This window comes from Vanellus vanellus, assembly GCF_965231255.1.
Source record: "Vanellus vanellus genome assembly, chromosome: 5".
Taxonomy (NCBI): domain Eukaryota; kingdom Metazoa; phylum Chordata; class Aves; order Charadriiformes; family Charadriidae; genus Vanellus; species Vanellus vanellus.
This window is the reverse complement of record NC_138910.1, coordinates 20611771-20755949: the sequence shown is the minus strand read 5'-3', so window position 1 is coordinate 20755949 and position 144179 is coordinate 20611771. Positions and strand designations below refer to the sequence as shown.

The 144179-nt window shown below is 39.4% G+C and overlaps 1 protein-coding gene across 2 annotated transcripts; it reads left to right on the top strand.

Moving 5' to 3' along the window:
* Nucleotides 1–55601: 55601 nt before the first annotated feature.
* On the top strand, nucleotides 55602–141024 carry FIGN (fidgetin, microtubule severing factor; the record flags this gene model as incomplete). 2 transcript variants are annotated; one of them, XM_082483877.1, is made up of 2 exons in its annotated part: nucleotides 55602–55635; nucleotides 138776–141024. In XM_082483877.1, 2 exons carry the CDS (start codon nucleotides 55602–55604, stop codon nucleotides 141022–141024), a joined length of 2283 nt encoding a protein of 760 aa, XP_082340003.1. The 2 variants fall into 2 exon arrangements, with proteins under 2 accessions (XP_082340003.1, XP_082340002.1); XM_082483876.1 differs by lacking the exon at nucleotides 55602–55635 and adding an exon at nucleotides 138236–138338.
* Nucleotides 141025–144179: the final 3155 nt, after the last annotated feature.

The following is a 144179-nucleotide window of genomic DNA, read 5'->3' as shown; positions in this document are numbered from 1 at the left end:
TAATTCATAGATCAGCTTCTCACCTAACTGTCCGTGAGGTCCAGCTCACCTAAAGTCAAAGCAAATTTTGTTACCGGCTTCAGCTGAACAATGTTTCTTGCATGCCGTTTACTTTCAAAATGGCACCGTTGGTGCTTAATTTCATCAAAGTTATGTGGAGTTATTATTTTAACCATGGGTTAAATTGGTTCCTATGTTAAGAAAACTGTCTCAATGGCCTTGCTTAGAGGAATACGGCAAGAGATTTACATCTGCCCCAACTTTCTTCAAAACTCTCTCAGAAAATGTCTGGATTCGCTTTCAGATTTAGGACCACTATTTCGATAAAGAAAATAAATAGCAAAGGCAAGTATTAAAAATATCATTCTATTTTTTACCAGCTTTGTAGTAAATTTTGCTTCATTATTACTCTGGTTTTACAGAGAAAAATGTTTGTGTACCTTTTTAATCTTAATCCCAGGGAATGAGCCGAAATGGAGGGTTTATTTCTGTTTGAGGTATTATGTGATTTAAGCGGATGCTATCCGCCTTTTACAAGCAAAGATCAGGCCTCAGTATCATTATTAGAAACCTAACAAAGGCCACAAAAAGATCTGCTATGTGTATGCTGTCCTGTGTGTACATTTAGAGATGTTTTAGTCTTAAAGCAAAAGTTATTTTGCCAAAATATTAACTTGCTTGTATTTCAAGGCAACAATCTCTGCTGCTTCTGCAAGATCATGAGTAGTGAAGCAGTTACTTGGTTTCTCCTTCTTCAGCAGAGTACCGTGTTTTTAAATCCTCAACCACCTTTCCTGTTACCAGACCCCCTCCCCTGTTCTTCTTTTAATTTCAGTAAATATTTATTTTGTTTTGCTGAACTCTTGCAGTTAACCCAGTAATCTTTACTACTGTCCTTTGTGGCGCCCAATGTGGGGCTCGAAGGGTTGCAAAAATGACAGATCTGACCAGAGCTTGTTAAAACGGATTTCTTATATGCATTTCTCCTATTAGTTAAATAGTCGCTGGTTACAATGTTGCTTCGTTTGTTTGCATGGCTGTGTTATGTAAATTCTTATATGCTGTATGTACTCCCCTTGATGCTGTTTGTTATCTTGAGGAGAGGGATCAGGACTATCATTTTGCTGTCCTGTGCAATATCAGCTTATGATATGGTAACATCACTATTCAGGTGGCTTTGTTGTGTTTTCTATGCAGTATTGCTGTCCTGTCCGTACCTTGGTTACCGTCTCTCAGAAGTTATCAATAATCACACCCAATCTATGGGAGAAACAGGGGGAGATACTTTCCCCAGCTCTTTTGCCTCCCTTTTCTCCTTTGGGCCACGTGTAACACCTCTTGAGAATTTTGAATATCCTTGGGATGCTCAAACCAGCATGTTCCTATTGCTATGCCTCCTGAATGTTTTTCAAGTCTTGTTTAGGGTAAAACAACTGTTTAAGACTACCACTCAGAGATCTGTCCCAAGGCCAGATAGTCAGGGGTGGCATGGGATGTGGGAGAACATGGGCAGATATCTAGAGAACTTCTCACCTCCAATGGTTTGGGACTTCACCCTTGAACAACTACAGGACCCTGATAAAGTAATAGAATATTTTAAAGGAAAATGCTGTGGCTATTCCAGAAGTGCACAACTTACAGCACTGTGCTGGGCCTTGGCCAGTATCTACCAAACACTGCTCAGTACTATGCAGGACCCTCAGGGGAAAGAGAGCAAAACCAGACCAGCAGACAATGAGGCTACTCCAACCCCGGTGGCAGACAATGAGGCTAGTCCAACCTCAGTGGCAGCCACTGTGGCTACTCAAACCCTGGTGACAGGCAATGCAGCCACTCAAACCCCAACGGCAGGCACTGCAGCTGAACTGGACAGCCAACTTGTGCCAGTATCAGTTGCTCCTATACAGAAGAAGAAATACACCAAGAAATCAGTTCGCATAGTAAGGGATGATGGTGAACCAGGACCATCAAAGGAAGAGGAGGAAGAGACAGAACCAGAGATAATCACCCGATCCCTATCCCTGAGTGAGCTGCAAGATATGCGAAAAGATTTCAGTCGACTTCCTGGTGAGCACATTGTCACCTGGCTGCTCCGATGCTGGGATAACGGGGCCAGTAGCTTGGAATTAGAGGGCAGGGAAGCTAAGCAGCTGGGATCCCTGTCTAGGGAGGCAGGCATTGACAAGGTGATTGGGAAAAAGACACAAACCCTCAGCCTCTGGAGGCGACTCCTGTCAGGTGTAAGGGAAAGGTATCCTTTCAGTGAAGATGTTGTATGTCGTCCAAGCAAGTGGACCACCATGGAAAAAGGTATCCAGTACCTGAGGGAATTAGCCATACGAGAGATTATTTACTTTAACCCAAATAACGCAGTTACCCACAGATCCTGATGAAGTCCAGTGCACAAGGCCCATATGGCAGAAGTTTGTATGGAACGCATCATCATCATATGCCAACTCCTTGGCAGTGATGGAATGGAGAAGTGAAGAGGGACCAAAGGTGGATGAGGTGGCTGGACGACTCCATCAATATGAAGAAAGCCTATCTTCCCCCCTCGTTTCAGCTGTGGAGAAACTGTCCCAGAAGGTCCAGCAACTTGAAGAGAGTATGTCCTAGTCCCCACCTGTACAGGCCAACATCTCAGCTATTAGGAGCAGGCGTTTCCCTACTCAAGAGGGAGAGTATAGGGGGTACACACCACGAGGCACCCTGTGGTTTTACCTGCGTGACCACGGAGAGGACATGAGGAGGTGGGATGGACAACCTACCTCAGCACTACGGACACGGGTACGTAAGCTGCAAGGAAGAACAATCACAAAAGGGGATCCCTCCAGGAAAAATGCAGCTCCTTTTTCCAGCAGACAGCTCCCCAGACAGAATGGAAGGCCTGATCTTACCTCCGATCCTCTTGAAGGGACTTCCAAATCATTTCTGTAACAAGTGAGTAACGTATACTATGATCAGGATTAGAGGGGCCCTGCCCCCAGCCAGGTGGGGGAAAGGGACAACCGGGTTTATTGGCATGTGTGGATTCAATGACCTGGCACATCTGAGCCACAGGAGTATAAGGCTCTAGTGGACACTGGTGCACAAAGCAGCTTAATACCATCAAATTACAGAGGAGCAGAACCCATTTGTATTTCTGGAGTGACAGGGGGATCCCAAGAGTTGACTGTACTGGAAGCTGAAGTAAGCCTAACTGGAAATGAGTGGCAAAATCATCCCACTGTGACTGGCCCAGAGGCTCCATGCATCCTTGGCATAGACTATCTCAGGAGAGGATACTTCAAGGACCCAAAAGGATACCGGTGGGCTTTTGGCATAGCTGCCTTGGAGACAGAAGGAATTGAACAGTTATCCACCTTGCCTGGTGTCTCGGAGGACCCCTCTATGGTAGGGTTTTGAGGGTGAAAGAACAACAGGTGCCAATTGCTACCACAACGGTGCATCGACGGCAATATCGCACTAACCAAGACTCTGTGATTCCCATCCATAAGTTGATTCATCAACTAGACACTCAAGGACTGATTAGCAAGACTCGCTCACCCTTTAATAGTCCCATATGGCCAGTGAGAAAATCTAATGGAGAGTGGAGGCTAACAGTGGATTATTGTGGCCTGAATGAAATCACACCACCGCTGAGTGCTGCCGTGCCAGACATGCTAGAGCTTCAATACGAACTGGAGTCGAAGGCAGCCAAGTGGTATGCAACGACTGATACCGCCAATGCATTCTTCTCAATCCCTTTGGCGGCAGAGTGCAGGCCACAGTTTGCTTTCACTTGGAAGGGCATCCAGTACACCTGGAATCGACTGCCCCAGGGGTGGAAACACAGCCCCACCATTTGTCATGGACTGATCCAGACCACACTGGAACAGAGTGAAGCTCCAGAACATTTGCAGTACATTGATGGCATCATTGTATGGGGTGACACGGCAGAAGAAGTTTTTGAGAAAGGGAATAAAATAGTTCAAATCCTTCTGAAAGCTGGCTTTGCCATAAAATGAAGTAAAGTCAAGGGACCTGCACAGGAGATCCAATTTTTAGGAATAAAATGGCAAGGTGGATGCTGTCAGATCCCAATGGATGTGATCCACAAAATAGCAGCTATGTCCCCACCGACTAGTAAAAAGGAAACACAAGCTTTCTTAGGTGTTGTGGGTTTTTGGAGGATGCATATTCCAAATTACAGTTTGATTGTGAGCCCTCTATATCAAGTGACGCGGAAAAAGAATGATTTTAAGTGGGGTCCTGAGCAACGACAAGCTTTCGAACAAATTAAGCAGGAAATAGTTCATGGAGTAGCCCTGGGGCCAGTCAGGGCGGGACAAGATGTTAAAAATGTGCTCTACACTGCAGCCGTGGAGAATGGCCCTACCTGGAGCCTCTGGCAAAAAGCACCAGCGGAGACTCAAGGTCGACCCCTGGGGTTCTGGAGTGGGGATACAAAGGATCTGAAGCCTGCTATACCCCAACAGAAAAGGAGATATTGGCAGCATACGAGGGGGTTTGAGCTGCTTCGGAGGTGGTTGGCACTGAAGCACAGCTCCTCTTAGCACCTCCGCTGGACTGGATGTTCAAAGAAAGGGTCCCTGCCACACATCATGCAACTGATGCTACGTGGAGTAAGTGGATTGCACTGGTCACACAGCGAACTCGAATGGGAAACCCCAGTCGTCCAGGAATACTGGAAGTGATCATGGACTGGCCAGAAGGCAAAGATTTCAGAATATCACTAGAGGAAGAGGTGACACGTGCAGAAGAGGCCCCACCATACAATGAACTGCCAGAAAAAGAGAAGAAATATGCCCTGTTCACTGATGGGTCCTGCCGTATTGTGGGAAAGCATCGAAAGTGGAAGGCTGCTGTGTGGAGTCCAACATGACAAGTTGCAGAAGCCACTGAAGGACAAGGTGAGTCGAGCCAGTTTGCAGAGGTAAAAGCCATCCAGCTGACTTTGGACATTGCTGAGCAAGAGAAATGGCCGGTACTTTACCTCTATACTGATTTATGGATGGTGGCAAATGCTCTGTGGGGGTGGTTACAGCAGTGGAAGCAGAACAACTGGCAGCACAGACGTAAGCCCATCTGGGCTGCTGAACTGTGGCAAGATATTGCTGCCCGGATTGAGAATCTGGTTGTGAAAGTACGACATGTAGATGCCCACGTCCCCAAGAATCGGGCCACTGAGGAACATCAAAACAACCAGCAGGTAGATCAGGCTGCTAAAATTGAAGTGGCTGAGGTGGATCTGGACTGGCAACGTAAGGGTGAACTGTTCATAGCTCGGTGGGCCCACGATGCCTCAGGCCATCAAGGAAGAGATGCGACATATAGATGGGCTCGTAACCGAGGGGTGGACTTGACCATGGACACTATTGCACAGGTTATCCACAAATGTGAAACGTGTGCTGCCATTAAGCAAGCCAAGCGGTTAAAGCCTCTTTGGTATGGAGGACAATGGCTAAAATATAAATATGGGGAGGCCTGGCAGATTGATTATATCACACTCCCACAAACTCGCCAAGGCAAGCGCCACGTGCTCACAATGGTGGAAGCAACCACTGGATGGCTGGAGACATACCCTGTGCCCTATGTCACCGCCTGTAACACTATCCTGGGCCTTGAAAAGCAAATCTTATGGCGACATGGCACCCCAGAAAGAATTGAGTCGGACAACGGGACTCACTTCCGAAACAGCCTCATAGACACCTGGGCCAAAGAGCATGGCATTGAGTGGGTATATCACATTCCTTATCACGCACCAGCCTCGGGTAAGATAGAACGATATAATGGGCTGCTAAAGACTACCCTGAGAGCCATGGGGGGTGGGACCTTCAAACATTGGGATACCCATTTAGCAAAAGCCGCCTGGTTAGTTAACACCAGGGGATCTGCCAATCGAGCTGGCCCTGCCCAATCAAAACTTCCACGTACAGTAGAAGGGGATAAAGTCCCTGTAGTGCATATGAAGAATATGTTAGGGAAGACAGTCTGGGTTAGCCCTGCCTCAGGCAAAGGCAAACCCATCCGTGGGATTGCTTTTGCACAAGGACCCGGGTGCACTTGGTGGGTGATGCGAGAGGATGGGGAGGTCCGATGTGTACCTCATGGGGATTTGATTTTGGGTGAGAATAGCCAATGAATAAATTTTATGATGTTAAATGTTAAATAACCTTGCTGGTGTATGTTATCATTATTATTGCTATCAATGGTACTACAGAAGAATCACCCAAATCAATGACAGATGGACTTTGATGAGACTGAGTAAAGTGCGTGATGATGTAATAAGAACTGATCTCAGTATCTGGTGCCCAGCAATTTCCTTGAGATCGACATCTTCAATCTGCGGACTGTGGGTATGGACTGCATCAGGTACACTGGCCTCAGCAGCTGGTGCCCAGCAATCTCCTTGAGATCGACATCTTCAACCTGTGGAGCGTGGGCATGGACTGCATTGGGTACCCCAGTCATGAGCTTCAAATACAGCACCCACCAGTTCAGCACTACACACCATCTTATGTGCCCTGAGAGACTGTTCTCACGGATGGAGCCTACCGTCATGGACTACGTGAGCTTAATGGACATTTTTTGAGGGATGGCTCATGGACTATGGGAACTGAAAGATCTGGGCATGACATAGATGGTATGGAATAAGGGGTGGATAATGTCCTGGTTCCGGCAAGGATGGGGTTAATTTCCCCAAGGAGCCGGCAGGGGAGGCAAGTATTCCATACCACGTGACCCGTGCCCAGCTATAAGAGGCGCGAGCCGGGGAGAGGGAGGCAGTCGTCACTCGGGGGCGGGCTGCGGTGGTGCGGGTCCGGTTGGTGCGCTTCGCGGTGGTACTGTAATCGCGTTCTTATATTCCTTTACCGGTGTTATTGTTTTTCTTTCTTCTTCCCTTTGTCTGTTCTGTTAAATTATAATATTTCAACCCACGAGTTTTGCCCTTTTCTGCTGATTTTTCCCACAGCTGTGGGAGTCTAGCGAGCGGCTGCGTGGTTCTTTGTTGCTGGCTGAGGCCAAACCACGACAACTACGAAATTCATTCAAGTGTTATGTTGCTGCGTTTTAACAAAAATTTCAGCCGAAGCTTCTGGCAGAAGGAAGTGTGCCTGGTAAGTCGTTCCCAGGCAGGAAAATAAGTGCAAGTGTATTTCCTGCATATTGTGTGCAGCTGCAGTGTTAAGACAGTGTAAGAAGTGTTCTCAGTCAGTACGTATGTGGGGCCTGGGCTATATATACTGCTGGGTGACTACCTCTTGGAGACTCCCTGGAGTGCTGTGGTGTGCTGGAGCAAACTGAACAGCTCTTTTGACCGGAGCTGTGAGTGTGGCATCGTGGTAGAAACCTGACCCAGAGAGGCATGAGCCTCTCCATAATTGTGGTACCTCTACCTGAAATAACAGATCATTTCAGGATATTCTGAAGGTATGAAATAGTCTTTAGTGAAGTCATTCTGTCTGTTTAATCTAAACTCTTGCCTAATATAGAAAGGTGATTTCTCTTATACGTTGCACAAGCACAAAATTGACTTGCTTCCAACATCTTTAGGGCCTGAAGCTGAGCTGTTTCACAGAGGAAAGACTCGCTGACCTGCACGCAAGATGCATATGGGGAGCAGCTGCACTGTTAAGAGCTTTTCTGTTTTTAAAATTAATTCTATTCCCTTCAAGAATGCAAAGGGTCTTTTTTTTATAATTTATATTAAGTTAGCTTTTCCTTACTGAGCTATCTCTCTCCTTCCCCCCCCATCTTTTTTATTTTGGTCTTTCTTTTACCCCTTTTGTGTTCATGATTCTGCTTTACAGTTTTGATAACTACTTTCTCTTTGCTTCTATTTCTAGATACTACAGAGGATGCTCTATAGGCCTGGGACCTCCTTTGCAGAAAGGTGGAGATTGGTCAGGCTGGAGAAAACTGTGAGTATGGTGCAGGAAAGCTGTTAATAACAGAGATTTGTCCAGTCTTTATTGCACATTTAGGGTCATGTTACCTTTTCTGTGAAGGTTATTCTTGAAGACTCAGGAATTATATATCAATATAGCAAATTGTGAATAGGCTCTACTGGAAGGATGTGGGTGTTCGGTGCTTGCATGAGTTTGGTGGGTGAGGCATAGATCAGAGGACCATGGTGACTACAGGGGCTTCTCGTGCACAGGGGCTTGTGTTGTGAAGGTGGCCACTGTGAGCCCTGGCAAATCCAGAAACACCTGAGCGAAGAAGAATAAGCAGCTCATGATAGGCCAATACTGACCTTGTCCTGTCAGTAGCACCATCCTGTTAGTATAATTCTGATTTCTTTCCACTAGCATAATGACACTGGTTTCAGAGGAAGTACTACAAATTTACATAGAAGTGAGAATACAATCAAGTTTGTATATGGGCTACGTGTATTATGACTTGGATATTTTTCATATCCCAGTAATCTTCCTTGGTCGTTTCTTTTCTCGTGACCATCAATTCTTTCCCTCTCAAATCTAACTAGACTTAATTCTCCTTATGATAATAATTACCTAATATGTTCTAAAAAAAAATGGCTTAGTAGTTTGTTCCAAAATTATCAAAGACACTAAGTAAATGAAAATTATTGTATTGTAAATTATCAAGCTAGGAGTCTACAATAGAAGAATAATTTACCAATGTTGAAAGAATAGCCAATTTACTTTGATGACTTATTCCAAGCAATTTGGTGCGTAGGGAGCAAGAATGGATACATAGTAATTATTGTGTATGAAATTTAGAAAAAGATATTCTTATCGTTTTTTTTTCTCTGAAAAAATTGCTGGCATTTTAAAGTAAGTTTATTCTTGGCAGTCCCAATTTATCAGTGCTCAAAACTCCCATTTCCATAGATTAGACAGACAGCTTTAACTCTTCTGAGTGTTTAGGAATTGTATGTGGGAGATCCCTAGGGATTTACTCATGCTGTAAAGCACATTGTGATCACATTTTGAGTTCTCTCTTCACTAAAGCCCCTCCAGCCTGTTCGCTGCTTTGCTGTGCGTTGGTCCTAAGGGATGTAAACTCAAATAAAAGGTAGTCTTGAAATATAAAGGTATTTTTAGCTTAGAGGAGAAATAAAACTGTATATGTAAGGGCCAAATTCACTGTTGTTCTAAGTGGATCCTCAGTTATTTACTTCAGTGGATTTGTGTCTGCTTCTGCAAGTGGATCAGTGTGTTTGGCTCTAGATGTGTAAAATACATAATGGAAAGTGTTTTAGAATAATGCTTGTATGAGATTTAGATGTACAGGGGGGCTCTAATTTGCACTCTCCCTTCCATGGGGTTTTATACAATTCCCATAACTATGGATTTTCTTGGTGCAACAAATGCTCTGCTTCCCAGGAGATTTACCTTTCCTAAGTATATATAGCAATAAATACTTCAACCAGTGAAGTTTCTGAAAAAAGTGTTCTAAATATCACCCTATTTAACCTTTAAAATGCCAAGTATACCAATTTCAGGTCATTTTCCCAAGTAAACTTGGACAAATATGCTAATATACAAAAATCAAGATATTTGCCTTAGAAGTGGGTACAATGTCTGATTGTAACTGAAAGGCTTAATGTACGTAATTAGGTGCAGAATAAAGAATGAATATGTAACCATGTAGATAAGAGTACAAATAATGTAGAAAAGAAGGTACCATCTTATACAGCAAACCTGAGATAAGCAAAGAAAAAGCAATGCAAGAATCTGCTTTTCTTAAATTAAATTTTTCTGAAATCCTTCTTACTCCTGTGACAGGAAAGAAGGTTACTCTTCTGGTCAGCAGTATCTCCACTAATTTCAGTGTAGAGAATTCTGATTCCGATTTGGCCTTAGATTTCTCCTTTCTTAGCTTCAGGGCAATACTCATTAGTCTTATAACCATTAAAGATGACGATTTTTAGAAATATGAAGTGGTTGACATCCTTTTTGTCTGCTGTATGTCATTACATTTTGATCCTTCGGCACGAGGATGGCTGTGCAGCAGCAAGGAAGCTACCTCCTTGGTCCTGTCCTGGCTGCTGCAGGGGCAGAGGATTTCCTGGCAGGGGAGCGGGTGCACGTCCCCGAAGGGCAGCTGGATCTTCCTCGGTAAAGAGACTTTTGTAATGAGGGGATAAGCTGGGAGGAGAACCCAGCAAGTAGCATTTGACCAACAGGGAAGGCTGCTGAGAAAGGCAGGGAGTGAACATCCAGGCAGTCCTCAGAGCCTAACAAAAAGGAGACTTTTCCTGCCCAAAGGGGGCTCTAGAGTTTGTGGCTGAAAAGTTCCTGGCCTGAGCCCAAGCCTGGAGGAGAAGCCACATGTCACAATGCTATGGCATACATCCTCCTCTGTAGGGAGGAGGTTGCTTTTAGTCTCTCAGCCGGCAGGGTTAACTCCTGGCCTTCTCACAACCTAGCCTGGGGAACCTGCCCCTTCCAGTGCTGTTGTCACCGTCCTGGTGCTTTTTGGGATGCTGACTTCAATAAAGAGCCAATAAGTCCACCTCAAAACTCAAGCTGATTCAAGGGCTCACCACAGAGGGTAGCAAAGATGTTCATTGTGTTGTGAGTGCAGAGCTGATCAAATTAACCAGGAAGTAGTTTACTCACACCTGAATATCAAGTGTTTGTGAAATGACTTGTTTGACTTTCATTTGTAAATTGGAAGTATTTTTCAATCAGCTTATAAAATTATTTTGTATTGATTTGCCATAAAACCTTTGGTTCGGCTGTAAACTACTCTCTGTGACCATAAACTGTCTCTAAATCTGTTAGTACAGCATGATAGGTTACTTAATTCATGACTTGAGTTTTCCTTTCTATTTTTCTTAAAATCTGAGAATGAATCTGTCTATGTCCAGATCCTTGTGCATACAGGTGCTGGCCCAATAAATGTCCTTTAATCATTCAGTCAACTATTAGCAGGCGACTTCACGTTTACACTAATTTTAAGATCCCTTTACATTGGGCTTACAATTGCTTACATGATGCTGTGGCCACAAGCACCTGTGCATATACCATAAATGAAAGGAGGCACAAAGATTAAATCAAAAAAAACCTGGCAATTTGCGTGTACTTTGCTGAATTGAGCTTTCTCAGATTTGACCAGATTTTGACTCTGTGTTAAGCGCAAGAGCGTGTTTACATGGCTGCCACGAGGCCAGTTTGCCTGTTGCAGCACTGGTAGTGGCATCTGCTTTAGCCTTTCATATCAGTAAAATTGGCAAGCTATTAGCAATCAATGCTAAGCAATCTGACACAGCTTCTAATTGAGCAGCCTACTAGCTGCAGTATAGAAAAAAAGATTTTTAGATTTTCTTGTAATGATACTGTCCATATTTCCCTATCATGTTATTTTATCCTCTCCAGTATAATAATAACTTGTGACTGTGTAAAGACTTCTGCCCAAATCAAAGTCAGTGGGAATATATCACTGAGGATGTAAGTGAAAAAGTCCATACAATATCAGTGGATGGGATACAGACAGTATGTCCATCGTCAGTGCCCAGAATGTCTTGTAAACAAATATTCCTTTTTTCTTTTTCTCACAAGAAACTGAGAACAGTAGTACTTTTTCCAGAAACTTAGTTATTTTTGTATGTTATTTTCAATCCGTGTCTTTCTGTATTCTTTAACAGCTACTGCCATGTCTTGAGATCTACCAAATACAGTATGTCTCTCTTCTCTCTCCCTCTTGGTCAGTCTCAGGTCATTACTTCTCTGGGAGTGGAATCCCTTAATCCACCAGCTCTCAGGTCGGGCCCTGTGTTGTAGTCCTGTGAGTACCAACCAGTGACTACCCTTGCAGGTCCAGGCATGGGTCTTCCTTTATCTTTTGAAGCCTGGAACAGTAGCTCTCATTAAAATGACCCCCAAGCAACTTTTCAGCATACCAAAGTAAAAAGCAGGGGGTCTACACCCACATCCACATACCAAAGTTTCCCTATTTATCCACAGGTCATTCAGTACCACCTTGTTCTTCACATCTGAGCCAGGAGGAAAAACTTGCTTTGCTTTACAGGCTGTTCTGACGACTTCTGAATTTTCCAGACTGACAGCTTTTTCTCACTCCGGACAGCCTTTTCTACTTCACCCCAAAATCCTTTCCAGTCTGTAGGACAGGATCTTTTAACAGATCAATGTTTTCTGATCTTCCTCTTCTCAGGCTTAGACACAAGGAGTCCTTCTTTCTAGCCATAAACCCTGTGCCAGTGTTTTGAGGGATGTTCCTTATCTGGGCCATTCTTTCATCTTTCCTGCCCAGTTCTTTAACAAACCCTTTGCAGCTTCCTTTGATTGAACTCTGTTCATTCAGGTTAAGCAGTAATAGAAAACTGAACAGGAAAAAGCCACATTTAATATTCATAGGAGGATACAAGTATGTTTTTCCAGTTTGTCACCCATTTCCTTCAAAAGTGGCCAACTTGCTAGTTGTTGATGCAACGGGCATGTGTTTATTTGCTTTATACTCTGTTTCAGATATGTTGTCATACATCATGCTTAAAACAGTGGTAATCTAGGCATACTTATCTGTTTTGACTACACGAGGCCACAGGTTCAGCAGGAGAGCTGTACCTATTCCTCGGAAACGTACACTCTGAAGATGTGGCTACACAGATGTGTACATGCAGAGCAGGATGCTGGGAACGGGCTTTGTTCAGGACTATCAATTGAATAGATGCTTATTGCTGAGATATCAGGAGGTTGCGTGAAATTCACTAAAAAAAGCTAATTGTATAGTCTTAAAGATAAGACAAAAAATAAGTAGTAGAAATGCGTACATACAAATTTAGGAGCACTGATGCTGACACTGTTGCATAAGATTGGTGCAAGTCTGTGAGTACTTATGTATATTGCTGATGCCAGTCTTCTCTCTCTTTTGTATACACTGCTGAATGTCACCATTTAAAAACAAATTTGACTGCCTTTTGTATGCTTCTTCATAGTGTTTGGTTGGCACCTAAGAAGCAGCTGTACCTTGAAGGTTAAGAAATCCTTATGTGTGGCTCAATTCACACGTTCCCACTGCTGTCACTGCACCACACTGTGTGAGAGTCTGTGGCTTGGCCACGGCTTTGCTGTCCTCTGTCACTTTTTGAAAGCTGAGTAACTTCTTGCATTGCAGAACTAGCTGGGGTGAATCGTACTGTTACAGATGATACTACTGTAATTACTACTGAGGCCAGCTCAGGTTTGGTCTTGGGAATTACAAAGCCAGGCTTGGGGTTTTGTGTGAGCGGGCACAGCAGACTCCATGGATAGATCTTGACCTAGGGAAGTCATAGTGTCACCTCTGGCCCTTGAGTTACTGGAAGAGGGCTCCAAGCAAATGGGACTGCAACTGGAGGTATTTGGGAAATGGGACTCCCACTGGAGGTATTTGTCCCCTTAATGTTAAAAATAAAGAGTAGACCTTTCCAGACTAAGTGGGTTTTCAGTAGTAATAAGTATCAATACGTTGCTCAAAATGCTAAGTCTTATGTGTGTAAGACAGCCTGTTTCAAATGGCCTGAAAGTTAAAGTCCCTTTTTTTGATGCTTTCTTGAAAGGAAAGTGGAGGAGGTGATTTAAAACTAAAATCTTCTTTAATTTACTTTGATTACTGGACTTAAACTGTCATGCTGACTTCACTGCAATAGTTTCTCTTTCCTTTTTGCCCGTTACAATAGCATGGCAACTGCAGTGAAATGAACCTAAAGTGACAGCTTGAGACAAGGAGGAAAACTAATATACACTGTGGAGAGCAGGGACCAGCCGAACGGGTGACGTCACTCAGAGGGGCACCATCTGAGTTTCAGAGCTGTCACAATTCATTCCCCACGTATCAAATCTCCTCTGCTTTAGTGTGGAGCAGGAGCTTGTTACCTTAGGTACTCAAAACAAATATCCCTTTCATTTGTTTGTATTTACTCAAGTGTGTTTTGAGAAGACTGAAACCAACTATGTCTGTAGCCACCAGTCATCAACTAGGTTGTGTGTGCTAGACTGTGTGACCCAGCAATATGAGTGGCTGTCAAATGTTTGATCTTCTAATATGCACTCTTTTTTGCCTCTCCTGAACTGCTGGTCTTTGTGAGCGTCCACTCTACTTGTCATCTGAAATAAGGGTACAAAGCCCGTGTCGTGTATACAACAGTCTTTGGTAGTCAGCCACGTCTTCTCCTTTAGGCCATTGTCTTTTCAGCCTGACTGAAGCCTCCTGCTACTATGTGCACGAGCAGGAGAAACCCTGCTTCTTTCTTTTTTCTTTTCTGCCTATTTTCCTCTTTTGTTGAGTTCACAGAGAACTCAGTGTCAGATGACTGATAACACATAGTGAAATGCTGTTAAATATATGGGATTCCAAACATTAAAATAACTCTTCTTCCTTGAATTATCTTTCATCGCAGGTTGTCTGAAAGCCCAGAGAATTTAGCAATACAATGTCTGGGCAGGATACTTCTGTGCAGTGAGATATAATAAGAACTCATTAAGGATGAGCCACCAAAAGGACAAGATGGGGGCTGAGGCATCACAACTATGTTAAAAGCTAGATCCACTCATGCACGTAGTATCAGAAACTATCAGAGAGGAGATTTCACAGTTAACACTCGCTGTTTGATTGCTGTCACTTTGAGCTGATGCAAGTGTCTGCACTCAACTACGATGCACAAGGGCACAGCTTTGTTGGTGTCCTCAAAATTGACAGGTGTAGTGTAGTGTGGTGGACCTGGATTTTGTGTCTTGTCCTGTTTCCCTTTTTTCAATAGGTTTGTATGATCTTTTCTGGGGTGGTGAGCAATGCAGAGTCAGTGATTAATCATGAGGCTGTCCCAGTTGCTTGCAGGGTGAAAGGCTGGGACCTCCTTTCTCTAAGAGCTGATCTAAAGAAGGCTCTGCTCTCCTCTTCTGAGCCACTTCCTTGTTTGCCTACATGACGCCATGAAAGCCTAGCTGTTGTCGTAGGCTGGACCTTTTGGACAGTAGAGGGCACTAATTATTACTGTACCCTAAAGCCTCTCATTCTGAAAAAAGAATTGTCTGTGGTGCAGGTAGTCTTTTAAGTCACCTGGCACTGGTGGGCCAGTGTATGTTTTTCTGCTGTATACAGCCATATGTTTATCAAGACAAAGTCTTGATGTGCAAAGGGAACACAGCCTGCCTTCTTTATGTGGGACTCTGGTACTTTATCTCCTTCTTGTAGCTGTTTTAGGCCATTGCTACTTGCTCGTTAGCGAGGAATAACTCTGTCATATAATCAGGTATCGCACAACTGTAATGTTTTTTTACAAATATTAATGTATTTCTTTGCCATATTTACCCAAGGGTATCCTGTTCCCCGCTCATATATGCGAGACATTCATGCTCTTCAGTTATGTAAATTTCCAAGTAAACTGGGAAATGTATTTGCGAAAATAATAAGATATCAACAAAGAACCAGAACTACACCCGGACTTGTCCTGGCTTCCACAGCATAGTAAAGGCTCCTGTAGCAGCAGCTCTAGGCAGGAGCTCAGAAAGTACCACCAGTTCCCTGCCCTTGGGATTTAGCCAAGGGTAGAGGGAGAAAAGGAAGGGGAGATAGGGGAGCAGTGATAGATACAAGCGAGTGTTGCTGATGGAGCAGAGGAAGGTTTTGTTCATTCATCCTCACTGCTGAGAGCCCTTCACTGCTGGCCAGTGCTGCAAGCACTCTGATGAAGATTTTTCCCAAGAAGCACCCACCCTGAAGCTTATTTTTTCACCAACGCTTTTCTAATTTCTCAATCGGTTTCAGTTCAGCCAAATCCAAATATACTAAAACAAGCTTTTTTTAAACTTCATTAACGTGAAATGTGTTGACATTTTAAATTCAATCCTACTGTCATATTTAAGGAACATATGGAAAATAGTCTGTACAGATTAATCTAAGGACCATTTTAATGTGGGTTTCCGTGTGTGAGTTGGTTAAATTATGGTTAAATATGTTCTAACTTGAGAAGTGTAAAAACTGCAGGCAAGTGCTTTCAGACAAATACATGTCAAATAGCAGAATACAATCATATATTCTAGATCATAACCAGAAAGGGGGATGTGACACTGTGACACGGTGCCTAACTAGTCTCTCATATGCTTGTAGTGTTTATAATTATGAAAAAATAACAAAATATATAATGGCGCAATCCAGATCATTTGTATATATGACCTGAAAGAATTGACAGGATTTCACAGAAATATTCAGCGGAAGAAAAGGAAGAGTTTAAAGGGCGGAGGTAAATGAAGGAATTGAGAGATTTGCAAAGATGGGCATCCCAACTCTAAAGAGGAATCATTTGGGGAAAAAATTATGTGAAGTGATTGCTTCACCTCAGTATTGAACCTGATATTTCTAGATTGTTGCTAGTGAAAAGGATAACAGTACCTGTTTATAAAGTGCTTAGGATGATCCCCTTTGTTTTCCTGATTGGGAAAGAATGAAAAGAACATCTCCCAAAAATTGATATTGGTGTTTGCATTAATACTAGAACAGACTGGGACAAGAATTTGAGTTGTCTTTGAAGTTGTCAAGTCATGCAGGCAGTGTGGCTGTTTTCTGTAAAGCTATGGCTCTGTTGCCTGCCTTAATTCAGATTCTCTACAGATTAAATTAAAAAGTTTCCTGTTACCAGAAACACTGTATGCTTTATGCCCATGGATAAGTAAAGCATGCCAACACTGGAAGAATGAACAAATTAACAGACAGCCTGGAGCAACAAGTAACTCAAACTGCCTTGACAATAAAAAAAACTGTGAAGGGAAGTTAAAGTGCAATTCTTATCTATTGACTAAGCCTGGGAAAGATAATAAATTCATAAATTCTTAAATTCAGGGTGGAACTCTTAGAAAAACAGATAAGGAGGACACAGTATACAAATCCTGGGAATCCCAGAGCGGGAGGAAGGTAAGAAGCTACCATATATCCTACATTATGCTACAAAGAACAACTCACTGTATATTGAGAGCTTATCATGTTGCTGTGAAAAGGGCACCATAGGAGACCAGCAACTGCAGAACTGCTCTCCTAAAGTTAATGGACTTGGGGGGTCAAGGGGAGAGTATTTTTGTCTGCACAAAGCATCAAGGACATTTAGTTTAATAAGTGGCAAATTTTGATTTTATTTCTTTCTTTTTTTCCCCAATGCTGGGCCCTGCACTCAGCAAAATTGTGCTCTTCAGTGCCCAGAAAACACGCTTTCCAAGAAAATAAGTGCTATCAGTTAGTGTAGTCTGGCTAAGTTGTGAGTCAAATAGCCCTGGAAAATGTACTTATTCCAGATGCAGTTGAAGGCAAAATGTATGTGTATGAGAGAGAGAAAGAGAAAATTCTTCAGCTGAAGACTGCATAGCTGTATACAAACTGTGATTTCAATGGGCTTTATTGTACTTTGACCATGATTTTACATTTCAGCTGGTGTCATGTTATAAAGAGTAACTGAATTCCGTAAGCAAATGGCCATCCTGAAGCAGGCTATGATGGCAAAGTGAAGGGGACGGATCTCTTTTAAGGATGCTAGAAAATCTACTTCAAGTTATATTATTAGTTTAGTTCATCTCCCTGCCCCCCATTTTTAATAAAATATTTAATATCAGCAGCTTTTTAGCTGGAACTGAATATTTACCTGAGTTTTTGGAGGGTTTTTATTTGCAAGTGTACCTTTACACTGGAAAGTGTGTTCTGGGCTGGGTGATGTGATAGTGTTCCATTTGCTAAACCTGTGTGGCACTCACTATTTTTGTTTCTTTGTTTGTGTGTAGCCGAGTCTGCTCTGTTTGGCCAGGTATAGTTCATTTTTAAGTTTATGCTGATGGATTCAGTGGCACTATACATCAAACATTCTGAATTTAAGCATAGGGGTCTTACTATAGTTTGATAGTGGTTGAGAAACATGAATCACAACTTATTTAACAATAAACGATTTATTTTATTATAAACATAAACAATAACAATGGAAATAATGACAATGCTGATCTAAACTGTACTCCCAATTGTATTCAAACCATTCTTGTTCCTTTGCTAATCTAAACTAGTCCACTTGCCACTTGCGTGGTTTCTAATCATGTTTGCCTGTTTGGTTCTGTATTGTCAAAAATTCCCTAATACTCTCAGCTACCAGTCTCTACTTGATACATTTTCAAATACACTGCTACCCTGTCCCTTGCTACAGGAAGGAAACACCATGCACATTTGCCAAGCTGTCTTAAAGACTAAAAATCTGCTTTAAAACTTTGCTTTGCAAAGAATCTTGCAAAAAGTAGCTCTTTGGATCACTAAATCAACTGATCAACTGACACCAGAGATACTGCTGAGGAACATTGTTGTGTCATAATTCTCCTTAAGTCTGTACCCTTCCATTGCCTTTTGTTTAGCCCTTAGACTGAAGGGCATTCAATCAGGGATTCTCTTTTTGTTCTGTGTTTGTGCAACCCGTATCACAGTGAAATCCTGCTCTGTGACTAACACTCCTGGGTTATATGATAATAAAAAAAAAATAATAATTGTAAGCATAGTCTTACTGTGGGGAGAACTGTCAGTTATTACATTATTACTTCTAATTTGTTTATGAAGTTATCAAGACTGTTCTGAATTTTATTTGATGAAGAATAGAAAGACATCAATCATAGTCTGCAGCACGTGTCTGACAAGTCACCAGTTTTCTGCTACTGTTTTTCTCCCTTATAGTTAGAAGTCCAAATCAGTGCCAGATATTCCTAAATAGGGACATCTGTAATGGGCTTCTTGTCCTTTACATGCCTCCTGGCCAGATTCCATCATCACTCTTCTTTTTTCTGTGTTTTTAAATGATTGCATTTCTCGTATTAGGCAAATCCTGTCCCTTACCTGGATGATGTCATTAATCTTCTTTTACACCATGATATATTACTAAGTGACATACTGCATTGTATACGTATTGTTACTCCACTCACATGCTTACTGAAGACATTGCTGGCATGTGGAATGCAAACGTCAAGTCAGCTGTGAAAAAGTTCTTTTTAAAAATCATGGGAAGTATGTGCGCCAGCAGGACAGACTGCCCTTTTTACTGCAGATTAAGACATAAAAGGATGAATTTTAAGAGAACCAGGAACACTTGCCAGGGCTACACTGATCAAATTGCTTGTGTATGATGCTGTCTATTCCAGCCTGAGAAATTACTACAGGAGGAATGTGACCTTTTTGGCTCATTCTCAAATACTAATTGTAAAATTCCAGTGTATTGGTTGCAAAGAGTTAATTCTTTGTCCTTCTTGATATTAAACTGACAGTTCTTAAATACCTGGACTTATTTATTGTTCAGGAGGCATAAAAGTCTCTTGACAGGCTCTAAGTGTTGTGAAACTCCTTTTTGTAACCAACAGAAGGGTGCAAGCAAAAAGAACAGCCTAATTTTGAGGACTAACTGGTATGAAGCACAAAGGAAATGATAAAATAGTCAATTCAGTTGAACTTTGCTTGTTGCCAGCCAGATATTACTAGCTCCTGAATGAGATATGTCATTTCATTCAAAAATATGGGGACCAGCACTCACTTTCTGGCATTCAGATAGCAAAGAATTTAATAAATTAAAATGCTGCTTGCAGTGGTGCAAGCTGACCTGCTAGCATTGGCTTGGAGACTGTATTCTAAACAGCATTGCTGTCTACCTAGCATTAATGAAGCGTAATGTAGCCATCAATCCTCCTTCCACTGGTGTCTTACACTGCCTTTGGCCTTTCTGTCATGCTATGTATTTGCTTAGGATTAAGGTATCCCTGAACCATTGGAGAACATCCATTCCATACCCATCCTCTCTTGGAGACTGTAATTCGAGAACTAGTAAGATGCTAATTAAGGGATTGAAGCATATAAATAGTTTGTAGAGAAGATCATAATGGGGATGGAATACTTTTAGTCTTATCATTAGTTGTCTCTACTGGATCATGTTTTCATAAACTTTTAGCCCACAACCAGCCCAGTTTTTAAACCATTGCTTATGTTTGATCTTTGCTAGAGCCAAATACTGCATTAAGAAACTCGATGACAAGTAAGATGGAAAGCTTCTGCTCTGTAGGCTTTTTTTGTTTGTGTTTGAGAGAGGAAAACAACTCAGTGCAGTTTAATGATGTTGTGGTGGATAGAAAGTGAAAATATTTTCATTGCTTTGGAGAACAATAGAGTTGGCCTAATTCAAAATACCACTTTCAAGTACTGAAATTCCATTTCATTTGTTAAAGCTCTAAATGCACCTTTGATTACTTTCTTATTACCTATTGACCTTGTAAAAATGAATTTATTATGTATTGTTTATTTTCATGAATATTTAAGTGTATCCTAACATTTTAACTTAAAAATATTTTTACGTAATTTCTGAATAATAAATTATGAACTGCAGTCCTCACTGTGCATAGCAAATGTTAAATGTTGTACTGTTTGCAGACATTAAGCCGTCAGTGTTATTTGAGATGTTGCAAAATCATGACCCCTTTAGAAGAAAAGCAGCAGTAAAGCATTCCTTCCATAGCAACTATATTCATAGCAGCAACGTACCAGAGTCAGTCAAACTAAATAAACCATCAGAAATTCCACGCTGCCAATCGGTCATTGGTGTTTCCATTGTCAGATTTTGTCTGAAGTAACAATAAAGATAAGTGAAGTGTAATTTTTTCACTGGTGTGAGGCTTCTGATCGATACTACACTTTAGTTTCTGTAAAGAGGGACCTTATTATGGGTAGTGGTGCCGAATTTTACTGTAAAATGCTGCTATGGAAATCAGATAACTTTTTTTTTTTTTCAACAGAAGCTTACAAGAAGCAGATTTATTTTTTTTTCTTATTTCTTCCTTGGCTCAATTACATCCTGTCAGTTAGGAAGCCCACAGGTCTGTATTGAGGTGTGTGATTTCCAGTTTGTCTTCTGTGTTGGGGTCAAACTGGAATGCATAGCATGTCAGCACAGCAGCGTGGGTGATGGTATCATGCGTGACAGAGAAGGCCTACTTCCCGTACAAGCATTTTCTGAAGTGGGACGCTCAAAATAAAAAACCTTTTTCATTTCTAAAATGTAATTTTTAATGTCTTTTGATAAATATTACTAGAAATTTGTATTTTAAACTCATAGAAAGCTCTAAAAGAAAAACAATATTCCAAACAGCTCATGAGAAATACCCTTTTCTTGATTTCTTTGAGGTATTTTTGGAAGAAGCACAAAACTCCTGAGGAGTGGCAGGAAAGTAGAACATAAAGTCTTCAAAATAAAAACTGTTTTGTCTTTCCCTTGAAGAGAGGAAAGAAAACCTCACAAATTTTAATTTTCAAACTACTAGTGAGTTGTTGTATAGGAAGGAGGAGAAAGATTTTGTTTACTGCACTCTTATAATCACAGCACTGAAGTGTAAATGAGCTTTTTAATCTCATCAATACAGCATATTATTCAAGTAACTGACTTTAACTTGTGAAAGATAGCACTGATTTTAAGGCACCACTGAGGACATGGGTACATGAAGAAAGTTACTATGAGGTAAGACAGGGTGCACATCTGCTTTGTCCTAGTGTGCATGATGTTGCCTGTCTGTGTGCTCTCACTTCATTCTAACTGTGTAGTACTTCACTTCTAACGAGGGGCAAGATTTTTCTGCTTCCTCATATATAAACATCTTAACATCAGAAATATGTGCTTCCCTCACCAGTTTCTTCTCCTAATTGAAATAACTTACGTGACCTTGTGTCTGGCTAGCTACTCACATCTAAAGCACTACCTAGTGATGTACTTGTAACTACCGAGATTAGCATGATATATTTTAGAAAATAATAAGTTCTATGACAACTGTTACTAGCTGATGCAGAAAATACCTTGTTCTGCAGAGGGAGGAGAATAGTGGAACAAATTGGAATTTATACCATCTTCTGTTTTGGTAGGTCCTCCACAAAACCTATACCTTTTTAGTAAATAAATGCCCCTAAATACTTATATGTCTTTATGTTAATTAATTACCTTTCCTCTTTCATTCAAGCTTTAATAGCTGCTATTCTCACACAGGTAACAGATAACAGACTGAAACACTCCAAATGAAGGCTGCATGTCACAGAGTTATGAATTAATGCAAACAAAGTGGTTCCCAATACTGTCACACCAGCATTCCATTACAGAAGTCTGAGGTGACAGTGAATGCATATTGGACAATAAAACTCAAATGCCGGAGACCTAACAGAGATACGGTCCATAATAGGAGAGTATAAGAATTTCATTTCTACCTAGAGCTTAACGCAATAAAACCTCCTGTTATTATATACTAGTGACTTGGTGGTTTAGATGAGGCATTTTCTTTGAAGGCATAAAATGGTTGTGATTTTGGTTTGGTCTGTGACCCTAAGGATGACTCCCTGTTACTGCCGGTGAGTTTGTTCACTTGCTTGCTTGCTTGTTGTTGTGTTGCATGTCATTCTAGAGTTGTAGATGCTTCACAAGTAGAATTAAACTGTCTTGCTTAATTTTTTGCTCCAATAATGTTACTTTTGTAATTCCATAGAGTTCTATTATCTTCTCACGCAGATGCATATTGTAGCTTTTAGTTGTCATTGTTTCAGAGGAATGGTTATATTAAAAAACAATTCTGTTTTCTGAAAATGTTTAAGGAAAGTTGTGGAACTACTCATTAGATTCTATGTAAAATTTAAAGGTTTACCCTTCAGCATAGAGAAAGGGGGGTATCACCAGAACATCCCTCTCCTGCTCTCACTCAAGGGAAAGAAAAACTTCTTTTTTTGTATCTTAGGATAGTCCTATTTTAAGAACTAGTCCATGGAGTAAGAGTTTAATGTCATTGCTTCCACTGCAATGCAAAGGGAAACTGGAACATGAAAACAAGCACACACAAAGAAATAATATTCTGGCAGTGGAGCGTTTTGGGGGTTCATTTTCAACAAGCAACAAATAATCTTGCTCCCCTTACAAAATCTTGTTAAAAACAAACTAGCACCCAGAAAAATAAGCAATAACTTAGATGGGGGGTGGGGGAAGAAACCTAGTTCCTGCTTTACTAGGGCCTGCTGCAGGGCCTAGTTATTGAAAAAGCAAAATTCCCACTGAAGTGAACCTCAGGAAGCAGTACAGCAGAGCAGACTGTAGCCTGGTGTCTAACATGATGATCCTTCTCCCCAACTCCTCTTGCAAGTTTGGAGTGAACAACAGAAGGCAGTGCCTCCTCAAAGAGCTGTTTTCCAGGGACTGACTGCAAGATTTCAAGTAACTTATTATACAGACTTGATAGTGGATATGAGGTACCCCTTTCCAACTACAAGTACTGCTCTTCTGGAAAGGGCTCTGAAGGAGGAAAGAAAGTAGGAAACAACATCACTTTAACAACCTACATATCCCTCTTACAAAAATGGGAAAAAAAACACTAAATATGCCTAATTCCCACTTTCCTTCCTTGTGGAGGAATTTTTCTGACTATGCAATGAGTAAGTTGTGGTCAGTCTGGAACCATTCACAGGCATCCTCTCTCTGTTTATCTGAAGAATCAAACATATCCTTGAAAAAAGTTACATCCATTGACAAATGCAGTGAACCAAATTATTATGTGTGCCAGTGATCCCAGAAATAAACTGAGTTATCATTCTGTTTGGTCACCAACATCTGCACAATTCACATTATTAAAATACAGGCCAATATTGCATATTGTACAGCAAAATGAGTCCTTTGATTTTTTGCAATAAAAAGGTAAAAGTTTATTATTTTTAATTCATACAATACAGATTTACACCTACCTGAAGATCTCAGTTCCCTGATATAATTTCCCCAAATATAGGTAACCTTCTTAAGAGAGCAGAAAAGAAATTCCTGAAAAGAGGTAGGAAACCCCTCCAGAGCAAACAGTGAAGCCTCTTCATTTCAGAGACCATTTCTCTTCCCAAAGGCAATAGGGATTTGATGGACCTGGCAGACCTAATTCCCAAGCCAAATTCCTCTTGCAGACAAAACCCTACTGGCTAAGCCATTCTTTCGTACTCGACGAGCTTCAGCACAGCCTCTGATCCAAAGCTGGCAGTTTGACACAGGAAGGGAAGCGATTTCTCAGGTGAGTATGTTGCAAACCACGTCTCTTCCCTAAGCCCCTGGATTTTTTTTTTTCTCACACTGAGCAAGAGGAGTAACGTGTGAGGTCCCTGCGGTATCTTCTCTGTGCAGGGGAGTGATGGCTCATCATTATCTTCTGCGTTTTCACAGAAGAGAAGGAATGGAGCAACTCAAGAGGTATTGTCTGTTGCTGGTAACTACAGATATCTCAACCAAATATAGCAATCTGGTGGCTTAAAGGATAGTGGTTAACCAAAAATAATTTGCATTCTAACTTCCTTTTGATCCATAGTCTGGGCTGCTGCATACCCTGGCTTGTAACGTGACTTGTCAGGCTGACGTAAACATAAAGCCTTAAGTTGTTGGAGTGTCTTGTTTTTTTTAGTGAATTTGCTGGAAAAAAAATGGTTTATTAGTTCACAGCAATCAAGGAAATCAGCACATAAAGTTATTTTTGCTCTTCAGCTTATTGTTTATCTGCACTAATAGAAAGACGTCATATTCATCAGCAGCAATGTAGCTTGTCAGCTTTTACTAAGGATGTGATGGTACCTCACTGATTTTAAACCGAAAACTGACCCTATGGAAGGTTGTCATGAAAGACCAGCTGAAGTTCAGGAAAAACTGCATATGCCCTGTGAGATACTATTTGTTTCTATAAGAATGCACAGCTTTGAGATGACATCTGAGCAATTTGATTTGAAACTTCCTCAAAGCAATCACAAACCAATTCAGCTTTCAAATAAGTGGAGGCAAGTAGTCAGTTTTCACAAACTATACTGCCATTGGGATTTTTCATACGTTAACATGGAGCTATGTTCTTCCTTTGACACACAACTCATCCTTGGACAGATTCTGGGCGTTCTCCTATCCCATCCACACAGGGGCCTCCAGCACAGTGCACCTGGACTCCTGCAGTGAGAGGATATATGGGCCCATCCCTTCTCTACAATCAGCATTGTCCAGTTGCCTTCTTCCTTTCCTTGTCTTAGGACAATTAAGGCTGAATTCCCTTAACCTATTCTAGTCTTCCTAAGGCAGCTTTCCTGGGCCTCTGTGGAGTGTCTGATTGGTCATCACAGCTTGTACTTCTCATAAAGTCACTTCAAGTTCAAATGATGAAGTTATGATTTGATGAGGTATTAGTTCCAGGGAAATGGTGATACTCAGTCTGTTTGTCCACCATGTATTAGGACAAAGTCAGTCACAGTTTTTTAATTGTCATTTGGTGCTTCCCGGGTTTATACTTGAAGTTGTTTGGTTTTTTCTTTTTTTTGGTGTGTATGTAAAAATGGAGGTACTGAATATAACCAGAGGTTTTTAAACCAAAGGCAAATGGAAACAAAAATTTGCCACAAAATGGCAGCTAAGAAATTGGACAACCTCTCAATCCCTTATGCCAGTAGTTTGCCTAAGAACTGAGTAGAGACCTTCAAATTTAGCCCAGCATGATTAATTGGTCCAATTCCTAGCCTTTCTCCAATAATATCTTACTTTTATAAAGCAGTAATTGGGCTCCTGAATTACCAGCAGTAATTACCAAGAACTGGCAAGCCGTGAATTAATAAGTATCTGTTGTTCAAAGCCTTATTTCTGAGCAAATATGATGCTCAAAAAGCAAGGGCCGAATAGCATTGACTTGAAAAAAGGCATAATGCAGGCAGATGCTGCGCAAGTTTCCCACACACATCTCTGCCAATGAATCTCACTCCTGACCTCAGTACCCCATGCTATTCCAGTTCTGGGCATCTGTTGAGCACAGTCTGTCAACCATGCTGTGCTGACTGCTTTGGTTTTCTGATGGGAACAAATAGGGACTGGGTGGAAACCATCAAAATCACATTCCTTGAGATTAAGGAAAAAATAGCTGTGCCTTGAGGCATTCATTCAAATTATAGATTAGCTTGTACTTTATGGGTATGTTATACCATACATATTTAAAAGCAACTCCTAAACAAAAAGTCCTTTACAGAAAGACAGGTGTACAAAGAAAATATATTTTGAGTTGGTTTTTTGATGTATTGCAGGTCTCTTTTAATCTTTTCCAGCCATAAACTGAATCAAAATGTTTAAACCAGACACAAGGAGAAAAATTCACTGTGAGGACAGCCAGACACTAGAACAGGTTGCCAGAGAGGCTGTGCAGTCTTCATCGTTGGGGATTTTCAAGACCAGACTGACAAACGCGCTGAGAAACTGGTCTGATCTCACAGCTGACCCTGCTCTGGGCAGGGGGTTGGACTACAAACCTCCTGAGGTCCCTCCACATCTAAATTATCCTATGATCCTTTTGTGACTTTGTTGATGAGAAAGAACAGTTGATAGAGGTATCTGTAGTACCTGGAATGGATTTGCTGGCCCATGTGCTGTTGTGATTTTTAAGAGATAGCACCATGTTCATGGGGGAGCTTTAAAGGATGTTTTATTACGACTAACCCACTCATGCCACCAAGTTTCTGCTTAGTTCCATTTCTCATTATTGATATAAGAAGGACTTAATGAGTCACAGAGCTGACTGGGAATTTCTGATAAAACTTATTTCTAGCAAAATGTGGTAGCGTGTCGCTTTCAGTTACATTTTTATTGAGCTATTATAGTACTAGAGTTAAAAAATAATTTTCTCTCCTAATCATGATTTTCCCAACAAGGTCTTAGTTTCATTCTGCAGAAGTAAAAAAGCAAATGAGGAACCATTTTAAATTTTAATGAAGAGAAATACCCTTCTTCCTAGGAGTTCATCTGCTTTTATACCTGATGTCTCAGCTAAGTGGCCAGAGTTTCATCCTGTATTAGCTACTGTCATCATCAGAAGGTTCATAGGCTTCAGCTGGTCCCAGTCAGCACAGGCAGTTACACTCTAAGTTTCTTGAGGAACTTTCTGCAGTTGAGCTACAGAAGTTGTTACTGTTGGTTGTAGTTTCTGTGGATGGCCTGTGGTCTAATACAGTGGCAGCTCGCACACAATAAAATTACACTCCATGCACTTTCTTGCAGATGTAGGTGTAAGACTCACACAAAGAACATCTATGACCACAGGACCTTGTACTTGATGTTATGTGGTTATGATCTTTGCCACATAACCTGTATATCTGTTCTAGAGTGTTGGTTCATTAACAGTGACTTCACAGTAAAATGATGCTTTTTTTTGGTCAATGTTGTGTGCATTGTTCTTAAGCTGAAAATATGAAAGATGGTATAGTAAATAGCATCTGAGACCAATAATGCGAATCACTAAGGCTTTTTGAAGTGTGTGCAGGGCATAATTAATTAATCTTACACTTTTTGATAGCATCTGTTTACTGTGTCACAGAAACAAGTTACTTGCTCATAATGAGCAACTCATGAGTTACTAAAATTTAGTTATGTCTCACAAGCACACGTCTGATACCATAAAACTCAAAGTCAACACCACGCAACTGAATTGGGTACCTCTACATCTCTTTTCTTGTTATAATTTCCTGAGGGAACACTTAGTGGTAAGACAACTAATATGTCAAACTAGACAGTAAATTGATTTGTCATGTCAAGCTCATTTAATCCAACTATTCTACTACAATATTCATGCAATTTTGTGCAGGTTTTTTTATACCTAAATCATAATTTAAATCATAATTTCGCCAAATGTGAAGGGAAATTGGCTAGCTGTGCATCAGGTTACATACTCGTTGAAGCTGAGTCCCAGTTCCATGGAATTCAACATGAGCGGAATTCAACTCTAAGAATTTACTTCAAACCTTTTCCGAAAACTTAAAAGTCAAGAGGCTTTGAAAGGTCCATACAAGTGGATACTTATGTGATGCAACCTAGTATCAGTTAAGTTTTGTCAAGATACAGCAGGTTAGTTGTTTCTGAAGACTGAGCGTATAATTTGAGCAAACATTAAAATTTCTGCGTGTATATATTCCTTCCCCCTGCCCACACAGAAATTATTGGGGGAAAAAAGTATGTGTTATGTTTAAAAGCAGAGATTTATATCTATTATGTGATTTTATCCATAGTTGCATCCTAATACAAATAACAGTTTTGATTTCGTACCCCCAGGCAAATGCATTTAACTGCAGTGCACTGGCTGAGAGCTCCGTTACACATTCTGTACTAGGATATAAGGTTTTTAAGAATATACAAAGTGTTCACTTGTGGATTTAATCATGGCAGTATGCCTGGGAGCAGCATTGCAGTCTCTCCAGAGCAAACTTAAATGATTTAGTGTAAAATTTTGACTATAGCACAAATGAAAACTAGGAGAAAAATGTCAATAAAATTGCAAGGGAGAAGTAAAGACCCTTATAGCACTTTGAAACATTAGCAATCTTATTCATAAGAAATTGCAGTATATGCACACTTCTGCAGCATGAAAGGTCATGAATCTGCCTTCCACACTCAGTTGAGCTATTATATTAAATAAGAAAATTCACCCTGGCAGCAGTTGTACTTGTGTACATCCCTGTATGCTTCTCCAAAGGAATATTGGGAGAGTGGATGGCTGTAATACATTCTCCCTCACCCGTGTACCCTTGCTAATCACAGTCCTTATTTGCCAAGAAAACAAACATACGAAGTTGTATTCTTCAGTAATATCAGAAGTATTTTGAGAATGTCAAAAGTAATGCCAAACTGAGCTGAAGTTTACATACTCCCTTCAACCGGGATGCAAATTTATAGGCACTCATACCTGTATAGGTATCTGAGCCCTAATACTTAAACTCAATGCACGTACTAGTTCTCTGGCACGCCTACACTGATGCCCATCTGCTAGAGTGGCATTGTGCCACTCGCAAGGTAATAACACAATTTCAACTGGAGATAGTTGCCAAGCACAAACAGGTTTGTAAGCTGAGCCTTCAAAACACAGTGCTGTGAAAGATCTTTCCTTCTAAGATCCTCTTGGGAAGACACCCACTGTATTATGCCTATATGCACGTGTTTGAGTACTCGACGTCATGTCTTTTGACATCAAGTATAGGATACACACGATGGAATGCTATTGTTATCCCAAAACATGCAACGTTTGTTCTAAGCAGTTGGTGAGACTGAAGAGACAAGCCATAGAATCTCAGCAGTAATTAAGATGACAGTAATAATACAGAAATAATAATTAGTGGTAGTGGTATTACAACCACATTACTAGCTGCTCTTGAACACACAGGAAGTTACATTGCATGTCAAGGAGTTAAAAAAAATGGATATTCATTACCCATTCTCAGCTGATCTTTTATCTATGGAATTTTGACTGCAACGAATCTTAAATGGTAGTAAGGGAAAATTCAGTAATTTCCAGCCAAACCTATAGAGTGGCTGATGTTGGAAGGCACCTCTGGAGATTATCTAGTCCAACACCCTTGAGCAAAGGACAGTCAGCTTAAGCCAGTTGCTAAGGGGCATATCAAGCTGGGTTTTGAGTATCTGTAAGGATGGAGACTCTGTACAACCTGCTTCAGTGTTTGACTGCCCTCACAGTAAAAAAAGTGAGTTTTTATGTTTAAATGAAATTTCCTGTGTTTCACTTTGTGCCCATTGCCTCTTGTTCTTCCACCAAATATCACTGGTTCCATCTTCTTTTTTGTTCCCCCCCGAAGGTATTTATACAGACTGATAAGACCTTCCCGAGCATTCTTTTCTCCAGGCTGAACGCCCCCAGCTTGCTCAGTCTCTCCTCATATGAAAGATGTTCCAGTGCCTTAATCACCTTCTCAGCCCTTTGCTGAACTAGCTTCAGTAAGTCCATATCTTTCTTGTACCAGTGAGATCGTGAATTGACCCAGCACTCCAGATGTTTCTCACCAGGGCTGAGTAGAGGTGAAGAATCACCCCTCTCAACGTTCTGGCAACATTCTTCCTAATGCAGCCTGGGATGCTGTTAGTGTTCTTTGCCATGAAGGCACATTGCTAGTTCATGTTCAACTTGTTGTCTACTAGGGCCCCCTTTTCTGCAGGGCAGATTTCCAGCTGGTTGGCCCCTAGCATGTACCGCTGCATGGAATTGTACCTCCACGGATGCAGGACTTCATGTTTCCCTTTGCTGAACATCTTGGGATTCCTCTTGGTCCATTTCTCCAGCATGTTGAGGTCCCTCTGAATAGCAGCACAATCATCTGGTGTAACAGCAGTTCCTCTCAGTTTTTTATCCTCTGCAGACTTGCTGATGGTGCACTCTGCTCCATCGTCCTAAAGTCAAGATAAACAATATGTATTGCTCTTTGGTCATCCAATGAGCTAATCATTTCACCATAGAATGCTATCAAGTTTATTAGGTATGATATCTTCTTTGCAAATACATTGTTTACTCCAAATCACCTTGTTCTAAATGTGTCTGGAAATGGTTTCTGGGTACATTCTGTTTACTCTGAATCACCTTCTTGTTCTAAATGTGTCTGGAAATGGTTTCTGGGATTATTTGCTCTATCATTTTGCCAGGGACCAAGGTGAGACTGACTGCCCTGTAGATCCTCAAATCCTCCTTCTTGAAGATATGTGATATTTGCTTTCTTCTAAACCTCAGGAACCTTCCTTGATCACCATGACCTTTCTAAGATAATTGAAAGTGGCGTCACAATGACATCAGCCAGCTCCTTCAACACTCATGGGGGCATTCCATCAGGTCCTATGGACTTATGTGTGTCTCATTTGTTTAAATGTTCCCTAATAAGATCCTCTTCTACACAGGGGAAGTCTTCATTTCTCCAGATGTTGCCACTGGTTCCAGTCTTACCCAAAGGAAGCGTATTTGTCTGGGTTGCATTGGAGACCATCATTCTTGGGTTGGAGCTTGCAGAGAGTAGTTCAACTTACTGGAAATATAATGGATGATGAAAATATTCATAAAATATTTTCACAGTTCAAAAATACTATCAAGCCCATGATTATAAGAGAGACCTCATGCTCATCTCCAGTTTTAAGGTGTAGCTCTTTCTTAGAATTTATTTTAAAATACAATCCAGCAGATATCTTTTAAAGCATGTTAGATTGCAGTATTCGCTATTTTAGATTGCAAAAATTACTATAAATGTTGGCAAGATTATATCAAATGTTTGTAATATTATAAGCGTAAATGTGTCAAAAGTTATGAAAATGAAAGTGAGTGCCTTTACTAGATAACCAGCTGGTTACCTAGCTAGCTGATTTTTAGATATAGTCACACACTTAGTCCTTCCTTGCACCTGCTCCTGTGGTTAATTGTGCCTCCCGTAAAGTTAAAGGTTACTAGTAAAAAGTAAGGGAAAAAAAAGAGAAGCAGAAGCTGGATTCTCTCTGGTGCTGAATGTATAATAACTGCAAATGACAATAAGAATACGGAGTTTCATTTTTTTCAGCATCAAGTCCTGTCTGCCACATTCTGATCTTTCTCAATCATCCTTATCGCTCATGGTTGTAATATTCTTTTATCCTATATAAACTTCAGACTTTCAAAACAAACTCAATGAGGCACAGGAGACTGTAATGAAATGAGCTATGCTATTCATAAAAAGATGAGTTGAGAGAATGAACATTCTTGTCTACTCGTTTGGGATCTACCCCAGTGGTTTCAGGTTTGTGAACGTTATCCTTTCATAAGTCTTCTCCAAAGCTAGTTTTTGCAAGCTGATACAGGACTTAAAAAAATCTGTTTTACTTAATTTAAGTGAAAATTAAAGATAAATGTGTACTTAAACCTTGGTAGCTATGGAACATGAAAGGGTGTTGTAAATTTGTACTTGTGTATGCGTCTCCCTCACTAAAATTCAAGCCATGGACCATTTAGTAACATTGCATCCTTGACTTTTTTCTTCATGAAGGAATTTGATGTTTTGAGAGGAGACACAGGATATGCATATCTTCCTTGCATAAACGTTCATGAGGTTTCTAACCAGCAGGGTTCTTTCAGATACTGCCAAGCAAAAGCAGTATTCGAGACTTTTCTAAAGTTTTGGTCAAGCAAACATCGTTGTTTGTTCATGGCTCCATCACAGAAAATTTGGAAAAAAACCCCACATATTTTATGGAAAAGAAAAAATATGGGAAGGAGGAAAGAACTAAAGGCAGAGCAGGGCTTGGGAGCAGGAGCCACTCACCAGATGCAATAACTGGCTGGAGAAGGCAAGACCTCTGCATTCTTTGTGGGTAACTGGATATAGACCCTTGATTCAGTGATTATGAAAGAAGGGTATTGAACATATTTCTGGTAGTGGCAACTTTAAATCATTGTAAAGCAAGTGAAAAAAAAACTATTTGCAAAAAAGAAGTACAGAAAAATAACAAATTAATTTGTTTCTGTATGTAAAACTTTATGAAATTCCAAGATTTTCTTGCATATTAGATTTATTTAAATGAAGGCAAGAAGGTAAATTTGAAGTAAATGATACACAAAGGATGGGTTTTGTCCAACTTCTTGGATCTGTAGACCTGCTTTAACCCAGATGATATCACACATTCCTTTGTCTAACTTAGGTAAAAAAGATATTATTTGCATATCCTGTAACCTATCTAGAAGGAAAAATAGAAAGAGGACCGTGAAGGATTGCGATTAATGCAAACTACCATGTCAAATCATTAAACGGTGGCCAGTTTGGCAAGGGTCCAAAACAAGGAATTCTGCAAAGTTCTTACTAGTACTTAAAATGGAAGAAAGGCATTAACAGAGAGAGGAAATTAGTCTGGGATAAAAAGAAGGGGGGGAATGATGGAAAGGTTAAAAGAAAGGGAAAAATGTGATGGAAAATTATTTTGTTTAAAAGCTGGCATTTGGTATTTTCAAAGGGCAAAATGTATTTTTTGTTTTATGACAAATGAATGTAAAAATGTGCATGCCTTGTGGCCTAGAGGACAAAACAGTAGGATCAATGTTCTTTTTGTACTCTATGAAGCTTGAGATTAAAGTCCCCACTGATAAACTGAACATTCTTTAAAAGTGACCAGAAGCAAACAGTGTCTGTTTGCTGCTACTTTATTAGAAAGATACCACTGAGAATAGCTAAGAATACTATTTGATCTTAAACAGGTTGACCAAATTATTGCAGTTGGCTCCAGTACATGAGATGCTTTCTGCAAATTATTGTTTCTGGTTACAAACCTTTATAATATCTCAGAATGAATTATGTATGTATTTCATGTTTTCTTTTCTTTTATCAGCCTTGATGTTCTCATTTCAAGTTTCACCCTAGCCTCCTAATAATGCAATATTGAGGCCATTCAGACACTAATTATGCCTCCATGGCTTTCTTGAAATGACTAAATCAGCATCAGTTCTATAATTATCATTAGCAAGTTTGTATCCGTGCCTCACATCACATGAAAAGCACAACTTTAAATGATTTATGAATATATGCATCTATAACATCGAATGTGCACTTTCTAATAGTACACATACAAGAGGCATAGAGATACTTCAGACATAGGCACACCTGTACATATGTTCTCATCTTATCTTCACTGAACTCTGCTGTGTATCTTACACGAACACAGCCTGATTGTATAAAGGCTAATACAATATTTTTTTCTTAATAGAGAGATGGATGTATGAGATACCCTCGATATGTGTACATTTAAGCATCCTGACCTTTTAAATAGTACAAAATGTAAGCGAGTGTTCATCAGGACTGGTTTTCAGACTTGATGATTTCCTAATTTTCTTTTTGTTTATATAAAAGCCTAGCAAGAATGACTGACAGGACAGAAAGAAGTATACAAATGCAATTCCTCTATATTTTCATTGTTTCTCCCTTTGAATTATTGATGTTGCCAGTAGTCATTTGTCAAGAAAACAAATCAAGATACATATACTATAGTGTTGCACTTCTGTATGTTCGTAAACTGTTTGCTTTGCATAATGCTTATATTCCAAGCAAAAGCAAAAAAAAAAAGAGAATAATATAAAATAGATTATTTTCCTAATTTTTTCATAATTAAGACATGAAGAATAATGAACATTCAACATAAAATTAGTACAGAAAGAGAGCTTGTAGACATTTTTGAGTCAATTATACCCTAAAGAATCATCTGCACACTTGGGAGCCAAGAAACATAAGTAGACATATGCAACGCAGCATCTTGTGAGGTGGTACAGTACCTCACAGACCAGTTTGGTCTCTGATAGCAACCAGTTTATAAATTTCCCTCCTTCCTCCTCTCCTCCCTCCCAGCACAGATTCTTTGTTTTGTATGAAAAGTTGTGCTGATCACTGATATTTTATGACCTACATTATTACCCTCTAGGTAGCACAATGATAGTGCCAAACTAATTATTGCATTGTCTAATTTTAAATCCAGGTCTAGCGAGATTAACAACTTGCACATTAATTCTGAGCATCAACAGTGCACCTAACATAATGCAGTTTTAAATGAAAGAAGTCTGCTCTGAAAACTTTTATGTACTTTTGTCTGGATCATCAGCTAATGTAAATTACTACAGCTCCATTGACTTCAATGGAATTATGCCAATCTTCCCGACTGGATGATTTGGTCATTTTTTTTATAAAGGAAATGTTTCTGGTTTAAGCCATGTGAACATCAGAGGGGAAAACACTGATTTCACTTATAAATGTAAGAGCTCATCTATGTAAGCCCAGAACATGTCTGTTAAACTCAATGGATTAATTCCAGATTTTCATCCCTGTAAATGATATCAGAATTGGCTTGGAATGTGCTTTTTGGTTCTTCTACATCACCCTCCGCCAACACAAACACTCTCATTATAGACAAGGATTTTTCAGTTCTTCCTAATTAAGATTAAAAAAAAAAAAAAAAAAAGAGAAGGACATTCACAGTCATGGAAAGTGTGAAAACTACTTTGTAGATAGGTAGAAAACCAGTGTGTCCTTACTTGCTGTTTCACCCTGTTAATTTTTGTGAAGAAACTTACGTGTTGGAAAAACATAGAAGCTCCCTATATCTGAATTCTGTCAACAGTCAAGCAAATTTAGATCTAAAATATAGCTTCTGATCCTAAAAAAAAAAATAATTCATATTATTGAAGAAAGAAATGGGTCCTGGAGAAGTGCTGAACCATGTCCATTTAGCCAGAAAATTAAATAATGAAGTGGTAGCACAGTGGATATAAAGTTTCATTTTATATTGAAATGCTGTGACTGAATTGGAGAGATGCTTAGACTATTTTTCTGTCCTTTCAGTTGCATGGAAAGAAGAAACATCATTAACAATCACCCTCCCTGCCTCTTCGGCATAATAACTGGCAGAAAACTTTTAATAAAAACATTTAATTCAGAGTATTGGATCCCCAGAAACAGAACCCTAGATACCCAAGGTTGTGGTACTAATGGCATCCTCTACGTGGCTGCTGAAGGGCTATGTTGACCCCCATGATAATATTGTACAGTACTTTGACTCATGTTTAATTCTGTTTAAGTTGTGCAATTGTATCAATTTAAGGTCAAGGTCTTGAATAAATTCTTTTGTGAGAACTATTAGCAGGTCTTTTAAAATTAAAAAGACCCATGTGTCTAATGGTCTTATGAGAATAGAATTACAAACGGTGATCTTTAAAATAAATTGTAATTTTATGGATACTTATTAAGAGAATTTATTGTATTGGTAATTTGCTATATCGTAAGTACTGCTGCCAGTTTAGTGACTTGTAACAGGAGAAAAGAATGCAGCAGCTACTTATTACTGTATTTTTGTCCTTGCCTTTGGTACTGTTGATTTCAAGCGGGAAGAGGGTTTCTACAGGATATTTAAGGTTTGTGATCTTTTACTGTGTGGTAAGGATGACCTGTAAGTTGTCATGCTCTGGCTCTGATCCAGCAAAGCACTTAAGTGTGTGCTTAACTTTGAGCATTCAAGTTCCATTTACTGTAATGTGATTACTCATGTGCACAAAATTAAGCACATACTTAAGTGCCTTGTTGATTGTAGCCAATGCCATGCATTTAGCAAATTTGAGCTTTCTAAGGAAGTTAGAAGAAGAAAGTACAAGTTAGCAAGATTTAATTATTACGTTATAGGCAGTGCAGAAAGATGCTCTCATTAATAGCACCAAACCCAACTGTATTAATTTACTTTATTAACTTCTTTGTCTCCTAAGTGAGACATTATGTTCCTTGCAATGCAATAATGTCATATGTAGAACAGCTGCATTGCTCAGATTATCTGAGTAGAGATATTTGAAGTCTGATTAGTTTTTAACTTTTTTTTCTTCAAAAATGTAAGCTATACTTGGCTGATATGTTGGTGCTTTTGCATGTAGGAAAGGTATTTTATTTTGGATATTTGATTAAGGCTCATAAACATGACATTCCTAAAGATGAATCCCTAGCAAGACTAGTTACAAATATTTCACTTGTTTGAAAAGCTTTAAAGAATTAAAAGCTTTAGAGATGACTGCACAGATAGATTGACAATATTGTTTCATGACTTAAATACCCCCACATCAACACTAAAGACAATGTTTAAAACAATCAGTCATAAACATTGTCTTAATTTTACTATAAAAAGAATTTTATTCTGTGAAGATCAATAACATGGTGTAGGAGTGTTACTTAGAGGAAGATATTTGTCTAAGAGTAAAGGAACTTTTACTCATCACAAGAGAGAAAGTGGGTAAAAGTCTGCTCCTAAAGCAACAGCAACTGAAGCCCTGTGGGTATTTTATTGGACATGCAGATCCTGTAGCATGTAATCTATTAGGTAAACTTTTTTTTGTGCATATGTGCAATTTTGAGCAATTCCAGTGTTCTGCTAAATCTTTTTCTTTGATTCCAAAGTTAATTCCATTCATTTGTAGGGTAGATGAGAGATTTTATAATGTGCACTTGGAGATGAAATATGAAATGCTTCTGAGAAGGGCATATAAAGTACTTGGAAAAAGCACTTTGGAAAAAAATGCAATTTTGTAAGCATATGATTTTTTAATTTCCACCATTCCACTTCCCCTCCAAAATAGTGTGTTTTTTTTCTTTCTAGGCATTGACTAAATTAAGTCATTAAGTATTAAGCATTAAGTAAAATACATTTTTATTATTGGTAATCATTAATTGTAGGCTCTTGCAATGGAATACTTAGAGTCAATGTTTCATTATAAGAACCTTTTTCCAGTTGCTTGTAACTTTGTCAAACATAAACCACTGGGCAGCAATTTTCATGCCAAATATCTGCCTTGGGCTATTTTTTCAAAACTTTCAGCAAATATGGTCAGCTGTTTCTCAGAATGCACTGAGGGAAAATCTGTTTTGCTCATGGTAAGAAATTTTTGAAATATTTTGTTGACTACTTGCATGTAGTGGGACTCAGAGCTTGGGAAGGGATATTCCTCTTTCACCAGCCTATGAAGGTCTTCCTCAGTCTAGAGAAATCTGATCCTCTGTAAGATTGTTTGCATATTTCTCTTCCAGCTTCTTCAAAGATCTGTCTGCAGTGGATGTATTCTTTCCCGGGGCTCGCAGATCTGAGCGGGACTTGCTCTCAGATTTCTCTTTTCATTTGCCAGTGGTGCTAAATACAAAGAGAATAAAGGTGTCTATCAGATGTTCTCAGCCTTCTTCCTGCAAATCACCGGACAACATGGAATAAGAAGCAGCTTGACTGGAATGCAGAAAAGGGAGACCATCAAGGAAGGGGGAAAAAAACCCAAAGGAAAATGTCTTCAGGCAGAGGAAAAAGGCAGAGGTCAAAGGTCATAAAATGTGACAATGGTTTAGGACAAGGACTTATGAGTGAGGCTGGTACTAATAGGGGGGTGAATGGGAAGGATTGGGATTGAGATGTGGAATCAGGGAGGGAATGAGAAAGATGCTGGCACCAAGGCAAAGATAGTACTTGTATGGGGAAAAAAAGCATTAGAGACAGGAAAAAGAGAAATAATGTGTTTGTAACTATCATTCCTGTGCCTTGGTATTCCATTGTCAGTGTAAAACGTTTCTCAATCCTACTGGTCTCATGTGGGCACCTCATCCTCCCCTACTTCAAATGAGGAAAGGCTATTTTAAACCAGGAGAACAAGTTATTAATGTATTTGTTAAGGCAAATGACAAGATTAGTGTGGTTCTTACCCAGTTAATGAACAACAGAGTGAAACATAAAAGAAGACAGAGAACGAAAACCCTAAAAACATTCAACTGCTTCCTAGAGTTCCCCAAGAGGGACTTTCTGTATTAAAGTTTGCCTTAAAAAAAAAAAAAAGGAGAAATTGTATTAAAAATGCATTTGCTACCAAAGTAAAAATATTAAGCACTCAAAATTCAAGAAATGCCAGAAGGCATAGGTCTTGTCAGATGTTTATGTGACAAACATCTATATATTGTTCTGTTATACAGGGCACTTGCTAAATGAATATTTTTGTTGGATATTGTGAACAATTTCTCCTCTAGGACTAAAATGGAAAATGGAAGTGACTTCAGAGACCAATAGTTTTGTGATGCCAAAAGCATCAAGTATTCAGCAAGATTGTAGAGAATGACCAATAAGGGGTTTGGCCAGAAATCTCACTCAAATCAAGGCAACCCAATCCCCATTCCACAGACGTGGAAACGAACAAACAAGAGAAAAAAATATTGGAAAAGCTATCTCTTCAAAACTCCAGAATCTAAACCAAAGTGGTTACAAATTGTAAAAGATATCAGTTTTTACATCAGCACAGCAAAGATGCAAAAAGTGCCTCTGTGGAGAGATGCACTGTATATAAAGTTTTTCTCTCTGTCACAGTCAGGAATTACATTAAATATGGCCTATGGTCAAGTGATGTTTTGTGATACGAGGTACTGCCCAGTACCTGAGCCAACATGCTGTGTGCTAAAGGAGTCCAGGAAGACATTATGTCTTCCTGGCTTAGTCACTGACCTAGGCCTTGGAGATGTTTGAAGCTTCAGTCAAACTGTGCAGAACAGCGGTACGGCTAGAAGGGAGGATTTCATTACTTGCAATCTCCTGGGAAGAACCTGGAAGCAACATGTAACGTTAATATTTGGAGCGCATTCCCCCTCTGTGTTTGACCATTGTCCCATTGTTTGCTATGGGGCTTATTTAGGGCATCCATTCAACTAAATGTTGGTTGCTTGTATGCCAGAAAGACACAGTTGCTTTTGATCTATATTTATCGATGCTTTAAGGCCCACACAGGTCTCATCGCCTCTTGGAGTCTCATCGCCTCTTGGAGTCTCATCTCCAGCATGGTGAGGCGCCCATTGCACTCATGCTGACACACACACAGGTGATCCTAAAAGGCAGTAAATGCACTCTTAGCTAAAGAGACTGAGGTTTCTGTGGCTGACCGCTCCAGTCAGAGAGAGAAGAGGTAGCACTTCCCACCTGATAGGGGAGGCCCATGAGGGTCTGTCCTGCCACACACGTTCTGGAAATGTCCCAGCGCGTGGGATCTGGAGCCACCTCAGCTGCTCAGTGGTGATCCAGGTGATATAAATATCTGAGTTGAGTTGCCTGAGATCCTCAACAGGCCGTGCTCCTAACAAAGGAAGAAAATAGTCTATGTATTCACCAATGACCACAACTCCAAAAAAGAGCATTTGCAGGCCGTTTATTGCAGCACATCCTAGTAGGCAATTATAGCTGCGGTTGCACCACGTGAGGTCTGCGAGTGGGAGACGGGAGGGATTCCCCAGCACAGAGGGAGGAAGGCAGGCGGGAGGCCCTGCCCTGGAGGTCTGCACTGCTGGCACACAAGGGGAGCACAGATGCTGCCAAACTGTCAGCGTTAAAAGAACTCTGGCATTGTCTGCCACTTTGAAAACTTGCTCTCATTTACAAATGAAATCCGTGTAATTAATGTAAAGGCAGTAAAGACTATTTCACAGAAAGCCATTGTTTTTATTATAGCTCTTAAAAGCCTTTACTAAATATACTGCGTAGTAACTACAAAGTCCACATGCATCTCATCGGCATCCCTGGGAGAACTGATGCAGTAGCGTAGTTAGATGTTCTTGTTCTTTGTTTTCTGGGATTTTTGTCTCTTTTGTTTTGTTTTCACAATTCAAATGGTTTAAATGTTATTAATCTAGATTTGCTGAAAAGGTCTGTGAACCTTTCAAGGAGCCTGGACTGAGTTTGGAGTTTGTAACAAAACCCGAAACCAGGCAAGTTTCATGTGGTTTTGAATTTCATTGTGAACGTTTCACCTAGATGTTGAAATAGGCTCAAAGTAACATTCCCAGTTTGAAAGTCTGTGAGAATTTCCAATACAAAAGGATCAGGAGTGTTTGGTGGCATTTCAAACAAAGAGTGGAATTCATCCCTGTACAGATGAGCTGAACGAGGCCTTCACTTCAGCCTGATTCAGACCTCAAAATAAGGACTTAATATGGTACATAAGCCTTATGCTGACATTCTGCAGAGATGAATGTCGACCCACACAAACATATACTGCATGGCTATTGTTTCAACTCAGGCTATTTTAATGTGGCATGAGAAGCCTGAAGGGAAGAAAAATACAGGTATATAAAATGAAAATACTGAGGTTAATGCAATGCTAAGATTGATAAATATATTCTTCGCTGGTCAGAAAGTTTCAAAAACACTGGTGCTCATCTGATAATGCCTTATGATAGTTACCATTGTTTTCCTACAACTACAAGCCATGGAGCTCTGTAATTGTGCAAGAAACTCATCTTTCACCTGAGAGAAAAAGTGCACAGTGCCATGGTTTTGGAAAAAAAAAAAATAGGGAAAGAAATCCAGATGTATAAAATAGCAAAGACAAAAAAAATCTTTTTTATGCTTAATGATATGATTTTTAGACCAACCTCATGACCTTCGGACCACAACGACTTAGTGTTTGATGCTGGCAACACTGGCAGAGGCAATAGGCTGTGTTGCAGATTTCAGCATCAGAGATTACTCAGTGTACTATGTATAGTTTGGTCAAATTAGTGAACACCGGAGGCTGTTGATGCGTTGCCTGCATTTGGAACAGTTGTCTGCTTGCGTTAATGCCGAAGCTGCCACTTAATACCCACGAGCTCTTGCAGGAGGGACAATGGGTGGCTATCTGCACAGGCAATGGGCTGATCCAGGCTACGGGCCCATTGCTCATAGCCACTCGATGCCGAGGGCAGGGAAAGGTGTCAGAATAGCACAGTGCAGACTGGGTCACAGCGAGAGCTGCGGTGGGGTTTCTCATCCGCTGGCTGCTCTGGGTGACTGTCTAAAGGCGCTTTCTATAGACTTCTGTTGCTATAGCTATGTTGCGAGTTCTAAAAATAGCTCTCTATATCCCTATATTCAGTTAAACTCTGTGTTTCACGTGTATGTTTTGTTTTAGTTTGGACATAGTGGGAAGCAAAAGCGGTTTTGCTAGTATAAGCTGTATCTGCTCTAGAAACATCTCCTTGCTTCAGGACACCTTGTTATTTCACTAGCAGTGCTCTCCTCGTGCAACAGTGCCAACGTTATCCCCGTCTGTCCATGCGAGCCGGGAACACCTTCCGTATCCTTAATAGGCAGAAGTTTGTCTAGCTGTTTTGCTCTGTCCTTTTATTTCCAATCTCTAGGCACAGCTTTGTCACTTGGGGGGCTCAGGTCTCCCAAAAGAGTCTTCAGCTGATGAAAATCGTTTTGGGTTGACTGAATCACTTGACAGACCATGTCAATCAGACAGGCCTTCAGGTCCTTTCTTTTCCTCTTCCGTTGCCTGGTAGGGTACAGACTGGGTGACAGCTCACAGCAGCTTCTACTGGCAACTACTTATGGGTTTTATTTATCCTACTGTATTCTGAAAGGGAAAACAGCCAAGAAATCTGCCCATTCCCACTCGTCCAGATGCTAATCCTCTGGGTCTGGTCTCCTCTGCCTCCGCCAGAGCCCATACTCCCAACTGCATCTTCCTCTCCTACTACGAAAATTTAATCCATCTTTCATCTTTTCCACATCCAGGACAGACAAACAACCCTCCCAAGCCATCCTTAACTCCTCAGCAGGACCAGGAAGAGAGGAAGTGAAACCACTCCAGGAGGACCCTAAGCCAGAGCCCGGGAACAGCATCCGGATAGAGCGGCTTCTTCCCCATTACAAGAGAAGGTAAAAAATGCTCTGATGGTCCAATCAGGTGTAAAACCAGGAATGTAGGTCTGTCTCGCAGGGAGCCCTCTGTCCCCTTTCCACAGCGGCGGTGACAGGGACGGCGTGGGGGGAGCAGGGTGCCCGTGCGCACCGGGCACGGCAGGTCGGCCACGCCGGAGAAACACTCGTTTGCGAGAGGCAGCATAACCAGTGCGTGAGAGGGAGGGCCCAATTTGTGCTGCGTGGCCACTTTATGCCTTCCCTGTCAGCATAAAGAGGCTGTAAAGCCCGTCTAACAGCCCCCCGGGGAATCCCTCTTATGCAAGGGGAGTCCCCGGCAGCTGTGGGCCGGGGTCGCTGGCTCCCTGCCATCCCCCGCCGAGCCCAGCCGGGGCCGGGGAAGTGCGGGCAGAGGGAGGTGTGGCTGCCGGGGCCCCTCAGCCATTGCCGGCTACCGGGAATGCCTCGCCGCGGTTGCTAGCGGCCGGGCTCCGGCGGGCAGCTGCCGGGGCTCCCCGGGAGCAGCGCGGGGAAGGGGCACGTCTGCCCGCCGCTGGCCGCCGCCCGGGCCGGGACGAGCCCGCCGGCGCCCGGGGCACTTCCACCCCGGCCATTTTCCTCAGGCGGGAGGCGGTGGCGGCCAGTGAGCCCCGACACCGGCCGCCCGGGGACGCGGCGCGGAAGCCGGCCGGCGAGGGCAGCCGCGCAGGCCGCCGCTGGCCGAGCCGGGACGCTCCCCGGCGGGGAGGCGCGGGGCGGTCCGCGGCGGAGCGGGGACGGCCGCGGCCGGGGGACCTCCGCCGGCGGCGGCGGCTCCCTGCCCGCCTGCCCCGCCGCCGCGGGCCGCCGCTAGGCCCCGGCCCTACACACACATCCCCCCCGCCGACCCCGCGCCCCGAAGCGCCGCCGCGCCCGGGGGGAGCCCCGCCGCCGCCGCCGCGGAAGGGAGCCCGCTGCCCCCGTCCCGCCGCCCCGGGGAGCGGGAGCGGAGCCGCGGCGCGGACGCCCCGCCGCCCCCCGCGGGAAGCGGCGGCCCCGGCGCGCAGGGCCGCGGAGCGCCCCCGCCCCCCGCGCCGCTCCCCCTTTGAAAACTGATCTTTGGCTCTTCGCGTGAAAGTGATTTGAATTTGGCTCGGCGGCGCTCTGCGCAGGCGTCCAGCTGCTGGCATGCTGGCTCCTTGCAAAGCAGCTGTTTTGGGTTTGAAATTCCAACATGGCAGAGGCTGCAGTCAGTCTTCCCTTCAAAAACTTGGAATGATTTCAAATCATAGGCACCTTCACTTAACCCGAGCCCCCATTCATCAGCAAACACATCGGATCGATGCTACTCTAACCTATCGGGTTCTTGTACCAAATCTCCAGGTAAGAGGATTTTTTTTTTCTGGTCTTCCTACCATCGTTTTAAATTTTATTTAATCTTGAAGCTCTCCGAGACAGCCGCGTATTTTTTTTTTTTAATCGCCCGCTCGTGCCCTAAATATTTTGCCTAATTCGCGGTCGTTTTCTGATACTAAACACTCCGCTCTGCTTTCCTAATCGTAGTCTGGAAAGTACAGATATACAATCGCAGTGCATGGTTTTTCCTCCTTGATCATTGCCAACAATAGTAGGCAGATTAAGAGTTCGCGATTGCGAGCTCCCTCCCCACCTCCTCCTCCTCCTAATTGGATTTATTTTTAAGTTGCACGGAAAATAATAAACTGCAGGTAACGCGGGGCTGGACTTTGAGGCAACTAACTTCTGAGCAAATAAGTGCAAATAAGAATCTCGCAAAACAAAAGTTAGGTTTAAATTGCTGTGTCTTGGCTGGGGGGGGGGGGGCACGAATATGTCAGAGGAGCTGTTGCAGTAAAATGTAAGCACATCATCTTGGAGGGGGTACAGCGTGGTGGGCGTATTGTTGGCTCGGAAGGGAGAGAAAGATGTATAATTTAATGGTATATACAATCCACTGATCCTATTACTATCCTCCCTGGAGCTCTTGTTAGTTTCAATGGGAGTGAGTGAAATTGACATGGACTTGCATTCCTGGTCATGTGCTTTTTTTCCCCCTTTCTTTCTTCTCTTGTGATCTGAGATCCCCTTTTTGTTGATGTTGCTTTCCCACTTAATTATATGCATGTAGGTTAAATGAATACCTGACGAAAGGGCCCACGTTTCAAGGCAGTGACATTTGATAGCTGAGAGGAAAAGTGGCTTTAATGAAAAGCAACCTTTGGAATTCCTGCTTGTGAAAAATCCAATTCAGCTTTTTGTGCTGCCAGCAAGAAATGATCAGTAGCACCAGTGTTTATGGTATGTCCGTTTTGGGATCTACTTCCTTTGCATCTAAATAGCAAAGACAAATTTAAATAGCATGATAATGCACCGAGGACTCTGCATGCAAGTATTTTGTGATAAATACCTAATGTTTAATAGTATATTTTCACTTGTGTATATATAAGCATTTTTTTTCTCTTGCTATCATTTGTTTATCATTTCTGCTTTGATTATAGCATTAGTTTTGTCCATGGTATTGATCTCGGTTGTAAAACCTAAAGTTGCATGTTACTAGCAGTGCACTATATACACACCACTGAACTCCAGTGGTATGTAAATTAGTAAAACTCAGTGACTGGAGAAGGGGAAATGCATATCAATGAATATATACACCGATACATCTATGTACTCATACATACATGCCTAAAATGCATCTTTTCCTTTTGCAAACTAATATTTTTTGAGTATTTATTTGAACTCCAGCTGCTTTTCCCTCTCTTACTTTTAGCGTAATCATCTGCTAGAGGTTTTAACTGATGTGGGGTGGGAGAATGTTTTGCATGTAAACAAACAAAATTACTGTTGTGGCCAAATGTTTAATAGTGTTTAATAAGTGGTATTTTATGCTCACTTTAAAAGTGTCTGTTTCCCACTGCTCTGCTCTCAATGTGTAACAGAATGAAATAATCAGGTGCTGAAACTGGCTTCATTTTAACGGTCACTCTCCAGCCCCCCACGCCGCCCCCTCCTCCAAAAAAGTCAGATAAAATGGAGCATGGGGAATTTCAATAGACCTCTGTGTGGTGCAGTAGATATACCTCTAGGTATGCAATTAAGGCTAAGGAACTAACAACAGAAGGGACTATTAGTCTGTTTTGTGCAACCAAAAAGGGGGTACGTTCACTTTTAATTGCTTGTGGTAGCAACAAATAAGGATGGAGAGAGACCCTAGGAGAGAGAGAACGAGCGTGTGTGTGTGCGTGTGTGTGTGTGTTTGGGATAAGGGGGAGGTCTGGCGTGTGTGGCTGATGATCTCTCGTAATAACATATCTGAATGCAAGAAAGAAATTGAGAGAGCAGTTGCACAATGCACACTCCTATTTTGGTGCTGTAGGTGACTATATTGCTAAACATATCCCGGGTGCTATATGATGGGAACGATCTGATTGCATTTTGCATTTAGAACTTGTTGACTTTGAAGCGATCAATAAGGCAACTGTTTATTTTAGATGCACATAATTTGCCCTGAGAAATGTTTTAAGGAGGAGAGCGAGCGAGCGAGAGGGGAATGGTTTTTTTTTTTTCTGTTTTTTTTTTTTTCCTTTTTTTTTTTTTCCTAGAGCTGTTGGAGCGAATGTGATTGCCAGATGGGAGATTTCCCTCTGTGATGTTAAAGCTGTAATATATATTCAGAGCAGATTGGACTGCTGCTTGTGATGAGGAGGATATTACATTTATAAATTTTAAATCGGGAATCGGACAGTATGCTGAGAGCTGAAATTGGATGGTGTGGACGTTTTGGACTGTTAAATGCGATTCTCAGATAATAATAATAATTATAGTAGCAGTAATATATATAGGTGTAATAAACACGATAGTATTAGGCAGCCTTATATATTCTATGGCACTTAAGTATATATTTCCAACTATGATTTCTTGTCTCTTTTCCCCCCTTCCCTAAAATGTTAGGGGTTAGAAGTGGTTGGGAGGGTGTTTTAAAAGCCCGCTGTTAGGAGAAATCAAACGTAACCAGGTTCCTGTTTGAGGAAAAGTTTCGCTACAATTCTTGTTGCGGATGCACCTCTTTCTGAGTTTTTGTTTTGCCCATGTATGTGGCCTGACAGTGCCACAATCCTGAAAGGCTGGAAAGTGGGAACTAGTCACACTCGAGCAGCTCTGCTGTTGCAAATTAAAAGTGTGTTGTGGTCAGGAAATGAAAGCTACAATGTCTCTTTTGAACAAGTCGTTTATCAAGAGAAACATCTATCAAGCAGTGACTTGTCACATTGATCCTCTAAAAGTTAGGTCCGAAGTGGGAGCTGCTTTGATGTTTTTGATGCCAAATTTATAAAATTGAAAAAGCTGGAGAGAGTAGGATGGATTTGCACTTAAAAATGACTCTGCTCTGGGCGTGACAAAATCATCAAGTATCTGTGATACAGAGCTGGTAAACCAAGGAGGTATTGGATCTTCTGCCTAATTTTTATTTTCACATTGACACTTTAGCTTTGCCACACAGGCATCTCTTTTCATACTTTTAAAGATCCTCTCTGTATGCCCGTGCATTATTTTATCGGGGATATTTTCTTGCTTAGAAATACATCTGTTGCTTCCAAATTGAACCTTTTTCCGTTGTTTTTGTGATGGTATTTATAGAGTTCAGCTTGAGAATGCAATTTCAGTTGTTTTTTTTTTCTCACATCTCAGTTTTGTTTCTTCTTTCGTATTTGTAATCTCAGTTTCTACCTCTCCTCCCCGTGAAGCAAAGTTTCTTTTACTGCCAAAGTAATGTTTATTGCAAGTAAGGTACATTTGAAGATATCTGTTTGTACAGCTTAATACATGTTAAGAGTCCTGTTAAGTGTGTCTTCCCCTTCTCATCTTCTTTTTGTTTCCATTTTTGACATATGAACCACACTTCCATTCTCAACAGCAGCAGTATATTTCAAATTGAATATGAAGTTGAGGTTTCAAGTAAAAAAAAAAAAAAAAAAGACCAAAACAAAGTCTAAACTGATTTTTTATCTCTACTTGTTTTCAACCATTTGAATTGTTTAGCAAGTTTTCTGAAAAGTTTTTCATTTTTCATGAAGTTTGTGGTTGGATTATCAAGGAATCCTTTTGATGAAAGAAGGTTTTGGTGTTTGTTTGTTGTTGGGGTTTTGTTTTGTTTTCTTTACTTTTTGGCTAAGGTATGAGTGAAATCTTCCTTAAAGCAGGATGCTTTGACTTCTTTTCTTCAGTGTCCTAAATGAGACTAATACTGCTTATGGATACTTGATAGAGACCCATTTGCAAATAGGCAGCTAACAGCAGCGTGGTGGGAGTTTTGGTGAGTGTTATACTTGCTAATTAATCATGTTTGAAATGAAGGAATAGTAGCATGGTAATAAAGGCTCATTGTTGTTTGATGTTTGTAACAGGATGTGACTCCTACATGAATCTGGTGGTTTTGGGTTTTTTGTCATTATTTCCCCCCCTTCATAATAAGATACCTTCAGTACTCAATCATTTACTTTTTTTTTTTTATTTATGGCAACTTCTGTGAAAACATAGGGACATTTGCTGCTTCTTTATTTTAGAAATATGAAGATTGTATTGTTGTTAATATCTTCATCATACAGTTCATTGGAAAAAATGACAGTCTTATGTCATTAGCTGTTATTTAAGACGTTTTTTGTTTAAGCAGAGCCCAAAATTCTCAGTTATTTTTTTCTTGGTATAAAAAGCCTACTACTGTTTTTCGTATAATTGATAGAATGGCACTTCATGAACTTTTATGCCCTACTTGCTTACGCATATGTAGTAAGGGATAACAACTAAAAATATATTCCAGAATAGTTTGCATATTAGCCCTTTAAAAATTTAATTGCTAAATACTCGGATGCTGTTTTTGTTTCCTTGTTTTGTTTTTTAATATGGTTCTTATCAGATGTGTCATCTTTTAGGCTTTATTGTTCACCTTTCAATTAATAACTACTATATACAATGGAGAGAGATGTGATAATCTTTTTCAGACTGCAAAGCTTTAGTTTCAAAATTTATTTAATTAATTAAGGCTATTTTATGCTGCATGAACAAGGTTCATCTGCTCTTATTTAGATGCTCTCCTCCTTTTTTAAAATATAATTCCTGGAGGAAAATTATTCTGTACGGTTCCTGTCAATATGTTTGTTCAATGCATGCATACAAGAAGCATTGAATATAATGACGGATCTTCCTGTAGTCTTAATCATCAATTAATAGGCTTATCTGCTTGTTAGGCGTGGGTTTAATGGTAGAGAATCAGCATGAGATCTGTGTATATGAAACATTTGTATGTTGTTTATAACAGACTGAGTTTTGATCTAGCATTCCCAGAGCTAATAATAGAAATATTTGGCTCTTTGCCCTCAATCAATATATCCCTTAAGAGAACAAACTTCACATAATACTTTCATAAAGCACCAGATGTATTGATACAGAGTTGATAAATTTAATTACTGGGGTTTTACATTGATTCATTGATCTTATGATTGGAGGAAATTGTTCTACAGACATTTCTGAAGTATTGAGGAATATTGTGTGCCAATAAAGCTTGATTAATTGATCAATCAGCATTTTTTTCTCTTCCTCAGTCATTGATAAGAAAAGGCATAAAAATAACTATAGAAAGAATTTGGGATAAACTAATTAGAAATTCTCGTGTGTTATTAACAGAGCAAATGAGAAGCAAAGCACTATGCATGTGGAAAAAAATCCACTTTGAAGTGGAATTGTGCACATTGCGCCCAGTCCTTAACTGGTGTGAAATAGTTTAGCTTTAAAGAGCTACAGTAATTTACAGCTCCCAGAATCTGGCCCACGGTTGGGGTTTTTTAAGTGGTGGGTTTTGGTTTTTTTTTAGTACTATTCTTTGGCTTATTGGAAGCTGTTTTAAATCAGATATTATGGCTACCAAAATATATGGAATTTTAGATAAGCATCTGATCCAAAATGAACGGTATAGCTATAAAAGTAATTTGAAGAGCTGTAAATTCAGGATTGCGTATCCCTGATATTGTTGCAGAGTATTAAACTCTTGCTGCTAGAGATGCTATCCTCTAAGTGAAAACTTATCTTCCTTATGGGAAAGATCACTTCAGGGAACTCTAGGCTAGGAAAGGCCTGGAGATTTTTTTGTTGCTAAAATAATAATAAAAAATTTCCAATACACAGAATTAGCTGTAGGGATATTTTCCAGGTGAAAAACCTTACTGGAGTACTTTGCTCCATTTCTGTGAGGCATGCGACCTTTTCACCCTATGTCAATGATATTTTTATAGAGTGTGTGAGAAATGTGAGCATAAAGAAAATTCCTTAAGATCATTCAATTTTTCTTTTTTCTTAAAAAAAAAAAAAGAAAGAAAAAAGAAAAATCTCTGAATTTCAAAAAACCATGTATATCTCCCTTACTGAAACTGTATTTCTTTAAAGGATGATAGCTAATACAGAAGAACAGAGAAAATCCACTTGCAATATGTTACCATAGGTTTGACAAATACAATCTTATCCTTCAAGGAGCAGAGAGTCCCAGACTGTAATGGAGGTCAAAGGAAATCTAAGGCTTTCAGTCCTTTAATAATTGTACCTGCCACCCCCCTGATCAGCATGTTAAAGAGAATGCGTGTATATGTATTACGTTTCTTAGAAGATAATTTGTATTTGCAGCAACCTACTAAATACAAGTGGACTTCACTACTATTGCTTCTAAATACCTGTTGATGTTGGTCTCACTGTGTGACGAGTGAGGGTAAAATGGAAAGAGAAATAGTTGGTCAATCTTGGTTACCAAAGACTTGAGAAACCGGGAGGCTGGGGGGGGGCGGGGGGGGGGGAGATTGGGCTTCGGCAGGTCAGTCCAAGAATGGGAAGAATACTAGAAAGTGTAATCTGCAGAAAGCACTACTGATTAAGAGCATACGGAGATGACTGCAGTGATGAAAATGCGAAGTCTATGCTTCCCTTTTGCTGAGTTATATTGCTACGAGCTATCGGCACACACAGTATGGTAATAACAATATTGTATGTCTGTTCCTATAGTGCTAGTAATGGTACCTGTCAAACATATCATAATACTGAACTCTCTGTTTAATCATATAAGCAACACTCCTTACTACAATGGCTATTGTATTTGTACAATAGAAAGAACAGCCATGCATTATTATATTTAAATAATGGAACAAAACTTTGTTCTTTAAACTGATTTTTTGGATATGGAGAAAAGTTTTGTCTGTCTTAGCTGTAATTAAAAATAACGCAACTACAGCTGACTGTCATGTCACTGGCTGATTTTTTAAATTTTTTTTTATAGTTCTCTATTAATTGTGTGGTCTGATGTGCCATGAAACACTGAAACAGCAATTACCAGTCATATTATTGAACTGTTAGTGAGAAAGTATTTTCTCAATTCCTTTAAAGTATAGTGCAGCAACTGCTAGTGTGTTGTTAAATTTCAAATATCCTGAAAGTGATGTGGACAAAAATGCTGAGATTATTTTGATGCAATAGTAAATTTTGGTGATGCGAGCCCATTTTTGCTCCAGGTTCCTTGAAATCACATATTGGTTGGACTTTTTATTATCTGTTTTTAACCCTTTTGTATTCTATTTTTAATGTGTTGTGTCCTCTTTGTTAAAGCATACGGTTCTTTTTCTCTATATGAATTGCTCAATGTATGAAGATGTATGCCACAATTTATTTTGTGTGATATTTTTGAATGCATGCATGTGTCAAGCTGGTTATAGATTGGTGATGATAAATTGTTTTCGGTAATCTGTATCTTATTTGCATTAATAGTCTAGCAGTAAGAGCATACTGTGGTCAAACTTCATGGTCTAAGATAGCTGTCTCACATCTAATTAAGCAGGGTCTGAATGAATGATTCTCCGGTATGGGTCATAATTAAACTTTTTGTTTCTGGTCTTCAGTGTGATAAAATACTTAAGGGACACATGAATGCATGTTTGCGTAACTCCTGCTAATCTGAATAGAATTTGAAAATTAATATTGAGAGGAGATGGGAGAAGGGGCTGGACCTGGTGGTTTACAGAGGTTTGTGGCAGGAATGTATCTTCACGCTCTCATTCAAGGGTTTTTTTGCCTGATTTAGAACAACTGCTGTTTGCCTTTTAATATGTTGGAAATAACATCATTGTTTTCCTCTGAGAGGTTTTTCCCCTTCTGTCTCCTCCATTCTAGCATACAAGCAAGTCATTAATAAAAAAGCATTTATACAGTGAGCTTGAATTATCACTTAATAAAACTATGAGCACTGTACTGCTGCAAAGATATTCCTAGACAGTACAACAGATGTTACCGTGTGTATGTTTCTTCTGGAGACGTGGTGAGGGAAAGAGGCAACAATTACTTTTTATTACTGAGTCACAGCAGAGGGTGCATGTGAATGATAAAGTTATATGCAGAAATTATTAATCCCTGACAATAGTATCAATATTGATATTTAAAATATTTTAAACTGATAGCTCTGCTACACAAACTTCTGCGATAGCTGTGCTTTTAGATGAAAAGTAGCTATTTATATACCTTGCGGCTCAGTGTGGTCATGTTGAAAGTATGAACTTACTCATCACAGATTCTGAGAAAGTGCAGGTTAACGTCCTCTGTCTTCTTTAGACCTATCTGATTACTTCAGCCTCCTGTGTTGACACAGAGAAAGAAACAGCTAGATTCTATGCTGGAAGAATAAGGTTTGCAGGCACTGACTGATATAAGGTATCCCATTGTGATACCTAAACCAAATTTTAAAAAATCAAGCATCCTTTTCAAGTAAAACTTGAGAAACACAGAAAGGAACAGCAAAGATGTATCTGAACACACTTGAAGGTGCACCATTTACTTTCAAAAGAGATCTTTCCCATCACTCGTGGATAGCTCCACCATGAAAAGCGATATCAAAAGATCTCAGAAAAGTAACTATTCTTTTATGTCTTTGGGAACTCAGATGCTTACAAGATTGTTTCTGAGAAGGAAAAGAATTGATCCTATTTTCAGTCCCTTGTTGTTGGCATTTGTGGACCACATCACTATATACAGTACTGTAGAAATATACTCTTGCTACGTGAATACAATTCTGTTTCCTCTTGCAGCTCTGAAAGAATACGCAAACTTGGTTTGGACGATATATTTTTATGAATCCTTTCTTATATTCTATACAACTGTTTCATTTAAAATACATATGGAGTTTGCTGGAGATCTTTAAACTTAGTTGATAGGTCATCTGCATGATTAAAATAGAGAAATTCAAATTTAAAATAGTGTGTATTGGTTTTTATGAAAGTAATGGAGGCTTAAAGTCACCTGTGATAATTTGTGAACTGGATATTCCCATTCAGCCAGAAAAATTGCTGGGTTTAAACTAGCAAGATTCAGTTATTTTTAATATGGAAGGAGGCTGTAAATTTGCTAACTCTTCAGCTGAACATACACTTAATTTACAAAATTAGGTGGGTTTGTGTTTACTAGCATTAGCTCTACAGCTTTATATTAACTACATATCTGTGCTGATGCTGTATTGAACATACTATAAATAGACAGGTACTCTGTTTTAAAGACAGTAATTTTTCATATCTTATAGAATTTCTGATATTCTTTATTTCTTGCTCTTTGCCTTTGATAAAAGCTGCAATAAATATATTTTGGAAACTGTTCAGGCAGCAATTAACCTTTTTTAATCATTGATTTTCATTTTATTCTTTGACTTTCATTCATTTCATTTCATACTCCTGTCCCGTGTAGGCGTTCTTTATGCTACAACACTGGTGTATTCTTTTTATTTTTTTTTTTTGCTTTCAGTTTAAAAAATTTAGCAGTAACATTAATTTATCTGATACCATGGTAGTCCTATTAAGAAATTTAATCTATTATTCAGATTAATATTAGTGTTGGTAGAGGGCTGAAGCTGAAAGTCAGTAAATCCTACGTAACGAGGGGTCTGAAGCACTTCACATTATTTGGCCCCTAGCGTTTGTCAATGCAACAGTCATATCAAAGGCACACCTTAATAGGCAGAGAACGTCTTTGTTGAGACACACAGTTCAGTAAGTTTGAGAAGCCTTTATTTTAAGCTTTTTTTTTTTTTTTTTTAAGTTAGAGGTAGGTGTGCTTATAGAGTGTATCATGTGCTTATAGAGACTGTGAGTAACCAGCACCTTAATGAATGACATTTTTAAAGTTTTCACTAGTTAGAAATGTTGAAAGAGTTATAATGTGATATTTTTTCCATCATCAAGCAGATTATCCATATGGTACAGAATAACAGACAAACTGACACTAGTAATCGTTTGGAGTAAGAATTTTCACCACTCATTAAGGAAAGATGTTTTGTTATTGAGTAATTAACAAACACGCTTCTTCCCTGCCCCCTCCCTCCCCCCCCCCCCAAGATGTCAGCTATTTAGAGATAGTAGAAGTCGTTGCTTTCGTTCATGATAAGCAAGTCGGTTTTAGCTAAAGTTACTGTTCCTTTCTGTTTCGAAGCTGCTACAACAGCTGCAGTTTGAGCTTGAAAGCTCTGAGTGGCTGAGATAACATCACGAATTGTATTGCATCTCAGCAAGTGCAATTCAGGTTTCCACTTTCGGGTGCTCAGCTATCAGAGGCGCTGAGTCCCTGCAATTTGTATTGACTTTGGATATGCAGGTGTGCAACAAATCTTACAAGCCAGGTGATGGGTGTTACAAAGAATTTCCCCAGAAAATGGTAGGCATTAGCTTTATTTCTGCTTCTTAAATGCTACAATCTCCCTCTTGAGGTATTAATGCTGTATGATAGAGTAAATAGGGCTTTTGATTTTTCCTGGGGGTTGTAAGAAGGCATTTTAAATTCATGAGGTCAAAACTACGTGTGTTACGTTAAGGTATAACGAATGACTCATTTGTGATTTTGGATGGAGGAAACTTTAAAATCAGTTTGTCACTATGTAACTGTTCCAAGAAGCCAAATGCGGAGTAGATGATGCTGTTCTAATTGCAAAACCTCCCTTAGTTACCTTCTCCCTCCTCCTGATCCTCTTCTCCCTTCCCCCTCCCCCCCATGGCTTTTTTAAACAATTATGGGCATTGTGCTCCTTAATGGTGCATAGTTACTGTAAAGATAGATGTCCTCAAATAATGAGTTTCTAATAATAATCAGAGGGAGTTAGATTAAACTGGTTTTGTATAGAAATCTTACAGTGTGAAGAAGCACACCTAAAATCCTGAGATATATTTACAGGAGCTAAGCCTATTTACAGAGGACTAACCCAATTTTGTATCTATGCATGTGTGTAAGGAGGGGGGAGTAGAAGCGTATGTTTGTATGTGCCTATGTTTTTATTCACCGGCTTTAAGGACTTCAGAAGAAGATTATTTTTATTAGTACAGATTTCTATTTTGCTTTCTGATAACAGAGTATGTTTTAAAATCACAACATACTAATTAGCTTCTGTGTTTACACTGGAAAGCTTGCATCCTTTCAAATGATTTTTAGCCACGCTCTTCTTTTTCTCTTTTGCTCCCCCCCCCATCTTTTTGTTTTCCGCCATGAGGTTTATTCCATTAGATTTGTTGCTTTCTTCCTTGTTCAAAAGTTCTGAAGGGAAGTAAATGAAAGTGCTAAGTACAGTAAGTGATAATTGTTACTTTAAAGAGTTGTCACTGTATTGGCTAGGAAAAATATTTTTTCCTAACTACTGGATCCTACTGGATCAGCAAGGCTGTACAATAAACAGAGCAAAATAGTTTAACTTATGGTTTAGAAATACATATGCCATTTAAATGGAAACAAACCCCCAAATCTCCCACATACCTTTTGGGGTTTGGCGAACAAAAGCTCGCTTGTACGCTCCAAATTCCCCTGGGCCTCAATTTGCAATACCATTATTTAAGCCTGGCTGATATAAACCCATTGCAGAGAAATAGAAGCTCTCCTTCCTGGCTTTTCAAAGCCGTTCTGTTCCCTCCTCTCTCTGCCTACCCACGTCCCCCAGCCCCCCCACCCTGCTCCCAGCCTCTCAGTCTTACCCTGCCACTGTGCAACTCTTTTGTATTTGAAATATAGTAAATGTAGAAATACGGCGCTTCTAAAACACAGCAAAGGGCCATTCTGCATGGTCTTACTGACATCTCTACCAACACACATGTAATTCTATCTTCTGACTAAGATCAAGGCTATAATCACTTTAATATCTGTTGTGTCCTCTACCAGGTGACCTGCAGTCTTTCATTGTAAAGATAAGAGACTCTGATATAATAAGTTATTTCTTCTCTAAGTCTCATCTTATAGAAAATACTAGCCATAAACCGAGGAGAAACTTGTGCCCGCTTAATGTGGTCCCGGGGCGCCAGCGTCTCTGGATATCTGCTTGTGGGTACAGTACCGGCATTGTCGGGTCCTCAGCTGGAAGCTGTTCTGGAGCAGAACTGGGCTTGGATGTAATCCCTAATAGCTGACAGTAAATAGGGGACTGACTGTGGCTTGATGCAGCATTGAGTACTACAATTGTATTTGTTTTGCTGCTAATAAAATGGCAGTCCAGTTTGTCATTAAGAAGCTTGTCTTTCTGAAATAGCAATCAAGGTGCGGTTCGGAGATTTTGAGGCAGTACCTGTTAGTGGGAAGAGCTAAGAAATAGATGAGCTGCGTTCCTGACTGTGGGTGGAGGGATGGTGAGTAATACGTGCCTTGGCGTGGCATCTGCCAGAAGCGGGTCGGTTTTTTGGTTTTTGTGTTCCCCGCCCCCAGCTCTAGTTTAGAAAGGTGTAAGGTATTCTGATAAGCAGAGGGGAAAAAACAAAAGGGAAAAATACTTCCAACCAAATCATTATAGCATATCTCAATGACTGTGCTCCACACTTAGATTTAATTAGAAGACAACTGCACTGGAAAACTGGTCATTTTAGTCATAGTTAACGACTGGTTCTCTCCTACCCCCAATCAGAACCTATTATATGCTGCGCTGTTTAATGTAATTTCTACAAGAAAATTAAGTATGAATAGGCACGATAGTATTGTGTAGTTGCAATAATGAGATTTTCATTAATGATGTTAATTTATCATTTAACTATCCTCTTAGAGGTGGAAATAACTATTTTCCTTGTGGTGTCTCCTTTTACTACATATACCAACCAGTATCAAATTGGGGTATTTTGTAAATATTGTAAGCAAAAGACTGTGACTGGCTAGCTATTAATATGTTCATTACATGGTAAAAAGGCACTGAAAGAAGTGAAACCTTGTATATCCGTGTTTCTTATAGGATAACTACTTTCAGGAGTGATTTCTTTCATGTTGTAATATAATTTACTACTGTACGGTTTCTAAGTATCACGGGTAATTCAATGCTGGATTTCAGGCGAGCAAGTTTGTTTCCTAGTTAACTGTACTGAGGCTTACTTGCTGTCAGTAGTAAGATAATAAGGACAAAAATCATGTACGGTTTAAAAAAAAAAATCTATCATTTACACTTGTGCACCAAATTCCGCTTGGTGATATGCTTGTTGGGCTGAGCTATTAAGTACTCTGTGGGCTGTATTTCAACTAGCGTATGATTGACTAGGTATATTAGAGCTTTTTACCTACTGCCAATGCAAAATTTGACCCTGCTTTTACCCTGAGATGTTTTTGCCTTTAAAAAGATCCACGCGTTATGAGTACGCAGGTGGGTGGTAAGAAAATTTATTGTTGTTATTTGTAAGGTGTGGCTCCATGTTAGAGTAAGAGTAACCTGAATCTGAACCGATGCCGAATAGATTTTATTTTTTTAAATTTTTATTCCAAAGCCCAACTGTGGGAATTGATATATCATCTTAAAATTTCAAATCTACATTTTATGCACTGTGTCAAAGCACCCATGAGCTCGTTAAGCAAAGACTTTTTCAATTATATCTTGTGTTTATGCATGTATTTATACTTGACAGGAATCCTTTAGAGGTTTGGTGTGCTGTATTAATACTTACAGTGTCTTGGAGTACATAAAATATGCTTAAAAAAATAAAAAGTGTAAGCACTGCTTACAGATCTAGTTCTGGTAGTCTCCTCTGTATTTTGGTAGCTGCTGAAAAGTTCCTTGGCCAGACATCCAGCCTCTAGAGGGCACGCCAACAACCTCCTCTGCCAGACCCTCACCAGCACAACTATCTCCAGAAAGTTTGAATGCTGGCACCTACAAAGAGAATCCCATTTGTGTTGCATAATAAAATCTCTGTGTGTATTCCTCGTTATTCTTGGAGTTTTGCTCCAATAAGTGGTTTGCTTTCCTTTTCTTTTTCTTGTTTATAGTATGGTGGAAGGCTTTTGTATTTTTTTGTATTTGTTATGCTTTTTCCTTTCTTTTTTTTTTTTTTTTCTTCTCTCTAGTGGTGGTCTTTATGAAAGTAAAGACTCAAATCCACGATGGTATAACCATGTGGCTCACTTACAGTTATTTCTTCACCTGGTAGAAATCTTTCTTTAGGTATACAGTGCTCTTTACTATAGTAAAGACTACAGAAGCCAGTGCACGGTATTTGAGACTTGCAAAATTAGCTACTAAAATTTATTATGTACTAAAATCTAGATAATAAATAATTCAGGTGGGATTAAACCCAGTTAACCCTACTCCAGTCACCTAGGTTCAATTGCTCGACCCTTTTCTCTCGTGAAATGCCGTATTACAGTTTTTTGTTCTCCTATGGGCTATTGTTACTAACAGTGATATTTATGTGCAGTCAGACTTGTTCTCCAGCTCAAATGTTTGACCATGGTTCTCTACTCCAGTATACCACCATTAGAAATCAGAGGGTTTCCAATAATTCAAATTAATCTGATAGTCTGCTTCAAGTTTTCCCTAGATCTACTGAAGTAGAACAAAAGAGCAAGTAGTCTTGGATTTGGTACCATGAATTAAGACATGCCCCAATTCATAGTTTAGTTTTGGTCCAAGAATGTGAATACGTTTAGGAAGAAATACTTATTTAAGAAAACTTTGTCGCACAGAGTGTCCTTAACCAAGTGTACAACCTTTCCTAAAAGTGTACTGGTTTAACTTGGGCACTTTCTGCTTGAGCGTTTTTAAATATTATTTTGCCAGTTTGAATTGAAATGTGGTTGGAGCATGTTAGACTGTAGGAAAAGCATGTAGGAAAAGTACCTCCTGCTGATGGCTTCATTAAGCCCTCCATGTAGTTGAACAGGTAGGCCTGTTACTCTGGGCAAACTTTGCTTTTTCATTGCATGAGTACAGCATTTCAGCTACACGTATTTTTTGTTGAGCCATGAGGCTTAACCACGTTGTTGAGTTTCTACATTTCTGTACAACATAAGGAAAAGAGAAAGGATCCAACAAAAATTAAGGGGATTGGTTTTATTTATTTTGTAGGTCACCTGGGCTATAACCAGGTGATCTATGGTCAATTCCCATTTAGCTTTCCAACCTTTTATTTAAAATTAATTAAAAAAAAATTAAGAAGCTCTTTGGCATACAAAGTGTATGGCATCTGCTTTATGGGTGATAGTGGACCAAATTTTGTTGGGGGAATTCCACAATAACCCCTGAGAAGTTTGGAAGATTTATTTAGTATATTCCTAGGTTGATGCAACCCCATATGCAAAGTTTTCCATTGCCTCAAAATGTCAAAGAGTTTTTGTCAGTCTAAGGACAATTACAGTTTATGGAGAGGCAGGGGAAAAAAATTTCCAAGACAGAGCACAATCTGTGCTAGGTCATACTTTTTATGTCTTGATCACCTGTGGCCAACGGATAGTTAACTTACTGGAGAAATTATGGTGACATTGCTTTGTGATTCATCTAATCCACTTTTTCCCAAGGGGCTGAGACAGTCACTAGTGTGTCACTTCAACCTTGGCATATACCCAGGTTGCAAACTTGTTCCTTCGTTCGGTGTTGCGTGTTGGAGCTGTGCAGTAAACTGCCCAACATACAGAAACCTCAATAAAAAAGGATGTGTAACACCTGGAGGGCAGCATGGTTAAACCCTTTACAAACCTAATCTCTTCAGGGTTATTAGGGGTACTCTTAGAATGAGCTTTACCTGTCACGGGAAAGGGTTGGAAATATAGTTAGGGTATCTGGTCAGTCTTAAATAACCAAGTTTTTTGATGACAGAGTTGTTTACAGTCAGTGACCATCCCTGCTGTTCTGCCTGGGAGAGAGTAATCTTTTTTTTTCCTGACTGCCAGTAAAAGATTGGTATCATCCAAGCGTATCCCTTGTTGTTTTCCTCCAAACCCCAATATCCTAGGACTTTCTCTTCCACCCTGTCAAATGGGTGGCTTTTATACCTTGTCCTGAAAGCCAGAAAAATCAGGCTCTGTTGAAGTGGGGGGGGAGGAGCAAGTCCTAGGGCCAGAAACATCCCCGTGAAGGACGCAGTACCCGTGGTCCCTCCTGGGTGCCAGTGAGATGCCCACTGGAAGGTCTCTGCCCACACCACCTGTGGCATTGGGGTGGCAGGCAGGGTGAGCTGACTCTTGGATGGATCAAAATAGCAGAAACAAGTGAATATGCTGTGAATGTATTGATACAGTTTATAGGAATTTTTTTAAAAAAGGGGTTATGCGGGGAAAATAATTAAAATTTCATTTTGATGGGAAGTATTAAAGCACTAAGCAACTCAAATGCAAGCTGAATGGATAGTCTTCGATTTTTGTTGCTGGAAGGGTATGTGTCGTGTCTTTGGTCTGAATTTAGAAAAGTGTGAATTTTGTCCTTGTGGTGGAACATTTTACCTCTTAAACGTAGGAGAGGGGAGAAAACGGCAAAGGATTTTTTTTTTTTTTTTGCCTCCTGAACAAATGAAAGCAAGAGCAAAGTCATTTTAGAATTCAGGCTCCAAATTTCTCTTTAAACCATTTTTAATAGAAACAGTAAGTTATAAATCATCCAAGCAATTACCTGAACACAGAAGGAGTGGGGCCCAGCCTGGGCTTCAGCCCCAGATGTTTCTGGACTACAATAATGGCCCAGCCCAGATATTTACAGCTTAATTTCTGTTCATGTGCACTTGTCCATAAATGGTTCCTTTTCCATTTCCAGTTCAACAACTGAACCACTTATAGTAGAGAGTGATTTAAACTTGAATGATGGCAGAATGTGAATAGAGACAATTTACCTTTGGAAACTTTAAAGTCCATTTCCAATATTTAAAATGTAAGGTAACTCTTGAACAGAGAATGATTGATCAGCAAGTGCCCCCTTTTAAACGTCATACTCTTTTTAATCTATATATGTGTATAAAATCTGAATTATATTTTTTTTTTTTTTTGCTTAGCTTTGCTGCAATTTGGAGCAGAGACCTTTTTTTCCCCTCCTTTTAATGCTCTAGCACCTAGCGCTACTTGCCTTCCGAGCCCGTGTATCTAACCTCGCTCCTCTCCCCACTCCTGTCCTCCTCACTGCTCCTCCCAACCAGCCCCATTGCTTGAAACTAAACAAATTGAAAATAATGACTGGTAACCATCTGCTGTGCTGAAATTCCACGTACAGCAGTTAACTCCATTTTACGAAACAACTTCAATCTAGTGAATTACACTGCAGTTCTTGGTGGCAGCAGATAGCAACAAGCAGTTTTGAGTTCCTCTAGACAAAGCAGTTCACGTAGGGAGCGTTATGCACAGTCACTTGGTGGCGTTGGGGTGGTGGGGGCGACACTTTCGCTGTCAGACAGTTCAGTGTGATGCATTTGAAACTAGAGAGAGCCTAGCCACGGCCTAATTGTTTCATCTGATTAGAAAAGAGGCTGGTCCATAAAACTGTGCAGACAGGCGGTCTTGCAAATGTGCGCCCCTTAGTCTGGTTTTCTGTTGCTGCAGCTGCAGCGCAATGCGATGAGTAGCGTGTTCGGCTTTCAGCCGCTTTCATGTGACTTTTGGCGTGCCCAATGAAAACCTTCACCAAAAATTAGATTGCGTAGCTCGTCAAAGTGTATTGAAGAACAATAATTATTCATAGAGTTTCTATTGAAGAAACTCTTTTCTTGATGCTGAACCGTAACAAGCAGCACTCTAAACAGTGACAGACTGCCGAACAGCAAATATTCAAATACTGACAGGCTATGATGTAATATTAAAATCGGTACTATTATCATCCATGGTTTTAACTCGATTTCAGTTATTTGAACTTAGGTTTTGATCGTGTATAAAGAAAGTTGCTTAAAATGGGCAGTATATTGAGTTCAAAGGACCCATACAGTTCATAAATTCTCCGGTGTCTACTGGATTTTTCATCAGGGAGACTTCCAATAAAAATGATCTATTTTAGAAATAATATTGTTTAGTAGGTTGAAATGTGGTGTAATAAAATTAGACCTTCAGTCTTCTAAAGTTACTACTTAGATGGCACCCTTGGGATGGTAAAATGGCTGTATAAGCAGATGAATCAGACAGTTTCACTGATGGATACATTTGTCAGTCTCTGTTACAGATATAATATATTCTTATATCTGTAATCCTGACACTGTTACATCCAAATGAAATCAACATGAGGTTGTCATCTTTAAGCAAATATGTTAAGTGTTGTCTTTTGTGCTTTGGATTTGAAAGAAAGGGGCCCAAGGGAGCCAGCATCATGCAAATGGAACAAATCCCATTTCTTCTGAGCTGTGCTGTTTCCCCCTTCATGGCAGCTGGCTGTGTTATCTTTGTGTGTTTCTCTGAGTGCTGACAATTCTTTCAGTGATCTAAGTTAGGGCACATTAGAAAGTGGAAGCAGCTGTCTGTCGTTATACTGAGAGACGTGTTTGCTCTACTGCAAAGATGAAGGACCATGAATCCTTGACACACTCTCTCCCCCCTCCCCCTTTACTTTCCAACATGATCAACATTCAGACGCACAGATTGTCTGCTTGGACAGTTTTTTGTTCTGACTGACAGCATCTGGCATAGACAAATTTAAAAATACATAGCATGCCATGCTTGGAATTGGAACATCCCTTCTTTATTAATCTTCTCATTTAAACCATTCATTTACATTTCAAGAAAGGTTACAGCTTGATATGGTTGAAACATTTATTTTAAATGAATAACCTCCTAATGAAATACCTTGAATGAGCACCAAACAGTCAGTGTTCATTAAAAATTACACCTGATTAGTATGGCCTTGGAACTGTTGCGAAGACGTAAGATTTCCCCATTGTCTCAAGCCATAATGAAAAAAAAAAAAAAGAAAATTTTTAGCATGTGTAAGTGTGTGTAATTTTTTTTAATTTATTTTATTTTTACCACAGAGCTAAACGAGAAAGGTGCTTTCACTTGCAGTCCCCCATCGTTTTCAAGAGTACCACGTTATAAAGCAGTAGCCTTTAAAATGCTATTTGTCTAATTAAATCTGGTTTTGCTGGAACAATACATTTGAAGGAAATGCCTAAATAGTGTTTTGTTTTGTTTTATTCTGTTAAGGCGTTTATGATTTGAGAGACAAGATGCTTTATGACTTGATGTGGTCTGAAATCCTATATATATATTTATGTATTGAGAAGTATTCCCATGTTTGTATACAATACTTTACTAGTAAAATGTAACTGAAATGGTGGACCACCCACTAAAATGTTTATGCACGCTCACATGCACATATGCACATGTACATTCTGTGCATTCTCATCTTCATGATCCAGGTTAGCAACACAGACATGCTTGTCTAGCATTTATGTAAAAATAAGATGAAAATTGGCTCCACCAGTCAGAATATGGACTTTGAGTCCAGGAAGAGAGGAAGAAAAACCTCTTCTTGTACTAGGCATTTTAGATGCTTTATATCACTGTGGATTGCAGCTTTAACTACTCGCAGAACAGAAAAAAAAAAAAATCTTCCAGAGGGGGGGGAGAGGGGGGGAACCCCCAGTATTATAATAAAATAGAGGACTGTTCAAGTGCTTGGCAGTAAATATGTAAAACAAGTATCCTGGCTTATTTGGAGAGGAAAGAGAAGCTGTAGCAGACAGACTCAATTAACAATTGTAAGCAGGAGAGGACTTGTATTCCTTCGGTAAATGTAGGAGAGGTCATTTGCTTTAGGATAAATTCTGACAAATTTCAGAGAGACATAAAGGCTGGAATAAATACAACAAAAGATTTTCAGTTTTACATCAAGCATTTTGTATTTGCAATGGCCACTTGCATTTTTTTCTCAGTGAATAGATTTCTTTTTTTATTAATGTTTTCCTGAATAATGTATTTTTAAATTAATTGACAGTGAAACAAGCATTTTGGGACAATAGGAATTTTAATACAGGCTTGAAATATCATTTATGATTTTTTAGTAATGCCTAATCTATTTTTCTTTTCCTGGAGGAAGCACTAAGATGGTAAGTTTTCAGCACAGGTTTTATTATGCTAGTTATGTGTAGTCATAAAAGTGAAATCAAATTCTATTTTAAATGAAGTCACTTTTTTTTCCCCCACAAACTGTTCCATTTATGTAATAAACTTCTATTTTGATTTTTTTTTTATAATGACTAGTTATAAAGGCTTGTACAGATATGCATCTGTAAGCAAACTGGGAATAGGTTAGAGAACACAATTCCCTGGTGTAAAAAGCAAGGTTTAGCAGTAATGCTTTTAATCTGGACTTGTAGAGGATTCGGGAGCATCCATAGATCTGCTTCAGTAATTACCATACCCCAAGTGGCACTGGAAGAGACATTTGCCTAAAAACTTGATGTCTTCATTACACTGTTTACATTTTAATTAGAAACATGAAAATTAGTGATTCATACGGACAACTATAGTTTAAGTGGGTTTGCTCACCATCCAATAAATCATAGAGGGGGGGAAAAAAAAGGCGGGGGGGGGGGGGTGGGTGGGTGAGAAAAAAAAGAAGGCAACCCCACAACCTGCATCTGCAAGCGACAAACCCTCTCAAATCTTACAGCTGTAATACTGTACTAGGAATCATTCATGGGAAAAATGTGTTGGCATTAGAAGCTGGTTAAAACGTGGAGTTTATTTTATCAGAGATGAAATTTCCGTGTAAATTAGCAAATGTAATTTTAAAGATAAAGCTACTTGCACACAGTACTACATGTATGCGAATGGCGTATGTATAGGGTATCATATGTAGCCTCTGTATGTGCATGTGTACAAAATCGTAGCTGTATTAAGAAGAATAATTGGTTTAGGAATATTTTGGCAGTGCTGAGCACTACGTATGGCTGCAGAGAAGCCAGTTTAGCCTGCTTCAGTATGTCTCCATAAATGTGTGTAAACATTTGTATAGCCGCACAGAGAGATGTATATATACAGACACACACGTGCACGCACACAGAGACGCGTAAGGATATGTTGATGATTTCCCCCTGAATTTTGCATGTACCTGTCAGCACCAGTGGCCTAAAACCACTCCGTCCGGGAGTGATGGGGAGAAGCAGCGGTGCCTGTCAGTGTCCCTGCCTGAGTCAGCAGCATGTCCGGTGCCTGCGCCGGGCGACAGTCACTCATCCAGCCCAGCCCTCCCGGGGGGCCGCCGGCCTCCTCCGCACCGAGGAGAATGACCCCTCTGTCTGGCACGCTCAAGATCCCGAATCGCACCGCATCGGTGTGCGAGTTCAAATCCCCACTCCTAAAGGCAGAGCTGGGATTCCAGCTAATGACTCAGAGATACAGAGGGTCAATGCACTGGTGATCTGGAGTACTGAGCCATTGCGCCAGCTTAGTTGTACTTTTTTTTTTTTTTTTTTTCTTCTTTTTTTCCCCCCCACCTCCATAAGTCGCTGTCTTACCCTCCGCATTTCCACCCCCGTTCCCTTATGATAAAAGCGATGATATGCAAAATCGCGTTTCTTCTTCTGAGAATACTTTATGGATCGTATTCATTCAGATTTCAGTTTGGTCCGCTTGATTTAAAAAAAATGGGTTGCTTGGGGGGGTATGGGGGAATTGTTTTCTACACTATTAACTTTGTGTTATGTTAGTTCCATATAGGGTCTTTTGGCCATTATGCAAATAATACATGGATAACCAATTTCTTTGAATGGGAGAGTGAGCCTCAGTAGCAATAAGTAAAAACTTGTTGGTTTAGTATTAGTGTCTTTTTCTTTAACCAAAACTAAGGAGGCTTCTTTCTCTCTTGCTTTTTATTGGATTGCTTTTTGTTAGAATCCTTAAGATTTGTAGGATTATCTCTTTCTAGAACACTCATTCTGCATTCTGTTTTTTTCTTTATATATATATATAAAAATTTATGTATATATTTATAATTCTTCCTGTGTACCTCAGATTTTTAGGCAGTACATGATATACATGAGAATAAGCATTTTATAAACATGTTTCACATTTGCCAGTAAGAATCATAGTTTTTGTTCTTTCATCATTCAAGTGGTATTTCTGAGCCAGAGAATAAGTAAACCCAGGTAAATCTTGTGGCTATTTTAATGCTTTATGTAAGCATTCATGTATGCTGAAAACAGACAATAGTGTGTCTTTTTTGCATTTGTTTTAATCTTAAAAAATGTCTCCGTTTGTGTCAAACACTTTCACTTTAATCTGAAGCTTTGTTTTCCTTTTTATTATTTTGAGTTTTTATCAAAAGTTATTAGTATTGTCTCTGATTCCTGGTAATTTGGCAGCCCTGCAATGGAGCAACTTGGGTGCACACTTTGTAGTGTGATTGACTTAGTGACAGTACTCTGTCTTCATTTGTTCTGGCGTTTCTTTTTTCTTTTTCCCTTTTTTTTTCTTTTTTTTTTTTTTTGTTAAACCCCGTCTTTTCGAGTCTACCATGTTATAAATGCGACTAAACAGAACTGTCTACATCTGCAAAGACAGAAACATGCTGCTTGCTTGTACGTACTGCAAAATTCTAATAGTTTTGTGCTATCTGTTCAATTCAGTGTGCTTTTTGCATTGTGGCACGAAACAGTTGTGCTGTGAGGGAAGCTGGCTGCCTGCCAGCCATCGACTACGAAATCCCGGGTACCTGAGAGCTTATCAGTTCTTTTGCTTTGTAAAAGAAAAAGTGATGAAAATGTTGGTAAACTGCCATGAAGGTTTAAGGCTGCTGGAATAAGGAGCCGTGTAATCAGATTGGAAAATGGAGCTTGAGATTCTCCGCATGGGAAGCAGTCGCCTGTGGACCTACCGAGATGCTGTGCAAGTGCCCGAGCTGACCACTTTGTTAGCAAATCAGCTTGTTTGCTGCAGCAGCAGGGTGGAATAGGCTGGTCCTTGTGATGGTATGTAACACAAGTAATATCTCTCGCTTTGCACAATGTAATCAGCTTGCAATTAGCTCACTCTACATTAACCTTCTTGATATTTTTCCCTTTTGTAAGACTGTGCACTTTAAACAATTAACTATAGAAAGTAATCCTTCAAGCAAATCAAAGCAATCCTTTAATTTTATCACCCTGCTGAAAAAGTATCAGGTGGTCAACTGGTCTTCATCAGCTGCTGGAAATTCTCAGGCTCACTGTAGCGTGGAGAGGTTCTTTAACCCATTCACATTTAGAAAAATGTCAAGATTTTATATTTCTCATATAATATAATGCTGCATCATGAAGCCGCAATTGGAATTGTTTTAATGAAAAGCCTTGGGAGAGCCCTTTCCTATACAGACAGCTTTTACACTTCTGTTTGTTTAGGCATTTCCATACACTACCTCTCAGAAAGCTTTGATGACACAGCCACTTGTACTGATAATTCCACTGCTTCACCTCCAGTGAACTTGATTCACTAAGGTTGGAGAGAACAAGGCTATCGTTGCTGATCTTGTGCGTTGCTTTTTAATCCTCAAAATAAAAGCCAGATAACAGGAAAATTTGTGTGCTAGGCAAACTTCCTTTTGGGTAGGAGAGTAAAAGTTTTAATGCCATTTCTGGAAATGTGGAAGCTTGAAGTTTAGCTAGGGAAAATAAAACTTAATTCAAATTAAGAGTGTGGAACACGATCTGGCTTACCCACCCAAAAGTTCTTTTGTCTACTCGGTAGTTTGGGGTTTTATTACAGGCTTGAATTTGCCAGAGTCATTCTGTAAAACATGTGATTATTTACACCCTGGTAATATAGTATAATAGGAATACGTCTGGTATTTCATGTAGAAGTTTGCTTCTTTTTAAATAATTGTTTGACGTGCCTGGCTGATTTCTAAACTTAAATCACTCAACAGTTATGCTCATATGAATAAAAGCAGTGAAATTAGTGACAGAGATATTTACAAATAATAATGCTGTGCCTGAGCCTTATTCATATTACATTCATTAGATGAAAGTAAATATTGTGGGTTATTTAAGGCTGTAATGAACAAAGTGACCTGAAACTCCTGTCCAGGTATTTTGTTTAGAAGACATTGGAAACGGTGAGCAGCTGCTCTGCCGCCCCCCACAAAAAGTCATTTCAGTCATTTCATTGAATTCCAGTAGATCAGAGCAATAAACTGAATTTATAATATGTGATCTGCTTTTACCAATGATATCCGTGAAAGCAGTATTGACTGGCTGTGTTAAAGTCATCTTTTATCTCTCTTTGTAGAACGTGAGTATGTTTTGAAAATACAAAGCCAGATCCTACTAATCATACTACATTTATCATCGTTTAATGTTGGCTTTGGCTTAGTTTTAATATGTATAAAAATTCTGGAATTTATATGCACAGCTGTTTTCTGTGTGCCCCAATTTAAAAAAATAAAAAGCAAAAAAAAAAAAAAATAACCTGCATACATCTTATGCTGCAAAGATCTACTTTATATTCTTTTAGAGGACAAACTCCATTAGATATGCACTTACTGTACATTGGATTGTAAATCTTACAATTTAATGGTAATTCAGTGAGCAGTTATTGCTTCTGTGGCCTTTTTTCTTTCTTTTTTGTCCCATCTCACTTGTGAAATAGGGTTACCCTTTACAAGTGTCACATCCATAGATTCATCTTTTGTACTCTATAGTTGTTCCTAGTGCATCATTCTAAGTGAAAAGAAAAATAGGAAGCCAAAGCTACAGGAGGGGCATTGGGGGAGGGGGGTCTATACATAGAAATAGAGCATATAGCAGCAGAAAGACCAAGGCAGTTTAGCATCAATCTACCAGATTAAAATTTTGCTGTAAAGGTACATTTTCTTTAACCTCTTTCTCATTCGTTTTTCCATACCACTGTAGCTGGCGTTTGAATTCCCAGGAAGCAGAAATGGTGTCTTAATGATACGAGCCTTTTTGCCTTGCTTACACTGTTAATACTCTTATCCCTTTTCTGATATGAAATACTTTTTGTAGAAACAATATACACATTTGTAAAGAAATTATAAAAGGATTCTCCTTTTGAAGATAATGAGTTCTCTTCAGGAACTGCAGGTTACGTGGAACACAAATGAGCTCTAAGTGGAGGGATTTAAAGTCCTGCTACAGCATTTAATTTCTTGAGGAAAGGAGTTCAGTTCAAGGTTAGCCTGTTATTGTGGCACTGGCAACTACTTCTCTCATTCCTGTTCTTCTGCCAGCAGTACCGCACAAAAGGCAGTCATTTTTATTTAATACGTAGGGAGGTATTAATCACTGCAGTGTTTTCTTGCAAAAATTTGTCTTAGCAAATTCATTGTTTCACCACTCATGACAATAATAGGTGTTTAATTACTCAATAAGAGCAGTTTATAGATTCCATTTTTCCTGTTTGCTGGACAAATGGTATTGATTTTGTACTTCGATGCAACGTGAAACTGTATTAAACACAATTAGAATTCTGAGGCTGGCAATGTGTATCAGTTATGCTAACTGAGCTCCTTGCTAAAGAAACTGCATCTTCCAAATTTTCACTACATTTAAATTCCCAGGAGAAGAAAAGATCTTTAAGGAGGCATCTTTTATTACACAAGTTCTTGGTGTGTGTTTTCTTGTTTTTCACTAGAATTTACGATTGCTACAAAATTTATATATTCAAGACAAATGGTTTATGTAATGTTTTTTCAGATAATGATCCCTTTACAGTGGTAATAAGTTGCGCGCATTCCAACCTCCTCAACAATTTTACCATTGTCTCATCCTACCTTCATGCCATCCTTACAAACAAGATTTCTTGTGTGAAAAATAAAAATGGTGTTGTACCCCAAGCTTGAGTTTGGACAGTAAAAATTTATGAGACTAGGGAAGACAGCAGACTTCTTTTTCTGTTTTTCCTACAGCTTTCAGTTTTCTTCAAAGGGTGACTATTAAGCCACATGTGGATTTTTCTTTTTCTTTTTCTTTTTCTTTCTTTCTTCTTTCTTCTTTTTATTTTTAGTGATGGCTATTGTTCTACTGTCATTCATGGCATGTTATTGATCTATCAATATCTGCATAGGCTTGAGCCCTTTCTTCAGGTAGGATTTTAGCTGATTTGCAAAAGTTGCGCTGCCAAAATAATTGTTCAGTGCTTCCTTTGTGGGTCAGTATGCGTTTAATTACAATTCTTCTCTGCTACTGGTGCTTTTGTAACAATTTCCAATCGGGAGTGTTTAATGTTTTCTTATTTTTCTGTATGCTTTTGTTTCCAAAGAGTCAGAATTAAAAAGCATGAACTGAAGTTGAAGGTACTCAAGTATCTGTATTCGAATCAAGAAAAGAAGAATTATTCCTGTCAATGTGCATTCCGCTGTACAAACTTGTTGAAGTAACCAAATCTTTATGATATTTTGATGCTTGTTGGGTTCGAGCTTCTAGGTAAATAAATTAGCTAAAATCTTTAGCGTACAATTCCTACTTTTTCTTATCAGTAGTTTTATTTCTGGGTTCTGCTTGGAGCCTATATTTTTCCTCATTTAGCTCGGTTTTGGTAGTTCTTGAAAATGTAGACAGAATTTATGAAAAATGTACCTTGATTGAACAGTATTTTCGAAGAAAACATGTCACAGACAGAGACAGCTGTGTTAATTTTTCCTGCATCTAAATGCTTTCCAAGTACAATTGAAATAAGAAAAGAAAACGCAAGTATTTGAAATATCCTTTGAATTGCATATGGAGGTGTGGTGTGTGCTTGTTGGGGAGCATGGTTAGTATCAAGAAAAAATCCCTCGTTTCATCACCTGTTTCTAAGGCAAGCAGTATTTTTGCTCCCTTCTTTGGGAACACGTTCACAGTACATAATTTCACAATACGCGTATTACTATACTTACATTCATGGTTTTGTTCTATTTTTTTCAAATCTTTCACAGAGTGTTCCCCAAACTCTGAAAAGCTGCAATTCCTTATTTAAGCTTACTTTAAGAGCTTTAGTGGGACTACTAGTGCTTAACTTAAAGACATGCTTAAGTGCTTTGCTGGGTCAGACTTTATACTGGGTGGACCTTCTTGTTTCTCCTTTCAGGCAAATGATTTATTTCCTGTGTGTTCTGAGTAACTTGGGCACCAACGGCTCATTCCATTGTTTGTGTTTTAGGCGGCGGGTTAGGTGTTCTTCACTTTATGAAAATAAATACAAATTTCAATTACACGAACAGCAGGTAAGGCATTAAAATGAAAAGGATGTAGGATGCACATTCGCATCCTCGGTGATGTCTCAGCTATCCAGATGTTATGGGAAAATTGAATAAATGTAAGTGGGATTGTGAATAATTGAATATATTGTTCTTATTTATTTGGATTACTGTAGCACTTAGAGGTCTCAACCAAGATGGTGACCTTGTTGTGCTGGTATTGTAAAAACATGTAGTGAGAGACTGTTCTGCATCAGAGAGGTTACATTCTAAATAGCTGAGACGGACAAAGGTTAATAGGGACACAAAGAGGCGCTGAAATGTGAAGAGACTTGCCCAAGGTCATATAGCAGGTCAGTAGCAGAGCTACGAGTTAAGCCTACATCTCCGGACTCCTATTGCAGCGTCCTATACACTAGATTGCCTCCCCAGTGATTAAACTATCTGCCTTTAATAGCTATTGAGGGAAGTAATTGTCTTTGATTTAGCCAGGAATTTGGGACGGTGACATTTGACTGCGTTTCTACTTGGTTCTTTCATGTCGTAGAAAATACAGAGATATAATTCGATAACACGGGAAAGAACATTAAAGCATGGCTCTTATTTTGCCCTGCTTGTTAAAAATTTGGTAAATACCTTCTGAGAGGTTGACACCGTTTCACAGAGCACTAGCTACGACTGCTGGTGTTTCTTGCTGGTTTACGCATGGTTTTTTTTGCTCTTCAGGTGTAGCGTACAAAATCAGAGGTAGGGCTAAGCCCCTTGATTGGCCCTCGGGGAATAATGTTTTAATTACTTTGGCCAAGCCATCCCGAAGGCTGTATCCTCCTTATGACAGTTCACTTCAGAAGCTACACTGCTTCATTTCAGTAACTTTATTACCATTTGGCTCAGAGATTGCTATTTCGCCTTGGCCACAGATTTCATCAGTTGCCCGGTTCACCTTTGTCCACACTATACTTGTGAAATGACCTGCTCCTTTAGTGCTTGTCAATAGTAAATTGCTGCATCCTCAGTGTCCGGGCTGAAGCACAGCAAAGAACACAACTCTTTATTAAATTACTGGATTTTACACTTAATTTTTTTGGATTAAACCTGAATGTGAAAAGTCTTAATTACCATTTAATACCAAGTAATTAAAGCACTAGCCGGGGTCAACTATATAAAGCGCATCAGTTTGAACTGCCACCTGATTAATAGGCTTGGTGATATAAAAAGTTCAGCACAAAAGCCTGCTCTGCCAGGGTCACTGCTTTAATAGCTGTGGAAAGTGCAGTTTTTGCTGTAATTCTGTTCTAACAGTTGGATCAAAATAATAATTTGTGAGGTGTTCATGGTTGGCTTCTCCAGCGTGACGTCAGGTGAATTATTTGAATTTGGCGTCAGTTTAATTGGTTTTGTGGGATATATTGATGAGCAAACCGGTTTACCTCAGATATCTTTTCTTAATTTCATTTACATTCACCGAAGTGAACCATCAAGTATTATTTTTTTTCCAGCCTTCTCTTCCTGATAAAAGTTAAGTTTAGGGAAGGATAGAATATGTAATGTGCATCAGCTGTGTGTCTATATTTTCCTCTGTTTACATACATGCAACCCTTGATTTATTGTAGCTCAGGTGGTGCGTCGCTCAGGTGTGTGCTTGCCTGTGGAGGTGTGTTTGGGAGTGTGTGCACAGAGTTATACTGAATAGTTGGCTTAATAGCTGTGGGTTTATATTCTGTGTGTATCTATCTGTCTGTCTGTCTATCTATCTATCTCCCTCCGTATTGTGTTCTGTTATGAATGCTTCTCCTGCGCCATGCTTAGCCCCAGAGGCTCTGGTCTGCAGGATCATTTGGAAATTGTGCTGTGTTCACATTTAATATAGTGGGGTTTGGGTTTGTTTTTTAAACACTTAACTGCTTATTGATAGGGCCTGGGCAAACCGCTGCACCTTCAGAGGACTCAATTAGCTTTCGCCGGGCTCGGTGTGCGTGCAGCAGGCAGCCCGTGCATTAGCAATTGCGGGGTGGGAGCCATAATGATTTTCACCTCCTGACGGCTCCGTGAGCATTAAGTTTGACAACACCCTACAAAGGAGGTAAGCACGGTTATCCCCACTTTACTACCGAGGCCTCAAGAGGAAGGATTAAAGCCTCGATCCCACTCATAAGTGTGCACGTGCTTAGCTCTAAACATGTAGGCAGACCTATGTCTTTAAGTAGGAGAACCGTTTTCAGCGAAGTTAAAGACATATGTTTTGAGCAAATTTTCTAAGTGCGCAGAAGACTGCCACGTCAGAGCTAGGTTTTGGGTCTGAAATACTTGGTTCTGGCTTTGTTCTTCATACTTAGCACTGCTTTCAAACAAACTTACGCATACTGGTTTTTATTATTTACTAAAATTATTACTTAATACATAATAGCAAGGGTGTCAGCTCTCATGTTTCCACTGAAGATTGCTGACAGTCGTGTGAGCTATTTGCTGTGAATTCACTTCAGTTTTGATGTCAATGTGGATCGGGTGTTTTGCTTCGCTTTTTTGTTATTGTTTTTGAACACAAATTTTGCTTTCACCTGTGCTCCGTATAGTTATAGCACACAAGGTCCTTAGCTGAGATTTGGGTCTCTCGGTACCGGATGCCCCACTTTTCTGTAAGAGCACATGTGAGGAGGATGCAGTTAAAGGCAACAGAGTTGAAGTCAGGAGAAACAGTTTTCTTCTATTACAACCTTGTTTGAAAAACGTGGCTGTCACAGCTCACGCAGCCATGAAAGGGGCCAATGTGCTTTTCCTCCAGCGTGGCTGGAGGTGAACCTCCCACCCCAAAAATTTCCTCGAGAGCACTTCTTGGCAGAGCCCCCCTTGGGCTCCCTTGCTGCCTCCTACTCCGGTACTCTCTTGGACACCGGCTGCTGGCTCTGGGGGCTGCATGAGGGTTTTGGGGAGAGCTAGGATTCGTTTCATCCCGTCCGCCAGCCTGAGCTGCAGGAGTTGGTTTGCATCCAGCTCTACAAATGGAGCGCTGCATGGGTAGCGCAGGACCATATTGCAAATGGTGCCGTGTGGGGCTGGCACAGTTGCCGCTGAGCCCCTGTTCCTTTCTCTCCGGATGCTCGTAAAGCTCTCCTTTAATTTGACGGTTGCAGAGGGCACATTTCAAATAATAAACGGGAAATCCAACTCCCTTTCTGTTTTTTTTTTTTTTTTTTGGCATTTGCTCATGATCTGCTTCTGTTAAGGATGAGGATCTCCTGGTAGATGGGAATGAACACACTGATGTATGTTCACAGGCTTCGAGATACTGTTCAAAGCAGTTACAGGTTGTTTTATCAACCATATGTCTTTCAGTTTTAGTCTTAAAACAGGACCAGCACAGCAATAAATTGGAACTTCAATTGTCAGAGTATTTCAGGTTCTGATAAATAGTCACAGCAAGCCTACCTATTTTTTAATATTCCTACTATGATGAAATAAGTTTAGCTGAATGATTCCAGAGAGGTGAACAATTTCAGCATACTGAGCAAGAAAAAGGAAACCTTGCAATGCTAAGTAAGTGATTCACTGATTAAACTATAGAAATTATGCCTCAGGCTGTGCTGTAGTTGGAACTTCCTATAAAACTGTTTTTTTCATAATATAGCTGGTAGACACAAGGGAATATCAAAATGTCAGTCATTCGAATTTAGGCATTCATAAACATATTTCCAAAAGTGTTGCCCTGTTTTGCAAGTGGCAGAATAGAGGCTGAGAAAAGTTGCTTGAGCAGCACTGTGATCTGGCAGACAATGACTCTTGTGGTAGTCGGATGGGATTACTGAAGCTCCAAGGTTACCTTGTAAAAGGGTTACATTTTGAAAAGGCAGTGGGACCAAAAAAGAAAGCATTTATTAGTGTATTTGCACTTGTTTTCAGTTCAGTCAATAGCAGATTGGTGACAATAGCACCAGCTTTCTTTTCTAAACTGGATCTAGGCTTCCAAAGCATGTTCATATCCTCTGGTAGAATCTGTTGGAAATCTCTCCACACAACTCCAGATCATCATGGCTGAAAAACCTGGGCTGCAAAAATCAGTGTGATGATAAAAAGAACCCATTGTTTTCAGAGTCCTTTCTTCCAAGACTTAGTTTGAAGAGTTCAAAACAGCCCTCCTGTGAATATATAGTAGAATTCTGAAAAATTAGAGCTCAAGTTCTCTATCTTTAAATATGCTGGTTCTTTATTCTCGGAGATTAAAAAAACTAGCCGCTAGTTTAAAATTGGTCACTAACCCATAGAGAACACTTCTGATAGGACTACATGCGTGAAAATGCTCTGTAGAGCCTTGTCCCCTCCATTCAAATGGAACTAAACAGCAGTAAGGTGGGGTTTGGTTTTATTTTTTTATGTTCTTGAAAACTCTTCCGTGGACAGACTAACTACATGACATTTTAGCCTGTTCTGAGGACGTGAAGGTTAGTAACTGGAAGGAAAAAAAAAAAGAGAATTATGATAAAGGTTGATACCCAATCTAAATAAATATGTGAATGCTCTTTAACAATTACAGCCTGTAAATTTTTCTATTCCATACCAAGGAAGGTGCTGAGTGCAGACATATTTCCATTGAGTGAAGCGAGTACATCTCAATTCTGATGCCTGCTTGACACAGTTAATAAAAAAAAAAAAAAAAAAAAAAAAAGGAAGAAAGAGTTTGATGAACAAAACATAGAATTGTTTCATTCTATTAAGAAATGTCACCGTTTATCTAAGTAAAACTATTAAGCCATAACCTGTATCTTTTCTTTCACCTTGTTGTATGTCTAGGGTAAAGGTTCAAACCAATCCTTTTCATGTACATAATCATGGGCTGCAATTAATTACAATCTAGTTCTTTTAAAAAGAATCCATTAAGAAATCATACCAGATGAACAACCGCTAAAATAGAAAATCCGATGCATTAAGAGTTATAGTCTTGCCATGTACCTGCTACTTTGTATAGCATTTAACAACACGCAGAAGAGCATTGAGTAACTTACGTGTTATAGCAGTATTTGTAAAAATGAGAATAGAGGAAAAAAATAACATACAACTAAACCAAGCCTATGTCCTTCTCAGTTGGAGAGAACATTGATTGTCACTGCAGCAAGAAAGCCTTTGTGTGGTCTTATGACAAACTGGAGGATGTTAAAGTAATGGTTTACTAACTGGAAAGTGACCACGCAATATTCAAACCAGTTGTTAATGTGGAAAAAAATATTTGTCTTCCATTAAAATAATGCTACAAAATAAACACACAAAATTCATTTGCTGTCCTGGAGGGAGATAAACCGGGTCTAAATAAGTTATCTGAGTTCTTGTGTAGCATTGCAGCTGCCACGAAGCAGCCCTGGTAGGCTGCTCACTAAAGCTTTGGACAGTTGACGCGCATCAGCGATTTCAGGGACCTAAACAGTGCATGCACCCACCAGGAATCTGGTATCTGGAGGACCTAAGTGAGGTAGGAATATATATCTAGAATAAAATTATGTTTGCAAGCATGATGACCATAACGAGAAACGTGCAAGCTTGGGGTGAAGACCTGCCTAACTACCCGTTTCTTGGCAGAGGTCAGTAGTGCATGGTAGAGAAGAGTGGGAGATCCCCCCAGCGTGGAGCTACGCAGGGACTGCAGGCGTTGTGGCAGAAGCAGTGTGTGCCCACGCGTCTGCCCATAGGCGCTGTGGGACTGGACCGCAATGCTCACCAGGGTGTTTAGCTTCCAAAGGGATGTAACCCTGTTTGCACTGTGTAAAGCTTTTGAAAGAGAAATAAGAAAGTTTTAACTGGTTGCCATAACGTCTAGCTATTGAAGCAGATTTAGGGAGGGCTTTTTTTATACAGCGGATGATTGTTAGTTATTAGCTGGAAATATGCTAATGAATCTAATAGGAATAAAATAAGAAAGGATTCCATAGAAATTGCTCAAACTATCACACTTAATAGGCAGTGATAATCCTTCTGTAGTTTTTTTAATCACTCTATCAACTTCTAGAGAAGTAATATTTTTCCCCTGTCGAATTTCATAGATTGGAAATGTCTTAAAATTGTAATTTCCAGTAAATTTATATAGAGTTTTTCATAGGAATACATATGTTGCTGCGGGTACTGAATTAGAAAGTTTTTAAAAGGAAATAATTATAAAAGTAGGACCTTCCAAGACACAATCTTCATGAAATCTCTCAGTGGGAAGTCTTACTTGTGGTACCTCCAAAAAAATTCTGCCAGAAAGAAATACGGTATTTAAGACAAAGGTAAGAGAATGGTAGACTTTATTATCTGCAATTATTTTTTTTTTTTTTTTTAACAGGGTCACAAAGTACAACTGATGTGGTGGAAGGAGAGGGAGTTGCTGTATCCTAGCAATATTTTATGACAGTTAGGAAGAGCTGAGGAACGTAGACAAAGGTTTTGCAATGGTTGTCCTTGGTCTGAAAGGCCTCCTGGTCCTGCTCGTGGGGCACTTGACAGGGAGCCAGATCCTGGGGTTATGTTTCTGGAGCTGCAGGAGAGTGGCTGTGGGACGCTGTGCTTGTCTGCATCTTCTGGAGGTTCACCTCTATGTTGTCCTGCCTCTGTCATCAGACTCCTCTACACCTTTTCCTGTGTAATGGTGGTGGCAGTTGTGGTCAACTTCTGGAGGCAGAGGAGCAGCAAATGCAGTTTTATTATGTTTATAGGAGTTGTACCTCTGCTAAGTCAATAGTAGTTGGAGGGAGAACTGGAAAAAATGTACGACTAGGGGAAACTACCATGAGTTTAAATTGCTTTGGCATCATTTGCAAGATAGCTTTTCATAGCAAACTTTGTGTTGCTTTTACACTAAATTCATTCAGGAAAACCATATTTAGGTATGGTTTTAATTAAGTATGTAAACATGTTTCAACTTTTTTAAATGAGATGCTCCCCTAGATGGAGTCTAGTCATGTTAATAATTTCTTTTTAACATCTCTGGTGTAGAGTACTCTGGGAAGGCTTTTTAGGGAAAAAACGCTCTTTTTTTTTTTGTGGTTTTTTTTTTTTTTTTGTTAAATTTGCAAGACCAGGTCATGCAGTTAGGAAAAAGCAGACAAGTTTTCAGCACTGTGAACCTTCCTTTACGCAAATACATCAAATTATTTGAAATCTCTCTTCTTAAAATGAAAGCATTTGTGTCGTGTGTGAAGTCCAATGCTTTGAAAGTCATCAGAATGCGAAATAGTAAACTTGCGTGTAAAACTACTAATGAGAAACAAAACATTTTCAGTAGCACTTAAAGGTGTTATGGAAGTGTTGAAGAATATTCCCTAATATCATGTTGCTGTGCCTTACATTTCCAGGTATGCTGCAATCATTAAATCCTGAGAATTGTCCCCAAATACATGAAAATTAGGAATCCCTTAGCACAACTTTCATGTTCAACTCTTCTTACAAGTTGGTAATTAGAGTATTTAACCTTACTCTCCCTCTGTTTATTAGAAAATGCTATTTTTTTAACAATTAGAAAAATACTAAAGCAGATGAAGCGGTTAGTTTGACAAACAGCTTGAAACATTCTTCCCTAAATTCCACAAATAAAAAGACAACTAAATAATCACCCTGAGCAGATTTTCGCAGGGACCTCAGTCAACCTTTATAAAGGATAATTACCCTGGTGTTTTAAGATGGGGCAAAGGAAATGATAAAATTAGGGCATAGGAGATGATATTCCTATTTTGAGAAGGTAGTAGAATAATTGGTAAGGGATTTTTATTGCCGTTTTATTATACAGAGGGGTTTTTTTACTTTCACATGGTTGGATTTTTTTTTTTTTTTCAGGCTATTAAGTCTTGTGTTTAGCGGCACAAATTTGGGCAGAGTGGGTAAAAAAACTGCATTCAGTGAGGTCTCCTGATGTGTTAATAGTATATTTGGAAGTTATGGGTGTTAGTGTGTCTTTTAACTCTGCAGCTTCCATCACCTATCCCCTCACTAACTCTCTCTCCCTGTGCCTTGTGTCTGATAGACGAAGAATGCCCTTTTAAATGCTGCCATGACTTTACCAGTTACTACATTAAAGTAAGGACTGTGAACCATTGGCCGGGGTAGGTCCATTGCTAGCTGACACCTTTGGGGGCACTGGAGGGAAATACTGGGTTACAGGGCTCTTCTGATGTACCCTGATCAGAATCAGCCCATGAATCACATGGGCTGAATGGTCTACACAAAGCATGTTGCCCCTTATCGTCTACATAATGTTGTGTAGTAGTAGAAGTATATTTGGCATTTCATCCTTTCTTCTTGTTTCATACATCTGTAAATGCAGGGCAAAACTAAATTTTTCAGTTTTGTACTGCCTTAATTTCAGTGTTTCTTTTCAGTAAAATTCCAGAATTAAAACAGGGATGTTGCAAACATCTTAGTCCTGAACTTCTTTCCCGGTGTTGCTGTATATACTTGTGTTCTGTACTGCTCCATTGTTTCATGAGATCTGAAGACTGGGTTGCAGCAGCAAGGGCAAGCATCACTACAGTTGGTACAGAACTGGCATTTTAAAACAAAGTCACAAATATTCATTACATTTTGCTACATTTATTTGGCAGCTTTAATTTTTTCAAAAGAAATATTTTATTTTTTTCATTATTTGATTGCTTTCAATGGGTTTTGTTTTCTTGGCTTTCCTGTACTTTTTGCAAAAAGAGATGAAGAAAGAACTTAACTCTTCCAGGTTCAATATCTGTCCTGGTAATAATGTAAACCTATGTCCTAAAGGAGTGTTTCGCTGTTAGGGAATGACTGTGCAAACAAGAAATATGCAAGTAAGGGAGTAACTCTGTGGGACTTTTAGCTATTGCCTTAACTTCTTTGCTAAAGGATATTTTAAAAATAAAAATAAAAAATAGAAAATCTTCATTTAATCTTGCTTGCACTTTCCCAGGCCCACTGTGATTAATTTAAAAAAACTCAGAAATTATTTTGAAAGGAGTTGTTCTATGCAAAATACAGGCATGAATTCATAGTTTTGTTTTGGTTTTTTGTTTTTTTTTTTCAGGGTTTGTTTGACAGAATTTGACCTAACGCTCTATCCAAACCAGCAAGCTTCACTTAGTTTCAGCCCCAAATTACATCGTTCGACCCCAGTAGAAGTTTCCTCCATTTCAACAAATCGAGCCCAAGTTTGTGTGACAGTGGATAGATGAGGTGAGCTGATGAGGGTCTGGGAGGCATTGCAATCAGAGTGGCAGGTGAGGCAGCTTTCAGTGAATGGATTTGAAGGACTAAATGTGAGGGTTTAGAAACGGAGGAATTGCCATAGTGGATTACAGCCAAAGTCCATCATGAAAATATCTCAAGTTTGTCAGTAGCTATCAGAAAACACATTAGAGAAAGGTGTATGAAAATCGTAGTAACAATCAAAAACAAGCTGAGTGAGAAGAATTATATCAATTAAGTCTAGATCGGTTTTACAGAATCTGTGCTTCCTAAAGTTTTCTTTTGGTAATCTTAACCTAAGGCAGTTTATCTTGGTATAATTGAATTGCACACACATCATCAGGCTGGTATGAGTTTTCCTTTCTTTTTTTTTTTTTTTTTTTTTTTTCCCGTAGCTGTGGATTAATGCAGTCAGACAATGTGTTCCCTGTGAACTATGAGTTATTAGCCAGCAGGTACTGAGACTAAGATGAAGAGCAAGGACTATTTTTATTGTAATCAAGCAGCTTAATTGAGTTTGGGACATTTGTTTTGGGTTAGATACAGTGGCAGGATAAAATTGAAGGGAATGCTGAACCTGCCTGTACTAAAATTTGTTCTCAATATGGATGCTCTTACAAGGACTGGATAGCTGCAGAGGACTCACATGTTACAAATACACACGGATTCATTTCAATTGGTCTTTTAAGTTTTTTAAATTATATTTGTCCTCTTGCTGCACTGTTTTTGCCAGTGTAAAGATCATAGGTTTTATTTGATTATATTTTGGTAATCTGTTAAATAAGACTGGGTCACCTTGCACCATGCAACATTTCACTTCACTGCTAAAACTTAATGCCATCTTTTTATCTATCCCTGAGTGGATGTCAGAGGACATAACATTAATATAAGACAGGCATCTCTAATATTTCATGAATGGCCTTTAAAAAAACTTCAAAAAACAAGCCTAGGAATTAAAAATTGACACTAGGCTAGTGAATTTAGTCACCTTTCTCAAATGTTGAATGGTGTTCCGTTTATGTATCTCATCTATTACAAGACCTATGCTTTGTCAGGCAAGGCTATTAAAAAGCACAGGTGGCTTCCCCAGATTGAATATATCATTTTTCTCTTGGGGTGGGGGGACGGAGAGACTTCTATGCAAAAGTGGTCAAGAACTGAAGTTAATACCCCAAAATAAAGGTGTTAGCTTTTCAGTGGGTTAGAGTTCACTATTAAAAACCAGGAGACCTGGAATTTTGTGCTTCTTTGTAATTTTTGGTTTACCTCACTTTTTGTGCCTTAAAAATTAGTCTATACGTTCCAGCTCTGTAGGGATGTCAAGTAGGTTAAATCAAGATCTGAGAAAGTGTTCTAAAAAAAGAGCATACCATTAGTAAATTATTGGGCCTTTGCCTCCATTTTTATCAAACGGACTATTCCAAAATCATGTGGTAATATATATGGATGTGGATAGCTATGTGTACATTTAGATTTTTTTATGTTATATATCTACAAATTTATTTAGCGATATCAGAATGTTGGGTTACATACAGCTTTTTGTAGCAATATCCCTGCATGATAATTTTTATATATGGTAGAAGATACATAACGCTTACTGCTAAAACATGGGAGAACGATGTATTTTTTACATTCTGTGACACTTAAGGATAGGAGAACTCTAGTAAAACTTCTGAACATTAGAAATGTCAATCATCTAATCCTTCATTGGACTAATTGTGCTATTAGATTAAAGCATAAGAGAGAGGGATGGCTATTGCAGTGTGCACGAGCTGAAATAATCTTGAAATAGTCTGGATGATGTAGTGAGAGGATGTATTCATGTTTCAACTCTGAATGTTCATGTCCAAAACTAGATTAAGCTACTATTGAAACCTAATTTATATATAGTAGTTTCGGACAAGAGTGAAAGAGACCTCTAAGATCATCAGTCCAGTCATCTGTTATTGCAGATACCATGTTGTGTAATCTCTTCCCTAAATTTGTTGTTCCCTAAATTTATGGAGCTCCATGCTTAGTGTTGATTATCTCCACAGAATTGACATTTTATTTGGCAAAACTCAGTGTTAATAAGTTCACCTATACTGGCGTAGTAGAATTTTGGAAATTACTCGCCAGACATACCGGCCACATAAACAGCTTGGTAGAGTTAATTCATTCCTAGTTTCTAAAATAAGAGTGCAAAGAACTGTCAGCAGTCTCTTCCCTCCCTGCAGTTCTGCTGTCTTTTAAGTACAGAACAAATGCAGATATGCCCTCAGTGTTGGCATCCCCCCGGGAATTAGGTGGTTTTAACAGAATCCTCGATTTCTGTATGAAATGTTGGCGGAGATAGTTGGCTTTCCAGACAGATTTTGTGAACTAATAGTGACCTTTACCACAACCAAATGACACTGTTAAGTTTCCTCAGCCCTTTAGACTCAGTAACCGTGTTTTGTTTGTTTCGGTTATTAATGTGGGTTCGTTTTAATTCATATATGCAAATGTTAAAATCTATCACTGTTTGACAATATGTAGATTTGTGGCAGTCCCAAGAGGACCTTGGGTCCATAAACCAGTGGCTTTATTATGTAATGCTGCATAAATGCTGTATTTTCATCTGTGACAGATATAATCTTGAACCTGTATTTTTCATGTTACTTAACTGTTTCAGAACATCATGTGTGAGAGAATGCATCAAAATGGAAATTGCTTCTACAGAGGCAGCAATAAATATTGGTTGGGTATATTGCATTGTTGGGCTCCATGTGTTTTAGGATGTTCTCAATTCTCTTGCCCTAATCAACACTGTAAATACATGCTGCATTTCCTGGTCATCCATTTGTCGGATTAACAATTTGGACCTTGCAGTTTCTACCATACATTTTGATTCTTTACTCTATATAGTCATGGTTATTTAAGAGCATACCCTGACAAAAGTGCTCTAAAACCTCCTGTCTTTTCCAGCTACTCAAAGAAAGGCAAATGATGCAAATTCTGTGGGGGTAACTAGTAGTTTTTTGAAGATTAGGTAGTTAAAAAGCTGAGAAAAATCTTTACATTCATGAAAAAGTCTATAACCTTGTGACACACAAATTTGCCATCTTCTCATTTAAATATTGGCAGGGGTTGTGTTTTGATTTGTTTTAAAAAAAGGTACTTGCCACATCCTCAAGCAGAGATTAAAATAGTTAATAGTGCATTATTGAAATGCATCAATATTTGCAGTGATATATGATGTTAAAAAAAAAAAAAAAAAAAAAAAAAAGAAAGACCAAAGGGCAAATATATCAGATTTAGACAATTTTGTGCTGGAGGGTTTTAGCCAAAGTTCTTGGCATATTGCTTCTATTGAATATTCCCTTAAAGGATTTTTGCTTAAGTCATTTCTCTTTTAAAGTCTTTATAAACATGTAGTTCATGTCCCATTTTTTATCTACTCTCTGCTTTATGCCGTTGAGTTAGAATAGAATCAATCATAGTTCCCCACCTTGTCTTTCAAGTGAGCACAGTACTGTGATGGCCACGTACCTTATTTAGTTTTAGGGCCCTTTATTGTGTCAGTGATACGACTGTGTTTCCTGTGGAGCCTGAGTACTCTTATGAATGACTTTCCAGCACCAGACATAGTATATACCAATTTTCTATTGTATGCTTTCCTCTATGGATCAATATGGATTTTAATTAACATCCTAACAAAATTATAGTTATGCTCAAAGGTCTCTCTTCCTTTTTGTGTCTTGCCAGGAACTTGGTCTTCAGCAAGTTCCTATCATACTAGACATTGTCAAGAACAGACATAATTGAAATCCCTTTTCATTTATCCTGAGGAAACGACACTTTTCTTTCTTTCCTCTTCAGTAGATATGCACAGAAGTTTGCTAACTGGGGGGATGGAGCTGTGAGCCTACTATAAACATCAAAGGTGACTTGATACAGAGATTCTTGGAAGAAGTTTCCACCATACTTGGAGTGTCATGACACTGTTTCATTCAACTGCTTTTCCACATTGCATTACATTAATAACCTCCTTGCAGGTTTCTTGGCAGATGAGGAGAATGGGAGGCCTTCAGTAGAAAGTTGGATGATGATTTTGAATGAATGAGGATGAAGATGAACTGTTAGCCTTAAAGCTTGCATGAGTTAGTCAGAACACGAAGAGCCGTGAAGTAGGTCAGTACTTTTGTCTTCTTTTTACATCAGTTGTTCTGCAGAACTGCATTTACAAATGTTTAGCTTATATTCACATAGCACTGATATTTCTGTCTCCTCCTTGACTGTACACTATCCTAGATTATTTTCTGTTGTTTTATCCCTTCTGTCATGTAGCTTTTGAAATCTCTTGCGCTAATAAGCATCTGATAGATCTCACCAGGAGTCTTGGCTTCATCTTTAGTCTTCCTTCATTCTAACAATTCTGCCTACAGTACGTACTGTTCACAGGGTAGATCTCACATATTGCTGTTCAGCTGCCAGGCTCTCGAGTAATAAACCCTGCATTTCTTTTCTGAATTAGTGTAAATTATGATTTTAGGAGTGTTCTTCCCCTGACAGAAGACAGAGTCCAGTGCCACATCCTTAACCACGGCTGAAGAGTGTGTAGCAGTCTGGGAAATGAGTTTGTCACAGATTACTTAGGATGCTTGCAAAAAATACATCCTTTCTGACAGTCTCTTCTTGAAGTGGAAGAGCTTTGTAGCGCTCCGTCTGGTTCTTTTGGGGATTTAGAAACTTGGCCATTTCGTCCACAATGACATTTCTTTCCAAGGTTCTGTAACAGTACTGCTAAAAAAGCAAGTTAGCATTCAACACAACTTCGGATTATACGCAACCGGACTAATAGTGAATTTCATTACTTAATCCAGTTAGGCTTTAAGATGTTTTGCACTGTTACTAAGACTTAAGAAGTTGAATCCAATATTAATCAAAGCCAGAAAGCCCATTTTCTCTGGCTGGATTGTGTTTTGATGTTCAGTTGTCTAAATACTGAGTTATTGTTACTAGCTGAAGGTTCCTTTAGGCAAAAAGGTAAATTTGATGCCTCTTATCTTCTTTTCTGAAACTGAAATAGGGTGCCCTATTTCTCCCATGTTATAGTAGCCAGAAATCCCAGGATGGCCATTTGCATCCTTTAAGGCTCGCAACTAATGTTTCCCACTGTGAACACACAGATAACACTATACGCAGTGGGAGTGGCAAGGAACCCCAAATGTTATTAATATCATATATATGTTATCTATTAATTTGTTTCTATGTATGTTCTTTGGTAGCATTTTAAAAATTACCACCCCTTGCCCACATTGATTAAATAAAGTAGTGATACTGCTGTTTATAGCATGGATTGAAATCTAACTAGGCACCTTTTTCAGTATCTGCATTATTATTCTCCATTAAATCTATTAGACTTGAGGATAAAACTTTTAGATCACTGCATTACTTGGAACAACTTATACTTTTGCTTAGTAAGTTGTCCTTTATCAGATATTCCCATCAGCTGTGCTGTATGTAATACAAATACAGCATCATATACACCATCACCAGCTAAGATATCATTTTATTAGGAGCTGCGATCTCAGCAAAATGAGAATATTAATCTAAAAGAAGTGTATTTTTTTCCAAGCAACATAAACAAATCTATGCTACTTAGAGCTGCAGTGTCAATATTTTGTACTGCCTGTGTTGACATATTCACTGTGGTTTTTGGCATATGGCACAGCTCTGAAGATTCCATTTCTGGCCTTTCATTTACGGCCCTAATCTTAGTTATTTTTTCAGCCCCTGAATAATTTTCATATAAACGTACATTCTGAAATACCTTAGAAATTCCCGTATATTTAATCATAGTCCCATGTTGCACTGAAAACTCACTCCTTGGTGATATAGGGAGTGGGTCGTCCAGTAAGTTTGTTTCATTCTGGACAAAAGCTTTAGAAACTAATGTTTGTTCAGTGTTCTAGAGAGTGTCTACAACTGCTGAAGCTTTTTGAATTTTGGCCTCAGCTTGCAGATCTTCCACTGATTGCTGAAAAAGAAAAAAACCTGTATCTACCTGGGAAGGAAGGGAAGTTTGCTGAGCATTTTTAGCAAAGGCCAGAGACAGCTTAAGAGCTGTTTTAGTCAGTGGTGGATTCCTTTCAATACCAAAATGTCTTAAAGGCTTATTGAATGGGTATTTTTGAGCTTTATTAGTGCTCAGGATATTTGTATGTTTACATGATACCACTGTAGGATCGTTATGCCGGTAGTATTCTCACTCACACACCTGTAGAAAATGTAAAGGGTTTCTGATACAAATCCTAACAACGAGATGAAACGTTGGCTGACTTATCGAAGATTTTCATTAGAAACACTTTGCTCAAGCATAAATCAACAACTGGTTTAGACGTAAAGTTCTTGACATATGTTCCTCATTCCAAAGCATCATTATACCTTTTGTTTTCTGGTGGAGCCAGTCAATGATAGCCTCACCATGAAATCAGGTTTTTCAGTTAACTTCTTGCCTAGATTTGTTGCTTCTACTCTCTAGAACGTACATGTTTGCTTAGCTTTAGGTTTCAAAAATTCTGGTTCTTAATAAGAACTTTCTGGCCATGCTCTCTTGCTTTTTACTCAACTCCAGTTCAAAATGGTATTACTTAAGTAAAAACCTCTGTATCTTTTATGTCATCAAAGTTGTGTGGTTGAAGAAAGTGCGAAAAAAAAATTGTTCTTTTGCAAAGGTGTTCATCGCTTCTGTGAATAATTCTTTGCTAGTGGCACTACTGATATTTCTTTGTCCCTACCATGCACAGTCTGTGGGTTCTTGCTGATTGTCTGCAAAATGATGCAATTGTTGCCTTTTTTTCCCTTAGTGTTAAACCCGTGTATTTCCACACCATAGTTGTCTGTTTCCACATGATAGTTCTCAAAGCAGGTACAACTCCAAGAGGTGTTTTTGTTAAATTCCAGCCTGAAATCTGTCTACTCTTCTGGCCAATGTTTCTTGTAACATTTCTTGTAATATTTTGAATTCTTTCTAATGTTGAAAGGCTATTGGCTTTTGTAGGTATCCATCCTTCCCATCAGACAATACTTTCCTTCAATAATGTCCACTAAACTGCATGGTTGCCTCTTTCAATCCAAGATCAATTCTAAATCCACTTCTCTCTGGTTTCAGTTTGAACAGTTATGTCACTTGTTTTCCTTTATTACACAGTGTAGAGAAGAGCATTCTTCGAATTCTGGAATAACTTCATAGCCACCTTCAACTGGATTTATATAAAGCTCGTATGTGCATCCTGTGCTTCAGAAACAGTCGTTATCTAAAGCACCTGACTGCCTTTCTCTTTTGCTGGCACCATTGTCCTGTGGATGTAGAATTTCGCTCTCTTGTTCACTATTTTGGGAAGCAAAAGTTGGTTGGGCATCATATTTGCTCCATTTATTTTCTAGGAGTGTTTACTTATCTACCTCTCACTCCTGTATGACAAAGCGTGCAGTGAGACTTCATTACCTGACATATACACAAGCTCTCCACTTTATTCTGTATCTTTCTCCAAAATGAGAACTCCTCAGCACCCTTTCAGATAACCTGTTTGAAGGGACATATTAAAACACAAGGAAGGACAGCACAAAGGTGAATGCCATTGTATCACCATTTCTCTGTAGTCTTATCACCTCTTGTGAGCCTATTATCATTCTCTCAGTGGTTCAGTGGCAATCTTGGCATGGGAGGGAAAGTTTCCATTAGTTTCTGTCTTTCCCTAATGGTAGCCCACCACAGTAGCAACAAAACTTATTTTGCTGGCTTAGCTTCACCCAAAGGTCTTTGCTTTAATTAGATCACCCACCTGTCACTGATTCTGTAGACCTTAAGCCAGAATTATCTGGCAAAACGCAGGCATGAAGGATGCCTGGGTCTAGGTCCAAGTATGTTGAATATTATTCTGTACAATCCTGCCGTTACCAGTGCTTCTGTGGCTAGGTACAAGATCTTTCTTCAGCTGATCTGGAACCAAAGCATTAAAGTGGATTCTGACTACTGAAGTTATGGTGCTGTTACTTTGTTAGTCAAAATCCCTCGGTTTATGGAGAAATCGTCTGCAAAGTTTCATATATGAATTAAATTAGCAGTTGTAATACTAGAGTATCCTTCTTGTATTTATGTTTTTAATTGTTTCAGTTACAAATCCAAAAGTGCACATGCTCAATTTAATACACATTACTTCGGAGATGGTTTTTAGTAGGTTTTTCTCAAGATCTCCCCTCTGCCCTAATCACAATTCTTCTGATACCCATTCTCCTTGCCAACCTGAAACAAATTGGGAGGCTTTGCACAGTGCACAAATGACCGGAGTTCTCTTGGCCCAGTGAGGAAAGTGGTTTGGAATGGAACATCCATCACTAATAAATAGCAGGAAAAAGGTTTATATATCAAGGTTGCCCACGTGAGTCCCTCCTTCAAATCTACTTCACCTGCAAACAGGCTGAGATCTCTTGTTTTTTGGCCCTCAGGTATGGCCCGAGAATTACTTTTTTTTTTTTTTTTTTTTTTTTGCAAATGCTTTAGTGAATAGGAAAAAGTATGAGGGGTTCCCAAAGAAGATACTAATGCTTTACACAATTGAGGGACGTATTATGTGTGGAGGGACAGCAGCTTAATCTCACCATGTAGTAATACAACAGTAGTTATAGCAGTCGATTCCTGTAACCTCTGAAAATTAAGACAGAAGAGACTGTTGGAGAGAGTAAGTCTAGGCAACTCTCTACTGCAGTTCTAAGATATTCTAGAATTTTAGAATAATACTTTTAGGAAGAACACTTTTATTTCTCAGGTTAATAGAAAGGCAGAAAGAAAACCTAAAATATCACAGAAATTTGTGATGATCTTGATAACATTTATACATCCAAGTGCAAAGGCAGCCAGTTCTACAATGAGCCCCACTACAGCAAATTCGTTGCAGGATTAGTTTTAGTTCTTTAATTTTCTCTGCTTTGTACCAATTGCTTCAAATGATGACAGAAATTGGAAACAGTTTTGTTATTCTGTAGCCAGGCATTTTCTCCTTTTTAGAAGAAAGAAAAATGTTAACTGAATATTTACCAGGACAGTTACCAAAATGAACTTATTAATATAGTTGTCTTTGAGACAATGGGGATTAGAGTAAAGGGACAAAAATTCCTGTTCATGAAATAAATTAAACTTAAGGCTCTGCGGTATGTATCATTTATGAAAATACTTATTTATGTATTTCTATGGTTCATACAAACAAACTATCTTATAAATGGTAGTGAAATAAAAAAACCCTCTGTAGCTGTTATTTCCATTCACCAAAATACTACGAATGAAAGAGACTGAGGCAAACTTAAACATAACTGCCCTCCCCTTGCTAATGTAATGTCTAATGTGCCCTTCTCTTGGTGTCATTTTTAAGTGGCTTTTGTGGTGCCCTTTTCTAGGAATTCTGGAGCTGACCTCGCACTTTAATACAAATATTTAAGAAAAAAGAACTTAGCCACGTTTAAAGAAAAAAAATCTCATATGGACTGTAGAGAAGTTGTAGTCAATATTAAATGCTAGCGCTATAGAGAGTTTAAATATTCCTTGTCCATACTAGAATTAAAGCACATTAGTTGAAAGGTTTACAGGGCTTGATTTCAAAACGCAGCTTTTTTTTCTTGCAGAAGTCCAATTGCCTCTTGTGAATCAAGTTGGAGCCATCTAGGAAGGTCCTGCCCCCAACCATTAGTTATTTCTCTCAATTGGACATTGAAGAAAAGTACCACAGCTGAAGCAAAGGAAATTTTAACCTGAGGATTTTTGCTTTGTACTGAAGCAGACCAAAATTGCTCCTATCTCAGGTGGGAAAGGTTGTCTCCAATGGATGGGCAGATGCTAGGAGCTGAGCGTGGTAAATTTTTGAAACAGCTGGATCTGCAGTTCTGCTTGTGTCCCTAGTTTTAGACGAGCTCTCTTAGTAAGGCTGTATATTTTTTCCAAAGTGAGAATGCAATAGGAGTTGAGAATTTATAAAAGCCAGTTATCATGGTGTTGTTGATGCAAAGTTATAGCAAATCACAAATTGGGAGCTATGCTATTAGTGGTTCAGGTTCACTTCACTGTTAACACACGCAATATATGTAAACAACACTTATACGTCTTCATCAGGGTTCTACTCAGCTTAGTTCTTGCATCTTATCTAGCACATAAGAATAAATTTTATTTCACAGTGCTGAATTTCCCCGGTATTTTCTGTTCATTATTGTTTAACCAGAACAGAGAAAATTAACAGCAATGGCTTACATGCGTATGTGTCTGTGTGTATGTACCTGTATATACATACATATCTATACACTTATATATTTTCATACATGTATGGACATATTTACATGTATGCATGTATGTGTACACGTTTGTATATGTATATGTCAAAGCATCAAAAGTATAACTAAATATCCATAGAGTAAATGACAATGTATTACTGATTTTAAAAAAAGCTTTTCTAGTGTTAAGAAAATCTACTGTCAACATTCAGTATCACTAATCCTCCCCCTTCCTCATGAATTTAGTGCCTAATGTGATTCTTTTGGCTTTAAAATTGAAGAATTTTATTAGTTGCTAAAGCTATTTAGTAAGAGGGTATTTCAAAAAGAAACATAAATTGTAAAATTCAGCCGAGACACATACTGAACTGTTGGTATTGTTTTGTCAAAAACTGATTTAAAATGAAGTAGAAAATTGCCGAACCGTCAAAGTATGGGATGTGGGAAAGTTAATATATTAAAGAAACACTATCATGAGAGGAAGAAGTGCCATTTTAAAAATGATATTTTAAGAAATTCACTTATATAGAGAATAGGGCAAAATCATAATCTTTTATGAGCCCAATAAAGACAGCCTAGCTACCGCCACTCGATACAATACCTTTCTTATTGAACTTGGAAAAAATCTACTCTGGAAGGCTTTTTTTGTGCAATATAGGTTCAGTTGGATTTTTAACTTAAAATGGGATAATGATGGTGCTGTGATAGTGGTGCTGTGGACTGGCGAGGCTGGTGCACGGTACTCTGGACCAGCATGCGCACACAAGTGTACGTAGGAGCAAGTGGCCCTGTAGCCAGGCTGCTTTGGTTTGACGTGCTGTTATTGCCTTGGCTACTCTGGCAATCTGTGTGGCTTGGTAGTGGACTTATAGTAGTGACTGCTTTAAAGACAGAAGTACGCTTTTCTCTCTTCAGCAAGACTTGGGCATGTTATTTTTGCTTTAGAGAAAGGGTGTGCAAGTAGCTGAACAGGAAGTCCTTCTTATCTTCTTTGATGTGGCTTCTTGCGGCTGGCCCACTGTATAGGATGTTCATGTGGCGTTTTGGAAGATCAGAAAACTAGATGTCATTTTACTTTAGCTCACTTGCTCATGTTTGTTTGAATAGTTAACTCAGGCATGTAGAGTACTGACAAAAGATAAGAACGATTAGTATTTGTACTTTGCTTTGTATTTGTGTAGCCGGTGCTTCCTCTGAAAATTACCTGGTGATAGTAAGACAAGGTAAAATATTTGCATTTCCTAGTCCTCTGGCTGCGTTACTCCTTTTTACTTCAGTCTATTCTTACCTGTCCTTATTCGTGGTGTGTAAGTCACCGCAAGGGTGTGGGCTGTTTAATTCCTGGTAACCTACCCGGCTGCGAAAAACATATAATGGTGTGTTGGAAATATGGATTTTCATGCTAAGCTCAAATGCAAGAGAAGACTGCTCTTGTTTTATAAGGAAACCTGCCCTTCAAGGGAAAAAACCAAGCTGAAAATACTTCCACCTGGAATTGTAATCTAAAATTATTTCAGGCACCACTTAGGATTATTGCATCTGAAGCATAAGAAGGAGGCTTTTTGAAGTTGATTGGCTTTGCTTATTTGACAATATTTTAGAGAAAGTCCAAGTTCTGTAACAAAATTCCCATTGACTTCAGCAGACTCTGAGTTTAACTCCTATTAAACAACTGCTCTCAGGAGCCCGTGGTTGCTCAGTGGCACTTCCTTTCCCGTGTACTGCCACAGTGTCTCTGGCTTCCCACTTCTCACGACAGAGTTTGCATGCCAAATCCCACACAGCACAGAAGGGCGTTTGCTGGAAACACCTGTGCTGAGTCCGAGCCGGCTTCAGAGAGGTGCATGCAGAGCCAGAAGGGGTGAAAAGACTAGAAAATGTTTGATAGTATCCTCTACGCATCTACAGTATTGAAAGAGCATCTCTCTTAAACTATTTTAAGCTGAAATTATTACATTTCAAAATATATTGCTTACGTTTTCTAATTGAATTTTTCCTACACTGTCATCTTCGGCAAGTGTTAAATAACTTGAAAAATCTTGCAGTCTGTGCTCATTTATAACATAGTGGTTGTAGTTAGAAATTAATTACAGTACTGTTCCTAAAACACAGCCCGCCTCCCCACCAAGAAAGCCCTTGTTTCCTTATAAAGAGCCTCTTTGCTGCTCTAACACTTTTTAAAACATACTCCCTATGGGCCATTTAAGAATCAGCAAAGGGTTTGGATGTGTTTCCTTCCTGGGGCTTTCCTTCCTTCCTCTGCACCCTGCCCTCTTCTCCCCACCACTTGGAGAAGGATGTCTGAAACCGGTTGTCTTCTTACCGTGTCTTCCCATCTGCTCCATTCCTCTGTACCCAAGTGCCTCCCACAAGCAGCAGAAGGCTTCTCTGGGGAAGGTAAGTCCAGCTGTTTTGGCAGCCTGCTGCTTCAGCAGCTGAGACCCAGTTCTCTCCTTTGGCACAGACAAAGCAGTCTTAATGCCACTCATCAAAATCCGTTCACCGTGGTAAGCACGGGTAAATGAGTCAATGGGAATGCGATATGAATAACTTAAAAAACTGCAATTATGATTAATGCTTCGAGTGCTATTTACTTTAACATTTGACCAAGATAACGCTGCTAATTTCTTTTAGCTCTATGTGAAATTTAGAGTCTGATTGTTCTAATTGGCAGAAAAGGGAACGCAGCCAAAAGCACACACTGATTTACCTCCCTCTTTATTCTGTTGACATCACTGAAGTTGCACAGGATACTAATTGTCAAAGAAAGTTACTTTTGGGATTCGGCTTCTTTCTGCAAACATCTGTCTCCAATCTAAAAGCTCAGAATTTAAGATCCTCCAAGTTAATGCTCTGAAGCAGACGAGATGAAAAAAATCCATTAGCTCTTCTTTTGCAGCTCTGCAGTGTCCTGCAACTTTGGGGGTAGTGGCTTAATTGATCTCTACAAATTAAAATCACAGATCAGCCAACCACTAGAAAACAGCAGTAATGGCTAAAGGAAAAGACATCTTTGTTTTGATATCTAGATATCTGCTCTTTAAGTACCATAGCCTACAGAAAAAACATGTGAAGCAATTGGAGAAAGCAATTCAGCTCTACCCCTGAACGTCTTCAGGCTCAGACACTTGTGAAGATTATATGTTGACATGAGAGTGGACTGGTCTAATCTAAAATCCATTAGGCTACCAGATCTATCATTAAATCCGTAAAATCCACCTCTTTGGCCCATAGACTGGTGTGAGGCATAGATGGCAGCATGATGTGGGGGAGCCTCTCACTGCCATGAAGATATTTATCATTGTAATAAAGAACAAACTGAAGGCCCTCATGTAACATGCAGCAGGGACAACAGCCTTGATGTTCCTGTCCCCTAAATCTTTTTCCAGAAAAGGAAATTGCAAGTACTCTTGCAAGAAAGGGCAATGGCTATTTTCCCTGCTTTGTCCCTTCCAAGAATATACCAACCTCTTTCCGAAGAATTTTATTATGTCCGCTTTCACTGAAGCCTTTGCAGTCTTTCGTTTGCAAAATTCCTCTCTGTTTCAAATAGTGCTTTTGTAAGAAGTGGTATAGGTTATACATGTTCTGTTTTATCCCTTTTCCAAATATAAGACTCTAAAGATATTTGTGCTTGTCATACTTTATTTCTACATCTTTTCCTGAGTAGGCATTAAAAAATAAGAGCGAACTTTTCGAAAGATAAAACCCCTTCTGATGTTAGAAAGGGTGTGAAAACACTGGGAGAACATTTGGGGAGGGGGAGGGGTGGAGGGGAACCAACAAAGAAGTGAAACACACACGCGTGCGCACTCTCTATTAGGACAGGTTTTCACAATATCTCATGAACTAACTCAAACTGTATTTGTGGTGGTTTAACCCCAGCCGGCAGCTAGGACCACACAGCCGCTCGCACAGTTCTCCCCTTTCCCCCAGAAGGGCAGGGAGAAGAGGGAGAGAACAAGGGGAAAGGGAAAGGGAAAAAAACTTGTGGGTCAAGATAAAGGCAGTTTAATAGAACAATAACAAAAAAGGAAAATAATTAATAGTAATAATAATAATGACAAACGTCACTCACACCGCCTAGTGAATTGGTACCTTCTCGAGCAGCAACTGTGAGTCCTCGCCCCCCGGCTAACCCCATTTATATACTGAGCATGACATCTATGGTACAGAGTATTTCATTGGCCGTTCCATCCTTCCATCTAGGCTCCTTCTCAGCTTCTATGGGAAGCTGAAAAAAGTCCTTGAAAGATGTAAACATCACCTGGCAACAACTAAAACAATATGCATTATTGACATTCCTTTCATACCAAATCTGAAACACAGCAACCACTAGAAAGAAAATTAACTCTGTCCCGGCTGAAACCAGGACAGCATTCCAGTGCAGACTGTTTAATTATTTGTGTAAGCAACGGGATCGCAAGAGCCAGGAAAATATTTAATAACCTTTCAAAAAGTAGCATAAAGGTTGAGCCAGGAGGCTTCCTAATGTCAGTATTTTGCATGCCTAAATCCAATGATGGTTAGTGACACTGGTGACATTGGTTGCTGCCTGCAGGCAAAGGGACAGAAGTAATGGTAAGAAAGTGTGTACTTTCTATCAATTAAAACCTACCTGCATTTTTCAAATACTTATAAAGAAAAAGAAGGAATTTTTGGTATGGGTTTGGTCAATGTGAAGATCAAGACCTCTTAAAATTGATTAATCTGGAGTTAGCCAGCTGCCTGTTGACATTATTTCCTTCGCGCTATCAGAAATAATACGGTATCTGACAGCTAAAGCAATGTAAAGTTTGGTGATTGTTTATGCTATGTATGTTGCTTAACACATTGCCCAGTTTTGATATGCCCTCTCTCCAGGAAGGTTGAATTGTAGTGAGTCCTTATTTGCATGTATGTACATACTTCTTATATTATTAAATATCAAAATTTCAACTTAATTTTCCCTTTTAGGTTTATAACAGGTGGCCCATTTGAAATCTTTATGGCTTATGCATCTGCTAAGGAATGGTATCTACTGTATACTATTTTAGCCCAACAGGCATGTAAGGTAATGTGGCTTAGTCCTTTTTCATTTCAATTTGTGTTGTCTTTCTTAGGCTCTGGGTGAAGAGGGGACATGTGGACAATGACACTGGCTTAACTCGTTAAGCCAAGATAATTTGATTGTGTGGCTGAGTCTTATCAAGGCCAATCAGTGCAATAGTTTTGGAGAGAAGATCTATCAAAGAGCAGACATCCTTTAAGTAACTTTCCAGTATTATCCAAGCTTTTTTTTTTTTTTTTGGCCTTTTTTTGGTCCTATTTTTGCATATTTTTGGACTGGCATGGCAATGCTTTGGGTAGATCAGAGATCTGTCTTTTGGGAAAAATGAAGGAAGAGGGTAGAGGATACCTCTCCTTTCCTCAGTCTTCTTTTTCTTTGTCAGTCTCCAACCTTCGTTGCTTCCCTTGGGTGCTTTTGTCACCCTATGCAGCGCCCACTGCCAGTGCTATCACGCGCTACACAGCAGAAAGGACCCATTTTATTCCTGCTTAGCACTGTGGATTCACACCCTACAAGACTTCTAGTCGAAATCCGGCCTTGGAGAGCTGGCCTCCTCAGTTGGGGTGGCAGGGAAGGCTAACAGCTTCCTTGGCTGGAAGGCATCAAATTGGATAAACGGAAAATGCGGGCCTGGAGAGTGGGAAAGCTCTTGATGGTGATTAGTTGTCATCCTGCTTGTCAGAACAAATGAAGAAGAGGAGCACAATGTTTGCACTGTTTGAACAAGCCTCAGAGAGCAAATTAGATGGTAAATGTGATCATAATTTGCCTGCCTTTCTGGAAACTCCCATGGTGCTATTAGTGTTTTTCTTTTTTCAGGTAAAAAAGCTTTAACAAATACATACTTCTGTGGAAACTGAAGTGCACTGAGGTTGTTTACAGACATGGCGTGCAAAGATTTCTGTGGTTTAAGTGATAACGCTTATTGTATCTACGTACTGCAGGCTGGTGCAAGGTGGTGTGTAATGCCATTGGCAAAGATAACATATTTCAATATTGCATATGGTGTGGGGAAAAATATATAGATAGCTGTTCTATGCCAGTATGTATTTAGACAGGTATGCATATATAAAATAATCTCGTGCCTGAGCTTTATATTATGCTTGGTTGAGTACTGTTGATAAGCCAATTATGGTATTTTTTTGAAAGGTATCTGGAATGTAAATTCTTCTGTCCTATTATCCTGCGATAATGTGCAGTAGCAGGCTGTGCCCCTTGCTGAACTGCCGGCACACCTAAGGTGACCACAACTGTTACTAAATAAGAAAATCAGCACTTCTGTGTTTTGTGTATATAGAAACGTGGAGTAACCTGTAGCATTTAGATAATGAGTTTGGGGTGGAGATGGAGAAATGCTACTTACAGTTTATTTTACACATGAAAGTATTTCACACATAGCAGAAATCGTTAGTGTAAACAAGTATCAATTAAGAGAACAAGTATGAGCATTGTTGGAGAATAAGGTAAAAGCTGTGATGTGAAAGGCTCTCTTGGGCAAAGACAGATGACTGACAGTGGAAAGATTTAAAGTATTTTGATTGCCTTGCAATGAAATCTGAACCTGTGGAAACTAATAAAAATCGACTGAGCTTAATTAGAGACCTATAGGAAGCAAAAAGTCTTGTTTAAAAACCAAGTGCTTGGACTGTCATATCTCTGATTTGTAGTTACCCAGCTAGATAGAACAACACCAGACTGCATCCAAAGTCAGAAATTTACTCAATATATCGTAAAAATAAATAAATAAAATAAAATAAATAATAACAATAAAGGGTAATGACAGGAGAATGTAAAGAGAAGCATATTTATTTTTATCTCTTTGCAAAATCATTTTAGTATACCAGGCAGCTCAGGCTGGTCTTGCTGCTCTCTATCAAATCACATTTGCCTATGCGTCTCTCTTCTTTATCTTTTATCCATCTTGGTAGGGACCCGCTGGTAAAGTACCCTGCTGAAGGGCCAAGGCCAAAGTGTCAATATTACCCAACATGAAAAAGAGAAATTATGTCCTAAAGCAGCGAAGCGCAGTTCTTGCATGCTGGCTCTGGCTGGCTGTGGTGCACGGAGCTTTAGGAATTACAGTGGCTCTTGGAGTTTCCTTTAGAAATGCACCTTGTTCCACATCATCTCCAGCAAAGCTCTGTGATGGACATAGATATTCTCTATCGATCTGCTGGGCCTACTTCAGACAGAAACATGTACATTTTTTTGTTCCTGTGTATTTTGGATGAGCTCAGAGCAGAGCGGTAGAATAAATGAAAAGTGTTCTGCTTCAGTCAGTCACCAAACAGTGCCAGATATTGTATTGTGCAAATACAAGCTGGGGAGTATATACTTTGGTGGCTGATGCAGTTTTTACCAATATTTTAATATACTGGAGTTCCAATGAATCAAATTATGTTTATAATACAGCTGGCAACATACTAGTATATCCCATATTAGTAATGCACAGTGACAAGCAATTACAGTTCATTTTTATTTATTGACTATTTGAGGCTTTAAAATATTTATTTGGCAAGTTTGTGTCTCCTTTTTGTTATTTTTAAAGATATGAGTACTTAGCAGGCTCATACACTAATGATTTTTAAGCCCTAATAGAAAGCGCATAGGATATGAACAGTGATGTGAAATAGATTAATTAAAATCAATGTTATTTCAATGAATACTAATTGAATTATTAATGCTTGGATCAGGGTTTTTCCCCATTTTGTGATTATTCAGCTTGTTGGTTATGTATGCATTTCTGTTGATGAAAGCCATTTCTCCATCATCCTTTGTCGTTTTGGCTTTTTTCTTCTCTCCTACCCCTCATTAAAGGAATACGTTATCGATACCAGCTAAGAGATAGGGACTTGCTCATAGCCCATTTACTTTCTTCAGTGCTGTCTCCATCGTCTTTTCCAATCCTGAGTACAACAGCCCACAGTCTGTTGCAGAAGTAGCCAAAAAGCTCTTCCAATGTGCGATGATCAAAAGCGGGGTCAGCTGGCATCGGGGGGGGCCGTGGTGTGAGTCCTTAGCTGGAGCCGCGGTGGGTTATCGGAGACCGCCGAGCCCTGATGCCCAACACTGCCTCTGCGAGCTCAGTGCCGCTGGGCTTCCCACCCCTCTGGCCCCATGCGCTCGGGTGGATGGTGGAGAAAAGCTGCGGAGAACCTGCTGCCTGGCTCTGGGCTGAGGAAAGTTGCTCTCTCCTCCTCTTTGCCCCGTCTGCTATTAATATCCCTTCCCCCAGGCTACTGGGTCGTATGATTTCAGCTGAAATAGATTAAAAGTTCCTCTGTTTTGATGCCAACAATAATGTGATAAATTTGTTTGCCAGTTCTCTGAGGGTTTTGTTTTTGTAACTTGAAGGGATAAGCTCAGGGCCCACGGGAAAGGTTGTTATCCCATTGGAATTGGAGAGTGGGTTACCCTACCCCCCACTATTTTAGCAATTATGTTATTAGAAAATAGTCTGTTGAAAATATGTAATTCGCCTCTTAATTATTTACTGCAAACAGAACAGTTTTGTGTGTGTGTGTGTTTGCACAGAGCTGAGGAGACAGCATCTCTTGGGTTTTTTGCTCTGTTTTCAGAAAGTCCAGTGTGGTAACTGGCTAAGATCGCTGTTTCTGCAACAATGGTGCAGGTAAAATAAAACATCATTTTTCCCCCATAATTAACAAATGTTGTCCAGAAAGCACAATACAGTTGGAAAAGTTTCCTGGAGTGGAGGATTTTCAACAGGGCCTTGGCAAATGAGCGATAATTTGGGGGACTGCTATGGAAGAGCTACAGTTTATACTGCTGAGACCTTTGGGCAAAACATCTACGGCATGAGCTTCCAGTATGCTGCGAAGTACAAGAGCTGTAGCACATAAATAGGGAAGGACAACAACTTGGTATGTTATGGATCTTCAGAGAAGCTGATGCTTTTGAACAACATTTGTTTAAATATTATTTATTAGATTACGATACATTACCATGGATTCTCAGACACAACTGAGCTGTAATTTTATTCTTTTCTAGCCAGCTAGGATTTGGTCTTCAGTTGAAGGCATTGTATGTCTCAATAGTAAAGTGTAATGTTCCTGTCTTCAGCAGTATCTGCATTTCTGTCTGCCAAGTGCAGTAGGGCTCTTTCCCCTCACTGTGAATCAGCAGTACATATTATTTCAATTATTTATTACGACTGCTGCTTATAGAAACTGCATTAACCAGTAGCACGATTTGCATTTCTGTAATGCTTTCTGTAGCACTCTGAAACTTTACAGATTTGTTATAAAACATGGCTTAGATTGGAAAACATTTAGGGCAGTAACCAAGAAAAAGAAACTGTTGTTGAAAGGTAGATCTGTTGCCATCATGGATTCTGAGTGGAGAAATTCTGGGACTGAGTCATTTGTCCACTGTTTGTGCCATAACACTTCCAGCCCTCCTAACAGTGGACGCAAAATAGCTTTCATGTCTATTTCTTCACATACCCTTTCTCTTAATTATCATCTCTACCTGTTGGGACACTTAAAATACTCTGAATATGTTTAAGGCTCTGCTGACAAGCAAGAAAGGGTTTGTGAAAGTCCTTTACTCATGTATTTCTCTTTTTCCCTTTTTCTTTTTTTTCCCCTTATTTTGTGCCCCCGCTGATCTCCGTATCTCTGTCACTTGATCTGAGTGAGATTTCTGATATGTCGTGTAACAAGATTGTAGTGATATCTAGCCATTCACCTAAGTAGTTTTTCGACACTGCTAGCAATTGAAGGAGGAAGGAATGTAACTTTTCTTCACATCAAAGAAAATATTCTTACTTTGTTTGGCAATAGCACTGGGAACAGCTTGGTGCACTTAGAAAGTATCTTACAACTTGCTGCTGCTGTAGTGGAATGGGATTAATCAGTTGTCCAGAAGAAAGAATGAGATTACTCCCATGTGGGACTTGGCATAATACAGTGTCCAAGTCCCAAATCGTTCATGCTGTAAACTTTGGTTGCCCACAGGTCCTCCACATCGTTTATCTGTAGGTATTAGCTACATGTCATTTTAGACTTTCATCGAACCCTAAGGATCCCAAAGAACGTGTTATTTAAATGGATTATCCATATTTGAATATGACCACTTTACAAATAATTAGGCAAAGAGCATAAGTTACTACAAAAGATTTACCCCACTGCTTCTCAGATAAGACAAGTTGTTTAGGGATATCAAGGGTTCAAAATTCCTTTGTTTGAGTCTCTGATCTACAACATTCCTCAGATTATGTTCTGATAAAAGCAAGAGAGAAGAGGTTGTTTGGATTTGACTTCTTGACCAGCTGCTATAAAACTAACTTTCAGCTCAACCTCAAACCATTTTCACTCTTCCCTTGAATTTTCTTTTGCTGAAAGATACGTTTTAATGGGTGGGAGTAACTTGTTGTATCCATCTAACTATGGATTCTTCTTCCAAGCTTCATCTTAAGAAGGATGGAATTGAGGAAGAGAGACTAAAGGATTCATCTTGGGGTAAGGGAACTTATTTTTTTTTCCTCCTTCAGAGTTATTTCTCTCAACTTAGAAGTTACTGTTCCCATTCTAAACCATATGAGATTCTCATGATTTGAATTTGATGTGTTTAATAGAATTTTAAAAGGGAGGAAGAAGAAGGCGTCCTAGATCTCCTTCATTTGAAGTTAACAATAGACAGGAACCATTTCATGTGAAATGTCTGACTTGTATTTAAAGACGTATCTTTATAATATTATTTTTGCTCTTTATGCCAAAGGAAGATTTTCTTTTCATTATACTTTGCAGTTGGGATGATAGCTGTTTCAGTAGCAGTATTTTTCTGGCCTCTTTGGTGTCTTGTGTTGAGCCTTCACAAAAAGACAAGCCCTTGAAACTTGTTGGTTCGTTGGTAATTCATAATTCAGGTCTACAGATTGTCCAGTAAAGACTCTTGGGCTTGGGACTTATTCAATCAGATACATCCTTTCATCGTAGAGATAGAAACACAGAGTGATTGAACAGTATAAAGCAAAGTAATTCTCAGTGCATTCTTTTACTAAGCTCTGCAAAAGAAAAGCTTTGAGATCCATCAACATGCTATTTGGATTGATTGTTTTTCCATCTTTATTGGTCTCCTGTAACTAAAGTAATTTCTGTTTAAAGTATTTTATTAAATGTTCTCTCTCTGATGATGATTCCTTTCGCTCTCCTCGTTGTTCAAAATACTTGTTACTGTTTTTATTGCTTCCCGTCTGTATTGGGTTGGCAAGACGCAGGCTAGCCATGCAAGAGAAGATAGAACTGATTTCTTTACCTGCATTTTTATAATTTCCAAGCTTGGGGATTGGCTTCATCAGAATTCACCTTGTGTTTTTCTAAAAGATTCTTTATGATTTATAGGCTTGTAAAGTTAAGAAAATAATATTTTTTATTACCCATGCAAGGCTAAATAAATGGGAATAAATCTTCAGGTTTTGGAATAATTGCTGATTGGGGGAAAAATAATGGAGAGAGGAGACTTTTAAATTCTTCTTAGACTTTTTCTAAGAAATAATTTTTCTAAAGTAATTTTTGGTCTTTTATGTCTGCTCAGCTATGGCAGAATGCCTGAGTTTTAAATTGCCTGTGGTAGTGAAAGGTGACATCAGGTGAAACCAGAATTCAGCCGTGGGACTAATGGGTTATTTCATGGGAGTCTGGTGTCTGTGTACAGACACCAGGAAGAGTAGGAAACAAGTCAGTTTTAAAAGGTTAAGAAAATGGCACGTGTCCATTTGAAAATTACTGCTAAAGAAACTAAATTTGTCTTTAAAACAAGGATATTAAAGGGCTGCCTACTATTATTTTGCAGAGGGGAACGCATTGTAAAACATGATCCAATTGTGCTCCATAAGGCCTGTTTGGACTTTATCTTTTTTTTTTTTTTCTTTACTTTTTATCTTGCTGGCGTGACATGGCTACTGTATAAAGTTGATGAAAGAAGTTAAAGGTGTTTAGTCATATTACTGGAGTGAATAAATGTAGGTAATAATATAGTTTTATGCTTTAGTTAGTGATTATAACTGAATGGCATCTTTCACAGCATTGAATCAATACCCTGGGTCAGAAACTGAAAAATGATTGACTCGGTGTGATTCCAGAGCTGAGGTGGCCGACAGAGGAGGGGAAAAGTGTGTAATGCACAGAGGGAAAAATAAGAAGTCAATGAATAAAAGAAAAGATGCTCAATAGATGCTTCCTTCTGTGACCTGGTTCCGTTTTAGAAATATTTTACACGTATGCAGCTGCCAAGTGGAGACTAGGTGATTAAGATAGGGCAGGTTTCTGTTTAGTTCGGTAGAAAATACTGTCTTTTTAAAAGGTGACAAAAATTATGGGAGCTTTTCCTGCATCAGGAATCTGGACAGATGAAATTATGGCTCCCAATGATTCAGCATCAGCAGCTTTTCTGAAGTGACTGGGATCATTTTGTCTTTTCTTGGAATAATTCGATATGTTAAATTTTTGTTCCAGCTTCTCTATTTCAGTTTGTTTGACAATGATTTACTGTCTATTCCCTTTGTCTCGTATTTTGTCTGTGAAATTCTTAATTGCAGATTGTCCTTGGCAATAACTGGCATTTGTCTTAGTTTTTGCCCATGGATGTCAGTCCAAATGCTTGTAGGAGTTTACTGATACCATAAACATTTCTGCTCAGTCACGAAAATCCTTATTGGAGGTTGGCAGATAATGTTGTCTCTGCCATCATGCTTTCTTCAGCACCTCAGTTTTAGATAGCTTTAATAAGTTTTCTCTTAGGGAGCAGAAGATGAGATAAACATGTTTATCCTCTTTGAAAGGTGGTGATGGTGGTGGGAATCTTATCTGAAATACAGCGAAATCTCTTCCCCTCCCCAGACCTAGTGGCTCCCAACATTCAGAGAGCCAGCAGAAGCCAAAAATTTTAATGTGTACTAATGTAGCACGCTTGCTTTAATGTGGCAAAAAGGCTGACAGTAGCTGCATGGTCAGTTATGATCATATTTACTCTGTAGCTTTTCTCCTCTGGTTGTCAAAACCCTCTGTTGCTTCCCTGGCAGGGAGGCTTCTTCTGACAAACCTTATTACCGGAATATATTTTATTCTCGTATCCGGATTGGCTTCCACGATAGCTCTAGTATTGTGTCATTGCTAACTATTCCTCTCAAGCGCTTCAATCCCTACTTAGTGTTGCCGAAGAACCACGGTGCTGGTGAAAGCGTTGCAAAATTTTCAGCAAAGGTAGCATCTAGTGGGTCTGGAGAAGTATCCAGCTGCTTTCAACCAGTTCCTATGAGGGCAAATAGGAAGCACTGCTGTTGCCAGCAAGCTTTCTTGTACAGACCTATATCCTTCTGGAGCAGGGGATAGAAGAATGACACCAGGTTCACTTACCAACTCATCGCACTGCCCTTGAGGAACTATTACAGCTCAACAGATTAATCAGATAGATTAATACTCCTGCTCTCTGGTGATTACCAGAGGTCTGGTTTGATGGCTCTCATTCTGGCACTTTTCCCACTGAAACCCTTTTCCATGTTAAAGTGGAACTAATTAATTCTAGGGCAATACTGAATGGTTTCTTTCAGGTTAACAGTTCAGCCAGTTTATGTCTGGATGCTCTAAGTCCCACTGAGATATCTTAAACAATTCTCCAGACAGTGTAGTAAGGTTACCTGGCTACTGGAGAGACAAGCTTTTGAGTAAGTGAGATCATAAGTAGCTATAGTCTTAAACGTTTACAGTTCTGAGTTGCATCATTTGTTTTTTCTGTCATGAACATGCCATGTTTGTCTTTTACTGAAGATCACCTGTATTTCTTCAGTAGTACTTTCAGATAGACAGCATTCTTCTGCTCAGGGATCATAATCTGCCATGTGTTAATAGCACATGTCACTCTACGCCAGAAGTGGCTGCGTTGTGGTGACCGCCTTTAAGACAGAGTATCTATCATATGATAGCAGCTGAGAGGCATGACGGGTGACATACAACAGTGAAGAGGATACTAGGGGAATTATGTGCAATCTTTAGTCAGGCTCTCCAAGCTTTTGTAGCAGAGTAAATAATATAGATTTCATTTGTAGCAAAGTAAAAACTAAACCTGCCTGCTTCTGTGATTATCAAATAACCAAAACCTGTGATTGTCAGACAATCAAAATAATCACTGCATCCTCAACCAAAAAACTTTACATTAACATTTTTTGCCTTCCTGAGTGGAAAAGACTTAAGAGTTGAATGACATATGACAATGTTTCCTTCCTAAATAATTTTGATTTAAAACCGAATTCCTTGGCTACACATATTCAAAAATTGCAAACAATGGCAGAAGAAATCCAAATATTGGCCTGCTTTTGAGAGCCTATAGTCTGCCCATTTTTTGGTATATTTTCAACTGGCATTGAAAATATTTTCCAATGTTATATTATTCTGACAGCCCTGCCTAAAGTTCTAAGAATTAATTGTATGTTTAGAACGTTTGAAAATGAACTTTTAAAAACAAGATTATCGAAAAACTTATCCTTCAATTAGTTCCAGAGGAAATGTAAATGTGGAAGACTTTACCAATGTGAATCTTCTCTAAGGAAAAGCATTTTGAAAGAGCCAGTTTGGCAAGCTGCTCTCTTGATTGCTAAACACCAATTCAAGAAATTCTGATTTGACTTTAGGGTAGGCACATTCCTACTGGAAAACACACAAGGTTTTGCAGTGATTTATATACTTATTTTGCCAACTCAGTGCTATGATGCTCAATATCTTGAAGAATTGTAAGCAGCCCTGAGGAAAAGGACATGGGGGTGTTGCTGGATGAGAAGCTCAATATGACCTGGCAATGTGTGCTCACAGCCCAGAAAGCCAACCGCATCAAAAGAAGTGTGGCCAGCAGGTGAAGGGAGGTGATTCTCCCCCTCTACTCCTCTCTCATGAGACCCCACCTGGAGTACTGCATCCAGCTCTGGAGTCCCCAACATAAGAAGGACATGGACCTGTTGGAGCAAATCCAGAGGAGGGAGGGCTGGAGCACCTCTCCTATGATGACAGGCTGAGAGAGTTGGGGTTGCTCAGCCCCAAGAAGAGAAGTCTCCGGAGAGCCCTTATTGTGGCTTTCCAGTACCTAAAGGGGGCCTACAGGAAAGGTGGAGAGGGACTCTTTATCAGGGAGTGTAGCAATACGATGAGGGGTAACGGTTTTAAACTGAAAGAGAATAGATTCAGATTAGCCATTAGGAGGAAGTTGTTTACTGTGAGTGCGGTGAGACACTGGAAGAGGTGACCCAGGGATGTTGTGGGTGTCCCATCCCTGGAAGTGTTCAAGGCCAGGTTGGATGGGGCTTTGAGAAACCTGGTGTAGTGGGAGGTGTCCCTGCCCATGGCAGGGGTTGGAACCAGATGATCTTTAAGGTCCCTTCCAACTCTAGCCATTCTGTGATTCTATGAATGAACACTCTGGAATTAGGCACTTGCTAGCCTTGAACACCTCTTTGTTGTCTCAGGTTTTGTGCTTGCTTGATTTGCTATTTATTTTTGAGTGGGTTATTTATTTTTATTTTTATTGTGCTGCCATTAATAGTCTTATTTCTTATTCTTTTCCTTTTTATTGGAGCATACTACACTTGACTTGGAGCTCTTAGCATATTTATTCTATGAGATACTCAGCTAGTGAAAGCCAACCCCAAAAGGATTCCACCATTTCCAGTTGTGTCTAAAATAATCTCTATACTGCTGTGAGCAGAGATTGTCCCCAAAAACACCTAGTTGATCCTTGTGTCAGGGAAAGAGTATTACAGTGGTTTGATGATTTGCCATAACTGAGTATCAAAAGGACAGGAAGGTCTTGGAGAAGATGAAGTATATGATCCTCCAATTCAGTCTGCAGAAATAAGGGTATTCTTGAGAAAATATAGACAAAGTCATGAAAAATCAGCCTTCTCTAATCTCCACTTGATTGACAGCAGGACTTCTAGGTTATGTATTGACCGTCTGAGCCAAGGCAGGCTCTGGTTTTGCCCTTGATGTTGGGAGGGAGGACCTAATCCCTTCTCAAAACCAACTGAAACCTGTATTCCAGAAAGAGCTGGGATCATTTGGCAAAGGTGATGACACTGAACTTGGCTTTGCTGACTGTTATCCTTCTGGAATTATCCAAAACAATGGATAATTTCATGTTTTGCTGTATTACAGGTAATATGGCCGCTGTACTGATTATTGCCTTATATATTCCCTTGAGGTTGTCTTGCTGTTCCAGTGTGCTCCATCCATCTTCTCTGTTCTCACAATTTGTAAAAATGGCTATAGTCCAAGAGAAGCTGGATGATCTCCTAAATCTCCTGGCAATACTGCTGGGAGAAGCAGCCCAGTTTTTATACTTCTTGCATCTGGTATCAGATTGTAAGTGAAATAATAGCACAGCACAAGATGTAATGGAGAATTCAGCACACAGCCAATTTGGGGTACTACACTGTATTTCTGGAACGATCAAAAATTCCTAAGTGATTCACAGAGAGCCGTTGGGTTGGAAGGGACCTCTGGAGGTCATCTAGCCCAACCTTTTGCTCAGAGCAGGGCTAATTCAAAATTAGATCAGGTTAGTCGGGGCCTTGTCCTGTTGAGGTCTGACAGTCTCCAGGAACGGAGATTCCCCAGCCTCCCTCGGCAGCCCATCCCAGGAATCGGCAGTTTTGAGAGTAATATCTGTACCATTGCCTCCCCTTCAGTGTGGCCACCGACTGCTTTTTCGATTGGTAGATTTGCAACATGGTGCATTTCACGTTTTATTGTCACCTCATATAGAGGAACAGTAGGCAACAGCTAAGGTATGGTTTGCAATGCACAATTTTCAAAAGTACTTTTTCGGCGTGGGGTGAGGAAGCACGTATACGCAACTATCGTAGCACACAGTAGCAAAAATCAGACACCTGTGCCTCTGGTTCTGAGGGGATCACTTTGGTTTTTCCCTTCTGCACTTGTTACTAATGGTGGAGAAAAACTGGTGCGTGAGCACTAGTTAGTTTCTGAAGGGAGATGACAGTAGTGAAACATTTAGTCTAGTGAAGAGATTGCCAAGGGAGGACATTGTTTATTTGAGGTTCTTGAAAGGTATAGACATCAAGGAAGAAGAGAAATTCTTCAGAGGGGGAGATGGGTGTGTAACTAATGGATTGGGAGAATTAATGGGATAATAAAATAATTAAGAAAGGAGAAATTTCACCTGAGGCTGTCAAATTTGACATAACTGATAGGAGATGGAATTTCCTAGGTTATACTTGAAGAAGAATTAATTCAAGAAGTGTCAATTGGCCAATAAATCATTTCTGTTGGAATTGTAGAAGAGGTTTGTAGCTTCCAAAAGAAAATTGTGTTTGGTTTTGTATGTGAAAAGATCACCGTATAGTATGCCAAACTCTGTATAAAAGTTGGCAGACAGGACTCTGAACTAAGACTGTTTCACCACTTTTACTGCGCAGTGAGAGTTTTATTTATTTGTATTTCAGTTGTGTTCTCTCTAATTTTAAAATGAGTTTTCCAAATGTTCTGTTTCTCCTCTTTAATTTGTATTTTATTTCCTCAACTTCTTCATTTTTCACAAGATAAAATCAGAAATAATGCAAATACTTGGGTAAGAGCTTTGAGTGAGTGTCTTTTATTTCTGGCCATCTTTACTGCTCTCCCTTGTATTTAATCTTTCTTCTCTTCCCCTTCCCTGCTGCATTTCTGTCAGCCAAAAAAAGAGTTAAATTATATGGGATATGGGGTGGCTCTTTTCCTCTAATTTTTAAGATGTTTTTTGCTCTTCAGAAGGGTTGCAGTTGGCAGGTAGTTTCATTTTGTTTCTGCTTTTTCGATGAGAAACTACCACAGAACATATCTGCAAGAGAGATCACTGGATTTTTCTGGTGTGTGTGATATTCTGCAGCACAGATAATGCTATAAATACAATGCTACATCTATCAGTGACCTAAGATTTTTGTCATTTTAGCTTCTTGCGCATATAGTTTTTCTGCAGTTTCTTTTATGGTCCCAGACTCGTGACAAAGGAAGGGCCGAGTTTGCCACTAAAGTGGATCAAATCACTTGTTTGGTTAGGAAGAAAGGTAATTTCCAGGCTGTCTTTACTTCCTATTTTTACTTATGTCAGTTTGCAGCAACTCAAAGAGCCTGCTGGATTTTGCGGAGACTGCTGTATTTACAGTCAGCATCGGGGTTACCAGTAAGTAGCCGACAAACCCACTATGGAATGGGAGTGACATTATCAGTCATCTTTTCTCCTGTCTAGACTTGCAAGCGAGGGAAGTACATTCACTTGTCTGAGCTAGTGTAGGAGGTTGTATGTGTACATAGATAAGAAATTACCTTTATTTATGGGAAGAAATCCTTCTTCCGTTTTGAACTGGGAGGCTAAGCAAAACGGTTACAGTTCTCCTCTAAGTAAATGTCAAATTGATGCCAGTCTTGCCTCAATCAAAGCTTAAAACAGTTATTATTGCAAGACAAGGCGATTTCTGTTGCACTGGCTGGTTGGCCCTCTTGGGCATGGCTTCAGCTGTTTCTTTGAAATTCCCATTGAAAATTTTTCAGTTTAACATGAGCCAGCATTTTAAAAATATTGATTTTTGCAATTTCCCATTGTATTGGTAAGGTAGGGGGAATATTGGTTAAGTGTGTCATAGCAATAGTTTACTTTTCATTTTCTTGCTGTGCAGTACGATCCGTGCTCTTCTGTGGCATTCTCTTCTACTTGAAAAGCTTGACACTAAGTGGATATATATTTTTAAATATAGACAGGAAAGCTATTATTTTTTATTTAGCTTTTACTGTGTAATGGAATTTGTGACAAGGTTATTTGCTTCAATATAATTTTGTGTACTGATTAGTGTTCTTTGGAAAGGGCCTTGAGGCGTGTTGCACGGAAGATGCTATATAAGTAGGGAATAGAAGGGTAAACGACCTTCATTTAAATGCAGTCAAGTAATCATTATCAAAGTTTTAAGCAATTTGAACTGCCTAACAGGAGGTATGATGACAATAATTGCCAATGTCCTTAAAGGACAGCTCTACCCATTTGATCACTGCGACACGCTTAAAGTTCATAAAAGGAAAACCACTTTTCACAACCTCTAAGCAGTATCTGAAGATATCTATTAAAAAAAAAAAAAAAACAACAAACAAACCAACCAACCAAAAAAAAAAAAAAACACTAGAAGAAGAGATATTACAAAATGGATATTTTGGAGGTCTCTGTATGTAGCCCAGCAGAATTTTATCATAGATAAAATTCTATGTATTGGCTACATAGGTGCCAATAATAATAAATAATATTAAAAAGAAAAAAGTGCATTAGTATATAAATAGGAATGAAGCAGGCAGTGCATATCTAAAGAGGAATGGTTTTGCTATGCGAGTGGAAGGAATGCTGGGCTCTGCAATGCTCTTCTGAGCTTAAACTTTAGGTAAGTGGGAACAAGGAAGTGAGTTATGCTGAAGAACTGAGCAGAAATGCATTATTATTTCGATTTACTCCTTTCCATACCCAAAATCACCTTGAAATATACCCACAGATAGGCACGCGCAAGTAGAAATGGACTCTCTGATGTGCATATAGGGGAGCCGGCCCCAGTTTGGAAGCAATAGTTCGTTCCTCAGTGTGGCTCTGTGCCAAGTTAATATTTCCTGTCTCTCTCTGAATGTTCTCAGCGCTGGCCTAGTCCCACCAGTTTTCCACAGGCTAAGGAGAGCTCTCTAACCCTTCTGAGATGGGTGTATAAAATACAAAAGGGCCGAGGGAATCTCAAAGTCCAGGCCCCTACTGTCACTATATATTATAATATAAAATGATAAAGCTGTGTCTTAACATGAGCTAATTATTTTTGTCCTTCAGGACTCTGGTTGGCTGTTCAATAATGTTACTGCCCTGGGAGTTACAAATCTTCTAATTTGCAGCATAAATTTATTTATGGCTGTTTTATACTTATTTGTTCTTGTGCCAATGTTGTCTTTTGACTTAAATAGTTCATCTCCAGTGTATATGCTTTGCCGATTATATTTTTACAGGGGAATCATATTCCTGCTCAGTCTTGGCAGGGTAGAACAAACCAACGTCTTTTATTCTCTGTGAACGTACACTCTTCATTCCCAGTGTCATCCCTATAGCCCTTCCCTGTTCTTCTTCCAGTTTAAATTAATCTTCCCCGAAGAAAATCAGAATTACGGTTCTGGTGAGGTTTCACTGTATAATTACATTAATACCTTCTGGAAAAAAAAATGCCTGCTTATAGTTTACAACTGCATAGCTTGTTTCCATATTTACAACAAATTGGTGAAAGTCCATCTTCCAATCAGCTTATACATTTCAGGTTTTTTCCTTTCCCTTTAATTTGTGACTAAGCTCTGACTTGTAGCAATTTTTTTCACTATTAGCTTTTTGTCGTACTACGACTTTCTGTTCTGAGTTTACATGGAACATCATATTTTACCTGTATGATACCTTGATTTTTCTTTCTACTGGTGGTGCCTCCTAATTTTGTGTAATCTGCAAGTTTTCACTGTGTGTTCCTATTTCTTATGTCATATTCATATTCAGTAATTAATTTAAGGGTGTTTTGCAAACTGATTTCAGAGGAGCTTTGTTACCAAGCTTCTTCCAGTAGATGCCCTTTCAATACTGTCTGTCATTATACCCCTTTTACTATTTCCTTAACTAATTTACAGTCCTTTTACTAATTCCCGTCTTTCCAGCTGTTAATGCATAAGGTAACCTATCATATGTATGCAGATGTGCAGATAGATGATTCAGTAATTTCCTTTGCTTAAAATCAGCCATATTATCAAAGAAATTAGCTTGGTAATAATTACCTTTGATAAGCCCATTGTGAACTGTATCGCATTTTTCTGCAATATATATGTGTTTAAACCTTGAACTAATAGAAGAACTATTGTCTGGATCAAGTCACCTCTTCTGCCTCCTTAAATATCAGTTCCTCCCTCCCCATTCTCTCCAAGTATAGATGTAATCTGGGAGTTTTAATGCATAATTTCTAGGACTGCTCCAGCACGCTTCATTATTTTTTCTATGTCTATAATTTTGACATAACCAGAGTGTTTTAGCTAACATATCCCTTTTTATGTCTTCACAGTCTATAACGTCATCAGACACCCTTTTCCGTCTAGTTTTGTTTTTCCTAAAGAACACATGCATTTTGGTATCTGTGTTCCAGTCCTGACTGCTGTTTCAATGTATTTTGCTTTCCTGCAATACCTCGTTCTACATCCTGCAGCACTTCAAACTTTTCCATTTTGTTTAAGAACGCAAGGAGTCAGAGCAACAAACCTTAGAAGTATTTCTTACTGATTGGATCCAGTTCCCTAATTAGTCTATTCATGAACCATGCCAACTAGCTGATGATTCTTTGCATCAAAAGTAGTGTTTTCTTCGAGATGTCCATTGTATTTCCCCCTCTGTTCTTTAAGCTATTATTGTATCCCTGTTTTCTTGATTTCCCCCTTCCTTTGAATCAAATCCAGATGTGGAAAATATGTGCCTCTCCCAACAGTCTTCCTCTTTTTTTTTTTTTTTTTTTTTTTTTAGTTTACAGCTAATATATGCGTAGATGTGCACTCATTCATGAAGGAAGACGAGAGATCTGAATAGAATTTTAGGGAAATAGTGAATAGAGACAAATTGTATTGCAAACATAAACCTCAAGATTTACCCTTCTGAAAGGGGGTAGTCCTCTGGGTTTTTTTGATAGATCTTTCTTTCTCTGTTTTGGACACATTTTTTTTTTTTTTAAACTGTAAAAAGTTCCAGTGAAGACTTCTGGAAAACTTGGAATCTCTCTGTTTCACTGTGGTTTAAATTGACCTACCATGTATCTTACATGTGAAAAAAAAAAAAAGTCTAATAAATAGGAAGTTGGCAGAGATATTTCACTGTCATTACTAAGTAACTTAATGTCAGTGACATTCTTCAGAGTTTTGCTGTTCCTCTGGAGTCTCCCAGACTACATCATATGAACTAAATGGAGCCAGGACATGCACTCACATGTGGGCTCAAGACTACTAACCTCCATACTGTGCCACTTGTCCTCAAGGCTGGAGACTGGGACCTGGCCCACTTTATTTGTTAGTATAATAAGTTATTTCTGAAGAAAAATAATATTTACCAAGTAAGTTCCCATCTGTACGTCTCGCAGGAAGTATTTTTCCCCCCCAGCAAGAAGTGAGAAACGTTTGTTTTCTTCTTAATTAGTAAGAATGACTGATAGTAATCATGGCAGGTGGGAAAGGTTTGGGAATGAAGATTTATGCCTGAGCTGTTAAATTTCCCAGGCTTCGGCCTGCTTTGGAATCTATTGCTCTGAGTTACTGTGTAGAATGGGGAGGAGGAAGGAAAGTGTTTTGCTTTTTCTGAAGTGAATCACTGTCCCAGGCTCTGTGTGAGAGCTGGGGTTCTTCAGAACTGGGAATGTCACTCCTGCATCCCTGATTAAAACACACTGTCCTAGTTTTTGTTCTTTCTACATGCTCACAATTATTCTCCACAAATAGTTCATACCACAGTCATCCTCTTCGTACCTTACCGTCTTTACTATGAGAAGAAGTGCTGCTGTCCTCTCTCTGTCTTCAGGATACCCTTTTCTCTGTCCTCTTGAGATGTAAAAACAGTCTGTTCTAAATGAACAACGTTTGCATGGAGAGGGAGGGAAAAAGGGAATACTTTTCAGCAGAAAATAGTCAAAATTTTAGGATGCATCTTTGAACTGAACAGATTTTCCATGAGCCTCCTGAGATTTTTCTCACCACTGTTACTCTGTGAAACTGTATTTATAAGATTATTTTAGCATCAAAACACAACTGCATTTAATTCCACTGGATTGCACTTTTGTTACTTTGAGCAGACATTGATGTGTATATCAGATCTGCAGAGTTCTGAAAGAGATTTAAGAAACAAATATCATAAAGCAAACATGTCAAAATAAAAATGCAATTATAAGTCAAAACACCTCGTGGTTTAGGTTGAAGGAAGAAAGGGAAAGCTAATAGAAGAAGAACATATGTATATTTTTAGCCACAGAAGGGATTTATTCATTTTTCTATGCCACAGTGCTACATTATCTCACAGAACAGGTGAAGAAAGAAATACTGCAGAGAATAATTTTTATAAGGACATTTTTTACATGTAACTAATTAACAACCAGAGTTCAGATGCTTACAGTATTAGCACAGGTATTTTTAATAGGAAAATTGCAGAAAAGCACTCAACTAGAGTAATGATGAAATAACTAGAGTAATGATGAAATTCTTTGACTCCACTGCGGGTATCTTTTTTTCCAAAAAAAAAAAATATAGCCTAAGCCAAAATGTTGTAAATTGTAGAAATGGAAAGGAAAATTTGAAAATAACAGTCTATGCAATACCATTGCAACTTTCTTTTTCTTTGGTGTTCCTGTATTTGGGGAGATTCATTTTATATTGAGGAACCTTCTGCTTCATTATTTACTAGTTATGCATCTTCTGATATACTTAGCAGCACTGCAGATAGAGATCAGATAAATACAATAAGAATTTTTCACCATTCTCTATGATATTATGTATGGTTATGACACGACTATTATCTTTGCTCCACTGTACCCTACCTATGAGAATGACCTTGCTCAAAGCAAAAACTCCCCCTGATTTCAAGCCGAGTAACAGCTAAAGTTTTTCAATGGGAAGCTGGTGATGATCTTGAGGAGAATTGTTGACCACATCAGGAATTGCAATTGCTTGTCATTTCCTTAATTTGAACTTGCCCTGGGAAAGAACTTGCTGCAAAGTATTTGTATTGTCATACTCAGACTTGATGGCATTAGGCGTAATTTTGACTTTATGGATGGTACCAAAGATGTTGAACAGATAAATGTACTTCATTTAAATCATAAGCTACTGTGTTGAAAATGAGAGTATATATGTGGTGTACTTTTTCTGGTGGTACAGCTGTGTGATAAGAGTGAGGAGAAGTTTGCAAAATCCATTCATAGACTCAGTTGTAGTGTGAATAAGGTAAGCTGTGCTTTGAGTCGGTGTAGGTTCCCTCACTAGTGAGGTGAAAGTGAAATTAAGCACAGTACTTTTCCTGTACAAATGGCTCCTAATGCTACAGTCATAAGCTACGTGTCATGAATCAGCAGACAAATAACTCTGTAGAGTTGCTATGCATGAAACAGGTTATCTTATTCAGCCACACGTTGAGACTAACTCCATTTCTTCCTTGCATGTGATATTTTGGCTAAGCAGTAACTTAATTTGAATACACAAAGTAGTAAACTGCTATCCCTTGGAATCAATTTTGCAGAGACATTTAGTCAATGCTGTTTGGAAAGAAAAGTTCAATATATGCTGTCATACATTAATAACATCTAAGTTCTTTTCTAGACCAAATACTTCGAAGCGTTAGCGTACGCTTCTTTTTCTGAAGTATCTGGGAACGTTTTCCTTTAGACCATATCTGATCATTTTTGTGATAGCTTGGGTGGTGCATGGATGGCTTTTATGTGTGAGTGGGTACATTTTATATTACTTAGAATAAACAAGGTTACATCTTAATAATGCTTTAATAGGAGTTTCATTGATTATGTGTCACTCCTGTTAGTTCATATGAGTTTCTATTAAGCATTTACCTGGGTGCATTTTCTGGGATTATGGCAAGCTTTCAGTGGATGCACCTCATTCACTGGCTGTATTTAGCATTACCTCCTTTTTTATTTCCATCCATCCGTAAGATTCTGTGTTCTTTCCCATGGAAGTTTACAACGGTGATGGGAATACTGCATCGAAAGATCAGAGGAAATTTGTGCCCTGTTACAGATTATAGTAATACGTATGTGTGCCTGTTTATGTGAGAGAATATTTATTTTTTTCTTAGGCATCCGTAGTAATTTCAAAATACAGCAGGCAGTGCAGGAGTTCTATCAGATACCGTATGTAATGTGTTCACATAAGCCTCTCAAGGTATAAATCTTCAATGCACAGGAGTTGTTTGATATCCTAGGCTTTCTAAACACTATACTAACTATACAGACTCTATCAATCTGATAGTTTGGGACCAGAATTATAGAACATAGAAGCGCAGGGCTGTGTGAAAGGTGAGATCTCTGCATTTGAAGTTTACTTGAATTGATCCATAAAGTTATTTTTAGAAGTTACATTCTCATAACATCTACATAACCTGGTTTACTGTAATCTGATTTTTCCAAGCTTTTTAAGCAGTGCTGAAAATTACTTTAGGGAATAGATTTGCTTTCAAACTGAGTTTTCAGAATAAAGTTCGGGTCATTGTGTTCCTTAGGAGATTGGCTGAATGCCACTAATAGTATGTTGTGACTGTTTTCAAGTCTGACAGTTGGCTACAATGCACTTGAGGAACTTCCAGCTTTATTGTCAAGCCAAGGTATAGTTTCAGTAGAGATGCTATCTGGCAGATATTATCGTCAGTTAGAAGTAAGATGCACTTCATCATTTTTTGCAGGTTTATTCATTATGTTGTGCTCTGTGTTTGAATTAAGTTTGCAAAAAGTATTTTATTTTAAAATGTGAGATTGTCGTTTAGTAGCCTTTGAGGTTTGACATGAATATCAATAAATAAACAAAGCTTATGGAGCACATTTAGTATCTCAGTTTAGAAGGTGCTTTAAAATGTGTTTTCAGATTAAAATAATTAAATTTCAGAATTAGTCTCATTGATCTGAGGAAAGCGAGATTTGTAGACCTAGATAATATCCTTTATTAGGCTAGTGGCTATAGCTGGAACTGTTGAAGAAGTATTTGTTTAACATCTGGTTTATGAAAAATATATTCATCATCATAACTTTTAGTCTAATATGGATGGAGTCAAAGTGAAATTCTGTACCAGCATGTTGTTGAGAGATGCTGTGAAGCACACTACCAATACGGAAACTATCACTTCCAAATGTGTTTTTTTAAACACCTCTAGGGGACCATGCAACTGCACAGACAAGAAGCCTTTGAGATCTCACCTTCTCAGGCCATTCTGTTTCTGCCGTGTTTATCTTATATTAGCAGAACTATGATTCATGGATGACTTTACAATGTATTACTTCTAAAATTTTAACACTTACTTATCTGTGAGCAATTGATATTCTTTTTTCTGTTTTTTCTGTCTCAATTAATTTGCCATTCCAAATTCCAACAGTCAACATTACTTAAAGCATATATTTCTTTCTCTTCTCCCTACAAAGGTTAGTTGTTATAGAGTAAGATGTTATGATGATGGATCTACATGGATATGTATGCACATCTAACCTGATTCTCTACTGACATGTCCATTCGTTTAAAGGGAATAGTGACGAAAGACAATAGGGCCAATAGTTGAGTCTAACAGCAAACCACCATACTCTATGCTGTGGTTTTGATCTTGTGAATTTGAGGTGTACCACGTAGGTCTTCAAAGCATTAAGCATTTGTGAACCAGTTTATTCAAGCTCATGAACATCAGAAGTCAAGAAGACTTTTAATGGTATTCAGGCACCAGAAGATGCAGATTTAGATCTCTAGTGAGGTTTCGAAAATCACTAGTTTGTGTGTTGAGGTCACGTGTCTGATCTTGAGCCTTCAGCAGCTGTGAGCCAGTCCTTGGATGGAGGTCGCACATACGTATCATACCCGATGATTTATCAAATGGGATCTTTTCTTCTAAAGGGCAGCAAACCTCATAATGCCTGCAGCCGGAGGTAAGGGAGAGAAGCAGAACGGTGGGGCTGGCCACCTCCCTGACTTGATTTCTATTCTGCCCAGCTCGTGGCACTGGCAGAGCTAGGACCTGAAGGGCCGCAAGCCGAGGGGGGTGACCTCTGGGTGATGGGGGCAGTGTGGCTCACTGAAGAATAATGTGAAATAATTTGCAAGTCTGACTTGCTCTTCTTGCAGAGCAGAAGTTGTTGGGATGCAGTTTCTGACATGAAGTGAATTAACAGTAGAGATGGGGATGTTTGTAAGCAAATCCAGATACGGTTCTCTGAGGCGATCTCTGGCTACCGTGTGCGGCAGCAACAGCAAAGATGGTCACACCTCCCATGTTACAGAAATATATTAAAATTTATAGCTTTTATTTGTAAACTCACAGATCATGTGCTATACTGTGTAAAGTGTGATTTTTTTTTTTTTTTTTTTCTTCTGGTTTAATGTTCAGAGTTAGTGTCATCCTAATTAGTTTCCACTGACAGAATAAATATTGTTCCATCTGTGCACTATTACAGTCAGCGAGTGAAGGTTTGAAACACTTGAGCAGTGGATGTCAAGTAGTCTGTAAAGGGACTGGAAAGCAACTCATTTTGGATTATTTTGCATATATCACTGTTCAGAAGGAGGTTATGGGAGCAATTCTCATCTGTACTGCTATCATCCCAAAATTATGCCAAAATTTTGTTCCCGTTTTTCCAACAGAATTTACTTGATAATGATCGTGAATACTAAAATGAAAGGATTTCATGCATTACGACAACATAAAAACGTTAAGCCTTTTTTTTTCTTCTTACAAGTTTGCAAATGTGTTTTAAAAGGGAAACTTTTATTATCATATGGCTGAGAATGGGCCGGATGAACTAATATCCTTATTTATTAGACAATCCTGAGACCACAGACAGAGCAACTTGTCAGGAATCTCCTTTCCTTTTTGAGTGCGCATACCACGTAAAAGAAAACACACATTTATAGAAGTTAACTATTTATTTAAGCCTTATTCCTGGAAATGTCTTTGGTTGTGATTAAAGCAAATGAAATTAAAAAGCAATGGATTTAGTTCATTTTGGCGTTGTTTTGCAGGGCTTTGAAAAACTAGTCAGGCAGGAGAGACGAGCACATAGAGTTCTGTGTAAGAAGTATAGTTAGTTTCTGGCTGCAAGTCTGTCTGACATTGAAACTATTTCTTGTGAGTAATAATCCTTTACTTAATGTGATGGAATTTTTCCAGTTCAACTTCTTGTCCTTCTTGTAGCTTGATTAAACAAATTAATTTTTACATAATTGGAAATCAGCACAGCTCTTCATGAAGATGTTGCTCAGTATTTAAAAAATAGTCTTAAAAGAACATTAACATCTCAACTATTTAAAAAGAGGCAAATCCCAGGCAGCATCCTTAGGAAGTGCTGTAGACTATATAAATCCGATTACCCAAATTCTTTCGTAGCTGAAACAGGATCATATCTGATGATATCTACAAAACGTATAGCTAATACCCTCGAGTATCCAAAAATATTCAGTATCTGCATATTATATCAATGACTGAAATTGTCCAGCGTATGTCCCTTTAGACATCCTTTCTTTTTTTTAAGTTCTCAGCAACGTTAGAGTGGAGGTAGATGTAAACATTTTGTTAGCAATTATATAATGAGAACTTTTAATTTGCATGAAATCATTATCTTTAAAGAGCATGCATTCAGCTATAGAAAGCAATTGACTGCCAACCTCATTTTCAAAGGTATAGAAACCTGTGCAGAATTTCTGGGTTCTTTTTTTGTTTTCCTACATGTTAAAATTATCACATGTAAGAGAAAAAATATGCACTTTCTCTTTTGTGTTTCTTAACATTTTGAGAAACAGTACATTTTGCTTTGAATATGTTGGGTTTGCTCTTAGAAACAAATAAAACTATTGTAGACATATGGCAGGAAAAAAGCAGCTCTTACTGGGAATTTAACAATTACTGGAAGCTTGTGTTATTCTTTTATATAGATTTTGCTTTAGAGATTAAATTATATGGCAATTTTAAGGAACTAAAACTCATAAAAGAAATAGCCTTACAGAAGTGTTATTCTACATCATGTTTAAATAATTAGACTTCTGTCGTATTGAAATATATGTTCTTTGGATTTAAAAAGAGATAAAAGCATGAATATTGGCATGATTAGGAAATTATATTGTGTCACGGTGAGATTGATTGATAGGTAGTTGAATGAAAACGAACTCTAAGGCTTGTAGAAGAAAATGTGTATTCTACTACTGTTTAGGCAAATGTTCCCGTGTTTCCTGAGTTATAGGAGAGCTATGCAGGTGAGAAGAGGCATCTTTCCTTTCTGTGTTTGGTTTATGCATGTCGCCATTTTTGCTGTGAAATAAGTTTTAAATGAAAGAATAAGCTAACACTGAAACAGAGAGCGCTTTAACAATTTCATGATTTCACAACTGGTTTTATATCATCTTTACACCGGAAAAAAACAAGTGAACAAATGGAAACCCATCAAAATTAAATATGTGCTGAAAGGGCACACTGGTCTTTAATGTTGGCTAACTGGTAAGGACCCCTTATTTATTTAAGCTTTTTTTTTGAAAGCAATTTCTGTAACCAGCTAGGCCAAAGAGATGCACGTCTCCGAGAAAATTATCGAAGAAATAATGTAAAGGTTATAGTTAGAGAAATGCCTTTCTATTATTCTTAAACCACTTTACTGATTTTTTTTTTATTCCCCCCTCCCCCCCTCTTTTTTTTATTTTTCATTTATTATCTGTCCCCTAAAGGCCTCCTACACATTGAAGTCCACAGTGGAACTCACTAGTGGGGATGAAGAAGAGAAACCACTGCAGGATTCCCTATTTCAAAGCTGAACCAATATTCACCATTGACACATTCATTCATCTGCGCAGGGTCATTGGAAATCCTCTTTCTCTAGTTTTTCCTTCCCTTCAGGGAGCAATGCTTAAAAGAGCAAACCCCTGGTGTGAAGAGATAGAAGAATTCTCAGCGTGGCCAGTGGTGCCAGGAATCGAATTAAAGTTGTCCATTTGCAGATGGCTGTATACCCAGCTCCCAGCATATTCTGCTATGGGGCTTGCTGCTGACGTTTTATTTGAAATGCTGTTGGTGGCACTTAGTTGTATTTAAAAAAGAAAAGAAATTGGGGCAAAAAGTCGTTTCACAAAAACAAGAAAAAATGCTGAATTTCAAAATGCATGTGGTTTCTGCTGTTCCTTTTAGGTCTGAAGGTTGTTAAGGATCATGTGCCAGAGAGGTAAATAATTACAGAATTTACTTCTTTGGGTAATTTAACACTTGTCACTTATTCTGCTATTGTTGACATCTCTATTTTGGCATAAATCAGATTTTGACACTACTAAACCTACAATTTTGTTTTTCTTCACACACATTATCTCTTCCATGCGAAAGGCACTGGGAAGCCGAGGGCTGCCATGAAATCTGAAATGTCTGCAGTCAACATGAAGAGCACCTCTTTATTTCAGTTTCATTTCCTGTTAATAGAGATGAACTTGGTGAACGCATTGGGGCACGTTTAGAAATTGTCAAACAGAGATTCTGTAAAAGGAGTTCTGAGAATTTAAAGAAGTCTCTGTCAGTTTGGAGGATGAAAGGATAAGCATAGTTAACCATTTGGTCGCCTGCCCAAATTTCCATCCCAGAAATACGATCATACTCCCCCCGCGTGTGGGTGGCGGAGGGGTTGGTGCAGTATTTGCCTATGCTTGGTGACTGCTAGGAGGTTCAACTTTTGTCAGTAGTTTCAAAGAAATCTCAGGCAAAGGGTATTTCTGTGAGTAACGGTGGCACGATCTGCCGCCAACGTAAATCGCAGTCTCTTCAAGGAGCATCAGGAAAAGGGAAGTGGGAGAAAGAGTTGGAGGCTACAAATTATACCACTACCTAATTATGCAGCTTTATTCATGTGACTGGCAAGATATCCGCATGCACGTTGGCAACGCAGAGGCCTACATTAGAGACATTAATAACAACTTGAAGTAGGGTGCAGGGGAACCGTTCAAACAATTTAAATTCTCTGTCATAGCAACTTGCGTCTTTAGATAGAGCCGTCCCAAAAATATAGATTAAATTTTCCTTTTCAACTAAATCGCACAGGTTCTATCTTTATGCAGTGCTTATAAAAGTAAGCTCATTGTTCATCCCATAACCAGCACTTCTATACCCAAGTAATGTGAGGTGTTATAAAGAGGTAACATTACAGTGAGATATTTTAATCTAGCTGAATGACCTTACACAAGGGGAAGAATTTTTCCAAGAGGGGCAGCCCAGTAATGAGGGTGAGGTGTGTCCTAAAACAGCCCAGAGCTCATTCTAGCTTATCAACTACTGCTACAATTCCTAATTTGTGGGGCACTAGTGCTTTTTCTGGGCAGTCTATCATTTAAAGTGCTGTGAGAGACAGTTTAATCATTTTAAGAGTATGCTGTGTAACTGATCTTGGAAGTGCCCAGTACTCGCCAGAGATTTATTGAAAAAACATTTGTAGCATGACTGTCTTTCCTTCGAACATAGTCAAAATATTAAAAAAAGCAGTCATGCTCAGCAACAGTTTTCACTGATGCATTTAGGGCATTCCTCCTCTTTAGCAATCCAGACCTTTTTAAGAAATGTCATTTCTGGTTATGCTCAATACAAAATGGCCCATCAAAGCTACCTTGGTGCAACCTTACCTCTTAAATATCAGCCTGTGCCCTCTAACCATTTGTTATCAAGTACCTTTTAGTTCAGTCGTGGCAAGCTCTCTCTCTAATACGTAGTACGAACACGACATGGATATAGCCCAAGGCATTTTTCATTAAATCAAATATTGGATATTTATTTAAAATGTTTTGGATGTATTCTTGAAAAGGTGGCGCAAGATCTCTGTATCATAGTGTGCCTAAATATTTATGTGCCTAATGAAAACAATGTGAAGTTTAAAAAAGAAAAAAAAAAAATCCGAACAACTTACAAAAACTTGAAGTAAGGTCATGGACAGTTCCTTAGCCTTACAAAGTACTAAGCAAAGGTTTGAGTATAGCGGTTCTACCTCATTTTCCTGTCTTTCATGGACTAAAGTTTCTAAAGTCCTCATAAATGTGATTTCCTTGTTCCTACTGTCTACTTTATTCTCAGATATATCTTCGTACCAGCTAACCCCATATACCGGTATAGCGGATTAGGCGTTCGCCTGCCACTCAGCGAGTGGGCTGACATAGACTGAGGTGGGATCTCTCCACACGAATTTCACAAGCCTTTGGGGGTGAGCATGTGGAAGGGCTGTGCTGTATCTGCAGAACTAAATTCCTAAAGTGAGTGGCAATCACCCAACCTGGCCTTCAGTACACGAAGAAGCCAGAAACGTGCTTGATAGGTGGTAGGAACAGGATGCTGCTTTGTTAACTTCAAAAACCTTTGCTGTCCTATTTTCTGACCACCCTTTAGCACCGCTGCTCTTGATTTGGTGCAGCTTTAACTTTGAGATAGAGGACGGTGCAGAAATGCATGTAAAGAACTGGGGGGGTGGGGGGGGGAGGAGGAGAGAAGATCATATATGTCGGATACAGGAGGAAAGATGCATCTGAAAGATCTGTGTCTGTTGGAGGAGATCTGGCTTGCTGCCAGTGAATAAACTGTTAACATTTATTGAGTATAAAAGGCAATTAACTGAATGGTTTTTACCTTTTCATGAATAAAACCATGTCATTCTCTAGGCAGAAACAATCTTGCAGTACGCTGCAGTGCAGCGGGATGGTTGCTGGAAAAAAGGTCACTTAGAATTTCTCAAAAGCGCATGTATTTGCGATTGCAGTTGATACAGTCTGTATTGGGATAGTCCAAAACATGTTTTCTCCGTTTGTGAGCTTTTTCTATCTGCTAGATTCCAGACTAGACACTGTGCCATTGCTAGAGACAAACATCATCCCTGCTCTGGGAGGTGAAATAAATATATGTGTACAGTTACACATACGTACTTATATGTATATAGAGATATATAGAGAAAGATATTGTCTGCAGCAAAGCTTTATATTGTGTCTCTTTAAAAATCCATATAAAATACAAATACAGAATCAAAACTGCAATAGTGAGGAACATGTTTCCCATCTCATGCTGCAGGGCATAAGCTAATCTGCTGCGGAGATCAGGCAGGAACCCCCCTGCAACCCTGTGTTGTTTTTCATTACACATCTGGCTGTTTGCATTATGTTTTTTATTAGAACTTGATTGTTTAATGACAAAGATACAGAGTTATGCTAAAATAAATAGAAAGCTCTACAGTGGAAAAGCAGAAAATAGACTCTGTGAAAAATAAAGTATAAGTCAAGGACTGCTACATTCTGCTGTGCTCACCCCAGTCCCTCCAAAGCCCATAGATGTTGTCCTCACTCACACACGCATTTTCCTTATTAACCCCCATCCCCCAGACAAACCCATAACCGTATTATATAGGACCTGATGTTCTTCCTTTGGGCTTCTTCATTTTATATGGAGATACTTCCATAAGCAATTTCAATTAGGGAAGCTGTGTACTAGACTGCTCTGCCTTTAAGGAAAGACCTCCTAGGCGGGTCTGTGCATTTAAACCAATCTGAAGTGAGGGGAATATTGTCTGCCATAATACAAAGGATTCCAGTTCTGTTGGACAAATGTTCTCATCTGCTGCAACTCATCGATTATGTAGCTTTTGTAAATGTGTCATAATAGAAGAGTAACCTTGGTAGTCTGCAGACGTGGTTTGTGCGCAATCGTTCGGACAAGTGGTTGCTTCTGCTTGGAACAATTAAGTTTATTTTTGTCTTTTGGGAGGGGTTGTTTTTTAAAAAAAAACAACAAACAAACAAACAATGCAGGACACCAATTGAAACAATTTTATATGGTGTTTCATCCAAGCCACTCTCTACTTCCCCCAAAAATCTAAATAAAATCACCATAAACAAATGAAAAGAGAAATCTGAGGTGTCCTGTACTCAGAGGTGCCCTACGGCTTGTTTACGGTACCTTTTGTTGAAGGGCAAACTGTGATTGATGCTGGGTCCTGACTGAGAGAAGTTGGGCTGTAATATTGGAATTTCACTGATGGAGAAGAAAATAATGTCTGTGCTGCTGTAGAAGGTGCAATAGATTTCACGGGGGCTCCAGCTTCTGCTATATATGCTGTCTTTTGGTGGAGTTGTCCCAAGACGAGTCACTCCAGGGCTCACCTTGTGTTTTGATAACAGCAAACGTTACCACTAGAGCTGTCTCCTCCTACTTGGCTGTGCCCCTGTGGAGAGTCCTCAGCCTCTGACACCACAGAGGTGCTGGCTGATGGCAGCACCTAACTTCAAGATGAGTCTTAAGGTTCTTCTCGCTGTCCTTTTTTTAGGATCCTATTGCTCCCTCTCACCAATTCAGTGTTTTGGGGCAAATTCTGACTTGAGTTTAACCTGTGTCTGTAGCTTCACCTTTTTCTTTGATTTCCTACAGTTCTGCAACTTCTTATGCTAGTCCGTACTCCTGTATATATGACACTCCATCTCAGGCTAACAGCCTGTAAGGAGTGTAAAATTTGGTAGGTCCTAGTTCTTCAATGGAAACTCCTCTAAGAGTCTGATAAAGAAGGCTTTTGGGATCAGACTAAGCAGGCCTAGAGATATCAGAAGGAAGAGTCTCAAATTCTATTAAAAGTCAAGCATTGTTTGGGGTCAGCATCTCAGGTGAGCAGACTGGTGTTTTGTAGGCTTGATAAAATACTGATGGATCTGAGGCTGAGAAGTGATTTTTTTTTTTTTTTTTTCTGGTAGTGCTAGGATGCAGAAGGAATACACTGAAGGTTCCACCCCGCTGTAATTTTACATTAGAAGTAAGACAGGATGATAACCGTAGTTTTATACTGATGCATAAGATACCTCCTGTGGATGCTACGTTTCTGTCAACATCAGTTTTAAAGTACTAAAAATACCATAATGTATGGTATTGAAGGACTTATTGATGAGCAACTGATGCTTCAGAGCATCTGCGCTTAGTAAAATCAACAGTACAAAATGCATATTATGTATCTTAGAGCATCGGGTTGTCAATCACAAATGATGTGAAGTTTAATGCATTATTCAGAAGTACAAGAGGAGGCAGTCCAAAGCAGCTGTGGAGTCTCTGTTATTTTTTTATGTTATTTTATGTTATTTTACAAAGAGCAGAAGCTAAGTGTTTGACTTAAGGTGCAGAGTTTGAAATTGCATGGTAGGGTAGACAGCAGCACTGCAAATGTTGGATTTGAGTACAAATTCAGTTCAGACTTAAGAAACTGGAAGATATTTTGATCTGAAAGCTACAAAAACCCATCTGGGAATGAGTTCTGGGTGTGGGGTTGGGTTGTGGTTTTTTTTTTTTTTCGTTTCCACTTTGTAGTGCAAAGAAGCACATACCACAAAATCAAATGAAACTGGCATTAATTTGGTAGTCTCAGTTCTCATAGTCTTATTGATTCGGAAAGCTGCAAACAGATATGGAGGCTTAGAGGCTGCATTTAGGATTACTGAAGTTTGGGGGCTAGGGTATACGAAAGATGTAATGAGAGCACTCCTTCAGTAAAGGAACTCTTCTTAACATCTTAACATGGAATTCTGCTATAAAAATCTCAGTTCAAGAGAATTAGTCTTCATCATTTTGTTGGTGGTTTCGTTATTGATTACTCATCTTTATGCACCTCTTTCCAAAGTCTTGGCTGCCTACACAAACCTTCTCCAGCAGAATCTCTAGTAAGCAAAACATTTGCATCCTTATGAATTTCTCCTAGTGGGAGACAAAAAAGTAGTCTTGGTCATTTCTTATTGATAACTTTAAATATTATGTCGGGCCTAAATCAATCTGGTGAGAGAACGGTGGCTATTCCTCAAGATTAGCTTTGGATATTTAATTAGCTAGAGCTTATACATGCAATTTATTTTCTTTTTTGCCTCTTTCAGCATTTGTTAGGTACTAGTATTGATATGACTAGTGCAGCGAGGTGTACGTCTAGTTAAATTGAACTTTCTATTGATGAAAACTTATCTCTTGCTGATGGCTGTGTTTTATGAATAATATATGTCACACTGTTACATTTTCAGAGCTGTGGCGTTCTTTGAATTCAGAACTTGGAGGTTTTGGTGCTAAGTAGGTATTAGAAGTTGACGGTATGTGAAATGTGTAGGAAGAACAGCATTAGTTGTATATGTGTTTGTATGTATGCATGGATGTATATGTATATTATACATCCATAATATTATTTTGAAACCAAGCAATTTGCTCTAGTTCCTCTCAAGCATTTTCAGCTGTTATTGTGGAAGGAGAATTGACAAGTGTTTCTTCAAGTATCTCTTTTTATTGGCCATTTTTGTTCATTATCATTCAGCTGGTAACAACAACATTTATTATTTGCGTATTAATGACTGGAAATTGTTAAGTGATGGAAAAGCAGTCAAACAAAGCTAGGTGGAATTAGCTTTAAGCGTGCCTGGTAGGTGATACTCGACTTACAGTACTCTGTGCATTCCTCAAATAATCTCTGATTAAGTACCATTTGCAGAGCTAATCCAGTCTAGCACAGTCTTTTAGGCAGTTTTCAAATTTGCTCTGGAAATATTATTGAACACCAAGTATTTTCAAATACATTTTCAGGGGGGGAAAAAAGTCTACATTGCAGGAAATCTATCATCACAGCTACCAATTCCTTGAGCTTAATTATGACACTACTAAATGTGAAAATCTATTCAGCGCTAGGAACACTTTTCACATTACATTCACGCTAAAGATTGGCTGTTAAGAGCTCATTACTGGTAGTTTTCTAAAGAGCGGTTTATTAAACACTGTTACCTAATAAGCATCTTTGGTGGTGCAAATTGCTGAAAACAGTAATGAGTCTGATTAGACTTCATTTCAATTACGACAGCTTGTCTAGCAAAAAAAAAAAAAAGAAATCTCTCCTTGATGCTTTGGAATCTGGCTACAAGGCATTAGATGGTTTAAAAGGAAAATGCCACCTCTGTGTTTCCTTTCCACAGTTCAGTAATGAATAGAGAGCTGTCCAAGTAGCCGTCCAATTTAACACATTGGAAAACTAGATGGGCAGCATTGGAAGCACAATCCTGTTTTCTTAAAAATTCTACAAAGGCTTTTCAGTTAATATATCTAAATAGGGTCATATTTAGATTTCCTCTGCTTCCCTCGCGTAAGGATATAAAGCCATAAGAAGAGAGAAAATTAAAATGATTCGCTCCTACCTGCTTTGCAGAGGTTATGCATTCCTCTGATTAGTGTGATGCACCCTTCAGTTCTTATCTGTAAATCTGCAAGATCTGTAAATCTTTTACTTGCAATCACAAAACTCTCACAGCTTTCACAGTACCTCATAATTCAACCCGTTTATTTTCTTTTTTTAACTTCTAAAAAAAATTTCCAAATTAAAACCCAAGCTTAATGAATTTGTGCTACTGGTACCAAATACTTCAGCGAATATTTGTTAGTTTATGAACTTAATGTTTGATGCTAAGTGTGTTTAACTGTATTAATGTTAAACTTTCTTTTACGTCATTCCTGTACGTTACTTACACATTCTGGATGAGAAGAGAAGTGTTAACGGAAAAAAGAATTCAAGAAGATAGTTGCTGAATATTTAGTAAAATGTTCCTGTTAATAGCGTATAGCACTTTGAATACTAAATTCATGTGGATGCACTTTTATATTGTTATTGAACACAAAGTTGGATGGAGAGTTTTGTAACTAAAACCTTGTAATAAAATCTAACTGGAGAAATGATGGAAGGGGGACACACGTGGAAGATGCGGTGTTGCTGAAGGCGGTACGTTGGACTGGGGCCTCAGAGTGGCTGAAATCAGACTTCTGTCCAGTCAGTTTACAGCAGATTTTAGGAAGGTTCACATTCGGTAAAGCTTGAAAGCCACCTTATTAGACATAGGAAATAAATCAGAAACTGAGCTAGTGCAGCAAATAGCAGAACTCTCTGTCGAGATTTTAATGAAATATTTTCTGTGATGAGTTTTTATTAAACATGTGACACAAAACCCAAATGCCGTTGAACAAAACATCGTTTGTGTAATTAACAGCCGAATAACTGTTGCCTAAAAAAGAAAATCATAAAGTAAAAAGTGGGGCACATTTATCCCCTTCACAATAAATTGTAAACTTCAGTGGTTCTTGTGACTTCAAACCAGAGAAGTGATAGGAGAATCAAGCCCGTGAACCGCGGGGCTTAGGCAGCTCGTATGGACACCAAAACACCTTTTTGGCTCTTTTTGTGACGTTACCTTTCTACCTTCTCTTTGAAAGTCTCACAGTTAGCTGTGATATAGCCTATATTTTGTGAGGGAAAGGACTTTCATCAGTCAGTGTGCACCATCAAACATCAAGCAAAATAGTGCATTTTTTTGTTTTTTAGAAAAATCATACAAACACAAGCGCTATTATTCAGCTATACAAATGTGTGCCCGTAGTGCGCTTTGAGATGCTAATCAGTGGAGCTTGACTTCTGTACCCTGAAGCAAATTTTAAAACTATTTCATCATTAGGTGACTACATATGCAATAACACTATGGACAGAATTACAGGAAAAATAACACAGTTTATTGTTACTTAAGCTATCAAGAGTGCTTAGCTAGTTATTGATATGATCATCACATGGTTTAGATTTTTGTTGTCTCTTGAAGGCTGTTTACAGAAAAGGCTGAATTTGTGTGATAGCTGCAAAGGAATGTGACATTTTATCAGCTGGTCTGTATCATTTCTTTATGTTTTGAAAGCCAGTGCGTTATTCTCTTCTGCCTCTTGAAATGCCTGTGCACCCTCTCAACGACACACTGCGTGTTTCAGGACACGGCTCAACTTTTCCTGTTGCAGGATGAACTCTGCTCTTTTTGAGAAATAAGAACCAACATATAACACGAGGAGTTAGTTTCTTTTCTTTCCTGCCCTCTCCAGGAATACGGCAAAAATATCAGCATACACAGAGTTAAATTTCTCAGTTAAGACATTCTCTCTCTGGTGCCTGTGTGTGTGCAAAACATAGAAATGTATATGCATATATATAGAGAGAGATTTCTATATTTGTCTATAGAAAATACCCTGTTCCTCCTCCCCTCATCCCCCGGATAATTTGTCAAGCTAACTGAACAATCTATATGGCTCCTTTCAAATGCTCAGGAAACAATACAGTAAGTCCCAAACCAAGAGCGTGCAAAAAAATAGGCTATATTCCATTTTTCAGTAGTTAATTCAGATACGTTTTATTGAATAAGCAAGAAAGACTCTTTGGAATTTGTGGAATACAATAATTGAAAGGTTTAAGTGGGGAAAAGATTTAGCTCAGCTTAGTGTTTCTAGGATGTCAGTTCTTTGGTTATGCTTCTGCTTTTAATCTTGTTTCTCTGCTTTGGGGGGAGCAGGAAGGAAAGGAAGGGTCAGCTGCTCGCACAGCCAAGCCCGGGAAGGAGCCGTGCCGGAGCTCTGTTTTCCCTAAGAGCGTGATTAGTACAGTTCTGATGACTTAGCTAAGGTGTACCCTACCTTGGGGAGGAAACCTCCGGTTCCCTGTGATAACGTCGTCCCTTCCTACAGCATCATCTGTCGTGCTGAAATTTAGACGTTGTTGTTTGGGGTTTGTTTTTTTTAATGGAGAGACCAAATAAGTATACCGATTGATAATACAATCCTTTTTCGCGGGATATTCTCTTTGGAAAGACAGTGTATGCCAGCGCTAGCCACTCTGATCCTTATAGTAGAGAGAAATGGGGGGGCGGGGGGGGGTTGGTGTGTCTGGTACGACAGGGAAAAGGGAGAGAGTGGATGAGCACGGCTAAGCGCTCCCTGCTCTTAATCCTGGGCCACGTCAGGAGCATTCTAAAGCAGTTTATCTTCATATGTCGTCTTGTGTATAAGAAACAACACTAAACCCACCAAAACTCATTTCATATGTAGCTTTTTTCCCCAGCCTTCAGATCAAAGTTATTTTCTTCAGGCTGGACTAAATTATACGCAGGTCCCAGGAGTGAAGGACACTGAATTAATGCACTATGTCACCCAGTCCTGGCTATAGAATATTTTTATCAAAGTGTGAGACACAACATCTCTTTACTATTTCATTAAAAATTAATGTGCATATTGCCAAAAAGCAAAATGCATAAATAACATACACAAATTTTGCGAAAGCTTTGTACGCCATGGAGTCCTCTTAAGAAGGATTTTTTTTCTTGAGTATCAGATTACTTCTATATATACATTTAATCAGTATTTGTTCTCATTTAGCTAATTAGCAGAGGTACTCTAATCTCAGTAAAGCAACTGTTCCTACCTTTCCTATATTGGTAGGTTTTGGAATAAGCGCTTTAAAAGGAAAGCAGGATTCCTGGTTACTGGCTGGAGCGTTGCCTTATTGGCCCATATAAATTTGCTTTTTCCCTCTTGTTTGTTGAGTGTAATGGGTCAAACCTGAGTACAGTTATTTGAAACTTACTGAAATTGATCTTTGCCTTCATATTTGTAAGGCGAATAGAGCTGGTTAGATAAATCTCTGGAATTAACCTTCTCTTGCTATACATAAAGCTATGAAATACATACATACAGTACGATGACTGAAAAATGTATTAAAAATGTAGTGGAATTTATACAGAGTGCTGCTGTTGTTAATTGGAGAGAAATATATTTTAAATAACTCTTGCTATGTAGTGGTCCTGTTTTTTAGAGCGAGATTATTTTCTAACATTTTGGAACAGCGTGATACAAAAAATAATTCAGCATCACTTAAATCTCTATTTATTGTGCACCCACTTTGTTCAAATGAAGTATGTCCCTTTATGGCAGTTTTAACCCCATTTATCCTCATGCACAAGTGCTCACCTGTTATTTACTCACATAAGAGAAGGTCGGTACTGCAGAACAAGGGGAGTGCTCTGTTGTGACATAGAGCATACATATTCATTAGCTCTGCTGTCCCTATGGACACGTGTGGTATGTCCTGATGATCTTCATTTGGCAAAAGGAAGTGAGTTTAAGAAGGAAATTGTCTTAATGGATTTAAGATACATGAGAAAAAGGTTTTAAAAATGCTTCCTTTATGGTGAGAAACCGAGCAATAATTCTAAGTGTGAATGAAAAAAAATTCCTGTAAAAGGAAACAATTTACTGAATTGTGATTAGCAACAGAAATGGAAAAAATAATAGAATCCGATATATGAAAATTATAATTTTCAGTTTGGGTTTTGGTTTTTTTTTCCTCGAATAGTCTAGGTCAGGATCTGAATGTTCCATAGGAGGCTCCCTACTGCTGAAAATTCATTCCTTTTGCCTCTCACTTGCTAAAAAACAAGTTCAGGGTTCTGTGTTTCACCTGCTGCAGTTGATTACGTGAGAAATACAATAAAGCAGTGAGTGTATTTTATCTACTCTGCTTTTAAGGGTTTGTGTTATGCTCTTTCAAGTTAAATGTGCCTCAAACTCCACTTCTGGAAGGGGAACCAAGGAAAAGGCTACTTCTGCTATTTTGTTGGTTAAAAAGAGAGTACGCATTTTGCTGCGCTTCTAAAAGCTTCGGTTGGGTTTATTGGAGACTTGAAGTAAGCGCTTCAGTGGGAGCAGTATCATGCCCCAGGTCTAAACTCTTTTGCATTTGCAAATATGCATAAATACTTGTGCCAAGCGGCCCGACTCCATGTTAATTTATGACTATATTTTACCATGTGAATACTTTAATTCTCAGAATCACTAGAGTTATCCTGCAGTGGTAATATTGATTCTCATGTTTATATAGGCATAAATTGCGGATTAGGTAGTATATTGTATCTTTTAAAAATACCTTATAGCTATAAGCGTGTGTTCAGTGGATTACAAAAAGTGACTTTTTTTTTAATGTCATTCTTACTTTTGTTTACAGTTACCGTTCTTCTGAGTGTTCTCTCAGAAATTATTATGGTCTCATTCATTTAGCATTGACAAAATATGCTGGTTCCTTTAAAGGCATGGTACTCTTCAGAGGTACTTGACAGAAACACCTTAAAAATGTAAAGCCTGGGAAGAGGAAGCGAAGCATCGTAACAGGTTAAAAGAAAACTCATTGCAATTATTCTCTTCGTTAGTGTGTTTTTCAGTCGGTTTAGAAAAGTGTTATGAGCAAATGAGTACAGTCAGGGCCGACTGATGTAGTCAAATATTCTAAAGATAAACTACAATTAATCACAAATATGACGCACGCATAAATGATTTTACTTATGGTACACAGTGATAGTGCATCAGTGTGATTACCCTGCAAGGATGGAGCACTGAACCGCGAATGTTTTTGCGCTTAAGGACCACTGCCGCAGAGGAACCGATACCTCCGAGGTGGGCCGCACCCTGGGAGGTCCCGTGTGGTGCCTAAGTAATCGCTACGGTCCCTTATCATCCACGGCCGTGGGCTGCCGCTTGGTTGGCCTGGGGATGCAACCTGCTTCTGCTGGCAAAATATGACAGTATCGTCTCTGGGCCTAGTTTCTCCTTGCTTGCTTGACTGTTATTTCTCCCTATTTCTGTTTCATAAGGCCTTTGAAGCTGATGGGTCCGCTAAAGGCCGTTTAGCCAGAAATGTCTTTGTGACTATCAAAGGCACTGCTTTATGTAAATGGCAAGGAGGGGGCTCGGAGGGAGAGAACTCATTTGCTGTAAACGTATTGCAATTTGCTGTTGTGAGGTGTGAAAGTGTGATTTAAAAGGAATAATTGTTTGACAGTATTTAAATTAGATAATTGGGATGTATTAGTTTGAGATTCCATGTTTCAAATTTCATTTTTAACCGGTCCAGGCTCTCCTAAAATCTGTTGCGGTTTTCTCACTGCTTTTATCCTTAAGTGCTGTTGACATATACGTGATCCTCAATATTACTTGTGATTTAAGTGTTTTGTTTTAAAGATTGAAATGTTTTCACTATCCCTCCTAGATGGGAATCGTATTGTAAACACCCTGCCAACAGCTTGCTCCCACTGATGCACATGGCATGCATAGGCTATGGATAATAAGAGGAAGAACAAATCCCTATCAAGAAAATGCTGAGAGCACTTTCCAGGCCTGTTTTCATGGGTTTGTGGCTGCCACTTATTGAAAAATGCTTCCAAAGTTGGGCCCGTACGGCTGGGCAGCTCAGTTGGAGGCTCTTCCTCCCACCAAATCCTTTGACGTCAAAGGAGTTCCTCATGGACTGGAGCAGAGGTCTTCACTGAGTAATTAGAAAATAAATGTGGGAATCATTTTCTTTCCTTTTTTTTTTTTCCTGCAAAACATAATTAGCTCAATCCACTCTTCAAAATCCCTCCTGTTTCCAATTAAGAGAGATCAGTTGCACTATCTTCAAACAGCTGAAATTATGCTTATTAATAAAAAATGGAGTGTAAAAGAAATGTTTTATCTTGAATTAATTTTTATTATTATGGGACAGTATACAGTCTTACAAAATATTATCAGATTTAGTACAAACCCAGGGAGTTGTGCGTCCTACATCTCGAACAGCGGTTACAGCATGACTCATTTATTCAGCTCTGTCCCATGCTTAAGAAGGATTTTAAAATGTGGATTTAGGGCCTGATCCTCAAGGTACTAACACCTTCTGCTCTCACTGAAGTATGAGGTTTGAGGAGTCCTGGCATGTTCCCCAGTGAAGTCGATAGCTGTTTTGGCAGAGCTGATCTCTGCATGTCCGCAAGAAGCAATCCCTTGGATAAAATCATTATGGTCCACGGTGAAAATACTCAATGTCTTGAATAATTGGAGACAAGGCTGAGAGTAGCAGTTCAGTGTGCAGGGACAGATTTTGGAGTCTTTGGCTAAGCATGTAAGCAATCCAAAGTGATGAAGTTCACATCCACTTGCAAGTCTAGAAGGAAGAGGGTTGGTGGTACTCAGAGCTGTGGTTTTGGAATTGTTTCCTACCTTGCAACAGCGTGCTCCTACGAGTCTGTTATGATCGGTTATCAGAAGCATCTCATTTACTTGTTTGCACCTGGTACAGTCTACCCCTTTTCAACAGTGCATTAAACAGTTGCTCAGATCATATTTAACCACATGCCTAAAGTTAAGAACCTGCCTGAGCTACTGATATTTACAAGTGAACCTGCAGACCCGTGCTAGATAGGACCTAAGGCACTGCAGGGTTGAGCAGGGCAGGAACAGAGAGACCGCAAAAGAAGAATTATTTTCTTTTGCCTCAGGTATGTTGAAGGAACAGTTGGAGGCCCCTAATCCAAACTGAAACTTTGGTAGCTGGTTGGGAAGGTTGGTGTGCTGCCCTGTTTTTAGTTCCTCGTGCACAGTAGCTCTGGATCATTTAGGTTTTGTTCCCCAGCATCTCTGGAAGTGCAATGCAACCTCTGCCGGTACGTTCAGAAAATCACAGCTGCATGTGATTTCGTTTTAACTTGATTATCGTATGAGACATGTGAATAGATGAGAGGTTTACTAAAGTCCCAGTGTCCTTTGTCTAAAGCAGATCATTGTGAACCAAGTTGGTTAGTTGGAAGGTGGTTGTCATTGTTTGGACTTGTCCATGGGACACCGTAAATCCTTTGTTGTGTTTTCACCCAGTGTGGTCCTAGCTAGTATTTCTGGACTTTTCCGTGCCTGGTTTGAACAGAAATTCTTCCATTTAAATTGAGAGGAAAGGCTAGTTATCTATTTTTATCTTCTATAACAGATATAACCCTTAAGGGGCTGAACAGTTTGACCTGATACTGAGGGTACCAGTGGAGGAGGGTTCTTTGGATGCACAAACTTACTCGAGCTCCCAGCAGGATCAGGCCCCGTTGGACATCCAGGATGTGTAGAACATTGCTTGTTCCTTTTTGCATTCGGATTACAATGTTATTTTTTCCTAAATCTGGCATTCTTTCTTTTTTTTTGTTTTGTTTATTTTAATTCATAAATCTGAATATGTAAGTGTATCTCTGCCATATGGAATTATCGAAAGGGAAACTGATGAAGTATTATGTATTAGATTTTACATTTTCAGGCAAAGTGCGCAAAATTAGAAGGGGGAAAAATGGTCAAACACTTGGTTCAAAGTAGTTGAATAATGAAATTGTTGACTTTAATTACTTTAAATGTAATTCAGATAGATCCAACTGAAGGAATTACGGAAGAGGGATACATAGCAGGGCTGTCATTACAAGGAAAAGTAGATACTGCTAAAAAAGCCTACACTGCCTCTCCTATATGATGTATTAAATTTATCTTAAAAGCAATTCTCTGATAAGTACATACCTGTACTTAAAGAACAGAATCCTTTCCTTTTGCCTTTTACAGCCCATACCAGCACAGTTTACACAGTTCAAAAATGTTGTTAGCTCAGAGGATTCCTAAGTTAGCGAAGATTTTTTTGAAAAATACATTCAGCTTCCATTGCTTCTGGATTTTCAGTAAGTTATTAAGCAAATACACTATCTGCAGGTCTGTGGTTTATGTCAGTTTAAATTACGCTAAAAAAAATGCAACCTCTAAATATGCCCTTATTTACCTGATTTTAGATGGTTATATCAGCATTTGGATTCCTGACAAAAGAAATGCAGGAAGGTGTATCAGCTCAAGCAAAAAACAACTGATAAAATACATTTTAAAATATGGAGAGAAAGTGGCTGCAAATGTTAAGCAATTGGCGGGGGGGGGGAAAGGGGGAGTGTTTGCATAATTAAAAGAAACTAAATCATCTTTTTTTTTCCTCCCAAATCAGACATTTGACTTTTGTCAAATAAATTATTGAAGTATTAACAAACAGAGTCAAACTTAGCAGAAGTTTGCTGTATTTTCGATTAACATCAAATTGAGGAAATGGCTCTTTGTGCCCCCCAGTCCAGACCATTCCAGTGGGCTCCATGTAAATACAGATTTCTTCACTGCATACTAATGCAAAAAATATGCTTATGGTTAACTATTAACCTATGCTTCCAAATAACACTAATGATTGCAATGTGCTGGAATAAATGCTCATGTTTCATGGGATGAGAACAGTCCCGTTCTCTTAAGCTTATCTAATCAAAGCCTAATCCTGCCTTTACAGCCTTTGTTAAATGCATTGGTATTTAATATGCATCAATAAATAAACTTTCAATTATTGTGCAGTGAGCATATCCAAAGATAGCATGACAATGTGAAACTACTGGTCTATCTAGCAATTATTCCAAATAAAGAATGCTGATGATGTGATTTTCCCCTCCTCTTATATAATGGATAGTTCAGATTTTCTGACATTCTTTTGCAGTCTCCTAATAAAGAAAATAAATTAATCTAGGCAAATAAAATTCAAAGAATTGAATTTTTACACCATCTAAATACATCTCCCCATGGTGAGTAGAAATAGAATTATTTTATTTTAAGAGCCTATGATCCATTCTAAATAAAAAAAGACCAATCGATGAATTTTTTAAAGTATTTGTGAAAGGTATTTTGACAAGCTTGCTAAGTGGGTAGTGTATGATATATGTTCTTGTGCTCTGACCTAGTGCATTCTTTTATCTCTTTAAGTTGAATAGTCTTCCTTTTACAAGCTATTAAAGACAACGTGCCAAAAGCGTATTCATTAACTACAGTACAAGTACCAGCCCAGCCAGATTCTCTGCTCCATCCATGCCTATCTTACCTTCTTTTTCAAAAGTTCCACTGCTGCTTTAGTGCATTCTTTGCGAAGGGTCTTTCTCATGGCATCTGTTTGTTAGTATCTAGTGAAGCATCAATGTACTCAAGTTCTTCTGCATCTCTGTAACAGAAGATTTCAGTGTTTTGGTAACCTTATAAGCCCAATATCGTAGAAGACAGATAGGTTTTGTTTGTTTTGTTTGGCTGTTTTTTAATAGGAGTAATGAACTTTTATGTCTGTTAGGCAGTTCTACGTTACAGGAACATTAATACTCTTTCCTTTTAAAAAGCTTGAAGTAAATCCCATGACACCAGAAGAATTTTAGATACTGATTACTTGCAATTGGCTCTTGGTGATTTGCTCTTCAGATTTCTGGCTGAATTTAACAAGGTATGATTTCTGAAAAGCTTCTGGTAGTTTCTCATTAAAACTGCATTTTTTTTCATATGAGCACGATTTCTAGAATTTCACCGGATTTCATTTACCCCCTCTGAAAGGCAGTGGTTGAAACATCAGAAACAATTAGCAAAAAAGATTATATTAACGCGAAATGAAAGAAATAAATCTGCCAAAACCTCAGTCTCAAGGCTGCATTTGTCAAAAGCACTTCTCTGAATTAACTTTTGTAGGATAACTGTATAATTGTTAACAGACATTTTTCTCAAGTTGTCAAAGTGTTTGAAAAATGAGAGAGAGAGAGAGAGAGAGAGAGAACACTTGGGGAAAAAAAAAATCCACAAGTAATCAATGGCATGCTCACATGGACTGAGATTTGCGGTACTGGTACTAATAAAATATAAAGCTCAATCAGAGGTACTTTGCAGTTTTCAGGCTAAATTTAAATGATTTGGTGATTTGCAAATACACGAATCCAAAAATTAAAATGAAGAATCCGAATGCAAATGAGTGCAACTGCAATGAAATATAATTGCAAATGAATCTGTTGCTTTATTCCTTTATTGTGTAATTACTGCAATCCTTCCCACCTTGTTTTCAGTATTTCTTAATCATTAAGTCGGAAGCATGACAGCAGTGCCAGCCCTGGCATGATTCTCTTTGACTAAAACCTTGTAAATTAACACAATTAGCACAGCATCATCCTGCTAATTAACTTCCAGTGTCTGGTGCAGTGGTTTTGCAAACAAGGAAGAGGGAGTCAGAAGGGAATAAACATGCCATTCTGTTACCAAACTGTGCGCTGTGTTAGGTTTAGCTCAGCGAGGCTAAGCTGGCCATGTCAGATGCCAGAGTCAGGCAATGAAGAGCTAAAGGGGTTGGGGAGAAAAACAGGAGGGGGTAGAAGCTGTCAAAATAGACTGCGGTAATTCAGAGGGGAGCTGGTGCCACAGATGCTTCATTTCGCCGAGGCCTGCTCCTTATCAGGGAATCTGTGCCAGAGGGCACAAGACTGTTTGCAAAAATCACTTTTGGTAATACGAGAGAGATTAAGGAGGTCTATTTGATACAGCTGCGCAAAAAATCAGCGATGTGTCCGCCGTGCATAGGTACACGGTGGAGGGGGTTATCTTAACGCTTGTAAATTGCCCTTACTAGGTGGAGTGGATTACGGGGAGGGGGGGGACAATTCACATCGCGTTATTTGCAAGATTAATTGCTTTAAAACGACATTTGCAATTTTTTTCTTTTATTGATAAGTGTTGGTTGGGTGTTTTGTTTTGTTTTGTTTTGTTTTTTAATAGCCAGCTGTGGAAACCACAGAACTTTTAGGAACTTGGCTTTATTTCTTTTTCCTTTACTTCATCTTTTTTTTTTTTTTTTTTTTTTTTTAACCCTCTTTCTTTGTACCCTGGAGGCTGAGGTGTGTGTGTGGGGGGGTGGTGGTGGTGGGGGAGAGAGAGAGCAAGCAAGGAGACCGACAGACAAGTCATGCTTGTTTTTTTTTTCCAGAGCCTCAACAACAGAACTGAGAGGCAGAAAGGAGCCAGTTGTAATTCATACCGAGTTGTAGGCTTTGTGTGATGAAAGCGACGGAGCGCTGCCTGGGAGATTGCTTTGCTGCACTCCACGAAGCAGATTTGAAACTGTCGTGGACCACTTTAGATGAGAGTTGGATTATGGAATGACCTGCTATGTCTGTGTCATATTGTTCTGCGCAGGGTGCATTATACTGTGCTAACTAGGTGTTCAGTACCAAATAAGAGAGGTATCCTAGATGTGATCTGTCAGCTGTGTCTCATTTTTTTATATTGGTTAAAATATAAAACTGAAACAGTGATGAGAGAGGACGGAGCAGTTGGATGCCTTGTAAACAATAAATCTGCGCTCAGAGTATTTAAAATGTACTGAGTCTTATTTAATTACTTTGAGAAATCTGGCATTACCTATATTTTCTAAAGCAACAAATTACCCCTGACTGAATCGACAAAAAATGTGGCTCCATGTGTATGTGCCTACAATAAACCAGGCAGTTTATACGGCTTCATAAGGGCATTGCATTTTCTTTCCTTAAGGATTTGTGGTGTTAAGTACGGTGTTTTGGAGAGCTGAAGAAGTTCACAGACAGTACGTTTGAGGACTCATTTAAAAGCATCCGAAAAAGGCCGAGCTTGCTGTTAACTTTGTTTTTTCCTGCCGCCCTAGGCTTGAAGATGCAGTGGACGCCGGAGCATGCCCAGTGGCCAGAACAGCACTTTGATATCACTTCGACCACCCGGTCCCCTGCCCACAAGGTGGAAGCCTACCGGGGGCACCTGCAGCGCACCTACCAGTACGCCTGGGCCAACGACGACATCTCGGCTCTGACTGCCTCCAATCTTCTGAAAAAGTATGCAGAAAAATACTCCGGTATTTTGGAAGGTCCGGCCGAGCGGCCCATTCTCAGCAATTACTCTGAAGCTCCCTCGGGGCTGGTGAACGGCCGGAAGAATGAAAGCGAGCCCTGGCAGCCGTCGCTGAACTCGGAGAGCGTGTATCCCATGAACTGTGTCCCAGACGTTATCACCGCCAGCAAAGCTGGGGTAAGCGCAGCCCTCCCTCCCGCAGACGTCTCGGCCAGCATTGGGAGCTCTCCTGGGGTGGCCAGTAACCTGGCTGAACCCAGTTACTCCAGCAGCACCTGCGGAAGTCACACCGTTCCCAGTCTTCATTCAGGGCTCCCATCTCAGGAATACGCCGCAGGATACAATGGCTCGTACTTGCATACCAGTTACAGCGGCCAGCCAGCACCTGCACTTCCATCCCCTCATCCGTCCCCCCTGCATAGCTCGGGACTTTTACAGCCCCCACCGCCGCCGCCGCCACCAGCCCTTGTCCCCGGCTACAATGGGACCTCTAACCTCTCCAGTTACAGCTACCCTTCCGCCAGTTATCCTCCTCAAACCGCTGTTGGCCCTGGGTACAGCCCTGGGGGGGCCCCGCCGCCCTCGGCGTACCTGCCTTCAGGAATCCCTGCTCCGACCCCTCTGCCCCCCACCACCGTCCCCAGCTACTCCTACCAGGGCCACGGTCTGACGCCCATCGCGCCATCTGCCCTGACAAACAGTTCCGCCAGCTCTCTCAAAAGGAAAGCTTTCTACATGGCAGGGCAAGGAGAAATGGACTCCAGTTATGGAAATTACAGCTATGGCCAACAGAGATCTACACAGAGTCCCATGTATCGAATGCCCGACAACAGCATTTCAAATGCAAACAGGGGGAATGGTTTTGACAGAAGTGCTGAAACATCATCCTTAGCATTTAAGCCAACAAAGCAGCTAATGTCCTCTGAACAGCAAAGGAAATTCAGCAGCCAGTCCAGTAGGGCTCTAACACCCCCATCCTATAGTACTGCTAAAAACTCACTGGGTTCGAGATCAGGTGACTCGTTTGGGAAGTACACCTCCCCGGTAATGAACGAGCACGGTGAGGAGCACAGGCAGCTCCTCCCTCACCCAATGCAAGGCCCGGGACTTCGTGCAGCTACCTCATCCAACCACTCTGTGGACGAGCAACTGAAGAATACTGACACACACCTCATTGACCTTGTCACCAATGAGATTATCAACCAAGGACCTCCCGTGGACTGGAGCGACATCGCTGGCCTAGATCTAGTAAAGGCCGTCATTAAGGAGGAGGTTTTATGGCCAGTATTGAGGTCAGATGCATTCAATGGACTGACTGCTCTACCTCGGAGCATCCTTTTGTTTGGACCTCGGGGAACAGGCAAAACATTAATGGGCAGATGTATAGCTAGTCAGCTGGGGGCCACGTTTTTCAAAATCACCGGCTCTGGCCTTGTCACAAAGTGGTTAGGGGAAGGCGAAAAAATTGTCCATGCCTCCTTCCTCGTGGCAAGGTGTCGCCAACCCTCGGTGATTTTTGTTAGTGACATTGATATGCTCCTTTCCTCTCAAGTGAGCGAAGAACACAGTCCAGTAAGTCGGATGAGAACCGAGTTCCTTATGCAGCTGGACACTGTACTGACTTCTGCTGAGGACCAAATAGTAGTAATTTGCGCCACGAGTAAACCGGAAGAAATTGATGAATCTCTTCGAAGGTACTTCATGAAACGACTTTTAATCCCACTTCCTGACAGCACAGCGAGGCACCAGATAATAGTACAACTGCTCTCACAGCACAATTACTGTCTCAACGACAAGGAGGTTGCACTGCTTGTCCAGCGCACAGAAGGCTTTTCTGGACTTGATGTGGCTCACTTGTGTCAGGAAGCCGTGGTGGGCCCACTCCACGCCATGCCAGCCACAGACCTTTCAGCCATTATGCCCAGCCAGTTGAGGCCCGTTACATATCAAGACTTTGAAAACGCTTTCTGCAAGATACAGCCTAGCATATCTCAAAAAGAGCTTGATACATATGTTGAATGGAACAAAATGTTTGGTTGCAGCCAGTGATACTACTTAAAAAAAAAAAAACAAACACAAATGTAATGAATGTTGGCACACACAGAACCTACTATCTAGGGTAGAGAACCCTTTTCAGTAGTGTTAAAATTGCAAAGGGTACTGGGAAGACTACAATTTACCTTGCCTCTAAAGAGTCAGGGTAGACTTGAAGGAAAAGTGCATCAAACAAGAGCTGCTGATCTGAAAAAGCCACACATGACAGAAAGCGCGTGTTGATGCTCAGTTCTGTTCAAGCTAGACAATACTCACCAAGGAGCAAGGTGCAAGTGGGTTGATTTCAGAAGGACATGAACCCTGTGTGTTGATTCCATTCTGCTGTTCTTGAGATTTAGTTGCTGTCAAGTGCCTGAAGTGGTGCTTTATTTTTTTGTTTGCCTCACAATTACATTGGTGGCATGTGCTAATATAAAGAGCTTTAACTTCAAACATTATTGGACTAAAGAGATGAACGGTTGTGTTGCGACAGAGAACCAGATTTTTGCTATTCTAAGAGCAACAGTATTCCTCAAATCCTGTCTGTTCTGCGGTGTTAAACTAAGAACAGGTAAAACAGGGTAATGGTAATCTGGACCTTAATTTCTGCAGTTCATTTCTTTTAATGTTCTGTCTGCAAAAACTCAGGAAAGTGATTGTGATTTGTACAGTACCTCAAAGGAATGTGTTGAAAGCACTATGTACTGCTGAGAGTTATAGGCTAGGCTTCAATGTTACTTTATATTAAATATGTATGTTTACCTCAACAATTGGAAAATGGCAAGGAAAATTACTTTGAATGTATCCAGGAAAAAACTAAAGCGTGATATGACTGAAGCTTTACAGTTTGTAAAAATAGAAACAGAAGGCTTTCCCAGTGTTCAGAAATGGTTCTTTTGCCAATTTGTCAGATCAAACCAGAGCAGAACGATTTTTCTTGTCGGTAAACTGTAAGAATTTTCAGCATATTGCTCCTTGATAATTACGTGATACAGTCTTTTGAAGGTGCGTAGATGAAAAAAGAGCCACTTAATCGGTTTACACTAGCATCCGAAACAGTCTAACGTAAGATTTGGTAGGACTCCGAGAGGCAAATTACCTTAAGCTGTGACTGCCGGCCTTTGTTGCGCGGCTCCGGTCCTAGTTTTGAGGTTATTTTGGTGAAGCTGTAGCGATGGGGATCAGTGTAGGTCGCTGGCAGAGCTATGGGTTGCAGAGCTGTTTATAGCAACGCAGTGGACTGTGACCAAACAAACAGTACAAATAACAAAGCAAAACTGAACCCTCAAAGTACGTTTATTTCCCTTCCCAAACTGTAAAGTTGAGTTTTTGTTGTGTACGTACGGCTCCATTGTCCTTAATGCAATCTTCATTCAGCATCCATTAGAAATCTTCCAGGCTGGAGTGTGCCCACCATTATTTCTACCTCAGTTTTGTTACATTTCTCTTGGAAAGCAAAGTAAGAAATAGGGCAAAAACCGCCACCAACACAAAAGTCAGATTACATTAGGAATGCGAACCTGCTAAACGAGTTTCAGAGAGCTGCCGGTTTTTCCCCTGAAGTCAAGTTTTTCTCTCTGTTAGTGCTCTTTACCCCCCTTTTTCCTCCCCCAAATATATGTACTCTGGTGTCTTCCTGCTGGAAAGACTAGCTGGCATGTGTGGCATTTTGCTCAGTTCTCCCCTGCCCCCCCCTCCCCCCCCCCCCTCCTTCTTTTTATCCTTTTACTGCTTTCCCTGCAACTCTTCTGGTGACAGCTGACTGATGTTGGGTAATGTCTCTGAGCAGGAGCAGTGCATGTTGCAGCTGCCCAAAGCCTCTGCCATCACACGAACAAAACAGCCTTGCTTTTTTGAATGTATTTTTCTGTTTGTTTACTTTAAAGAGACAGTAACAAAACTGTTGCAAAGCACTGGCATTTAATGTGTCTGTTAAGTAATGTACATTCAAAACCATGAAATAAATGCACTGAAAAGCCCCAAGAAGAGAGATACCAATCTGTTACTAGGTCATGTTCGTCTTCTCAAAAATTGTACAGACCTCGTCCGTTTTGTTAAATCAATGGAGACATTTAGCATTCAGAAAGCTAACGAGGGATTTTGTGATATTGCTGGAAATTGTTGACTCTTGATTATTACTTTCCTTTATTTTTCTTTCAAGATATATATATATATTTAGATAGAACGTGCTAAAACCAGAGCAAATAAACCAAAATCTAATTTAAGATGGATTCCTGGCAAACATTTTGTCTATCTAAAACTTTATGTTTTAAGCATAAAAGTATCATTTTGAAACAGTGCCTTTCATTAAGGATATAGAAAGTAAGACTTAAGTACATCACCTGCTTTTCTTTTCTTTTTTTTTTTTTTTTTTTCCTTTTTTTCTTTTTCCTTTCAACAGCAATTACAGTCTATGGTCCTTGTTATGACCCAGTCTTTCTGCTTCCCCAAACCTCCGCAGGCTGCTTCTTCACCCCAGTCATTCCACCATCCTCATATTTGGGAGATCCTGCTGTCCCCATTAGCTGTAGGTTCACGCTGATCACACTGGCAAGTATGCTATTGCAGATCGCTGACCCAATTTCTGTCTTAGACATTGCCTTTTATATCTGCCATTGAGCTGTGCTCATTTGAAAGGCTCAGGCAAGTTTTGATAAACCAACTCTTGTTAACCGTTTCTCCTAACCACACTCTTAACAGATTATTTTTTTTTGGCAGCTGGTCAAGTGAAAGCTACCCACTAGCGTGGGTTTTTTTTCCCCTCTTTTCGTCCAGTAGCAAAACCAAAAGCAAACAAAATTGTCGATGGTCCCTTTGGCTTCCAGCTTTAAATCATTCTCTTTAAAAAGTCACTCTGGGAAATGGATTTTTCAAATGTTAACCAAAGTGAGAAGCAGGCAGGAACTGAGATGTTGGGAAAATGCAGGTTCCACACGCGTGTGCGTACACGCTCGTGCTCGCTCTCTCCAGGGCTCGATTCAGCTTTGGGGCGGCAGAAGCAGAAACCTGCACCCCCGTCACAGCAGCTGCAAGGAGAGGAAGACGGAGCTAGATTCTTACCCAACTCTTTCCTTACCAGCAGCTGTCCTTGGCATCGCTCTGGGAGGGCGCCTGCTGAATTTGGTGAGGGCTTGGCCGGGTAGCGTTAAGAGCAGGCGCCTCAGACCTTC